General features: G+C 35.3%; 6 protein-coding genes across 8 annotated transcripts; 5 read left to right on the top strand and 1 right to left on the bottom strand.

The window, feature by feature from the left end:
- The first annotated feature begins 1,080 nt into the window (after window positions 1–1,080).
- LOC140749715 (uncharacterized) lies at window positions 1,081–4,456 on the top strand. 3 transcript variants are annotated; one of them, XM_073082857.1, is made up of 8 exons: window positions 1,081–1,336; window positions 1,499–1,639; window positions 2,144–2,287; window positions 2,813–3,132; window positions 3,219–3,511; window positions 3,613–3,793; window positions 4,156–4,277; window positions 4,417–4,456. In XM_073082857.1, the coding sequence occupies exons 1-7, from the start codon at window positions 1,259–1,261 to the stop codon at window positions 4,271–4,273; spliced, it is 1,275 nt and encodes a 424-aa protein (XP_072938958.1). In that variant the 5' UTR covers window positions 1,081–1,258; the 3' UTR covers window positions 4,274–4,277; window positions 4,417–4,456. The 3 variants fall into 3 exon arrangements, with proteins under 3 accessions (XP_072938958.1, XP_072938959.1, XP_072938957.1); XM_073082858.1 differs by having other exon boundaries at window positions 3,213–3,469; XM_073082856.1 differs by having other exon boundaries at window positions 1,083–1,336; window positions 3,213–3,511.
- A 736-nt stretch (window positions 4,457–5,192) lies between these two features.
- LOC140749635 (uncharacterized) lies at window positions 5,193–21,655 on the top strand. Its single transcript, XM_073082741.1, has 19 exons — window positions 5,193–5,420; window positions 5,716–5,856; window positions 6,222–6,353; window positions 6,685–6,798; window positions 7,763–7,912; window positions 8,283–8,347; window positions 8,431–8,597; window positions 8,889–8,966; window positions 9,446–9,632; window positions 10,588–10,813; window positions 12,676–12,847; window positions 14,434–14,600; window positions 15,267–15,438; window positions 16,191–16,337; window positions 16,432–16,502; window positions 16,891–17,007; window positions 19,236–19,331; window positions 19,983–20,113; window positions 21,361–21,655. The coding sequence occupies exons 1-19, from the start codon at window positions 5,343–5,345 to the stop codon at window positions 21,602–21,604; spliced, it is 2,655 nt and encodes an 884-aa protein (XP_072938842.1). The 5' UTR covers window positions 5,193–5,342; the 3' UTR covers window positions 21,605–21,655.
- Window positions 21,656–23,133: 1,478 nt separating this feature from the next.
- On the top strand, window positions 23,134–31,021 carry LOC140749736 (aminoacylase-1-like). Its single transcript, XM_073082883.1, has 10 exons — window positions 23,134–23,231; window positions 25,641–25,784; window positions 26,246–26,418; window positions 27,274–27,445; window positions 27,884–28,030; window positions 28,607–28,683; window positions 28,913–29,029; window positions 29,716–29,811; window positions 30,182–30,315; window positions 30,746–31,021. Exons 1-10 carry the CDS (start codon window positions 23,144–23,146, stop codon window positions 31,005–31,007), a joined length of 1,410 nt encoding a protein of 469 aa, XP_072938984.1. The 5' UTR covers window positions 23,134–23,143; the 3' UTR covers window positions 31,008–31,021.
- Window positions 31,022–45,036: 14,015 nt separating this feature from the next.
- On the top strand, window positions 45,037–68,753 carry dsf (nuclear receptor dissatisfaction). Its single transcript, XM_073082738.1, has 10 exons — window positions 45,037–45,157; window positions 46,303–46,464; window positions 62,404–62,561; window positions 63,060–63,233; window positions 64,230–64,340; window positions 65,467–65,706; window positions 66,050–66,131; window positions 66,409–66,514; window positions 66,727–66,982; window positions 68,429–68,753. Exons 1-9 carry the CDS (start codon window positions 45,037–45,039, stop codon window positions 66,923–66,925), a joined length of 1,353 nt encoding a protein of 450 aa, XP_072938839.1. The 3' UTR covers window positions 66,926–66,982; window positions 68,429–68,753.
- Window positions 68,754–68,808: 55 nt separating this feature from the next.
- mora (cysteine and histidine rich domain containing protein) lies at window positions 68,809–71,984 on the bottom strand. Its single transcript, XM_073082812.1, has 6 exons — window positions 71,801–71,984; window positions 71,375–71,511; window positions 70,516–70,718; window positions 70,047–70,263; window positions 69,502–69,696; window positions 68,809–69,179 (listed from the first exon to the last, which is right to left on the bottom strand). The coding sequence occupies exons 1-6, from the start codon at window positions 71,877–71,879 to the stop codon at window positions 68,955–68,957; spliced, it is 1,056 nt and encodes a 351-aa protein (XP_072938913.1). The 5' UTR covers window positions 71,880–71,984; the 3' UTR covers window positions 68,809–68,954.
- Window positions 71,985–72,685: 701 nt separating this feature from the next.
- Window positions 72,686–104,935, top strand: bchs (WD repeat and FYVE domain containing 3 bchs). The gene is made up of 55 exons (XM_073083209.1): window positions 72,686–73,222; window positions 73,632–73,877; window positions 74,241–74,399; window positions 74,480–74,672; window positions 75,099–75,163; window positions 75,250–75,371; window positions 75,562–75,600; window positions 76,301–76,502; window positions 76,899–77,218; window positions 77,404–77,777; window positions 78,070–78,239; window positions 78,642–78,809; window positions 78,898–79,043; window positions 79,124–79,280; window positions 79,603–79,799; window positions 80,222–80,380; window positions 80,749–80,880; window positions 81,094–81,248; window positions 81,661–81,882; window positions 82,150–82,299; window positions 83,641–83,810; window positions 84,218–84,592; window positions 84,687–84,971; window positions 85,060–85,640; window positions 87,366–87,518; window positions 88,226–88,520; window positions 89,036–89,156; window positions 89,288–89,466; window positions 90,273–90,365; window positions 91,355–91,564; window positions 91,655–91,833; window positions 92,067–92,245; window positions 92,478–92,680; window positions 92,851–93,035; window positions 93,508–93,766; window positions 94,462–94,610; window positions 94,897–95,003; window positions 95,231–95,328; window positions 95,453–95,682; window positions 95,769–95,874; window positions 96,442–96,591; window positions 97,030–97,248; window positions 97,614–97,765; window positions 97,853–97,980; window positions 98,468–98,702; window positions 99,195–99,421; window positions 99,499–99,752; window positions 100,221–100,466; window positions 101,119–101,325; window positions 101,765–102,038; window positions 102,364–102,657; window positions 102,876–103,091; window positions 103,560–103,717; window positions 104,290–104,397; window positions 104,700–104,935. The coding sequence occupies exons 1-55, from the start codon at window positions 73,022–73,024 to the stop codon at window positions 104,862–104,864; spliced, it is 10,767 nt and encodes a 3,588-aa protein (XP_072939310.1). The 5' UTR covers window positions 72,686–73,021; the 3' UTR covers window positions 104,865–104,935.
- Window positions 104,936–106,251: the final 1,316 nt, after the last annotated feature.

Here is a 106,251-nt window from a genome sequence, read left to right as displayed (position 1 = left end):
AGACCAATAACACTGTTAAAAGTAATAGTAACACGAGGCATGCAATATGATGGTATTTGTAGAGTCCTCGCCAAACTGTTAGTCCGCTTTGGAGTTGTTGTGAGCAGGTGTAATCATGCAATGTGCTATGGCGAGCAGACTAGCAGTTTTACGCCGACTATAAGTGCTACTAACTACTATCACCCATGGACATCTGTAAATAGTCAGCCAAGATAAGAATGATTACGAATATTACGATTTCTGCCTAAAGGTTGGGTTCAGATGCGTTGCTACCTACTATGGCGCCCATACCACCATCTTCAAACCAGAACAAAGCGGCATTTAACACTACCATTACTAGAAAAAAGAAGTGTGGCGGTAATGAATCCGGAGACGAACCACAAAGGTCCTAATACATTTTAAACTAATGGTTGCCTTAAAATCATTAGTTTAAAATTTATAAGCCTTACGCAATATATGTATAAATAAATAAACGATAGCATGTATAGATTAATAAAATAAGATTCTTAATCTAAAACATAACCACTTTAAGAATAACAATAGTTCCTCTTTTAATTGGAAGTATCGTATTGGAATAATTAAAAAACAGAAGAATGTAGAACCGGATTACATAGTCTAATTATCTCTAGTGTAAAAAATTGCTTATACTTAAAAATCAATAGCTGAAAGAGAGAATTTAATATTAGTTAGTTCCCATTGTAATGTTTTAAATAGTAATTTTAAGCGGTATCGATGAAGTCCGATTGACAGTTTTAATATCAAAAAGCCAACGTCACTAGGAAAATCGATACTACAGATAGTTTTGATATGAAACCATTATCGATAGTATTGTGACATAAATTTTATATTATAGTTCGTGCGCTGTAGCATGTTGCAGGTAACATTCGGCATGTATTTGTTGCAATAATGATTAAAAACAACTATGTATAGCAATACCGACATAATTTCACGTTTTCGATAGTATTCCTACGTCAGCTTTCGATAGTAACGATAAAACTCATCGATACTATCCATAAAAAAATCAATAACCTTTTTAACTAAATATCGATTGTTCGAATATCGATCAGCAACACTACTGTCAACTCAAGTAAACAACTTAATTTAAATACGTCAAGTTTCTTGAAATTTCGTAACTAAAATTTTAAATTCAATTTATTCAATTCAAAGTCGAACATTTTTGTATTGTACTAACCGATAATATTATTGAAACTTTTAACGCCATAGTTTCTATTTTAATAACGTACTTAAAATTACAAATATGTCAATGACACAGTATTGTCTAAGTTGGGACTCCCATAAAAATAATGTTTGTAATGGTTTTACAAACCTTCAACAGGTAAATCTTTTTATATTTTATTCTGATGGTGATTGGAGGTTTATCATGGAAAGACGGACCGCAAATCTAGAGCCTTCAAGTTTTTTAAGCATGTTAGAGTTGAGGACTTATTTAAAATATTTATTATAATGTTTGTTTGACTAATTTTGTATAAAATTTCAGAATGATGAATTTGTAGACATGACATTAGCAGCTGATGGGCACTTAGTAAATGTGCATAAAAGTATATTTGCACTGGCTAGCCCGTACATCAAAACAATCCTCCAGTCAATTCCTAATAAATATCCTGTTGTTTTTTTAAATGTGAGTATTACTATATTTTATATTTATATTTTTATGTTATAAAAATAATTAAATCCTTGTCAATTAAAACAATGCCCAGTCCTCAATGTTCTATCAAATAAAAAGATCTTCAAACAAAATAAAATAATTGCCTGTAGCTGGTTAACAAATTAAGGTGATAGAACTCATGGTTTTACTGTGGAGATCAGTACCACACCTGTTTCTGCTGAATAATGGCAATTTTAAAAGTTGTTAGGCCCTCGTTTATGTAAGAATACATATCTGAGTTGTTACAACTTAGTCCTCATTCTATCTATGAGAATCATCTATGACCGAGTTGGGTAGAAAGCTAATGTTATCTAGGGTTGATCACAGTAAATTTTATTGTAAATCAAAGTCATTGAAATGTTAGTTTCATCTTTGTTTAAATCAACAATTTATTTATTCTATGCAAACAAAATTTGTTCAGTGCTTTATAAAAGTATCACTTATTGGATCTCTACACTGTATCTTCTCTTATTTCAGAACATAAGCCATGAAATATTGAATTACATTCTAACCTATGTTTACACAGGAGAGGTTTCTGTAGAAGTTGATAAAATTAAATCATTTATGAAAGCAGCTAAAGATTTGCATATATCAGGACTATCTAGTATGGCAGCACCAAAGGTCAGAACAATAATTGTTTAATTATAATAATAATAAACGCTTTCTACACTTACAGCCCCACACTAGGATTCCCTGGATCTTGGGTGCCATGGACACTCATAGACAATTACACAAACACCCAGACCCAGAAATAGACACCTAAATTCATCATTTAGATATCTGTCTGGCTGGGACTCTAACCCGGGACCCACTGTGCGTCAGACCGGTATGGTGACCGCTCCGCCACACAGGTCGTCATTTTGTAGCTTATGTATAAAAACATCTTGTATGAATTAACATAGGTATATTAACCTTGTTTCAGTAACTTTTAAAATGCCAGAGCTTATATATCTTTCTAACTAAGCAACACAATGAAGATTATTTATAACCCTACAATAAAAGAATATACTTTTATATATGAATAGTAACTACAAACTATAACATATACAAACTATAAATCCTACAAAAAACTTTTTTTTAAATTTTGTTATTATACCTGTACTTTTATGTATGTCATTAAAATTTATCTATTATCCTCCCTTTTAGGTTGGTCCAGATAAAAGTGAAAGTATTAATATTCTAGAAAATCGTACAATCAATAGTAATGTGGTACCAAATTCAGTAACAGAAACTGAAAACGATGAAGCCATGGTATTAGATAATGTAAGCACAACACCAGGAAGAGTCACAAATAGTGTACAATTAAATACAGTTGCTACAGGCGAACAAACAGTTCTTAATGGATCAAATCTTTATAATGTAGACCCTGTACAAAATGCAGGGCCTAGTGATGTTCCGCTTTACACAGATTCTATAGTCAATGAACCAGTGGCATATGAACAATCACTTGATAATATAGAGAATAGGTTTGCATACATTCTAATGAAATTGAATTTCTATAAATCTATTAATTGCAACTAATAAGGAAACATTTTGTCTGTTGCAGCAATAGTGGATTATTTACAACAACAGATGGTTACCAATACCGGTTAGAAATACCAAATGTGTATAACTCAGACTACAATACTAATGTAAATGAAGAAGTACCATGTAACCTCCCAGAATTGCCACAAATACCTAATACAGATAATGTTTTCAATTCAATTGTAATTAACAATGACAAATCCATAACAATTGAATGTAATGCCACTAAAAATGAAATACCATCTACATTATTGCCTGTTACCAATGAAAATGGGTTAGGTGGGACATCTAGTAATACTATAAGCTCTTTGGATCCTAAAGGTAACCCACATTATCTACAATGTTGTACAGGCAGTATTGAATTAGCTAAAGTACCTGTTGCATTATATAATCCCTTTAAAACTTTTGTCATATATTTGCAGCTCTTACTCCACAATACACAATGTCTTCTAGAGGTGCGCTACAGTTGATATTGAATCGCTACATGTATTACTGCCATCATAAATCTCATGGTGGACGAAAACGACGATGGAGATGCATAGATTACAGAAGAAGACAATGTCCAGCATTTATTGATACCGATTGTGATATAATGACTATAAGGTTTGATTTTTTTATTTATTATATGGCTATTAAGTTATTTTTCTTCATAAGCCTGTGCACAGCATAAGCACAGTGTAAGTGTAGTTACAGTGGTAATGACGAAATAAATTTGCCGCCCCAGGTTTTAGCCTACTTCAGCCCGCTGGTAAACTCGCCACTTTACTGAGGTAAAGGCAGATAGCGGATTTTGCATGTAAAAGTAGTCTAAAAATTTAACAACGAAAAAAATTAAACCTGTCAAATAGCATTATAACAAAATAATCTTAGATTTAGGGCAAAGGCAAGGAGCGAAAAAAGCGCCGAGGGGAGCGTTAAATTATAATATTAAGTAAAAATTTTTGCACAAATTATTATATTTTCAGGAAATTTATTCACTCACACTCATATCATGATGATCAAATAATAAAGAAGACAAGAAAGAATATGGTGTTTACAAATTTGAATAATGCAATACAAAAGTTCAGCAACAGTAAACAATAAAATGGTAAATAGTTAATTTTAGTAATTTCATTTGAATATTATAGTTTAGTACATAAGTGAACCTATTGCTCACCTATTTTTTTCATGTGCTTTGTATACTTGATCCTTAAAAGTGTATTTCTTAAAACTTGTATTTTTTGTAGAATAATCTTGGGAATGGCTGAATTGACAAGATTTTCATGCTAAGAGGTGCTTCGTATAAAAGAGAAACATAGCAACAACATAAACATTTCTTGGTAATAATAACAATAATGAGTAAAAACGAAAGTGCTCATTGAAAAAAGCAAGGCAATATTTTGTTAGTACTCGCAAGGAATAAATCTGTTAAATTTTTACTACCTGCCAAAATTGGAATATTTCTAGATCGAATAAATTAAAATATTATGTTATATTGTTTTATTTTTGGAATAAATATACCTAGTGTTGTTTTTTTAACTAATTAATTATTACTATAAGTAAGACTCTTCATAAAAATTATATTTAACAGTTAGAAATATTACAATAGTTAAGTCAATTCTTTATTACTTGTACGCTTTAGTGATCGAAGCTTGTACGCTATTTTCTTCATTGAACTCTTATTGATTTCAAAGGGAAGGGGGAGGAAGTTTATCGTCGCACCGGGCGGACAAATTAATCTTTAATAGTTAATCGAAGAATGGATTTTAGATCTCAATATTTTTCGTTTAAAACCGACTTTTACAAAATCAATATTTTTGGTTATAAATTATAAAAATAGTAATTCCTGCTTCGCCATTGGTCATTACGAGTCTACTGTGCATTATGACAACGGTAATATGCAGTCCGTGCTCATAGAAATGCATTTTTCTGAAGTAATACTATGGTGAAGAATATTTGCAATTTATCTGGCTGTTTGATTATAAAATCACAGTCTGTCGTACGGACGATATTTGACTTTGACAATTTTGACATAAAGTGACATGGACATTTGAGTTAATTTGATGCCATTATTGTTTTATCATTTGTTTGTATAAAAATTACTTTATTACAGGAAGAAAACACATATTAATGTGTTATGTTTCGGTGTAACTGTTGATATAATTCTGGAATAATGGTGCCGAATCATTATTCTCTTACTTGGGATTCATACAAATCAAGTATTTGTGGTGGTTTCAGTTCCCTCCAACAGGTATAAGAATACTACAAATGCGTAGTACTGGCACGAGTTTTGTGTATTTTTGACTGCTTTTATGGTTAATGGTGGACAGCATTAGCTTAATAAATATTGAATATCTTATGACTGGTTACAAAACATCCGACGCGGGATGGCCCCTTATCTATGAATCCCTCCACCAAACGGCAATAGAACAGCTCAGTAGAGTAAACTGTATGTTTCTCTTAGCAGTGGAGAGAGGTTCATTCCCAACAATGTGACCTAAAAGGGAATGTTGCCAAATTAAGTGTTTGTTTTGGTTAATTTTTAGAATGGAGAATTTGTTGACATGACACTGGCAGCGGATGGTCACCTGGTGAAAGTGCATCAAGTTCTAATAGCTTTAGCTAGTCCTTATTTGAAGGAACTCATAAATTCAGTGCCTTCACCACATCCAGTGATATTTCTTAATGTAAGTGAAGACCTTAAATATCTTAAATATTAATATATGGAAGAAAATAAAACTTGAAGAGTCAGTTAGTAATAAACAGATACAAGAATTTTTAAGCTGAGATATACATTTTTTTAAATTTTGTTGTTAAAACTTATATGGTGGCCGACAGCAATGCAACCTCTTTCACAATTCATTATTGTCATTTTATTTGCCTTATTATAGTAGTATCTATGGGTGGTAGTACTGCCGTCACAGTTGTTTCAGCTTTACAATAACAGTTTTAATTGCTGCTGTGTTCTGGTTTGAAGAGTGCTAATAATAAATATATTAATTTAAGTTATCTGAATGTCTTGCAATAATTTTCGATATTTTTATAATTGCAGAATGTACCACATGCAATCCTCGGGCTTTTGTTGGAATATATATACACTGGGGAAGTGTTGGTGCCAGCAAAACATTTGCAATCATTCATGGAAGCTGCAAAAGCTCTTCATATTAGGGGACTAGAAGCTATAGTAAGTATATTCCGTTTATTTTTGCCACCTTTCTAATTTATTATGAATATTTATTTATAAAATTAGCTTTTAAAGTCTTTTTTAAATTACATTTTAAGGAAAATTAATAGGGTTATGAATTATAAGTAATACTGAGGAAGATAGAGTTAAACTTTGTCACTCAATACTGCAGTCCAACTTTTCTAAAGTCTATGATTATGATCTGATCTGTATTGTTTTATGACACTCAACTGAGATCTGTTTTAAAACAGTTAACTCTTCCCTTTTTTATCTCCATACAAATCAAACAATGTTTATGTGGAGTTTTGCAATATATCTTTATCTATTTCAGAGCAGCAATTACTACACAGGTATAAAAAAAACACCACCAGCAGTAGAATCTACCACCTTTATGCAAGTTATCAAGAAAGGGATTCCTTTGGACATACATTCAGTACAAACAAGTGTGAGTACATTGCATTTTGAATATGACAATGGATTTAATTTAAAATTCTATTTAATTATATTAAGCTGCTTCTATTGGATATATTATGGTAAGTTGTATTCTAATGTGTAATATTCATTGTGTTTACTTATGAATTGAGTCACCTCTGAAGGTGGTAAAAGGCAACATAAACTATGTGGACTGATCATGAAATTATACTACCCTCACTAACACATTATTAAACATATTTTTCCACCAATATCCAACATGCCACTAGTAATAAGCTTCAGCTCTAGTGTGGCTAAATGCACTTGTTGGACTATTGGCCAATTAATTTGATAAAATGTTATGTTATTTTTACCACCTTTATAGATTGGTTGGAACCATAGACTTAGAATTTTTTCGCTGTGTTAAGACCAACAAAGCATGAGAAAGACATATGTCAATAGACAATCTACTAGAGAGAAAGAGATGCCAAAAAAGTGACGGCATGTCAATTTCTCTTCGAATAAGCGGCCTTAAGCTCTCCCAACTACGGCGTGTTTTGATATTTTACCTAAATAATTACTACTATTAATATATTGCTGATTTTTTTTTTACAATGGTGTCTTGCTCTATTGTCAAGTGTACCATTACAAGGAAAAATAATCCACAGAAGTATATGTTTCACAGGTAAATACATTTTTTTTATCTGGAGGTTTTAAGCAATTTTCGTCAAATTTCATGTTAATTGGTTTCATGCATAGTTGTTACAATTTTATATTCATTTATCTTGTTATAAATACATGTATTTCATAGCTAGATGTAAAATTACCAAAATATTCTTATACGAGAATTAAATTATTTATTTACGCTAGAGCTTGACAAAATGGTGACGTCATATTATATCGATAATGTGTCGACAATATAATAATAAAGATCATTTCATGTATCACAGAAATAGTATAGACGTAAAACAAAAATAGCATAAAAGTAATCTTTGTAGTTTACATATTCTGCATTTTTACGTTATTATACCTTGAACAATATTTGTATCACCTATATTTTTTCAAGGATACCACGTCGATCAAGTGAGGTACGTGAAAGGTGGATAAGAATAATAAATCAGCCAGAATGGACACCTATTAAATCATCGGTAATATGTAAAAAACATTTTGAGGAGAAATGTTTTATACCAAGAAGTTGTTGTATTAATGTATATTTCATAGTACTTGTTTCATAATATTAATAAATAATCATCTATAAAAATATAGTATTTTATTAATTTGTGTAATAATTTGAATACGAAAGCTATGTTGCCACGCCAAGCTCATCAAATTAATACTGGATGTCAATCGATAAAAAGTATGAAGGCAACAATACTATTACGCACACATACTCATATCAAATTTGGTAATGCGTTTAAACTGATATTGTGTATCTTTGACATACTATATCTATGGTTGGAACAATCTCATTGTGTCCCATACTCTTTCTACATGTTTATTGCATCTTATATCTTACAGTTCGACCTACCCACAGCTGCAAGGAAAATTTCCGTTAGACAAGAACCACAAATAACTAATATCATGTAAGTTTTTATAAATATTTTTATGATAATAATGTAATCCTTAATAGATATTTTTATTGGTACTTTTGTACAATTTGTTCCAGAACTGTAAAAGATGAAGCTCAGGCTCAGAGGTCTGCAAAGGAAGAGTACCAATCATATGCCGATACTGTAATGGAAGACATGGTGTCTGAAGATGATTCTAGACCAGTTGATAACTTGCAAACGTCCAGTAATCAAAGAACAAACGAAATGAATAGCCTAGAAAAAGGTTGACGTAAAATTAAAAGTTAATATTTATAATGTTTGTTGTAAACCATTTTTTATGTTTATTATTGTGTTGCATAAAATAATTGTGTTGTTAAACATTTATTATTATTCAAAATAAAACAGTACTATATAGACCAGTTAATAGCAAATTGCATTTGGATAACCCCAGGCTTAAGGACACATTTTATATTACAATAATCTTCATCGTAATATAAGTTTTCAAAAATATTACCTTAAATAAATATCTCTACTCTTTTGTAACATGTTTTTGTAAATATAATATTTGTTGCAGTTAAAAATGATGATGATGAGGATAACAGAATGCTTGAAATTATGCAAGATCCAATGAAAATGGAAAATCAAGAAAAATGTAAGTGATCCTTTTGTTTCAAAGTTTTATATATGTTGATATTTTTATAGTAATTGGTAATAGGTATAGTATTGGATATAATATGGGGTTAATATTGGGAGATTTATAAAAATAGCAGTAGGTTCAATGTACCTATGACTATTGGTACCTATGTATATACAGAATTCGTCTGTAGACTATTTAATTATTGGAGTAATTAGAAAATCCTTTGAAGTTTGTTTATTGTTCTATATGCGTCCCTATACCATAAAACTTTGCATTCAAATTCTAAGTAAAAAAAAATCAATGAATTAAGATTTATAACGTAATTTTTTTACCGTGTCGTTTATTGCATTGAACATATTCTATCAATATGTAAAGCTAACACAATCCATATCGTTACTGATAAAGCTTAAACTCTAACACGCAAAAAGGCCACTTTGCGTGTTAGACTTTTCGATTTTCCAGTTACGATATAATATACATGCTCTGCTCCACAGTGTCGTCAAGTAATCTACAGTTTACGGTTTCAATACGCGGCTCGCTCCAAGTAATTCTGAATAGGTATATGTACAATCTGCAATCGACTTCGCACAATTCGGGTGTTCGGCGCTGGCGGTGCATCGAGTATCGTAACAAGAAGTGTCCGGCCACGCTCGTTACTAAAGGGAACGTTGTCTTGAACAGGTGAACTTCATTTTATTTCAATTAGTCTTATATGCCTATCAAATTTCATATTTCTTGAAAGTAGAATATACTGATACGTCAAGTGATAATGAAATATAATAGTTTAGAAATACAGTAGAACCCGCTTAATACGATTTCTCGCATAATACGCCATTTTACGTAAGTCCCTGCATTTTGAGACATGTTTTCATACATTTCTTAACGCTTAATACGCTTCGTCATCCCGTTTAATACGCCTAATTCGTAACTGGCTGAAGGAACACTCGAAAGCCGAACGCAAGCATCCCAGCCAACCCGCCAGCGCATTCCAAATGTGACAAGCAAATTACAATCGCTGGATCAGGGAATCATAAAGATCCTTAAGCAAAGTTATTGGACAAGACTTATCGTTATCTTCAAGAAGTTGAACACCCTGATGGCAAACTACCTTGGCTTGATTTTAAACATTGCCGCGACATGGGAAGCAATTATGCCTGAAACCATTCAAAATTGTTTCAACAAAGAAGGTTTCAGGAATAACGGAGTTGACGTCGTGGTGGAAGAAGAAGAAGGACCCGTGATATTGCAGGGTTTCCCTGGATATTCTTTTGATGACAACGTGACACCCTACGAAATTCAATCCATTGAAGATCTTATAGTTTTGCCTTATCCCGCTTAATACGTTTTCTCGCTTAAGACGCGTTTTTGGTTGGGTCCCTATAAAATCGTCTTAAACGGGTTTTACTGTATATATTTACAAAATATACATTTAAAAGCCTAATTACAATTATGAATAATATACAAGAAAACCTAAAAAGGTGCCAGGGTATTTATTGGAAATAAAGTTTTATAAATAACAGAATATTTTTTATGTGTAAATTAATTACATGAAAACATAATTGTATAAATAATAGATTTGGTAATAGCTTATTTTTTACGTGTATTATTTTGACTGCTTTCTTTATCATTGTTACAGAGCCTGCCTACACAGTCACTCCTTCCATGACAAAAAGATTCTGGCTAAGATTGAGAAAAACTCGGTATACTCTGCTTTGGACGAAGTGGAGGGTTACAAGGAAAAGGAAAGACGCAAAAGTGTGGAGGAGGAGTGGCCTATAGAAACGCCCGGATTTATTTCACTCGATTGTAGTTCAGATATAAACGACACCTCTAATTCTAAATCCACAAATGAAACTGTTTCGTAACCTGCAATTGATTTTAATAGAAATAAATGTTATTTTATATGTTTAACTTTACTTTTGTGTTTTATTATCAACCTGTTGTTTCGATATCACGTATAATATAATATGTTCGTTACTCGCCTCCTCATTCGCCTCGCGATTCGCACTAATTTGTAAATTTGGCATAACAATTACGTCTTCAAACTTACAATAGAATTATACAATGGTTCGCATTCGATTTGCCGCATAAATAGTTCAGGTTTTGTATCCAACGAGGCAGAGAAGTTATGAATTTGCATGAAGGCTAACAGTTGGAATCCGTTTCAATTAAGAAATGACACCACAGCTGTATTTCTTTATAATATGTACCTTCTTGTATCCAAATGCATTATAATATAAGAAACTTAAGTGTGGCATATTAATACTAGGCTTACGGATTGATATGGTCCAAAATAAAAATGAGCCATATCTTATTATTATAGTGGAGTTAGATAATATATAATTATATAACTCTCGCCGTACGCATAATTACGGACTTTGCAGTAACAAGCCACGATCCATTTCTATCTATATCATAATCACTACCCTAGTATTATCAATATAACATCGTCAATTCATCACGTGCAATATCTAATGTTGCGATGTCATAGTCAGTAACCCATATAATAAATATAAAAGCATCTTAGATGTTCGTTATTTGTCCCTGTAGTTTCGGGACCAGAATAGGGCTACGGTATCCCCTGCCTGTCGTAAGAGGCAACTAAAAGGGGGCTTCCGGGGTTGCGGGTGGCAAGAGTGGGAGCTCGAACCGCCCGGTAAGTGACCCCGGGAAGGGCAGCGGTATGTGTGGTCGCATACCGTCGTACGCACCAGATGGTGTGGCGAGCGTCAAGCTCACCTGGGCAAAGCCCGACGGGGAAACGCGCTAAGAGGACTCCGGTTGCGTTTCTTTGGAGATCCCGGAGCCCTCTACGCAGCGCTGAGGACGGCCACCAGGGGGGTTTTAGTGCGGTAAAAATCCCACATAACCCTGCGTCGCTCCCACGGCGCCGGGTACCTTTTGAAGGTTTCCCCCTCGTAAACAAAAAAAAGATGTTCGTTATTTGAGTGTATACGTCCTAGCATAAATATAAAACAATAATGTATCTACAGATTGCAGATCAAAGTTTATTTTACCTAATAATGTTATATGCATTAATGTAACTAGTCCGAAGAATACATACATGTAATGTACTATTCCAGTCATTGTTTGACGATCTAAAATAGAGATGCGCTCGTGCCGTGTTAAGTACCTATGTCCTTAGTCACTTTGAATGATTTATTAATCTTATCAATGTAGGGCACAGTAAAGTCAAGCATGATCTAACGATTCCAATAATATAATAATATGTAAAAGTTCAATAACTCTATTATACGAGAGCAGTATGTTACAACAATACAACGAATAAAATTGTGGACCGGTGTTATTAAATTTTAATTAACTCTTACGTACATGCGCATTATGCGCATACATAAATTGTATAAGTTTATTAAATAACTATAGAGGTGTAGAGTTAACATTTAATTACAAAAATGTCCAATGTGGTGAGATAGTTAATTATTCTTTCGATAATTTTTTATCAAATTCTAACGCAAACTATTATATTTACTTAACCGCATAAACTCGATAAATATTATAAATACGTTTAGTTTTTGTGTTATTCCTTGTTAGTACCTACGTTATTTTTATTTGAGGTGTATGTTAGTTGTAGAGACACATTTTGTATAATATGTTATTCAAACAGGTGCTTGAGACCTCATCGAGTTCAGTACATACGTAGCTGTAACTATAAAAACAGACGCGGTTAGCTTACTCCAGTGCGTGTTATTCAGATTGCCGATAGGTACAAGACATGTATAAAATATCAACATTTTTGTACATAGTGTTTTCGGTATGTGTGGTATATTCCAAACCAATGACTAAAACATGTAAAACAAAATGCTGTTCAGATGATCCCGCGGTTCGGAAGTTTCAAGAATATGTAAGGATAGATACGAGCTGTCAAGAAAATTTAAGTAAGTTATTAGAAATGACTGGTATGGGGATAATGTGATTAAAGAATAGAATATTGTGTATGAAAAGTTTTTGGTTCAGTAATTCGTAGTTCATAACTTTCAAAATAAATTATGAATTTTCTTTTACAAAGATACCAGTAGGCACCTAATGTTTTTGTATCTATTAGGTAGATACCAATGTTCACGGTTAGTTATTAGGTAACGAATATTAATGTTAGGAATCTTACCACAAAAAGTAAAATTTATTCATATAACTGATACATTTATAATTACTAACATACATTAAATGTTAAATATAAACTAAAAATGGACTTATTTACAAAATATATACAAGAAAATTATAAATAAAATAAGCCATCTAAAATTGCCGTGTGAGGCATGGTTCCCAAAACGCTGGCGGCGTTTCCTTGCTGCACGGCAAGACTTAATCTTTGTTGCTTGACTTGCAAGACAAAATAGCCGCCAGCTTTTTGGTCACCAGAAGCAGTGACAAGTTTGGTCGACATATCTGACATGAATTTTTTCATGTCAGATGACCATGGACCCATTGTCTCTAAAGCATGCGCCGCAAACAAGTAATTGTCTAATAAATTACTATATTTACGACGCTTGAGAGTCTGGGCATGGTCGGCTGCAGCCCCCGCTTTCACTGAAGTATTAGCTAGGTGAGAGGGGGCTAAAGTATCGACGCACGTTGCGTCCCATATCAGGGGTCGTCCGAGACTCCATGGAATCTTACCTAATTATATAACTTTTATATGTAAGTCTGGTATTTTCAAATAATTAAATATCTTTTTCAACGCTGATCTGAGTTAATTGTACCTACCTACCTATAAAGTGCGATAACGAAATAATAAATATTTCAAAAAAAAAAATACCTCTTTTTGTCTATTTGAACCGATTAACTCGGTTGAACCGATATCTATGTAACTTAAATGCAAAATTAAAATAAGTATTGTAGACAGGGGAACAGAAGAAGGCAGGATATATTTTCTTTTGATCTCAAAATTATTAGAAAATAATATTATACAAAAACCTGTGTAAACTAAACCTACCTTGGTACTGTGTGGTATATTTGTTTATTAAACATATGCGCATACTTAATAATATCTATTGATTTATTGTAAACTAGTTGTTATCAGTTTTATAGTGAATTTACCGGCGTGGCGGAGCGCTCACCATAGGTATCGGTCTCACGCGCAAGGGGTTCCGGGTTCGAACCCCGGCCAGACAGACATCTGAATGAAGAATTTGAGTATCTATTCTGGCTCTGGGTGTTTGTGTCTTTGTGCGTGTCCATGGCACCCACGGTATACCTACTGTGAGTGCAGAAAATCTTTTTACACCAAACGAGCTTATTAAGTCCACTTCATCATTTTTTTATTTACCTGAACAGGTTGTTTAGTTTTATTTCAATTAAGTATTTCCATGGAATGTTGAGGCCGAAAAGCATTTACCTCACCAAGCCAAGCCGATTTTTCTATTAGCGTAAGAAAGTATCTAAAAATCTAAATCTAAAATGTTTAGTTCTACATTCTCCAACCTATGACATATTTAAGAAGTTATACTTTTTGGTTAAATTACAGAATATTCCGTTGAATTTTGGCAACGTCAAGCATCAGAGCTAGGGTTACCGTTTGCAGTTTATTACCCGGGCGGCTTACCAATATGTGTGATCACATGGACCGGCACCGACCCTTCGCTACCAAGCATCATGCTGAACTCTCACGCAGATGTGGTCGGGGTTGAAGAAGTAAGTTTAAGCATTTATCTAACTCGGTACCTAATCACATTTACAGCCTGTAGGTACGTTCTTCGATAAGTCAGCATATAAAACACGTGATAACATAAGCTTAAGGTTACCTGCACAGTTGTATAGTCCACGTAGAACTGCTAGTCCGCTCTGAATATAGAAAAGAATCGCGTCTCCATAGTAAATTGACTGACATCTGACTACACCTGCTCGCAACAACTTCAGAGCGGTCTAGCAGTTTGGCGGGGACTATACGTTTATGTGCCGAGCAGTGGGAAATAAAAAAATGTTTCGAGCTTGAAATTGCTAAAGCAAGATAATTTAATGCAGAGTTCAAGCGCCTACTGATGCGCATATCAAATTGAATAATTGTTAAGTGCGGACTTTTGACAACATTACGTAACCTACGTTTTGGAATATTCCGCAAAGAAAAAACAGTGATTTATTTTTAATAAATATTTTAGAAGTATATTGTCTTTCATAATTAAATCAAGTGATGGATATTTATCCATAAGTATTTACTTACCCGCACAACGCTAAGCTTAAAGTAATAGTCTGTATCTAGTAATAAGATGTCCATCAGGCGAGCACACTTTCATTTTGTTATGACTATTCTTATGAGAATGTTTCAAGGCAGGTTTTTATAAATTATTTTGATAATTACAGAAATATTGGACGTACCCACCATTTTCTGCACATATAGATGAAAAATGCAACTTGTATGGCCGTGGTACACAAGACACGAAGTGCGTCACAATTCAGTATATGGAAGCCATAAGAAGTCTTATGAATAGCAACATCACGTTGTTACGCACTTTACACATAGTTATTATGCCAGGTAGTACCTCTATATATTTTATTACACGCTTTATATTAGCTTCACTTGTATGTTTGTCAGTGAGTAACTCCGTTTTTCAGTAGAAAGAGATCAACATACATCCTTATAATTATGACGCTTTGTAGATGCTTAATGTGAACAGCAGTATAAATAAAACAATAAATAATAATGAAAGAAACTAAAGAACTCCCTTTTATAAGAAATTTAACTAAAAGATAAAAAATAAATGTAGTTTAAAAAAACTAAAGTACACGCTTTTATAGAAATCAAACTAAAAATATAAAATAAACTTAGAAAATTTTTAATGAAAAATTGTATTAACAACAAAAAAATATATATATTTAATTGTAAAAAAAGCATGTTGATTACGCCATATTTGTGATTAAAAAAGAAACAAAAGAGGATTATGGCGGGAAATGGCAAATGTTATGACGATGTATTTCGACATTTTAGATTTAGAATTCTTAGAATTTATTAAAAATCAATACATGGATTCATAGACATAATAAGCTATCATTGGATAAAATATTATTGGCTGGATTCAAGATTTTCATTGGCGTTAGGTACCCCTTTCACATCTAATAAAATGTTATACCTATATTTTAGTTAAATAAAATTATTACATCTATCATATTATTTAGGGAATACTGATTCTGGTTTATGCCCTCCCCCTTTAACAAAGCTATGGAGAGTTCTGTGTGAAATCGAAAAAATATCAATTTAAAAAGCTCAAGCATTTTATGTGATTTTAGATGAAGAAACTGGCGGGTTTAATGGTATTAAGCCTTTTATGAAAACAGAAGAATTCAGGTCGTTGAACATAGGGTTCGCATTAGACGAAGGGTTGAACTCTGTCGAAGATATCATCTACGCATCGTATCAAGACCGGCGACCTTGGCGTGAGTAGGGTGACATTTGTTATCACTTATCAGTAAAGGAAGTACTTATTTTCTCAATATATATTTACTTATAAATATTTTTATCTTTGCAAAGAAATGAAGTTTACCGTATTTGGTGAAAGCGGCCACGGATCTGGAATGCCAAGTGGAAGTGCCATGGAAAAGGTATATTTAAATACGAATATATTAAATAATAATATTAGAGTAGGTACAACAACAAATTCAAATCATATTTTTTTAAATACGCTTTCAAAGCCATATACGAAACTATAAGAAATAGCGAAATGCTGAAAAAAGTAACTAGGCCGATTTTGATAAAACCTAAAACTACATCATTCGATATTTTAAATCTATTTCCCTAGTTAAGAATCGCACATTTGACATATTTACTCTGCATACTTAAACGGCTTACTTACTCTGTATCATTTACTTTCCTTTATAAAATTATGTAGATCCCTTTTTAAAATTAGCATCAAGCTTTACTTATAAGTTATAACTTTTAACTAACGTTATACTTTCTCCAAAACTATACCTAAGTTTGTAAATTTTGCAGATGAACAAATTGTTTAATATAGTAATGAAGTATCGAGAAGAACAGAAAGAAATGCTAAAACGGCTCGATCCATCGGATTTTGGAGGTTCCACAAGCGTTAACATTAATATTATTGAAGTGAGTTCTAAGAATACCTACTATAAATCTTGTATATAAAATTCTCGTGTCACAATGTTAGGTACTCCGAAACGGCTTTACCGATTTTCACCAAATTTTATATGCATATTCAGTAGGTCTGAGAATCGGCTACTATTTATTTTTCATATCCCTAAGTGATAAGGGTTGTTCACCCTTTTTTTTATATGGCAACGCAACATTTGCCGGGTCAGCTAGTATTGTACTATTATAAAAACAAAATATGATTTAATTAAAAATTGTTAATTGCTTCAGCATTACCACTTATATATATACATGCATTGAAGTCTCTGAACATTTTCTCCCACATTTGTTTAAGGTTGATTTGCAGTAGGTACTAAAACCATACCTACGTTTTGACGACTCTAGCGGCACCACCGCCGTTCTGGTTTGCACGGTATGGTAAGGGAGACAAACTTTTCCGAGGCATTCCAGCTTAGTCCCCAAGGGTAGCGCATCCTATCTGGGGTTGATTACAGATGTGGACTGCAAGCTCATCTAATAATCTTAAGTTATAAAAACGTAGAAGATAGTTTAATTTAACTTGTGCAATGGGCTTGTCAAAAACTTAAAACGTAATACTTTGTAGAGTTTTACCATGCATCAATACTAAGAAATTATGAAAATTATTAAAATGTCACATTATAATAATTAAATGTCACATTATAATTATATATTATTTAGTACGTAGGGTGTAGTATGCGCTCGGTGACGGACGCAAACACAGCGCTTACGAATATACTCTATTTTATATTCGCGGATTGCGCGGCGATCGCCGCTGCACGGCTAAAATGGCTATGAGATCTGAACAACTCATAGCCAATGAGGTGTTGGCGTTTCTACAACACGCCATCGACACCATGGATGAGGTCAGCATTATCCAGATATGCAAGACCAACTTCACACGTGAGGAGATCGGCAGTGCCAAGACCCTGCTGTTTGAGTCGCTCGGGATGAGCGACCGTATGCCTTCCCGCAGGAAAGACGAGAAGGGAGAGAAAGGAATCCAGGACATCATCAATCTTCTTAAGGTGACTGATCCTGATGACATGCCAGCATTCGTGGTGAAGAACATCCACAAGCTGCCGCCCGTCACGTTCGACCATGTGGATGTAACCAGGCTGTTGAAGGATATAACAACATTAAAGACAAGCCTGGCAGAAGTAGTGCTGAAGTTAGAAGCCTCGCAAGACACCATCAGCGACCTACGGGCTGAAGTTGCTACATTACGCAATACGCTAGCAGTAAGTAGGTCGCCAGAGGTTAATAACGTCAACACGCGTCGTGGGGCATGTAACACCTCGTCAGCAAGTTTCGAGTCGGCGAAACTTGACACGACACCGACCGCTGCGCCCGCATGTGGTGACACGTGCGTCACCCGCCCCGCACCTCCCCCCGCCGAGGTGTCGCCGTGCGTCGTCATGTCTACGCCTCAACGTGACTACGCTGCAGCTGCCTCCCGCCAGCTACCCGGGAAGCGGAAGACAACGAGGCCAGAGAGGGAAAGTGGGAACCCCCGCAATGAACCCCCTCGCAGTGCGGTGTCCAACCATGCGGCGGACAAGGATGGCTTTATTAAGGTGGTGCGTAAGAAGAAAAAGCCTCCTTGTCGTAACCAATGTGGCACAGCACCGACGGGATCTAACCATCTCCTGCGTCCTGCCGTTCCTGTGTCGCACGTGTATGTCTCACGGCTCCACTACAGCACGAAGCCGTCTGACATAGTGGAGTATTTGGCGGTAAAAACCAAGTTCCGATTGGTGGTCGAAAAGTTGGAGGCGCGTAACGCGGTGAACTTTAGTTCATTTGTTGTACGCGTCCCAACTGAGCAATTGTCGACCTTCCTGAAGGAGGAGCTGTGGCCGAAGGGAGTTGTGTTCCGGAAGTTCCGTGGACGGAGGGGACCCCCGGAAGACACCAGACTCGCGTCTCACGTCGCCGCAAATACGTGATTTAGTTATAAGTATATATTAGTATGTATGTTAGTCTGTAAGGTATATGTAATATGGACCTTGTTGTCTGAAATAAATGAATAAATAAAAAATAAATAAAAAAATTATTAATAAACATATTAGTAACATGCAATTAATAATTAATGGCATCATGAAAAGTAGTTGTTTTTATTTTATTATTTCTCTTTTCACGTTGAAAATGTAGCTGTAACATTATTCGGCTCACACCGTCTCTACATTAAAACGCTTCTTTCACAGGGTGGTATTGGAACTAATGTAATACCGACAGAAATGAGTGCGGTTATCGATATGAGGTTAGCAGTTTCTGCAAATGTTGCTGATGTCGGAAATATGGTACGTAATACCCTTAGAAGGTACATTCATTTAATCTCTTGTTTTTTATAATACAATATAGATGACCATGAATCACCTTTAAGCCTTTTTAAATATATAGTTAAAAATGGAAAAAATCATAATGACCAAGCGATGGCGCCACACGTGTTTTATGAAAATAGATGTAAAAGTCTATTAAGCAAAACTGAGAACTTTTGTAAACCTAAGTGGCAAATTGACAATAAGAAAAAGTAAAACGTAATAATTCCATAAACAAAAAACATAGGTTTTTTTTCGGGTTATACAGCAATATTAAACGTAACGTTACTTTGTTGTTTCATATTAAATGCTTAAGGAAAGTTTAAACGCTCTATGTTGTTATATGGGCGAATATACGAGGCTATGTCTTCTTTTTTAGTCTGAAGGTAGCGAAGGATATTTTATCAGTATCATGTTACGCGGTTGTAATGTCATTGCCTCCTAAAATATATTGCGTTAAATAGACATTGTATCATTGTTATAATACAAGTATAAATTATAGTATTGGTTCCATTGTAGATAATTTTTATTATATATCATAGAACATGATATAGCTAAAACTAGCTAGATAAAAAACTATATCAATGAAGTTTGAAAATGTATCCAGGTGACGTAAAAGTTTATTAATTCTAGGTCGAATCTTGGCGAATGGAAGCTGGAAATGATACGAAAATAGACTTTATAAGACATGATTTGATATCGTTGGCAACTCCACTAGACTCCAATCCTTACTGGCAAGCTATGGTGCAGACTGCTAAAGATATGTGAGTTATGAATTCATGGAATATAGGTACCATAAAATATAACTTGTACAGGAGGTAAAACTCTATGTAGTTTGAATCCAATCCACGTTTGGATTCACACTTCATAGAGTTTCACCTTTTAAGAGTTTCTGCCTTTTAATAGTAGGTAATGTTAAGCACTGCAGTGTTCTGGTTTTAAGGATCTGGTATTTATTTATTTAAGTTACACGCATTAGAACATTCAAATCGCTCTACTGTAAAGTTGTAAAAACGCACTTGCACCAGTTTACGTAGGACCGGTCGAATTATATGGCTTGACCTTAATTAGGACTATGATTTTACTTGGCGTTGATTACAGATGTGCATGGGTGATGACCATAAACCATTAATAATAATAATAATATTCTTTATTGTACCCAAAAAATAACACAAAACAAAACATACAATTTTGGACGATACAAAAGGCGGTCTTATCGCTAAAACAGCGATCTCTTCCAGACAACCTTAGGATGAGGAGTTAAAGAAGAGATGACTTAAAATAATAGGGAGGACTTGCATTATGAAGTACAAGCTTTGAATGAAGGCTGCCATTCAGAGTGGTGGCATTGATGATTGTCTCACATTAGTTCTGTCCCACATTATATCATCAAAGAACAGTATTATACAAAATACGCTATTTTATTTCCTTATTTATTGATGCAAGTTATATCATATGCTTCATATTATCTGTTCTCTATTCTACTATCGACACACGTGTAGTTATCTAACCTTTATTTAGATAAAAGATTTCGCTAGTAGCCACGCTCATGTAGGTATTTATACTTCAATAAAGATATTTTCAGTTATTTATTAGACTTATTTGACATAAAGGTATATATATAATGCACATACTAATATGAAATAAAAATAAGTACGTAGTTAATGCACAAATACCTGTATGTACCTATCACATATTTTTAATAATTTACGAGTACCGAGTAATATAGATAAGTAGATCAGTTACAATACAGGATTTTAAATGGGCCTTCAGGGCCAAATCCAAAACTATAAGGATTAGAGAAAAATCCTGAAAGGCCGATTTTAACTAAAACTGTATCATTAGATTGTATAAAAATCTATTTCCGTAGCCGGGAACCGAACGAGTTCATTTTGGAAAAAAAACCATCCTGTATTATTCGATACTATATAGGTATTCTATAGGTATTTCTGTTTTATTCATAATTCAATATTTCTCATATTAAATTCTGATAATAATGATTTTATTCCAGTGGTATAAATATGCAGCCTGTGGTCCTACCGGCTACATCGGACATGCTCGTGATGCGCAACGCTGGGATCCCAGCAGTGGGCTTCGCGCCCAAAGTCCGAACTCCCAATCATTTGCACGGGAACGATGAATATTTATCCGTAGAAGTGTTTCTCGAAGGCATCGATATATATGTAGCTATTTTGAAAAGCTTGGGCAATGTAAGAGGATCCGATCCAATGCGGAATCAAGAAAAATGCAATTAATTTGTATCTATTAATACTTTTGTATTATTCCTAAAATAAAATTAAAAATAAATATTGGTTATTTTAATATTTTACCCTTCACTGATTAAAAACAATGAGACATATTTAAGACTTATAAAATTTGTGGTAATATTAACACGCTTTTATTAGCTTGGGTTGTACGTTTGTATGTATGTATGTACGTAACAGTAACGGAATTTTGAGCCCGATTTCTATCCACTTTGAACGTTCAGTTTAATTCAAAATTTTTGAAGAATTATCAAAAACCGATGACAATACACGATTTTAATAATTTTGTACCATTGTCCTTATTAATATCCTCATGATTAACGATTTTCGAGGCGAGAGAAAGCGCCTTATGGAGCGTTCAGGCAAAGTTACTAGATTGATTTGATGATAAAACGAAACCCTCCGCTGTCTGTTCGTGAGTCACAGGGCTTTATCTCTTAAACCGTAATAAATAGACACTTGATTTTTTTACAGACAACAAATACTACAAATTAATAAAATAAATATAGTTCAAAAAACTAAAAAACACGCTTTTATGATAAAATCAACTAAAAAGTGGTAAAATAATTTTCAATGTAGGAATCAATTAAAGAACAGTAAATTGTATAATTGTGGAAAAAGTGTGGGGTGCTTTTCGAAAATTGATAAGTGGAGCACTCCACGCTTTTTTTACAATTATACAATTTACTGTTCCTTAATTGTAAATTTGTTACTGTATTTGTAAATTTTAATTAATTTACGGTCACTATTGTGTATTGAACAGTAAACTATTCTGTGATCTATCTCTAAGAGGCTCGGAAGGTGGTAGAACCCTTTGTGGTCCGACTCCGGCGGCACCACTGCCACACCTATTTCTACCTAATAACAGCAGGTTTAGGAGCTGCTGTGTTCCGGTTTGAAGGGTGTGGTAAGGGAGACAGACTTTTCCGAGGCGTTCCAGCTTAGTCCTTAGAGGTAGCGGCGCATCTGTGGCCGACCTCAGGTAGGAATATCTTATCTTATCTGGGGTTGATTACAGATGTCCATGGGCGGCAGTAGCCACTTACCATCAGGCGGACTGCATGCTCGTCTGCTACTCTTATATTATAAAAAAAGGCTCGAAGGCCTTTAGGCCTTAATCAGGCATCTTCTTAATCAGGTATAAAAAGTATTGTTATCACTGAGGCTAAGTAAGAATGCTTCCTGTCATGTCGTTTCTACATTACTAGACTACACATTTGCAAATTAAAATACGCGTAGCGAAAAAAATCTAAGTCTATGCTAAATACACAGTGTAAAACACTGTTATTATAAATCAGAGGTAATGCGGCGATCATCAAATCGTACTACTCAAATTTTTATTATCTTTAAAATACTTGCCATTTTTAAGCACTCCTAATCCGTAATTTAAATATTTCACAGGTGTTTTGGCATAAAAGTAATAATTCGACTCGCATATTAAGTATTTAAGAACAATTAATTATGTGTTAATGTTTAAACAAATGGCATGCCGATTCAATATATATCTTCCTTGATATAACTTTTATTTTGATGTCATCTACCAATTGTAAAAGATTTTTAGTGGCAAAATGTGTAGTGTTAATCAAACATCGATATATTATCTGCCAAAGTAACAAGGGTAAGTTTATTGCATTATTACCTACTTATATTACTACAATAATTCTATTATCTATTTAACTACATATTTACTCGGAGATGTTTAAGAATAAGTTTCGTTTAATACTATGTGTCTGTTATACATTATCTCGTTATGTATATCTTCAAACTGTTTATATTGAAGATAGGTAAAATAGCAATCAGATAAAGACAAGAAAAATCTCTTCGCGTCAGTATCTCTGCGGTATGTATTTTGCACATTTATTTCAAAATTCCTAAAAGTATTTATGAATAAGGAAGTGCACATTGCTATAATGTGATGTGTAATGTAACATTTGTTGTGATTTATGCATATTTTTTAATCAATTAGAGCCATCCGTGCATGGTTTGCTTTTCCGGCGCGACATTGCGTTATTACATCATATGTGCGAGATTTTCGGTGAAATATAGGTTAGGACAGTCAGTGTAACTTCAGGTAGATTTGTGAAATGTATGAAAGGTTTAAGTAACTGTCTTGAGGGTTCTGAATCTGAATTCGATGTCCGGTGACATCCAATGTTTGTATAGCAAGCAAATCTCTCTACGATATATGTGATTGTTTGCGATCTCGTTCCATAGAGTACCCTGGTTTGGATCGATATAATTTTTTTTTTCCTAATTTTGTGCTAAAAGATTTTAACTTGAATGATCTTGATATTATTAAAAAATACCGAAAGTAGCGTGATACAATATAATAGCTTCCTTTCATAAATATGTTCTTCTTATAACGGAGTCACTAACAAAAATAAATATATGAATTCTTATCTTATTACAAAAAAAAAAAACTATTTAAATAAATATTTGAGACACGTGGATAGTAGGTACCAGTATATCCTTTCAGAACGTAATATTAACTATTAAAATGTACCTAATGTATACAATTAATTTAAATTATAGTGTCATTTTTTTTATAAATATAGATAAGTTTTCATTACAGATAATAAAAAAATTCTTGTGTGTTTGAAAAATGTAAACTTGCAGACATCACAATTTACCCACGTTTTATTAGAATTAAAGTTTAATAAACTGTTAAATAAATATATTTAAAAATTAAGGGCAATTAAACAATAAGGTTTCTTGGCAGGGAGCTGTAAATCATATATGTATATCAATAAATAAATGTAATAGAAGTTTATATACGTATAATGATATATCTATAACATATGAGTACCTACCTAAGGAGCATTCTGTCTATCTGATTAGCTCCATAAATAACACCGGTTCCATCAGAAGCCTCTCACATATCCGTTCAAATTCCAAAAGACTAAATGGACTAAATAATTGCATCCACATCCATCGAACAGAAAATTAGGTAGGTGCATGGATTTAAACTGCTTCGATTTTTCTTGTTGATTTTTTGATGGGTAAATTCTTAAAATTTACCGACTTCATTTCACAATTTCTTCATAAAAAGATTCAATCCTTGATCTATGGTAGACAAAACACTGGATAGATTAATTATAAACTATGATGCCTAGGTGGCTAGAGGGCGAGGAGTGCGAGGACATGTCGCGCATAATTATGCTCGTAATTACACAGATTTACAGGTATAAGAGCAGAAATTCTGTCGCACAATCATTAATGTAAGAATATACTAATATCAGGCGCATACTACAAATCCCTTCCTATATACAAAACCTATTGCCTACGTGTGTGAGATATTAAAGATATCAAAATAAATATTTGTTTCGTTTACTCAGCGGTTTACTTTAATATTAAATTATTAATGTAAGACAAGTGGTAATTATTTTGCTCGCAGGTGTAGTTGTTTTAATTGTAGCAATAAATTGGTGAACGATATGGGAAATGCTTAGTAGTGAGCCGACTTCATTTAATGTACGTATCAATTAGATTATGTTTATATGGACTTTTATATCGTATTTTAAAATTATTTAAATTTAATTTATAGATAAATGTGTAATGATACTTATAATTATCTATACATTGATATTTTTTCATTTGAAACTCGGATATAACCGGATATTTTTTCCAATAAAGGTTAATGAATTAAGGAAATAGGTGTTTCCGATAATAATAAATATTTCTGCTATATCAATTAATTACCATATTTACCAATGTAAAAAATAATAGATAGTGACAATATTCTACAAGACATTCTACTTTTACTCGTATTGTTTTCAAATAAAATATTTCCTTTTATTATTATTTCGTTGTTTCCCATAATTCTTTTTCCAGACTGCCTTTAAAATATATATATTTTTATTTCCTATCGTCTAACACTATTAATTTAATAGATATTTATTTATCAATGATAAATTGATATTCTTTTAGTTTCCGATGTATATTTGTATGTATTAGGGCAATTCAAATTTACAAAAGAATCGTATAAAGTGAGAAGTTAAAATACTTGACGTTGACGATATAATTTCAGTAAACAAAATGAAATATCACATCGGAGTGTGCATGTTTTTGGCGGCTTTGCACGCAACGTCGGCAGTGGACTACTCAACTTACCCCGAGGTGACTCGGTTCCGAGAGTACGTCCAGATTAATACCACCACTGGGGGTGATCTGGGTAAGTACCTATATAAATTTAAAAAGTTAAATATATCTAATCGATTTCTAAATGGTTTTTGTAGGGCACACTTTAATGCTTGTAATTTAATTTGTACGTTTAAATTTTCAAATATAAGCATCAATCTGAGCGCAACTAAGGTTGATTCATTTCATATTTGTATGTACCTATATTTGTTTACGAAACCACAGGCGTTACAGGGTCGTTAACGATTGTAACGATGATTCGTGGTATGATCAACAATTGTAATTTCATGTCTTTAAATTAATAAATTTTATTTGGAAGACGAAACAGTTCTGAATTATAAAAACATAGTTTTAAAGGAAAATATATGAATTGGAAGTATATCAATAATAATGCACTTAATGTATTTAAAACACTGTATCTATCAGTTGTATAAATCTCAAAATTTTTGTACTTCTATTTTATACTTTTATTTTTAATTTTTATTATGACAAAAGAACCTGCTGTGATATTCTGGAAGAAGCTAGCCGCAGCGCAGAATGTGTCCATCAGCGTAGTAGAGCTGGTAGAAGGATGTCCTATTGTGATCCTGTCGTGGCCTGGAAACGATCCCACCTTGAGCAGTGTAATGCTCAACTCTCACATGGATGTAGTGCCTGCTGTTGAATCAGTAAGTATTTTGACGTGAAATACCGTTACCGTTTGTAATCGTTTTTTATGTCGCATTGCTGATTCCGAGTCTGTTCACCCATCTGGAGAGGTATGGATTAATCTTCACCGCGCTTTTCCAATGGGGATATGTAGGAAACTACTGGTTAGTGACCGACACTAGTCAGATGTAGCCATACAATAGAACTTTACACTCGATATCCAAGGATAACATCCGGGGCCGATGGAGTAACATATGCTTTGACGAACGAAGAGTAGGAAATGAAGACATTTGCAGATACTGTCATCCATCCAACTCCCGACCGCGCCCATCTTTGTTATTTATGAGTGTAGAAAGTGTTAAATTGATAACGAAAGTAAATAAAGTACGAGTACGTACTCAATGATTGATTTAAGTGTATTAATATAACGAAAGGTAATGTAGTATATGTACTATGGATTGTACCTGTAAAGATTATCAAATTGTAAGTGACATAAGCTTCTGAACAACACTATTAGCTTATATGGCTTAAGATAATGCCATTGGATCATAATGTTTCCCTAGGTGGATTTAAATACAATTTGTCATTTATCATTTTTATTATAGGTTTACGTCGGCTCCACCATGTTTGTTTTTTTTATTATTCATTATAAAGTTCAGAATATATTTCATTTTTTTTTCGATTATAGAGAGACTAATTAAAACGATCGTGGAATAGGGTTAAGTCGGGATACGTTTACGAATTTCTTAAACTGTTTAAGAAAGGTATTAAAAATCATGATATTTAAAATACAATAAAAAAGGTATTAGATATCGGTTTCTATGAAATAGATATCGGTTTAATTTATTTATCGGCTTATACCTTTTTTAAATCAGGACGGCTGGACGTACCCGCCATTTTCTGGGCAGATAACTTCAGATGGCAACATTTGGGGCCGCGGTACCCAGGACATGAAGTCAGTTGCCATCCAATACTACGAGGCGATGAGCCGCCTCAAGGCCAAAGGCGTAACACTTGAAAGAAACGTATATATGACCCTTATGCCTGGTGAGTGTAATAATTGCCAAGTTAATCTTTTCATTTTCTGACTATTTCTTTATTTCTCTTTTCCTTTTCTTTATAAACACGTGTACATACTTGTATAAGCTCGCGCTCGCATGTGCATTGGGCATATGAGATGCGTGTCAGGTATTCACGATTGGCAAAGAGGGATATTCCACCAGACTAGATGAACAAGTCCGGGAAACAGGCGTGCTCCGATAGTCTCAGTTCGGAGCTTGTATTGTTATATGGAATAACTTGAGAAAACATCGATTGCGTGATTCAGTGATAGCGCTTCAATAGCGACATCTATTGACGAGTTTGTGGGTAGCGACTACACACGCATGCACCTGTGATTTACTAGTAAATGAAATAAGATACATTGTTTACTATTTTTAAAGGATCATGACTTAAATAAATCCTTAAATTTATTTACATTTCTAGATGAGGAAGTTGGAGCCGAATGTGGAATGATACCGTTCTTGCAGAGCAAGGAATTTGCGTCGCTGAACGTTGGGGTAGAGTTTGATGAGGGTACTCCATATCCGGTGCCATTTATACCACTCTTCTACCAAGACAAAGTTGTTTGGCGTAAGTTATAACTTACATTGTTTTTACATGTAATCATTTTATATGTAGCCATGATAGTGACATCTTTACGGAAATGGTTAACGCCATCAAAAACATAACTTGTAAAAAAACACGTTTCGTAACTCAGTCCTTCTACCGTAAAATGTTGTGAGATCCATGTAATACCAAATCGGTTAATTTATTTAATCTCTACATAAGGGGCTCTCTGTCTTAAGTTGTTACGTAATTTACTAAGTTTATCAGTTCTTATGGTGACGGTATTAATATTATAAATCTGTAACGTTTTAAATAAACAGATGGATTTAGCAGCTCTTAACACTGCTGTCTTCTGGTTTGAAGGGTGTGGTAAAAGAGACATACTTTTCCGAAACGTTCCAGTTTAGTTCACAGAGGTATCGGCGCATCTGTGGCCGACCTTAGGTAAGATTCTAATCCTATCTGGGGTTGATTACAGATGTCCGTAGTAATCACTTACCATCCAGTGGCCTCTGCTACTCCTATATTATATAAAAAATATACTGGCACTTAGTTGTTATTTTCGTTTAAATTTAACGTCTTTTGTTCTGTTACTTAAAGAAATTCAAGTGGATTGTTATGGCGTTGCTGCCCACGGGTCTACCTTCCCGCCCACAAACGCAACTGCCACTGGAAAGGTAAGATCTTTAGGATTCGTGTCTGACATTTGATCTGATTATTTTAGGTATGGGATATAATTTTTTAATGTTATTTTACGACGATAAAAACACGCAGCAATAGGTTTGAATCACAAAATCTTCATTAACTGTAATCCCTAGTACGTATAACTATATTAGTAAGTTTAATAAACAATTTCATTCACCCGGATAAGGATTGATAACTTGATATTACATTTATTTGTTGCAGTGCCAGAACGTTATCAATACCTTGTTGAAGTTTAGAGACGAGCAGTACGAGATATACACGACTGCGCCTGAAACTGACGCTGGTGTTTATACTTCTATCAATCTTAATAAAATTAACGTAAGTATTGATAACTGATTTTCACCCGACTGTACATAATAGAAAATGGTAATGTTTTTCAAGTTCGTATATTAAAGATAGAACGACGAATGGTTCGACTCCGGCGGCACCACCGCCATACCTATTTCTGTATATTAACAGTAGTTTTAAGCACTGCTGTGTTCTGGTTTGAAGGGAGTTCCAGCTTAGTCCTCAGGGGTAGCGGCGCATATGTGACCGACCTCAGGTAGGAATATCTTATCTATCTGGGATTGATTATTGATACATGGGTGGCAGTAGCTACTTACCATCAGGTGGACTGCATGCTCGTCTGCTACTCCTATATTATAAAGAAAATATACATATCTTCCTAAACGGCTTGACTGATTTTAAATTACGGTGTATCGTTGAATTGATTTAAATTGTGGAAGTGACATAGTTACCAATATTTCTTCCTATGGGAGACAATTTAAAGCTAGACCATTCAAATGTACCTATATAGACGCACGCATACCCTGAAAAAGCGATTTAATTTAATTATCATAAATATTACTAGCCTTATAGATAGTCCTACCTCGAATAGTTTAAAGCATGCATTTTACATAAGCAGCTAAATTAAATTACATATATGATTAATGTAAGTATTATTACTAATAAGCCGAACTTGCGCTGTTATATTTCGGTTTTCATATGTTCATATCTTTCAGGCTGGAACTGCCAACAACGTTATCCCATCTCACATGAGTGCAGTATTTGATATTAGGTTGGGAACTAAAGTCAACGAGACTTCATTTGCAAAACAGGTAAATTATGTAATTACTATTTGTATTATTAGCGAGTTTTAACTGTTAGGCAATCATTGATATTAATAATCTAGTAATATATAATTATCTAGTAGCACTTAACATAGAAAGTGTAAAAATAAAAAAATATATTAAATACATATGAGCGGATATTGTCAAGGTTTTCATATAAAAACTTGGATCCCGCTCAGACACTATCTCGGCTTGATCTACTTTGGACGTATATTTTAGAAAAACTTATTTTTAATAGGTAATAAGTCGTAGATGGCACTTTTCGTCATGTGCTGTCTATTACTACTGTATTTCAATATGTGTATTAAAATATATTTTTTTGTACTTTATCTAATTAATTGTATGTTTTTTTTAACAGCTATCTGACTGGATCGAAACTAGTGATGGGAATGTTACCATCACGTATCTTCTCAAAAACCAGCAGTCGCCCGCTACGTTGATAGGCGACTCTAATCCATACTGGGTGGCTATAGCTCAAGCAGCCCAAGACTTGTACGTATTATTTAGGTGTCCAAAACTACAAAAACCTTCACCCTTCATTAATCCTTCTATGTCAATACAAAATATATCTTCAATCGTAACATGTAAATGTAAATTATCTTTGGAATTTCATGCATGTAGAGAAGTAATATTTTCCCTTATTGGTGTGTGTTCTATGTCTGCAATAAGTTGTGGTTCTTATACCCATCTCAGGTATGATGACGAATTATATAATCTGACAACGACATTTGCACTGTTGGAGGCTCTGACGGATTTTTTAATAATTTAGAACTAGCAAACGAACATGCCGTCCTTCTGATGGTAATCTGTAATCAAGGTTAGAGTCCTACCTGAGGTTAGGTTAGGTTAGGTTAGGAAATTTTATACACGGGTTGCATTCTGGGTCAAAATATCAAGTAAGATTAAATTGTATGCATTTTAGGGGAATAACAGTGGTTCCGTTAGTGCCCCCTGGTTCAACAGACGCTCGCTTCGTGAGACTCGCAAGGATCCCAGCGTTCGGATTCTCCCCCATGCCGATGACAGAGCTGCTACTCCATGCGGTCAATGAACATTTATCCCTGGAAACATTCTTAAATGGCATCGATATATACGAGGGCATTATTCCAGCAGTTGCCAACTTAAGCCTATCGGATGTTGGGGCCGAACCTAGTGTTTATGTGTATGATACAAACAGCAGTTGATATAACTACAAAAATGCAACTATAAGAATGGTTACAAAAAATAATTGTATACCTATCATTTTATAACTCATCGAAATTTATTAAGAAATAATGAATTTTGCAATAGCAAAATATAGTGTTTATGTTTTTAATGGTATTTAAATATATGATGAATTTTGAATAATATTATTATAACAAAAACACTTTTGGTTTTGTTTTTCGGTATAAGTATGTACTGACAAGTGGAATAAAATGTCGCACATAAAAGATACCTAGTATAAAGAATAGAAAGGTAAGTACTTAATGTTTGTGGTGTCAAATAATACCATATTTGTTGTCTAGCGACTAATTACGAGCTTCTGCCCGCATGTGACAAAAACAATTTTCGCAGTGATAAAATCGCTGAATCAACACGCGCCACTTTCCCGTAATGGATGCCTTTCTTTCCGTACGTGCCGCAACATTTTTAAAAGGACTTTTTCGCGAGCCGCCGCCGTCTGTTTGCCGAGCGTCGCCGGATTCGAGAATAGTCACGCTTTTAGGAACAAATGAATTCCCCGGAATAATCGAGCTTCGCTGAGTAAACCGTTTAGTTAGATGGTAAAAAAACATCGAGCGTAGCGCGCAAAGACAATAGATTAACGCCGCCGTATGCTACTGTTGACGGAATTAGTTCAAGTGGCATACTCGTACGCATAGCATTTAACGTACGTTGTATTTGTATATTGGTCTGAATAGGATATTTTTAGATCTAATTAAAGTTATTTTAATATAGCCCTTTCTCCACATTTAATATTTTAATAATAATATAAAACATCTAGCTTTTAAAACATTAATTTAAATAGTTCTTAGAAAATGAGAACGTATTTATTTCCGAGGACCGAATAATTTCACTATTCGTATAAAATTATAATGTACAGTTTGTGACATTTTAATATAAATCTTATGGTGCACAGTGGACTGCTAGAGGGCGTACCACGTTAATTGAAATAAATTGTCACGACTCAATGTCGCTGGGACATAAATCAGAGTGCCGTAGGCTACCAGCTAAGTGCCTGCTACGAGAGCGCTACGACGTAGCAAGCTTTAGAAAGGACTAATTAATAAATCAGAGAAAAATAATGTACGATACTTTATAATCGACTTCGTTTGTAATTTTATTTTCCGTATTTCAAAATTCTTTTCCGTACCGTCAATATAGTACTTTTTGTAAGAATTCAACTCAGATTTTTTTCAATTGAATTTCATATAAGAATTCATTCGTATATTTATGTATTTTACGAGAGCAAAACGAAATTTAAGATATTAAGCTATAATTCCTGTAACAAAATTTAATAACAAATAAACAATAATTATTATTAATAAATTAAGAGAAAGACATCAACGGTTTTAGAAAACACAGACACATACTTGTTAGGTGAGCACACACTATACTTACATGATATAATTTTTGTTATAGTTTAAAGTTATAGATGTTATTTTTTGCATGATTGTTTTAGCGAACGAGTAATGTACAATAATATAGCATATATTTTATTCACATATTATCACATCCTACAGAATATCGAATACAGTTCCAATCTACACATTTTATAAGTCTTGAACCAGGGATGACGCTTTAAGAGACATCGCGAGACGAATTAATTCAGGCGAGCGCGGTGCGCGGCGCGATTTTTGCCCGTAGTGCTCATTTGTCACTGCAGGTGTTACCATCACACCGCTAAAAGCGGGCCTAAAGCACCTACTCACTGTAATCTACGCTGATATGGATAGGCCATTGTGTACATTGAGTATTCTAATTTGATACAGGGAAATATACATTTGTTTGCATAGAGTAGGGGCACCGTTAACGAATGAACAAATGTAACCTACGTTAGTTCAAGGAGATAGTGAACGCGTTACGCTTTACGTTCCAGATTATATTTGACTTTGAGATGAGGTTATGGTCGAAGTCGAGCATTGGAATTCATATTTTTTTAATTGCATTCAGATTGTTACGATAACAGTATATTTAATTTATTACTTGTGAAAAAATATATAATAATAATAAATCACCCGTTGTACGTGTGATTAATTTGATTAAAAAAATACGCACAGGACTACCGTATTATACCTAATAGCCATAATATTCAATAAATTGATAAAATAAGTTTATGATTGATGCTACATATATTTAAAATTAAATATGTTGAAGAAAGTTCTTTTGAACCTGAGATATGTACCTATAAGAGCAAAATATCACGCTCTAATTTACCATATCACCGAGCAGAGATGGATTTTCCTAATGACCTACTTTGTTACTGTCTCTTTGGCATTCATCTTCGCTGCGAATTGTTAATTGCTAACTTGATTATACACACATAACTAGTATAGAAGTGCTAGACGAGATTTTTTACATTTTCGCGGGTTTATATCAGTTGCCAATACTATTCAACTAACCGATTATGTCAAAATCAACAGTCTATTCAAAACGATACCTCTTTAGTTGAATTATTTCGTTGTTAAGTGTATAAATGTCTTAATTAAAAGGTTAATTATTATAAAAGAAACAAATAATTTAATAAATGAAAGATTTTCTAATTAACTTGTTACTGACATAGATCTATGGCTTATACAAGGATAAAATATACTTTTACTTTTTTAAATAGGATTTAATTACACTTGCTTCCATTTTACAATTCTCTTTTGATATAATTGGCTTGATAACATCTTATTATTTAAAGGTACAATACAATAAATACAATAAATGTATGTACAGCACAATCAGCAAATAAATAAATTCCTCGGCAATCGTTATAGAATGATGGCAATAGCCGATGAACTTATTAAACACACATCACAAGTCCCATTCGTTGCGCAAATAGAGCTTACGGGGGATGTTAACCAACAATGGACCGGTCACGCGCACTTATTTGGAGTATTCAAGTGCTTATAGCGTCACCCACCCCTCACCACTCATAACCTCCCGTGCATATGTTTCGCTTTCAATACGGACAATAATGAGATACAGATTTAAAATTATTTTTAAATTATTTTAAGTTTAAGTTAAAATAATATTTAGTTGCGTGCCGAGCGACGAAGTGTGGGAATCTCACACGACACTTCTTTGTTTGCTGATTAAGCGCATGGCAATCATTGAAATAAAACTGAAGTAATAATTACAATAATAATATATTCGATTTTAAAAGGAGTATTCATTGTTACCACGAAAATTAGCTAAATAATAATAATAAGCAATAATCTGAACCATCTATAAATAGCAAATATGTGATATTGTAAATGGTAGTAACTTGATACTGTGAGATGAGAGATTTCTTTTGTACAATTGAGATTAATTGAAAGTTTACTTTTCCAACACAGTTAATGTTTCACCTATAGAGATACCTATATTAATATTGTTCATAAAATATATCTGGACTTGTAAAATACAGGTTGCAATAGTTCAATTATCAAAATTCCCGAGCAGCAGTGTTTAGCTAAAAATCACGAGTCTTGGTAAAGTAACTAATTAAGTGTATGTAATGAATATGGATACTCGGAAAATGTTTGGAAGTCAAATCCCGTTTTGATACAACTTACAATACAATTTGATAAAAATATTATTTTATAACTTTTTTTGTTTTAAATATAATATTATTTTAAAATTCAATTCAAATAATCCTTACACTTTTTAATACTAAATCGTATAACTCATTCATTTGTAACCACAATCTGTGAAAATGTTACAATCATCCATAATAAATGTCAGTAAAAGCCTTCAGCAAGGCAGGTAGGATGCGGATTGAAGCGTGTTAATAAAATATTCTTTCACGTATTCTGCGGTTGCCGCTTGGCAAAGATAGTGTGAATACGTTCTAAGTCTACATCGCACGTGGCGAATTCGCTTCATAGCTCGATTTCAACTCGAAAGCTCTACGCGCCGCCTCCCATCTAAAACCTGCCCTCTCATTGGCTGCCGACGCCGCCCAGCCAATTAAAGCTCCCTCTCTCACACCGTCTTACTTGACATTTTAATGTTTACTGAGCTGATAGTTCGGCTCCAGAATTATTTGATAGTTTTCTCACATTGACGGCCAGTGGTTATAATAAAATGCTTATTGTGGACCGAATGCTTACTTTTGACCTACTTGTATTTATAAAAACATAATATGATTCTAGATCGCAGAGTACTTTGTTGAATCACTCTGGAGTAGGTAGTCGTAGAGTTTATTATAATTATAAATATTATTTCAGTATAAATCAGTGCATATAATACATACAAATATTATCTCTGATGTCTTTATTTTTTATTGTTACATTTACAGGTGAGAATATCAGGGCAACAATTCGCATTATAGCTCAGCACGCCCATTATGTTTGTCCGTAATACGGTCAGATTCGCCGCCACCGATGCCGTGACAATGTAGCCTGTGGACCGGGACACAAGATGGGATCACACCCGTCTCGCTTGCACCTTCCCACCCCCCATGCATCCATCCCGCTCAGGGGGTGGAACTCGTTGTAATCAGGGGATGATGTGACTCGCGATCTCCGCAGCGGCTTCAAAGATCACAATTATCAGACCAGTCTGTCGAAAGCCGCGACCGGGTAGTGAAGTCACGTAGACAAAGTCAATGAAAAATTCGGTTCTATTGACCGCGGTGCGAATATTCGGGATCTACATAGTCCTTTGAGTGTAATAATTAAATATAACTTAATTTAAAATCTTAAACTAAATAAAAGCAATATTATGTCTAAAGGGCAAGTGGTAGTTAAGTTTACTTTTTGAAGGTCAGTGGTCAACAGTCGAGCTGTCTGCCTTTTGGGAAAAGCAGCGGGCGCCGGCCGCCTCGTTCCGTAGGATGGGCACAGGTCAGTCAATTAAAGATGCAACTACTCATTTGCAAATACTTATTTGTGAAAATAATTGAACAAATAAAGTCTAAGGCACTTTTAAATCCCATTATTTATACTTAGCGACCCTACAATAAAAATAAACGCTTTCTACAGCAAAAGAATTTGAAAGGGCACTAATAAAAAAAATAGATATGGGATGATATAAAAAAAAACTCCAATACATTTATTTAAAAACAAATCTAGCAAACGTACATGAATTATAACATTGTGATAGTACTTTGAAAATTATTAGATCTCTTCGTGTTCTAATTCCATTTTTAATTAAAGCCGCTATGAATCTAAGTTGAAACAAGTAAAGTCATTTGAATTAGAACTTCTGTGTACGATATTATAATGATTTGAAAGGGCGGGCATAAATATTAATATGTACCAAGAAAATGTAATAAATATTATCATATAGTACAGGTATAAAATGCAATAAAACTCTTGCTTATTGTTACTATTACAGGGCTTTATAGAAGTCCAAAGAATTTTTGCACATAACACCTAAAAATTAACTTTAAAATATTAACGCTCGTAGTTTTGGTACTCGTACTTTTATAAACGAGTATTTAACTGTGAGAAGTTATGTAAAAATATTGTAACACATCCATAGGCTAAACGCTAGATAGAAGAATTCCTATGCCTATTCATAGCAATTCCTTTTATTCCATTTTCTAAATGTATTAAGTATATAGCTAAAAAAAGGTTAAATTTTGACTTTGCGCTCGCGGCACCGCCCGCGGATATGTTATTGTTTCTACACGGTAGTATTTTATGGGGGGGGGGGGGGGAAGATATTTTATAATTATTTTATTCCTTCGCAAATTAAAAAATAAATCATGCGTGTAAAGTTATGAAATTGTCTATCCTTACATCATATAACCTTAGTGACCGTTTGAAAGTTTCATAGCCCTAAAGGATTATCGGCTGTTAGGAGTTTTAGGAGATATCTAAATCATAACTAAGCTGTTTCTAAAATTGGGGTTGAAAAACAAATGGGAATGCTTCCGGGCAGTTATGTTTAGATGGGTTTAAAGAAAGGATATTTGTTAATATCTTGCGTTTAACTCTACTTATAATAAAAGTTGACACTAGACATAACTTAAATGAAACTTTTATCAAAAAGTATCAAAATGTAAGAAACATTTCCTGATAATGGGCAAATTGTTCCCACTAGGTATGAAACAAGTCAAGTAGTAAATTAATTTTGATTAAATTCATACTATTGTATAGGTGATTAAAAGTAATCATACAAAATCCTTTTACATATTTTATAGGCTTATGGTTACAAGTGGATTTTGATTTTTTTTAAAAATATGTTTGAATTCTTGAATGCTTAAAGTATTTCGAATTTTGTAAGATAATTTGAAGCTGGAAGAACCCTCTTCGACCCTCTTCGACTCCGGCGGCACCACCGCCACACCTATTTCTGCCTTATAACAGCAGTATTAAGCGGTGCTGAGTTCTGGTTTGAAGGGTGTGGGTAAAGGAGACATACTTTTCCGAAACGTTCCAGCTTAGTCCTCAGGGGTAGCAGCGCATCTGTGGCCGACCTCAGGTAGGAATATCTAACCCTATATGGGGTTGATTATAGATGACCATAGGCCGCAGTAGCCACTTACCATCAGGTGGACTGTATGCTCGTCTGGTACTCCTATATTATAAAAAAACAATTATCGACTACATATTGCGCTACGTCCCGACGGTAAACTACATATTTATGTCTGGAATGTAAGACTTATCATATTGATTGTACTTAATATGTAAAGTTAAGCAACGTTGGGTGTGGTCGGAAGTTCAATGGGTGACCGTTTTGGTTCAATTTTATTTTATGTCGATCTAGGATATAATGATTTATTACCAAACACTCAATCTTTAGGAGGATCCTAAGGATGATTTGAAACCATCCGGCATAGGATGGCCACGAACTTTTACCTTTTCCACCAATTCGCGCGTGACGGTGTACGCTCCAAACCTCCTCTAGTAACCAAGACAGAACCACTGAACCAATATTGCGATAAAAAAGGTTTATACCTTCATATAGTACGTACATATCATTTTACGAACGTACCAAGTATTCGTATTCGTAGCTTTATCAAACGACACTAGCACTACAATATTTTATATTTTACATAATTAAGTGCAACTGCATATATTCTTTACAAAAAGCTCCTGATACTAACTTAGAAGTATGCAGAAGTAGAGCAGCAACGCAGAAACTCAGAAACAGAAATTACATTTTGGATTGGTTGGATATATTAATGTATTAGTTTAAAATCAATCATTTAAACTAGGTAGGTTAGGTTTTCTGCGACTACGACCATATACATAGATACATATTAGGTATAGATACAAACGATCGTTTGTTTTTTGCTTATCCGTTTTATTTATTAAGATCAATCAAACTTTCGTTAAAATAATGTTTACAAAATATATATAATAATACACCTCATGGTCAGTATGTTAGAATTCTCATTTTGAGTCAAAATAATATACGCAAGACTACATTTGGGTAAATGTAGAGATACGTAAATACAATTAACGTGAGTTCGCCTACATCTACATCCTATTATTCGCAGTGAGCACACAAACAGGATCTTAGAAGATCAGCGAGACGGGACAAAACCCCAGTCCTTGCGAATGTAACTTAGGGACGAACCCGAAACTTCGTTCACGCTCCCTTGCTACTCTTATACAGCGTGATTGCGGTTTTAAATTAAAGTGTCATTTACTTATTTCGATAGAATGTGGCTTTAAGTAATCTATTCTAAATTTGATTTTCATTATTAATTATCGAGATTATGTGATTTTATTATTATAAAATTATATTTTTCCAAGAACTGCAAATAATTGAGCAAGACCGTTATATAATATAGGTACTAAGATAATAACAGGAATTTTGTAATGGAAATATTATTTTGATACTGCAGAATTACTTCCATTTTAACAGGATTCATAATATTAACTAAGGGCTAATGCTGCTATATGTATAAATAGTGTAATGTATGTATCGTTCTTAACAAAATGTGTTTTCTCCACAATAAGGTGGCTAGATCTTTAATGGGTAATTGTATTCGCTACTCCAATAAAATACCACATCTTGATTCTCACAGAAAAAAGTTTAATCATGTCGTTAAATAAACGCTATGTAAAAAGCGTACTATAATCTAAGTGATTATTTGACTGATATAACGGTGTGGCCTAAAATAGTTCCAGTTCCACGTGTACCATTAGATTAAGTTTGCCATTGGAAAAAAATATTTTGTAAAAAGATATGTGTTATGGAGTTTGTTTCGCCGTTTCTTCTCCATAACAAAACACCTTGTGAAGTGGTGGTAGTTGTATTGACATTCAAAAAGTGCTCTGTAAAAAACCTATTTAGAATTAAAAAAAAATTAATAAAAAACTTGATTTAATTATAATTATGTATATTCTCTGTGTGAGGAATTATTATAAATATTGTTATAATGTTAAATTTTAAGGAGCACCCTTTATACAACTACTTAACTAACAGTGCCTATTGCAGGGAGTCATTCGTCATAAGCCCACATTTCGCGAACTTCGACAAATTAACATACGATGCCGGCTTATATTCCCACTTCTGACATATATTCTTGAATATTACTGTACGAATTTCCGAAAAATATATGTAATTAATTCACTACTATTGATTTTAGATCTATACAATTTATGATGATGGTGATTTTAAAATTTCACATTATTTTACAACTATTAAATTTGTAAATTTCAGTATAAGCCTTTTGGTTAGTTATAAATGGTCGACTATATACCTATATGAGACGATTTATCAGTCTATCTCAGTGCAGGGGAATGAAAAAGTGTCCTTGAGCAAGCAGTTCATCTGATGGCAAGTATTCACTGACGCTCATGGACAATTGTAACCAACATGAAAGAGAAACATTATTATTGTATATTTATATAAAAAAATATATAAATTGGAGTAAACAAATCCATTCGCTTACCTAATAAGCTAAAAAATGTTATGGTTGTATTATAATTATTATAGCAATATACCAGAGCTTTATTTGAGCCTTAAATCCTATAAATCAGTTACTGTGTTTGAATGTTTATCCAAATCATCAGTATTTAGGATTATCAGCACAAAACTAATCAGAGGCTTAAATTTAATGTGTTTAAATAATTTAGATCGTGCCATTACCTATAATGTATGATTCGATCGAAGCTTGGACTATAATAGTGAATCTACAAAGAGTTATCGGTCTGGCAGCACAGGAATTCTTTTCTTAAAAAATACTTATCTGTAGAGCCTCACCAGCAAGTGAAATTAGAATAACTAAAAATAATGTACCTAACCAACATACACATATCTGCTGCTATCTATCTACTACCACGATGACAGCTTGATCTTGGTTGGTTGGTCTTGAGATCTTTTTCTAGAAGATTAAAGCAGTAAGGCGTAGGTAATAAGAAATAATATTATTATTATAAGGCGCTACTGACACCACATCTGTAACTAACTGGGGTTATATATCAGCAGTCAATCAATGCGTTGCCTCTTCTGAAGCCTTAGGTCGTGGCATTAAGTGTTTCACGCTACAAATAACTGTGGCCTCCCGATCGATCCATAGTGATACTACCGTCTTTAAACCTGGTATAACTAGGACAGGTAGCTGTAAACAAATGCAGAAGATCGCAATGCTAGCTTTGCACAATACAACCATGACTAGTTTACCAAACTTCTCCGCTGCTCCAATATGATAATGCTTGACTGTACCTTGATGGAGTGGCAAATAGAAGTTCTCACTTGAGCCTAGACGACTTCAGCTTTTTCCTACCTTTACATCAATAAATAAAAATTGTCCTAATAATGACGACAAAATATTTCCCGACCAACCAATTTCTTATATCAAGAATAGAAGAAGAAGAGAACCAAGAAGAGAAAAGCCAAAGTCGAATTGAAATAGACAAGACCTTATTTAAATTGTAATAATATTTGTACCGTGGGCAACAGACCGCTTTCTTCCAACAAAAAATGCCAATTACTCGTAGTACTCGTATATAACATTATTATCTATATAACATTAATGTGTTATTAGTTTTAGTAGTATTGTTAGAAGCAATTAAATAAGTCAGAGTCAGTTATTTGAAGGTGGTAGAATCCTTTGTGGTTCGACTCCGGCGGCACCACCCCCACACCTATTTCTACGTAATAACAGCAGTGCTAGGGCGCTGCTGTGTTCCGTTTTGACGGGTGTGGTAAGGGAGACAGACTTTTCCGAGGCGTTCCAACTTGGTCCTCAGGGGTAGCGGTGCATCTGTGGCCGATCTCAAGTAGGAATATCTTATCCTATCTGGGAATGATTACAGATGTCCTTGGGCGGCAGTAGCCACTTACCATCAGGTGGACTGCATGCTCGTCTGCTACTCTTATATTATAAAAAAAAAGTCAGACGTTCTTAAAAACCTATAACATTTAGCATACTCGCTGACTTGCATAATATTGTACTTTATATAATTGTTATTATCCTGGTAACAGAGTTCATTTATTTAGCAAACCTTCATAATTTAAATCGGCTAAGCGTAAAACAAAATAGATCGGCTATTACACCGATTGGGGGGATTAGCGATATGCTATAATTTGAGGTGTATTAGTGAGTGTGGCGTTTCGCACGACTACCGTGTTTGTCGCGCATTATGTAGAGTTCGGTGCACATTAGACATGCTCGTTTCGGTTTTATTTGAAAACGGTTACGTTGCCGATATCTGTTTCATATCGATATGGAAAACTGTTACCAGTTATTGTTATCTCGTTGCTGATATCGAGTTACTAACTGACATCCATTTCAATTGTCATTTGTTGTAGGTAAGCAATAATTTGAACATAAATTTAATTTCTTTCCCTTCGTCCCTTCGCGAGTGTAAAAAGTTCAACAGAGATAGAGCGAATATAATACTGAAAAGCTATATCTTCTAAAATCATTCTCAGTCTTATATAGTCTTTTAGTAGCTTAGTTTCATATGTTCAATTCGTTAGTTTTCTGTAACGGTTAGTTAATTCTAGGATATCGATATGGTCTGATATACCTACGACGGAAAACGGTGTTTAGATAGAGTATACCGTATATCGGAACAATGCCTAGTGTGAATTAATACGCAACGATACACCCACCTACACCCCTGTACTCTGTCGGAGCTTCTTTGTCACAATACGTAAATCATCTCTTTGATCATATTAGTCGCTATCAATTACCATTGCTTGCCCATATTTGCTTTGTGAACTGTGTACTTATATCCTGCGGTATTTGTAAATGTGTTATAGTACACAAACATTGACTATATTGAAAGGAATATTCTTGTGATATTCGTTAAATATATTCTTTATGGATATTATGGTATGATGACAAGAGTCATGTATATCCATATTTATTCTGGTATTCTTAGGAGTGTAGTGTTACGGATGGTATGAATAATATTTTACTTACTTATGCATATTATAGTACCTACTAATATGTTTAATGGCACTTTATACATATTTTATACTCTATAATTAAAAAAAACACAAAAACACGAGTCCTATATTTTTTTCTCTATATAGTTACGTCAAAAAATCCATTTCACATAAAATCCTTTTGAATGTTTTCCAAAAGGGGATAATTACGACACTTCGCGGCTTTTCTCGGAGGCTCGAAAGACGATCAGTAAAGTCGCCTAAGTCCGTTTCAGCGAAAAAAGAAAAGAGATCTTCTTGAAAAGGATTCTCCGTTTTATGTAGGCGGCCTGTTACACCGTCTCGAACATTGCCGGTTTTGTTAATAGTAAATACTTACTCATCTAATCAAAATGTAACATTGAGCTAAAATAAATATAGTTTAAAAAACTAAAAAACACGCTTTTATGTTAAAATCAACTAAAAAGCAAAAAATAATCTTCAATCTAGGAATCAATTAAGGAACAGTAAATAGTATAATTGTGGAAAAAGCGTGGGGTGCTCCATTTATCAGGTTCGAAAAGCGCCCCACACTTTTTCCACAATTATACTATTTACTGTTCCTTAATTGATTCCTAGACTGAAGATTATTTTTTGCTTTTTAGTTGATTTTAACATAAAAGCGTGTTTTTTAGTTTTTTAAACTATATTTATTTTATTATTTTTAGTATTTGTTGTTATAGCGACCACCATCATGCATCGTTTGTAAAAAAATCAAGTGTCTATCTATCTATTACGGTTTAAGAGATAAAGCCCTGTGACTCAAGAACAGACAGCGGAGGGTTTCGTTTTATCCTTTGAGTACGGAATCCTAAAAATCATTCTACAAGATGGCATTATACATATGTTTCAGTACATTTGAGTTATAGGGAAATAATATTATTATTTTCCAAAGCTAAAAATCAATCTAGTAACTTTGCCTGAACGCTCCATAAGGCGCTTTCTCTCGCCTCGAAAATCGTTAATCCTGAGGATATTGATAAGGACAATGGTACAAAATTATTAAAATCGTGTATTTTCATCGGTCCTCAATAAATCTACAAAGTTTGAACGAAATCTGGCCGTTTAAAGTGGGTCAAAATCGCGCCCAAAGAAGTCGGTTACAAACATACAAACAAACATACAGGTGAAGCTAATAAAAAGCGTGTAAAAAGTAATGTGCACTATGTTCTGCATTTAAGTTACGTAACTCATATGTTTGTTAGTTTTCTATAAACAGATTTGCTGTAAGTATAATGTAATCACAAATACAATGAATCAAATCATCCGTTAAAATTGTCTTTCACAACTCTTCTTTTTCTCACTTTATTTTTAAAATTTTGCTTTTTATCAGATTTGACGACCCGCGTGGCGGAGCGGCCACCATACCGGTCTGACGCGCAAAGGGTCCCGGGTTCGATCCCCGGCCAGACCGATATCTAAATGATGAATATAGATTTCTGTGTCTGGGTCTAGGTGTTTGTGTATTTGTCTATGTGTGTGTCCATGGCACCCACGACACAGGGAATCCTAGTGTGGGGCTGTGAGTGTAGAAAGCGTTTATTTATTTATTATTATTTATTCTCATCACAATTTATTTTCTTCTGAAATGTATGCGGTCTCTAGTCAATGTGAACATGTTTGACAAAATTTAAAAGGCTATGTGTTGTTCGGTCAAAACTCAGTTCGGTGGAAGTAATCTATCGTAAGCGTTAAGGAAAAGGGGCTCAAGGGGAAGGTTTCTGTAAACGCAACAAAAACACCAACGTTATTAGCGAGATTGGTGTAATCTGACTAATCCATTTTGGGTAAGGGAGCGCTCTCCGATACTTAGAAGTGTCAATTAATAAATAAACATTTTCTTAGAACAAAGATTTCTGAATACCAACTAGGCGCTTAGTAAACTGATAAAAGTATGTACTGCTATAAGACTTCGTAGGTTGAGAAATCTAGAGAGATTTACTTAATAGCGATCTAAGCCATTTAAGGTAAATAGACGTGGGATCACTCGACTCGTGTCTCCCAAAGTGAAATTGGAGGAGGCCTTGAGCTCACTGGTCAATTCCATTCGCTCTTTTGAGGGATTGAGAGATTGATAGACTTACCTATGAAACGAAATAGGAAGGCCTACGCATAGTCACAACCTGGGTCGGTGATATAATCTTTCATTATCGTGACTATCCAGAGACATGGTTATAGTAGTTTTTAAGATAAAATGATTATGAGAATCATCAATAATATCACTTTTTTTGAGCAGCACTAATCAGTCATTATATTCTATAGTTTTTATCTCTTGGTGAAACCATTATTTTTCCCTGTTCTTCACTATAATCATCAATATAATACGGAAAGAAAGATTTTAAAAATCCGTTTAAAACTTATACCACTGACATTAATTGATTTCAGGGATGCAATAAAACTGTGTAGGTATAAGTTTTTCCTAGTGGTTTTCCATGCAATATAAGTCATTATCACTGACAAACGTTTTAATGACTTATGAGTAGCTCATTAAACACTGTTATACTCTGTGCCAAACTGCTGGTCCGCTCTGAAGTTGTTCCGAGCAGGCGTAGACATAAAATTTACTATGGCGTCGCGATTCATTTCTATATTCAGAGCGGACTAGTAGTTTTACGGGGACTATACAATATATTAAAGTATATACGTGCGTAGTTATTTTTACGAGCAAAAGCAAAAGCAAAAAAGCAATTAGTCAAATACAAAATGTTGTTCTTTGATAATAACATGTATTTGTTATTTTTAGGGGATCGCTTGCTCGACATCCCCTGCAATGTGTGCGGCGACAGGAGCTCCGGGAAACATTACGGCATCTACAGCTGTGATGGTAAGTTTTACTACTTTTATGTTGTAGTGTTAAGCGGGGATGTTATTTGACTCCGAACTGTAACCAAAACTATGGAATATGCGAAACAAAAATATATCCAACACGGTAACGAAATCCGGTAGAAAACTTTTGAATCATTGCTAATAGGGATGGAGACTAAATGAGACACCATGAAAAGGTTTTGCTCAATCAAGTCTCAATGGTGTACAGTTCCTTTACAAATAACATCTATGTGGTACCTTTATGTATATTCTTTACTTTTAAGTATATTCCATAAAAAAATATATCCATAACTGAAAATCCGTCTAAAACCTATATTTTTTTATAAATCCGTATCCAGGTCTAGAAAATTCATATCCGTAACCCTCCTCTCATATTAAGCATTGACGAGCGTAATATAATAGTCAAATAATGAGACCATGAGCACCTTTCATTAATTCAAAATGAGATTAAGAATAGTAAAATTGAATCATTTATCATACTTTTGGAAATAAGGGTAAAATAAACTACCACTATTTATTTATTGTCAGTCCTTGACTGATAAAAGAATTAAAATGTCACTCACACAGGCACACTTAAGAGCAAAATACTTTAAGCTGGTATATGGATTTTAGTTACAGCATAGAAATAATCAAAGCATGGATTCTTTACTATATTTTTAAGTTCATATCACGGTAGTCCAGTACACAGTTTTATAAGCTTAAGTAGCTTACGACACTCTTTATGGGCTACCTGTATGTAAGACCCCGTTTAGCCGTCTCTACAGTTATAGATCGCCAGCTGGTGTAGTCATACAATTTGCTAAGGCGACGTTATTCATTTCTTTATTTAGAGCGGACTAGTAGTTTCACGCGGAGTACATCTGCCTAATTCAGAATAGGACACTCTAAAATATCTGTATTAACCTGAGCTATTAATGTAGAAAGCGTTACCTACATATAAAATTACAGTATCTTACTTTGAAATAATAGACTTACGTGTCTATTGACTATTTAGACTGCAAGATCTACCAAATTTTACACGCTCCATGATCGTATATCAAGAAAGTCAGTAATAGAAGCTTATCCAGTTACACGGTCTTTACGGCTTGATTTATGTAATTTCGGACGCGCTTTTAATATGACTTTGTATACTTTATTATCCAGGTTGTTCGGGGTTCTTCAAGCGATCGATACACAGGAACCGAGTGTACACATGCAAGGCGGGGGGCGAGATGAAGGGGCGCTGTCCGGTCGACAAGACGCACCGCAACCAGTGCCGGGCCTGCAGGCTCGCCAAGTGCTTTCAAGCCAACATGAATAAAGATGGTGAGTGATCCTCTAACTACATGCCTATTTCTGTCTCATAACAGGGGTGAGCAACAGTCTTAAGATGTGTTTAAGTTAGATATAGAAATAATACAGAATCGAGTAACTATATCAACTATTTATCAAGTGGATCGCAAGCTCTGTCTCTTACTACTTTCAATACATAAAAATTAACCATTAACTTATGCCCATAAGCTAATAAAATAAAGAAATTAATCTCAACGAGGCTTTTTAGCCATGGAATAGAGAAAAATAGTCTGCTCTTTGCATATCTAAACAGAAAATAATAAAGATGTTTGTAACGAAATTAGGAAACATAGACATAAACGTTAACATTGTTCGATTGTCACCGTTTTACATATTTATTGGTAGACAACTAAAGCTTTGTTTGAAAACTGCAAACCGTGAAAAGGATTTGAAATTGTAAACCACTATTTCTGAATCGCCGGCGTCCCAAAAATATTTGTACTACGTTTCGCATTGCTGCTGTATAACGAATTTCAGCGGACAAAATTCAGTTGAACATTTACGCGTAACAAAGGCAGAACCTATTCAGAGCCAGAGGATAGTTTTCTGTAGGTATACAGTTTGATTGCTTTGTGTATATCCATCAAATTCACAGCAGGTTGTATTGTCCCCGGCTCGCTCGCTGAAATATTGAGTAAAATAAAACTAGCGTCCGCCGGCGGCAGTTCAATTTTCACCGCAATACCCGATCCTATCTGTCATTACGGCATCTCGATGTACACAATATTGTCACATTGTGTTGTTCTGTCAGCCTTTGTCGCTTTTATTTATTGCGTATGCCAATATATTGAATACGAAATAAATTGATCACGGTATCCTAGGTATCTCATTCAATGATATTTCCGTTTTGTGTTGGGTATAATACCTATAATCTCACGTATAAAGATGAATATGTTGTTCAAAAGGATAAATTTAGGCGCTATATATTCAAAGAATGACTCATGCGATCGAAAGAATAGAAAACTAGGCAAAATTCTTAGTACTCCAATCGCATACTACGACAAAATATACTTAAAAATGTAAAATTTAGGGAATTCGCAGGACAAAAATGCGAAATTACTCCATCATGGCAGGATTTACGGCTTCAAAGTTACAGCTACGTGGTATGTACGAGTCTGCGGCGAGCAAGTTCCGTGAGGGCGTATAATTAGGCGAGAGTAAACACATAAAGGTAATCCGGTCGTGGCACAAAGTGATACTCGAGTTCAGCTGACACCTGCGCAACCGCGCCGCTCTGAGCGCTCAGAGACTCGGGAATTCAGGAGCACCGCAGGGCTAAGGGTTACAAAAGCTTAAACTTTTTTGAAGAAGAGTATACCAAGTATAATATATTATTTTTTGTAACGAATTACGGAAATGTTGTGCGACGGTTAAATGGCGCATTGGATCGACAGAATTAGAAGAAATAGATGATTTAATAAATTTATATACTTAAAAAAGATTTAAAGACAAGCTTTCACTTAAACTAAAATGAAAATAATAATGGAATGCAATTGATAATAAATAAAAATATGTAATTATAATATTCTGTTATGATCAATAATTTTTAAAGCTTGCAGTGCGAAATAAATAAGATAATGGAATTTCTATCCATCCATAAATAAGTTCATCCATAATCCATAAATACTTGATTTATCTCCGTGCACCATAATCCTGAACATTCGGAAAATCTGTTACTTAAGGGTAAATTCGCTATTTGATAAAACGACATCCCTGAGCCAAGGACAGGACACCTACATATCTACAAGCATATAAACCTACCCATAGTATAATACACAAGGCTTTCTCACATGGAGAGAGGTAGCTCTCAAAGTTGCGACCGACATGGGACTTTATGAATATTCAATTATTTTGGGAATTTTGCTTAATTAGAATTAGGAGAGACTTGATTTATTTTGGGTCATGTGCAAATTTAATACGGTGGTAAAGATGCTGGAATAAATAGATAAGTTATGTAATAAATTGAAGTATCGCTAAAAAGTGTTTAGAATGTCACATTTACTTTATACTTTATACAGTTATTCATGCTGCATTTCTTATTTTGCTTTTTTAATTCTCTTTCGCTTAATCTTCCATAATTTTATGCCAAAGCATCTAAAGATCAATAACAGTTTAATTTCAATTAAACTATTACCTATAGCTACCATTACACTTTGACAGTACTTAAACATTGTCCATATTTATAACAAACCAGCTCACGAATCATAGTTCTGCAAATACAAATTCACAATAAAATAGTATTACAAGGTGGTAAATATGTGAAATACATACCTGTTAATAATATATGTAATAAATATAGGTACTTAGAATCTATGATACGTATATATTTGTATAAAGGAGCAATTACGAACTTATTCTGAATCCTGAAACCCGGTTCATATATAATTCATCCAATTTCACTTCGACTAGGTCGCTTACCAGCCGCAACGGTAGAATAATAGATTAATTCCATTAGTCAACAATGACAGGGTCTCAGGATTTCGTGAAATAAAGCGAAGGGGAAGATGGCACATTTCCACAGTTTAAATATTCAGGAAATCAGGCTTTATAATTCTACTAAGTCGCACTTTGCTCGGTAGGTACACACATATAGTAAAATCACATTTTACGTTTGTCGATCGCATTTTTACTTGTTTAGAAATATTGTTTAATCATGACTAAATGTGCTCTCATTAAAACTAAAAACACATACCACTTTTGCAGTTACAATTAATACAATTACATTCCTCCAGTTTTATTGACAAAAAGGGAGAAAATCAGTCTGCAGATTAATTTTACGATATTTTCTTTTAATAAGTGTCAGTATTAAATTTTGTGCCAGTGTCAAATATAAAAATGACACATTTAAAATTATTAAATGTTCTTCTTTTATTTTAGAGAAAAAAGAACACAAATATTGAGATATAACTATGTAGTATAAAAAAAGATATGCAAATTGATCTTTTCAGGATGTTCCCGTCAACCCTATTTAAGTAATATGTACAAAATACAATAATGTATCTGATAATTCGTCAAGTGCCATTATATTTGAATATCAAACAGGGAGCCAATCAGCTAACTCCAATATAGTAGAACAAACAAGGCACGATCAGAGCTAGTGAGAGTCAACAGAGACCGCATGGTACCTACTGGCCGTAGGATGTATGTATGAATGCCAGGCAGGTATTATAAATTTATCACTTGCTTTAACGGTGAAGGAAAATATCATGAGGAAGGAGAGAACTAACATACCTAAGACATCTTAAAAAAGTTCTAAAAGGTTTTCTTAAAAAACTTGGCCAGCGCGGTGTACTGTGGTCTAATCCTTCTCATTCTGAGGGAAGGTCCTTGCCAAGCAGTGGGACAGTAATGGGTTAATGACGACGGATCAAGAGTTCTGACCGCCCTAGGCTAATTATGAAGACGCGTCCCCACCGTTACGATAGACTTCAAAAGTAATATATTAGATTTGACTTTGTTTACTAGCATGAAATTAAAAGTGTCGAAGACACAATTTCGACGCCCAGATCCTCGCGCCTTAGGCTGCAGCCTAATTAGCCTAAGGATTAATCAGGCCCAAATGACGACAAGTATAAAACAAAAATGGGTCATGTTTTCATCATAACATTTTATGACCAATTTCATTACAGTTATTTCTCTCGATATTATATTTTCATACAACACCATATAAAAAGGAACAGTTTCAAATATAATTAAAGTGACTAATGGCATTAACGTAGCCGATGTTGGGGTGTAAACAAGAAATTAGACTTTCATCAAAGAATCCACGTAGGCCCGTATCCTCATGTCTTTTACTCTTGAGTATTTATAATCAGATTGAGTCAGTTTAAAGAAAAATTATACCTAAAGTTCGAAGACGCTATTATTGCGCTAGACATTATTTGAATAATTAATTAAGTAGTCTTACTTCCTCAATATTATTACTTATGTACGTAAGGGTTAGTTATTTTAAATATTACAATTCACCATAAAAGCAGTAGCATAAATGTCTTCCATATAGGTAGGTATATAGTACGTAACTAATACACAATAAACAACGTTACACTTATATTGAAACTGGGTTAAAATGTATAAACCTTTTTTGTAATTTACAAGCAAATTTATTCAGGCACATTAAAAACAAACAGCTCTGTCGTTAAGTTTGCCATTTGGCACGACCAAATAAACGTAATCCCCAATTTAACTTCATAAAATTAATTTAAAATCGATGACGCTGAGAGCGGGCTAGGCTTTTGCTTTTCCGAAGTTGTTCATACTTCTTAATATTCTTGGAAAAAGTTAAAGGGTCGATATCAATAAGCTCCTTTCTTGAAGATCTCTACTTCATCGAAGTTAATCAGTCGCCTTTTAAGAATTGGACATAAATTATTCACAATCTTCTTTTAACTTACTTTAACAGTATTGGTTTTCACATTGAAAAGTCTATTTTGCTTTTGTATACATAAGGGTAAAGAAAAGGTCGAATTCTAGTTAATGTACTTCATAGAAACGGCACGGGTCTATTAAAATTAAAGTGTAGTAATATTTTATTTCATTTTACATCATTACCTACTGATAGCGAAACATTACAGCACTTTAATCGTGGTTGGCTGTTGGATTTCACAATAAATTAAAATTCGCTTTTTTTCTAGTTCTCTTACAAACCTCCAATAAGAAATACAAAAGTAAAACCATAACTCAGTTCAATATTTTACTCAAAACTCGATCATAGACTTAGATTTTTACCCAACTGCGGAAGGTAATGTTTTTCGAGTGAAGGATCATGACCTTTTCTTCGTCAAAAACTAATTTTCAGTTTACGACTGGGTACAGCATACCTATTTATCTAGCTTACATAAAAAGGCTCTATAACAACAACAATAGACTTCGGGATAGACACTTTTAACTAATAAATTTTTGTATTACAAAAACATTTTGCATTTTTATAGAACTTAATGGAATTTAAACAAGATACTGTTTGGTTTTCATTAAAACATAGATTTATTAGCTTTATTACTCAGATATAGGTATTGTTTTGTTTTCTTGAAATTTATATAAGCTTAGTCATTTTGAATTCCCGACGGACACTTAATAAGTTAGTTTATTTATCTGTCTACTTTTAATAAAACAGCGTCAACTTGAACGTGATTAAAGCGTGCCGAATCCTCGGATGAATTATTAACCATTAACCACTTTGCCAATGATGTTGGCGTCAATACAACGCGCGAATCTGCCCTGCGGTCCTTTACCGTAATATAGAAAGTTATAAATGTGTATACATTTTGTTCCCAGTAATTTTATAATGATATGACTTAAATAAGTCGCGTTTATAACAACAATACGGTAATTATACAGTTTGGCTACTTTTCCGAAAATCAATACAATAATTTTTTTAGCATGGGTGGCTTCAATTAGTCACCACTGATTATCATCAATGGACAATCTTCCATCGGGGGAGGCTAACATTGCATAATTACCTTTTATTCACCATTTTTAGTGATGACACTAAATTCTATATGAATATAATATAAAATTGTATAAACGTGATCATGAATAAAGGTAAGGGCTGGATTGAACCCATCCGCTCGCAGGGCGCTTCCGCGCCCTGCTCGCTTAGTTTTATAATGTCTTATATGTTCCAACCTAACCTAACCAATTCAATAGGAAATGTTAGCCTCCCCCGGCGGAATATCACCAATGGTGACTAATTGAAGCCACCCATGCTAAAAAAATATATTACATTGATTTTTGGAAAAGTAGCCAAGCTGCATAATTACCAACAATACTCTTATATTTTGTAACTTTAAGTAAGACAGTATAGGTAATAAGCACAGATTGTCGAATGTTCAAGACGCGTAGACGCGTAGAGGCCGCGCGTCACATCGTGCTCGTCGGCCTACAAGGGGCAAACTTTTCAATTACGCTACGTCGTGTTACCCCGCAGCGGGTTAAATTAATTCTCTCCACTTCACAAAAAGATTCACCTTACCCCACACCGTTCCTGCGAATCGACATCGGCTATCCCGACGTTTTTCAAAAATACTTGATATTTTCCACCGCCCACTCGTAACATACTGACGTTTCACAATATTTATTTTTAATTTAACGGTGTGCGCGCAAGATTCGGATTCGCCGGTGCGTTCCTTTTTGTCCTTTTGTTAAAAGAAAATTCAAATTGTAATGAACCGGAATGTAAATGTGTTTTGTAGTCCTTTTTCAGCGAACAGAATCTCGATTGTTTTCGTTAACCTACCCTTTGAACTTATAAAATATTAACTTGCATTCCGTCTGTGTATTAAGACATAACATAGGTATTAGGAAGGTATAATTTCCAGATATTTAATAACTTTAAATTAGTCGGTTGCTATAAATATCGATGTTTTGCAATCAATAGCACCTTAAGTATCAACATTTATTTATAGTTTGCATTCATGGAGATTATCGTGCGCCCTTACAAAATTTTATTGCTCATCAACACAAAACCACTATTGCGTGTCACGCCCATCGTAGCGTGGCGAATTGAATAGATCGCAGCTCCTGAGTTGTGTTTAGGATCACCAACACGTGTTCAACACCTATTGCTCTCCTGACCACGGCGTGAGGGGAGCGCGCGAGGGTGCATTGTACCTTTATGGGGATATTAGACACGCTTGTGAAACCATAATTACAAATAAATTAATTTATTATTTTTTGTAAATTGATTAATTGCTAAGCACTTAAGCTTGTGCTTAGCGCAGTTATTATCCAGGTGGTTACGTATGAACGGTTAGCTTTTAATACATTTTTTTTGTGTATATTTTTAATATATGTACATTATATTTTGATTTTGTAGCAGCCGTTTTAAGCGCTATTGCATTCTGGTTTGAAGTGAATGGTGGTGGTAATGTACATTTACATAAAGCATTCAAAAATTAGATACCTATTTATTTCGATACACAAAAGATCTTTCCTTACATATTCAATAAGTGCGTTGATGTGATATGGTATTCCTATCAACGCATACAAATAAAGAAAGACATTCCCAATGTATTATAATACGAATGTACCTATCATAGAAACGGACGCAAAATAAAGCGGGGTTCAGTTCCGGTTCGATCCGATTATGTGATTTATTCACCGCTATACCGGTGTCCTCGAACATCGGAAATATTGCCCATATTTTGACATAAAGTGATACGACCCTCACCCCTCGGTAGCATCACCGATTTAATTTCATTTTAATGTTGGGTGTGAAATTACAGCTCATTAATTTGTTGTAACAAAAAATGTTTACAACTGGCATTTCAAATTGGTTGATGAAATCAATTGTTGTGTGTCAAAGCATGAGTTATTTTGAAATTACAAAAATAAATTTCGAATGAAATATTAGAATCTCATAGTTTTATAGTCTTGGAATAAGCGTGCATCTTTATGATGAAGTGTACATCAATTGTAAAACTTCTAACCTGCAGGCAGCTCTACAAAAAATATTTCTATGCAGACAATCCTGCTGTTTTAGTGAAACACAAGTAGGCGTAAGTTGGATCAATGTATATACTTACAAACACACATTGGTGGTTTGACACAAACAACTTAACGCGTAAAAATATGCCTTAAAATCATGATCGTTTCACTATTATCCCAGTAAACGGCACAAGTGTCAGAATTCGATAAATCAAAGAAAGCTTATTCACATCTACCAACCCATTTGGCCATTTTTTATAATATGTAATGTATTTAGTACAAAAAATGTAGTGTACTCTACAGGCCTCGCCTGGTTGTAAAGACCATGCCCAGCAGTGGGATAAAAAGAGGTAGTCATTAACTACAGGTGTAATACCTGTAGTTTTGGATCGTGGTCGATTCCGGTAGGTAGGTACTTATTACGATCGGGATAAACTTCAGTTATGTAGCCGGTCGTTATGAATCGCGGTGGTGGCATCAACTTAATAAGTTAGTTGGCAAACTCGGCGGTGTTGTACAGAACAAAGTTATTTATAGTGAGGGAATAAAGAGCTGCACTTGGAACTTAAACTTCAGTTGAGAAACAGCTCCGCTCACAAACCGCTGCCGGTTCCCGCGTCAACTTTTTGAAGAAATGAAATTTTGATGTTTCCGCAACATTAACGGCTCTGTTCATTCTTCGTATTTTATGGTTTAAGATTCTTTATTTCTCAAAAAGATTTACAATCACTTACTGAGAAATGAGGTTAAACAATAATTGTCATATTTAATTTTGTGAGCAAAAGAGTGGGTAGGCGGATATTTTTTGCTTGCAAACGTTAGCCGAGTCAGAAGTAATTAACAGAACGCGCCCAGTTACACCATGTACTTAATTAATTGATTAATGTTAATTGATTTATTTTACGCTGGTAAGGTTATCTCTATGTATAACTTTATAAAATTTGTGTAATTAGACATGTTGCCTAGTACTTACTAGGGCCATGAAAAGTATTTAAATGCAAATCATAGTATCCTACCTAACCAACCTAATCCAAATTGTGATGTATGTAACGTATGTAAGATATTCACAACTTTTATTTTAAGATCTTTAAAAATAAACATTAACATGTTCAATAAAAATAAAACAATAAGTACAATAAAATTCCGTTTTTAAACTTCCGTGTTTGAATCAACTGTTGTTCACGGGGCGGAAGGTGAGTAAAAACTTGAATATATCTCATATTTATGTCCGTGCACTCAAAAATATTTCCCGTGGTCTGTAGTCCTGGTTTAGAGGCTTTAAGGAAATGTGATCTTTCGCAGCGAGAGCGGTAAGGAGTAATTTCGCACGCAGGTGTGCCAAGTCGTGGGAGCTCGCCCACCTGACGCACCCCCTCTGCCTCTTCGCTGCCCTCCGCCCTCTCTGGCTCGTTAATGATGATGTGCTCAGCCAGCAGACTATTTCACTTCTGAATACATCTTTCTCACTTTTGATCGTCGCTCCCTGTCCCTCTCAGGTGTTCCTCTCGCCCCGTCCCCCTCTTTCTAGGTTCGCCTGGTCGCTTCCACCTAGTCAATTCGGCAAACGCGTATCTACTTTGTGTCGGAAATGTAATGGAACAAATGCGGCTGGAATTAACGTCGGAACGAATGTCGGGACATGGGGTCGTTCTCTCACCGGATATTTTCCACGCGATGATTTTGATGCGCATCTGTGGAGCCGTGATAATTTTTATAGCAGATCGAACAGTAAACATGATCGTTCTGAAAAGGAAATAAAATATCATATCGACATATTTCTTTCATGTTCATTATGAATAGTAATGTATGAGCTTATAATTTAAATATAATGTCATAACAAATCGTTTTTTGGAAGTATGTAGGTAGGTAACTAGGTACGTACATACAAATTGGAATTTGATGCCATACATTATCTTAGGTATCTGAAAACAATAAAAATAATTTCAAATAGACGTTTAGACAATCCTTAAAATCGAATCGAAAACATATTTTTACTAAATATAATATTCCGTATAGATAAAATACCTGCCTACAACAAGCGTAACAAAATATTATTATTGAAGTTACGTTGTAAGGCATAAAAGCGAGCTCCACCTTTTGTGGTAGCAGTCATTGATATTTTCCAAGTCATGCTCACTGAATTACGAATCCGACGTCTTAACCATAACAATGAGGAACTTTTCTACCTGATTACGTAATCAAAGGCAGCGGACTTTATAAAGGGTGTGATTTAAGAAGTAACATTACCATATACATATAACTACATCACTTCAATGTAAGTATCTGCTATAGATAGGTATGTGTAGTTTTGTGTCCCTACTCGTATTTAATGTAGGGCTTTTATTTTCGCTAAAGATGCAAAACAACAATACTCAATGAAAACAAAAATACTAAACTTTCGTTTCACTCAATCCAAATGGGCGTTTTAAGCAGTGATAGCCTTGTGGTTAAGAAACTCGGCCTCTCGATAGAGGGGTCCGAGGTTCAAATCTCACGCACGCACCTCTGATTTTTCGAAATTATGTGCGTATTAGAAATTAATTATCACTTGCGAAAACGGTGAAGGAAAATATCTTGACGAAAACTGCATACCTGAGAGATTTATAAAATAAAATCTCAAAGGTATGTGAAGTCTACCAATACGCACTTGGCCAGTGCAGTGGACTATGGCCAAATCCTTCTCATTCTGAGAGGAGACCCGTGCCCAGCAGTGGGACAGTAATGGGTTGATGATGATGAAATGAGCGTTAAACTAATGTTTTGCTCTACATATTAATTTAACATTTTTAAATATAATCTGTAGTCCTAGATAGTCTAATTTAAAAACATTTCTTAGCTTGAGATCAAGAATCGAAATAGTAAATACAACCAACCGAACAAAGCTATTTACGTAAGAGTAGGTATACCTTGTGTATATTTGGTCGATAAACCTTCTGACCGTCTACCAATTCGGCTTCATGAACCTTCCTCGGGCAGCCAGCGAGCTCCGGATTATTGGGTCATTAATCACACCCCACCCGTCGTGGCTATCTCCTCGCTTGTTCCTGTTTGCTTTGCAATATCGATATATCTAACTAACCAAAGGTCTACAACAATGTTTCGGAAACAAAATTTAACGAATTATCTTTTATAATTCATCAGTATAATACGGTAAGGGAAGTAACTTTTTAAGTAGTTGGAAAGCTAAAGCTTACATAGAGATGTTTAAATGTTATCAATTTGAATAAGAAATGAGTCCTACGAAAAATCATTTTTTGTCCGTAGGCACTCCGACGCATTACGAATTATTACACATAGGTATAGATATGAAATATTCTAACTTAGTTCTCAGTAGTCGCAACTGCACCTTGACCTCCGTACTCGTAGCAGTGGTCACTGCAGCCCATAGACAACTTTATATTATTCTTTGTTAAATTATAAATACTTACCTAATACCTAATCTTGTTAAAATAAATCAGATAGAGCTAACTTCGAATTGTTCAAATACGAGTATATCGAATCTAGTTGATAGTCAAGGTATATTTCTAGTTCTGAAGGTGGTAGAACCCTTTGTGGTTCGACTCCGGCGGCACCACCGTCACACCTATTTCTGCCTATTAACAGCAGTGTTAAGCACTGCTGTGTTCTGGTTTAAACGATATGGTAAGAGAGACATAGCGGCACATGATGATTGACTTAAGGTACGAATATCTAATACTCTGTTGGTTGATGATGATTGATTAATGTCTTGGTTGATTAATGTCTATGGGCGGCAGTAACCAATTACCATCAGGTGAACTGCATGCTCATCAGCTACTTCTATATAATAAAAAAAGTTGGCGGCATTTTATTTACGGGAAACGTACCTACTTTTATTTTTTTTCCGTTAACAAATTGGACCGGTCAACGTAAACATTGTCATCGAACCACATGTGTAGCTCAAGGCTAAATATAACAGGTGACTGTGGTTTTTGCTGCTGTAGCTCTTTTAAAAATAACCTTTGTTTGCTTTCAATTCGTTAGAGCGGGGCTCCAAGCTGATAGATGTTTGAAGTTAAATCTCCCTTTTAAACGCTTCAAATGTGATTCAGTGAGCGCCTTTTAAAGAGGCTTAAACGACTGCAACTTGAATATACGACTCTTTCCTATTAAAATCGGTTCTTACGTCGTTTTGGATTAAGTTATAAACGTTGTTTATAGATATCGAATTGAATACAAGAGGGTTTTTTTTATCGTTTTAATTTTTTTTGCGAATTCCTACCCATTAGCTTGGAACAACTTTGGAAATACTGTGAGAATAGGTACTGATAACTCACTGAGTCTATTGAACTTCACGACGATAACACGAATTCTACCACTTTCTAACTCACATTAACGGTGATGGAGAATATCGTCAGGAAAGCTACAACTTCGAATATGTCAAGTCCACAATCCGCACTTAGACAGTGTGGTGGCTAACCTAACCTCATACCCAAGACCACCAATGAGTCGATAAAGGACAATAATGATGATGCAGATGATAATGAAATAAAAACACAATAAACAGAAAATAATAAAGTAATTTACTGAGGAACGCGGTCAACAAAAACTTTTTTCAATTCACCTACATGTAATTAAAATCTCGCTTATCCGCGTTACACTGGAACTAAACCCCTTGGCTTAATCGCCCCTCTGATCGCAAAGACACACAAAAATGGACCCTAGAGAGTTCGACTATACAGTATTTTTGAAAATAATAACAGTTTTAGCAAGGGCAAAGGCGAGGCCGAGAAAAAAGCACGTGTTCTATTTGGGATTACACGCGCCCCATAAACAAAAGGTTAACATGATGCTTCAATTGATTCCATTTGATATACAGGACGGGGAAACTTAAGCACTTATCTAATATTTATAGTTGATACAATTTAAATTTTTAATAAGATTTTTATTTTACTTTTTTTTAAAGTTACTTTGCGTTTATGCAGAGACAAGCGCAAAGATTTTGTCAAAGGACAGTAGAGAAAAAAGTACCGTAGGTAGAAATTAATTGAAATCCCTAACTTAAAAATTCGATGTTTGTACCATAATAAACTTTTAACAACAAAATATAACTAAGTAGGTACTTATTTTTACATTGCCACAGTAACAGTGTATTTAAATTATCTAGTTTAAAACGAAAATATTTTATTGAAAGTAGATTCTTTACAGAATTATTTTACAGAACATCAATTAAATACATCAGTCAGCACTGCGCAAGGTTTTGTTATGGAGAAGAAGTTACTGAACACTTAACGAGCTTTATTCAATATAACGTATTATAAAATGCAATTCCATTGAAAACTGAAATAATTTTCATAATTTTGTTTCGAAACATTTATGTTCCATACATTATTTTAGACTAAGCGAGTACGTAAACCTGTAACACCGTGAAAGCAAACTTCAAATTCTAAATTACACGAAATACTCGCTAGGTTCAAAGCCCTACCCTTTAGTAATGCATTTAAGCTGCTAACGCAGCGTCCGGCGCTATTCACGTCGCTAAGCCTCAGATCGCGGGCGCGGGAACGGGCGTGTGCGCGCGACATGTGCGGGCACAATGGCCGCATTCCCATGCACCGCGGTAAGCTGATTGCGTGACGTCATTATTGCTGCATATTGCCGCTCTTACCAAGAAGCTTTCATTTTTGCGCGCTCTGTATTTCGATATTCTGTTCGTTTTGGTATTTGAAATTAAAGTTTATTGTAAAAGAAATGCATGTTTCGAATACAATATAAGTATTATTTAAAGATTTATGGATAGCAGAGACTCTATTAACCGAACTAATTATCGTAGTAACGCATGCGGATAATCGCAAAATAGGGACAATTGAATTTATGAAGAAAATCAATTTTTAACACAATTGATAATGTACTTTTAGTGCCTATCGGCGATCAACGATTTGACCGATTCACAGGATCGCTACGTCATCGCTAGAACATCGATGGAATCGCCTAAATACAAATCGCTGCTGATAGAAGTAGACGGTCTACTAGGCCCCTATTGTTATCGAATAATCGCAAATAGATATTGCTAACTGAGGTATCCGGGCCTCGAATGTTTACTGTATATAACGGATCTTCTCAGCAGAGGTCGCGTTCCGATCCGGTAGTACCTAGTTTAAGAAAATATTGTAACTGACAATTTGTAAGTGCGGCCGTTGGTCTATACAAAATAAATATATTTCATTTCATTTCATTTCATATAAACCATAAAATATAGTCTGAAGGTATCAAAGAAATAGAACGATAAAAGAGTTAGTAAGTAGTTTTAAAAATATTTATGTTTAATGACACATGTAACTACACATTTCAAAGTTACACTTTACAGCTTAATAATGCTAGGTATTAGTTATTCTTAATTTGACGGTACCTACGTTCGTAGGTAGGGAACCTATCCTTACATATTACCTAACCTATCATTTCTATCTTTTTTCCCTAACTATAATAAGTTTTAAAATATTAATAATAGGCTTTTAGCACTCCGCATAATAACTTTTTAAAAGTGGTTAAAGGTGCAACTAACGATAACATCCAACGAAAAACGTTACTAGATCCAATAATGTAGGTATAGGTATCTGTTAATTTTATCGATGTATTTGTCTACACGCATGTAAGTATACAACCCGTTAAATGCAGGTTACAGCGTCGATGAGTTGATCCCGGCTTACCGGGGATCGGTAGCAATAAGCGGTTCTCGGCTCTATAATCCCGCTGTATAGCGTAAAGCTACGCACGCCCGGGGAAACTTTTGAACAGCGAAATAAAAGAAAATTACAGCTTTTTTTGTTATGTGTGCAACAGTATCGATGCGTCGATCTTGGTTAATCAAAGATTAGCAGCAGTCAGCCTTTTTTGGTTTTATATTCGTGTATAATATGTAGGTACTTTGTTAATAACAATATAAAACAAAATTAAGTAGGTATTTTTATTGTATTGTCACATCAATTTACGTTTATTGTCACATGTACGTTATATATCTATTTTAAAGCTACATTTTACAGCTTAATAACGCAACATATTAGTTACTCTTAATTTGATGGCACCTAAAAAGCTTCGTAGGTACGTAATCTATCCGTATGTAGTAACCTATGTCTACTTTGTATCTATTTTAATCCCTAACTATAATATGATAATAACTTTTTAAAAGTGGATGTATATGCAACTAAAGGTAACATTACGAAACACCTTATTAAAGCCAATGAATGTAGGTATATCTCTTAATTTTATCGATGTATTTGTCTACGCGCATATAAGTATACAACCCGTTAAATGCAGGTTACAGCGTCGATGAGTTGATCCCTGCTTACCGGGGATCGGTAGCAATAAGCGGTTCTCGGCTCTATAATCCCGCTGTATAGCGTAAAGCTACGCACGCCCGGGGAAACTTTTGGACAACGAAATAAAAGAAAATTAACGGTTTTTGTTATGTGTGCAACAGTATCGATGCGTCGATCTTGGTTAATCAAAGATTAGCAGCAGTTAGCCATTTTTGTTTTTATATTCGTGTATAATATGTAGGTACCTAAAAATATATATTTTTTAATTAAGTTTTTTTATTAGGCAGGTTGCAATTAGTAAGGTCATCTTCTGATGACTTGATTGGAGACCGCTTTAGCTATAAGCGGTGCCGCTCCATAATCTAGGTATAATGCATCTATGCAGGTCCCAGAAAACTCTTTCAGCGAATTAAACAATAACTATTTTACACACGTAAAAATAAACAGATAAATAACGTTAAAAAAAGAAAGTCTGTGCAGTAGCTACCTACATAGGTAAATCCTTATTTCCAGGTATCCGTACTCCGTAGCAATAAAACATATCAGTGTAATGTTAACAGCGGTTTAATATTTTTAAAGTATTACACAATACGTGTATAAGTATTTACCAGTAGTTAGGTATATTCGTTGAATACAGGTTAGAGCCTCAACGGATTGATCCCGGCTTACCGGCGATCGGTAGCAATAAGCGGTTCATGGCTCTATAATCCACGTGTAACGTGAAGCTACGCTCGAACGGAAGGTTTTGTATCGCGAAGCACATGTAAAAATCGCCAAATGCAATTCTGACTCGCCTACTGTGTTCCGTACGATCGCAATATGTCTATTTGTGTCAAGTTCTATGTTTGCAAGAAAATTAGGAATTACTTGGCCAGGATTAAAATAAACTCATTTGTTTGTAACCTTACTTTAAAATTTCCCTTAATAGGTTACATCTTTTAGTTAGTCTGTTACATTCGTCTATCCATCAATTCCAAAAGGTTTGTAGAAATAATAACTGCTTTCTGAATTATGTCTCCGTATGTTATGAGTGGTGTACGTATCTCTACGTGTACCTAGGTACACAAAAAAACAATTACAGAGTTATACATTAATATCCATATAAATTGATCTCAAATAGGTATTTAACAGAAGATCTTTAGTTAGGCAGATCACTATATCAGTCAGATACTACGGCTCCGAACATCAATCGTTACAATTATTTTTCCAATACCAGCGGTGCAGCACGAGCGAGGTCCTCGAAAGCCGAAGCTTCACACGGGCCCGTTGGGCTCCCTGCCGCCGCCATCTCTTGCGCACGCCCACAAACCACATCCATTGAAGTTGTCTCCACCGTCACCGTACACTTCCCTGCCGCAACCGTTCAACTTTCAGGTAAGTCTTTATTTTATTTACCTTAGTTAGTTATGCCTCTCTTGTAGTCATCAACCTATAACTGCCATATTCTGGACACGAGTCTCCTCTCAGAATGAGAACGATTAGGCCGTATTCAACCATTTAGCAAAGATCGAGTTGGTGAACTTCACATAGATACGTTTGAGTACTAGTTTGTTTAAAAGATCTGACATGTATGGTTTTGTGATGACCGCAATTTTTGATTGTTATATCCTTTATATAATATAGAAGTAGCAGACGATCATGCCGTCCACCTGATGGTAAGTGGCTACTGCCGCCCATGGATATCTGTAATCAACCCCAGATAGGAATATTACCATACCCTTCAAACCAGAACACAGCAGCGTTTAATACTGCTGTTAGGAGGCAGATATAGGTGTGGCGGTGGTGCCGCCGGAGTCAAATCACAAAGGGTTCTTCCACCTTCGAAATCTTTTGAATATAGTCAAATAACTTTATACTTGTTGGGTGAAACAGTTCAGCATCACCGGTATAACGGAGCCAGCGCCCCTGAGCGCGACGTCGTCGGCCGGCTCCAGCGGCGCGGGGGGCGCGGGTGCCGTCAGCCCGTTGCCGCTCATCACAGACACCTTCATCCCGCCACCACCGCCCGGGCTGTTACACATGATTATGTCCAGTGATAAATGCCAGGTTTGTTGCTCTTTACAATTTGCTAATCGATACACACTAATAAAAATATGTTAGATACGTGCGCTAGATACTCACACAATCGTAATAAGAAAATTAAAATTAGCATAATGTAGGTACTATTTGAAAGTTAATATAATGCGTTACCAGTCAACAAAATGAATTTACCATTCCTTTATCATTTATCATTTAATCATTTATTTGCCATGAATATTAGTCATTACAGGTCTTACAATATATACATTTGTATCATATTCAGCTATATTAATTTAATAGCATGCAAATATTACAATTCAATTTCAATATAATTAAATACAATTAATTCAACAAAGATTTAACATTACATTATATATTATTACTATATTAAACGTTAACTAATTTATATTAAATGTCATAAATTCACGAATGTCATAAAAGTTATGTTCTAATAAGAATTTTTTAAGTTTTAACTTAAACATTTTTTTTTTTTTACATATTTGATACCATAATTTCCCTACCTTTATAAAGTAACTAACCATAATAAATAAACTTACTCAATAATATAAGAAAACTCGATCGATTACTTAGGCACTTGCTTTAATTCCTTTTCTGGCTATTAAACATATCAAATGGACTGGTATGTAAGCTTATTTATTTACCGATAATTTGCGTTAATAGGTACATGTCTATGTAATTTACCTAAATTTACAATTATTTAGCTCTATAATAATAAATGTAAAGAAGTAGTTGGTAATTTCTCTCAACTTTTTCAATTATATTCTAATTACTTAAACGTTTAGTGTGAATATCCCATTCAAACATAATCATATAGCCTTAGCTATTATTAAAACGCTAGTAGGTACCTATTCGTAGATACATAGACAGATGCAATATAATAATATATTGTACTTATACCCACCTAGAGTATGACGATATTAGACTTTAAGTGACCGTTTCACTTATCACTTATGGGCAACATTTTGCGTCAAAAAGCCCTTATGTATAGTGATTGTATTTTAGGAACTCATGTGGAGTGCGAAGCAATTGCAACTGCAAGGAGATCCGACATTGCTGCGTCCACCGTCGAACGCGTTTGGTGCTCCACTTGCTCCAACTTGGGAACTGCTGCAAGTAAGTACATACCTACTGATCTTTGATTGATACGTTTACAGATACCTTCTTTAGTACGTAAGTGCGATTAAAGTCGTTAAAAGATAGGAAAGGATATTCTACTGAACTCTACCTCCTAAAAGACTGTATTTTGATATTATTATCTTCAGCATGCATTTAACAAAGATTAATAAGTTCTAAATCTCGATCTTGGCTTAAGAGGGTTGACATTCCGTAGCCACAAGAAAGTTTAAAGATTTTGATATTTTACTAGTACTCTACTAATTTACAGCTCTACGTTGTTAAGTTTTAAGGATAAATCGAAATACCGTCAAAATTTTTGGCACCAATCAGTGGTTGTGTATAAAAAGTTCCGTTGACTTCAAACGCGAAACTGAAACATAACAATAACAAAAGTCAACTTGTAAGGGGATGTGCGTTGACATTGGTAGGTGCCTTTTTGACTGTAGGGCGGGCGCGGACTCGCGATTGGGTGGCCGAGGGGTGACTTTTCGCCTTAACTTGACTTACCCCGCCCATTACCCACAACGCACTTCGAACGATGTTGTTACACGCCTACACGTGTTTCTATGTTCTACTGTTATGTATCAGTACGTGGTTAGAAGCTACGTAGTAGGTACCTATTAAATACCTATCTACTTATAACGCCTTCGCTCTAGCATCCAAAATATATTGTAAATAAACCTTCCGCAATAAGAAATATAACTACGGTGTTTTACAGTCTTAAAAATGTTATTGCATTGACAAATTTTCATGACTTTAAAATTCAAAAGTTCTTTAAATAGGTTCTTCTTGTAGAAAATAAAGTTTAAGCGTAGCTTAATAAACGTCTGGAATACAAGAGTCGCGATACGAACAGGTAGAAATTAAGGAGGTAGAGTCAAGATATTGCATAGATACTTTACTTTAACGTACGAAACAAATTGGTACGTTTTTAATGGTAGGTACCTAAGTGGATAGGTAGGTTCTTAACGTACTGAAAATCATCAAAAATATAAAATCTAAAAAAGATAAATTTTAATGAAAGCATTGTGTTGTATGATCTACCTCTACGGAGGAAGTATATTCCATTTATTCTCCAAAATACTTATAATACAATAAGTCAAGGACAAACATTTCTTATTAGGAAACAAGCGCCCGTCTCCTGTTCATGGCGGTGCGCTGGGTACGATGCTTGGCTCCGTTCCAAGCGCTCGCTCCATCAGACCAGCTAGTGCTGCTGCGTGCGGCGTGGAAGGACCTCTTCCTCTTACACCTGGCGCAGTGGTCAGCGCCCTGGGACTTGGGGCCATTGCTGGCAGCGCCTGCGGCCAGGACAAGGCTGCCCCCAGATCCTTTAGCCGATTTGGAACTAAATGCTTTACAGGTAGATATCTATTCATTTAATAGGTGAGGGTAAATATATACGTAGGTATTAGTTTACAAGCAGGTAGTTGTTAGTTATAATCTTCGATCACTAATAAGAACTAAGTTCTTATTAGTGATCGAAGGTTATAGTTCATAATCAGTCCTAGCATATACACATTCGGTTAGGTAAACAAAGATGCTGGAAGGTGATTGAATATTTTTAGATATTGCCGTAAAAACCTATTTTTCTTACGATGATTCAGTTGTTTAGACACTATCGTTTTTTTCCGGCTTCCTCAAGCCCAACATTCAGCACTAATCCCGGCCCAATATTATGGCCTAATTTGACTTTTATTTTGTAGGAGATCCTGTGCCGATTTCGCCAAATAGCTCCCGACGGGAGCGAGTGTGGGTGTATGAAAGCTATTGTTCTGTTTTCGCCAGGTATGTACCTAATAGCTAAATGTTCTTTAAGTCTGATCTATTTACCTACTTTATGAAGTCTTCTATCAATTCCATCGTCGACTACTTTTACAAAAAATATTTAGCTAATAAGATTATTTTCCAGGTAGGTAATAATAACAGAGCCCTATGGCTCTGCCAGTCTATTTGATTAACACCATTTTTTCATTGGTTCAAAATACGGTCAAAAATTTGGATAGTAAAATATAAATAAGTAAACCACTTAAATAAATAAATAAATTAAAAATTTTAATCACAGATACACCTGGACTTTGCGAAACGCAACCGGTGGAGATGCTACAGGATCAGGCGCAATGTATTTTGGCAGACTACGTCCGGACTCGTTACACACGCCAGCCCACAAGGTATCTACTATTATAGTATGTGAATATTTCTAAAATTGACGACGATAACGGGTTTAGGTCTTACATAAATGCATGGTCAAATTTGGAGCAGCGTCATATGTTTTCATAGTTAGTTATAAGTATGTATTATGGGATGTATGTGATTATGTATACTTAAAAATGTACTTAGTGGTTGCATGGTAATTTGCAAATGTTATGCTTGTTACTTTCAGGTTCGGGCGTCTACTCCTGTTGCTCCCATCTTTACGCGCAGTGCGCGCTCGCTCCATAGAACTCTTGCTTTTCCGGGACACCGTGGGCGACGTATCTGTTGCTACCTTGCTCCATGACATGTACAGAATGCAACCCGCACCCATCCCGGCATTCCAGCCGCCATTAGCCCCTTCTGCTGACCATTGTAACTCCCCTTAATGGGATTTCATGTTGATGTAAATATTGTATACCATTTCAAATGAGCTGCTATTCTTGGTACAGGATCCCTAGTATAGTTTTCATCATTTATTAATAACAAGCTGATTTTTCGTGAGTAGCTTCGTTTCGACAAGACGCCCAACATTTTTCCTTACAGCAATGTTGGTAAATGGTAGCTTGATGGGGCAGCAAGGATAAAATATGTTGACCGGACGAATTCTAAAAATTTATTACTAACCAAATTTTTCTTTGTTAATTATCAAGATAATTATTTAAATAACGTGAAAAAATATTTGTCCTACAAAATATAAGGTTTTTATTAAGGCGTCCCCCCTCTCCAACATGTATCATAAACAAGGTCATGAAAAATAATTACTAACCAGCTGATTTTTTTTTTATTGGCTGTCTACCATTTACATAGTCTACCATGCACATTGTCCTACAAATTGCATGGTATGTCATCTCGGACCTACGCTGAAAAGATGTTAATTCCGCAGGATTATTTTTTTTATTAGTAACTGTAGGACAAAGGTATCACGTGATAGGATAATATAATTTTTATCTAAATAAAACAATGTCCTACAAAAAAAAGGGTAACTTTTATTAATCCTACAAGATTTGTAATTTAACTATAATATAATATAAATAAACTATAAAACTGGCGGACTGGAATAACGTACTTCGCAATTTGTAGGACAATGTGGGTAGTAAGCTGTGTAAATGTTAGACAGCTAATAAAAAAAAATCAGCTGGTTAGTAATTATTTTTCATGACCTTGTTTATGATACATGTTGGAGACGGGGGACGCCTTAAAAAAAACCTTATATTTTGTAGGACAAATATTTTTTCACGTTATTTAGATAATTGTCTCGATAATTAATAAAAAAAAATCGGTTAGTAATATTTTTTTTTGATTCGTCAAATCAACATATTTCATCCCTATTATTTTAGTTATAAACCACAATCGAGAACTTTCGTACGAGAATTTGTTGGGCGTCTCATTGAAACGAAGCTATTCTGGAACACTCAGCTTGATACTAATTATTTTTACATTAAGTATTAGTACTACAACTTTTAAGTGTAGGTCCGAGATGACATACCATGTAATTTGTAGGACAATGTGCATGGTAGACTATGTAAATGGTAGACAGCCAATAAAAAAAAAATCAGCTGGTTAGTAATTATTTTTCATGACCTTGTTTATGATACATGTTGGAGAGGGGGGACGCCTTAATAAAAACCTTATATTTTGTAGGACAAATATTTTTTCACGTTATTTAAATAATTATCTTGATAATTAACAAAGAAAAATTTGGTTAGTAATAAATTTTTAGAATTCGTCCGGTCAACATATTTTATCCTTGCTGCCCCATCAAGCTACCATTTACCAACATTGTTGTAAGGAAAAATGTTGGGCGTCTTGTCGAAACGAAGCTACTCACGAAAAATCAGCTTGTTATTAATAAATGATGAAAACTATACTAGGGATCCTGTACTATCTAGTCACTTATTGTTATTAAAAATTAAATGTTGTCTAAATGTCGGAAGCAGTGTGCGGTAGTGTAATATCAATATTGTACATATCAAGCGGATTTTATCTGCATTCTAGTCAAGGAGACAATGACTTGATTTTTCTCTCAAAAAAGTATCATGTTCTAGTCAAGATATCAAAAAATGTAAAGTTGTAATATTAATTGTTAGATATTATTTATATATAGATGATAAGCTATATCAAAAAATATCATTTACAAGTGTTGTTCAATATTATATTCAGAAGTATGTAAAGTGCATTGTAAAGATACACTAATAAAATAATATCATTAATTGGTTAATTATGGTGATATTACTGGAATGGTTGTTTTATTTAAAATGAAAAAACCAAGTTTAACGTACAAAGCATTTTTATTATGATCTCCAAATTTAATTTTATTACATATCTTAAATTAAATGTGGTATGAAATTTCAGTTCAATACAAAAATATTCAAGTTAATCCTGACTAAGTGTTGTAGGAAACATTTTATTTGAACTTTAGCCAGACACATTGACTTTGCCCATAGATTGTATAGCTTCAACGGTAGACAAGTCTACAGCATCATCTTCTTCCACTTTTTCTACAACAGGTTGGGCGGGTTCCTTCTTTGTTTCAACTCTGGGGAAGTCCAATTTACTCCAAGCGCCGGGTTCAGCCTTCTTTAGTTTTATTTCAACTTTCGTTCCTAACATAGCAGCCGTACTGTTCGCCACATCTATTACCTATAATGGGGAGGTTGTATATTTGAAAATCAATATAGTTCAGTGACACCAAATGTATAAAGTTCTCAAAGTAATAATTAATATGAAGTTAATAACCCATTTAATAAAGATTATTATACCAAAACAAAATAATCAGCCAAACTTCCAAACATCAGCAGGACGTAAATCACTCCATCATGCCATCACACCTATTAATTACAACCTCATTCAAAAAAACATTCTCAACATCCATTCCAAAAAACTATCAAGTGATATCCCACACAAAAACATGAACAATTAATTCACACATGTAAATTATATCATTGTGAAAGACTTTACTTACACCTCTGAGTTCCAAATCCAGTTCAAAAACTGAGTCATTTTCTTCACGAAACACAAGTTTCGTGTTGAGACGGATTGGGTTTAGTTTGACATAGCTCAATGTTGGGTCATACTTCTTAGCATATACACTGACTATTACATAGTCCGGAGTTTGGTGCCAGTCCCAACGACATTTCACTGTACCTGCTGGTGGTCCCTATAAAAAAAATAGGTAGTTATAAATAACACAGTTAAACAATATCCATAGTACATACATAATGACAATATAATGTCTGTTAAAAATGGGTATTATTATAATTTCCGTAGCAGAGCTGTTATGAAAAGTAAATGTACCTAACATATGTATTTTTGCAATTTCACAAATAGGAATATTTCTACTTATTAAATGAAAAAATAAAAATAAATAATAATCCTTTTTACTTAACATACAATGACAATACTTTAATTATACATGAAATCAGTTCAAAATGGAAATTGTAATAGAATATAATATCTCTAAAGATATTAGTACTATAAATAAAACTAGAACTAAGTAGTAATACTTACTTCTTTCACCCATTTGTGTGTACCACTAGTGCAACCTGGTTGACTGAGGAAATTGTTGAAGTCTGTGGTTCGCTTCTGGCAGCAAGACCAGAACTTCAGCCCTTCATGAAACACTGGACATCCAGGGTGATATGTGCACATTGAGTTGTTCGTGTCCGGGCCCTCATAAGCTACATTACAACCACCATTCTTACATGTTGTTCCAATTGCTATGGCACTGTTAAAACAAAAAACAAATTAATATTACGTCAAACTCATGAGTTGTAAGACTGTTTCATACACATATTTGTCGCAAATCTCAGACTTGGAAGCAAATAAATATTTCAAATATATAAATAGCCAAGAAAATATTACGAAATTATAGTGTGGATGACTTTAGGAAAATTGTTTCTATCTAATCATGCCAATAACTTTATATTTTAGTTATAACATAGAAAAATAAACCTTAAATGAAAATAAAAAAAACTACCTTTCATCAGCCTTAGTCACTTTTTGAGTAGAATTCTGTACAACCTGCTTCAGAGAATCAGCAATGCGTGCTTCGAGTTGCGTGAGAGGAGATTCAAATGGAGGTCTGGGTAGTTGTGGACCTGTCACCGGAGCTCGCACTACTATCACCTCCTTCTTGTCCAATTCCTTGTCTAAGGCTTTTTTCTCTGGCTCTGGAGGTTTCTGTATTAGAAAAATTACTTTTGACATATTTATGACATTTTATAGACATATGAACTATGACTACTATGGGATATTGCGACATACAGCGCTCACAGATTTATATATTATACTGGAATAGTCTGATTATAAGCTAAACATTCAAATCAATCAGCAGTGTGTGAGTGTTAGTTGGATATGGTACATAATTGACAAGTTAAGCCATTAATTGCAGCTAACTGCTTGAAAGTGAAATTTAAATGTGTCTATTATAATTTAAATATGCCTTTTTCTACAAGATTTCGGAATTCTAGAATGTGGTAAGTTAAAACATGACTGTCCATATACATCCTTTGAAGCAGCAACATTTATATAATCAATCTATGCAGCAGATTGCAATTGTTTCTCCTGGAAATTCATATAGGTATCAATCAATGTCAGGTAGGAATAATTGTACCAGAAGTTGATCACAGATTTAGTTCCTCTAGGTTGGAATATCTTATATGAGTGTGTCTTCTTTACCTCACCCTTGAAATCACAACACAGTAGTACTAAACACTATTGTTATTAAGCAGAAATAGGTGTGGCAAGGGTGCCAGAGCCAACCATATCATGATTTGATACCTAAATTTCATAAACAAAAAAAGTATATAATAATATGAATATAAATAGATAATTACCACATTAGAGTGCTTTGACATGGTGCAACCTTTAATATTCAAGAACTCTGTAAAGTCCACACTCTTTTTGTTACAGCATGACCATCCCTTGTAGGCATCGTGAAACACTGGCAATCCAGGATGGTGACAGCATTCGTCTGTTTATAAACAAAAAATCAATATTATATACACATTTCAATAACTACTCCTTGCAGATTAAGATAGGATAAACGACGATTTATAGTTTTAACAATTTGTCTTAATAAAACAGAACTTTAAAATGTTTTTGCTGTTTTTAACATTTCTATCACATGGAGAGATAGGAAGAGCTGAAAGGAGCAATACAAGATAACTGTAGTGACCTAGGATCATGTTCAATTCAAAATCTCAAATATAAACCAAGTCGATTTTTCCTGTAACGTCTAGAACAATCTCAATGCAACATACCTTCGTCATTAGCACTGGGGTCAAAAAGCTGACCGCAACCTCTATTGTAACACTGGACTAGATTTTTATTTTCTAGCATTTTAATCAATTCCCTGGATGGATGGAGCGATTAATAAAAAAATCGTAATCCGTAAATAGCACAAGAGAATCTGACGAGCATGGACATTGACAACTGACTGACAGTAGTGACAGTTAATTTTTTGATAGGGATGGCGAACTCAGATCGATTAATCGAATAATCGATTTTTTCTGGTCAATAAAATCCTTTAATCGATATGTAGTACAGTGAATCGATATTTCATCCCAGTAAATAAAAAATAGTTTTTTTCCTGTTCAATTACATACGCCATAAAAACATTTACAATTACTTGTATGCACGTGCCAATCTCATTTGTAGAAATGAAAGTTTTACACTTAATCATTCAAGAACGGGCTAGATGTATTTTTAATCAATTTATTTTACCGTTTCTCAATTATAGGTAAAAGAAATAAAAAAGTTACTTTATTATAAGTAATTACACAAAAGCCTATATTAGTGAAAAACTATAATAGTTCGTTTGTTATAGTGGCCCTTTCGTTTTCTATCCTTTGGCTTGTAATGATTGTTTTGTAACTGGAACTCAAAAACCAAATCGAAAAAAGATCGATTTTTGAAAAATCGATTTTTTTCACAAGGTAATCGATGCCTCGATTACCTTGTCAATCATTTTATCAATCTTTAAATGGAATCATAAAGTTATAGGTAAATTTTACCTATAACTTCATGGTGCGAACACATCACTTAAGTATTAGTACTTGCTAGTGATGTGAATTGCAATCAGAAAACTGAAAGAAACGTGAAACATAGTATTAGTATCTGTTATTCTGTTTTTAATCTGTGTTCTGTGATGTGAAATAAAAAATAGCAGTTTTTGAAGTCAGGGCTAAAGGCGTACAATGAATTAAATATTTATTTATTCTGAAAAGCTAAAATTAATGCAAATATGTAAAACAACAACAAGTAATCCCGTGCACCGCAGTGTTTAAACTCCAGTATGTAAACTGTAAACTATACCTAAATTCTTAATACCTAAAACAATGTCACCCGCTGTCGTGAAAAAATTGTAGTGAAATGAAATATTAGTACGATGTAATAACATTTGGAAAAATGATGTGTACGTAATACTATATCTTGGTTGTTTTAAAATGTTTTGATGTGGGTGTGATTAATGTTTTGAAATCATGAATTTGATGCGCAAATTGCGTGGGGCATCTTCATCGGCGTCTTCGGACTCTGCGGAGGCGTCGGGCTCGTCCTCCCACGTCCAGCTGGGGCTCATGCACCTCAAAAAGCTATTCGCTGAATATACTCACCCCCCGCAACCTTTAACCGATGCCGAAAAAGATGACAAACTGTATAACATGCTTCCACTGTTTTGCAAGGTAATTCACTTTGTATGCTTTGTTTAAATTAGTGCAAAAATTCCAATCGTTAAAAAATATCCTTCCCTTTACAGTTTACACCTATTGATTTTTTTAACCATAGCTGTTATTAGTTTTACACAATTGTAATTGATTCTTATAAGAATTGTACATAATCAATAAAACAATCAACAAATTGTAAAATTGCTTTGACTGAAATTGAGATGAATTGAATATATTTTTATATGATTCATGCTACATTTCAAGAATTTAGTTTCGTATCTGACACAAAGAAATAAATAGTACATTTTATACAACATTGTCAACAATGTCTTGGTTCACATTTAATTATAACAAAAGCAGAATAAACATTTAATATTTTTTGTACATTGACAAAATATTCCTTAAAATTGTAATCCATCTAACACAGGTATTCAGCACCAGTCCTTCAAGTGAGATGAATGAAAAGTTTTGGGACATATTGTCATTTTGTCAACAAGTCTCAAAGCTTATGGTATCAGAAATAAGAAAACGAGCCAGTAACCAAAGCACTGAGGCAGCTAGCTGTGCTATAGCAAAATTCTTAGAGATAGAAAATTCAGAAGAATCCAGTAATGGCTGGATGCTTCTTTCCACTTTAAATCTCCTGGCCGCTGGCGATCAGTCATTGATACAGGTGTGTATGTGAGAAAAAAATTACTTAATAAATTAGGATTTAGAGTGAATATGAGTTGTTTTGACTACAGTTCCACTTAGGGTACTTTTCTGTTAGAAATTAATGACATAGCTCATTTAATGTGTATCAAATTCATTGAATTGAATAAAATTTCATTGAAATTGAGTACTTATGTGCTTGGAAGCTATGGAGGCTTCTCCTGGATATGGAAGTTATGGAAGAATATCTTATAGAGAGATAACTTTATGTGATTCTATAACAGCTATTGCCTAGACCAAACAAAAACCTTAATGGGTTAAATATTCAAAAGTAAGTAATATATGTACCAATGTTTTAGTACTAACTAATTTCTATCCTTTTTAGGTTATGACAACAGCAGCTATACCATCAACACTAGTAAAATGTTTATATCTCTTTTTTGATCTCCCTGAAATACCTGAATCTGAAGCAGATGTTCAAGATGACAATAGTGACTTTACACCTCGAGAGAGGCGAATACTTTTGCAAAAAATATTTGTGCAGGTTTGTTATTTTTCTCTAAAGACAACTCAACTATGAATATTCAGTTATATTTTACTGTATGTATTGCTTCTAAATTGTAGGTACTTGTGAGGCTATGTAGCCACCCATTTCCTTGTGAAGAATTGGCGAGGAAGGATGATTTAAGTCTACTTTTCTCTGCTATTACATCATGGTGTGCACCATACAACATAATGTGGAGAAAGTCTGCTGCAGAAGTATTAATGACACTCTCCAGACATGGGCTAACACAATCTGTTGTTCAATACATACATAGTAAGTATTATATTATCATCTTTACATAACTATTATTGACATTAAGGATTCACACTTAGAAGCTAAACTTGTTCAAGGATGTCTACTTATTAACATCTCATGATAATATCTTCTCTATGTCTATATCTAATATCTTCTCTGCTTCTATAAAAACATAAAATGTTATTATATATCCTTCTTTCATGCAAAGATATTCTGGAAACTACAGTACTAATTTAATAAGACTTCAATTCGAAAATTGTCTTTGTTGTTGTCTCATACAAAACAACAAAGACAATTTTCTACTAAAAATTTGGGGTTTCTATTTAACAAACAACAACAAGAAAGAACTGTGTAAAGAGTGAAAGTTGCAATGTTTCACCTTGATTTGTATTTATACGTATTTATGATAGTAGGTATTTTATTGGTTGGTATTTACTTTTTCAGATAAAGGATGTGTTGGACTTTGCATTGAAAATATGCAAAAAATACCTGAACTGACACCATTAGAGGTATCTATTTTACTTAAGAGTTTTCTAAGAATTGAAAGTAGAATTTAGTTGTCATATATTAAATGTTATTATTTTATTTATTCCAGGTGGTTGAGATGTTTGTTGCAGTCTTTTGTTTCCTAAAGGATTCCAGCGAAGTCAGTCAATTATTACTGGATGACTTTCGATCTTGTCAGGGTTACCTCTTCTTATCAGAGTTCCTTCTGAAGTATGTGATCTTTAAATGCAAATTGAATTGAATATATAGTAAATTCCTTAGTAGCATGAGCATGTTAGAAGTAGTGTATTATTTTGATAGTATTGTCGAGCCTTGTCACTTTTATGTTGCCTAGATTCATTTTGTATTTGATTGTTTTTCCCTAGGGTTCCTTACAATTTTGTCTTTGTTATTATCACAGACATGAGAGACAAGATGTGCCCGATTATTTGACGTCAGGGTAAGTATAAGCAGCATTTACTGCTTTGAATTAGCAATTTATTAACAACATCTAAATATATCGTGATTATTATAAACCAAGCATATACTAACATTTGCATTTGTTTCTATCTAATTTAACATATTTTATTGCTGATTAATAACTCACTCTTTATTCTTTCTTATTAACTGTATTTTATGTCGCGAAAACTATAAACATACAATATGTAAATTAAACGGATACAACTTATGTTTTATTTGTCAGACTATGCATAAAGTTACTATTGTTTTAACACAGTTGTGTTGCGTGTTTGTAAATTGTAGGTATTTTATTACTTATTCAGCATATTTTTTAAGACTTCTTACAGTTTAATTTAAAACAATATATTGAATTATCCTTATGGCAATAACGGCATTGTTCTCGTTACTACAATAGTACCTTTCTGTTATATTTTTCCTCTATTAGTATATTCTATTGTTAAAATTTAATTTATGCAAATTAGTTTTCAATTTGTTTACCAATAATTAATTAAACTTAAATTTAATATTTACATTAAACTTTCACCCAATACTGCTAACTAGCTACTAGCTACAGTTTTGCATGTTTTGGCAACATATATTTTTATATTATTCAATAAACAAGCATTCCATAAAATTTGTATTGATTCTAAATAGATTTATGTACATATACTATGGATTTGTATCGTAATAACGTTGGGTAGGCTAGAGGAGGAGCGTGTAAGCGGCACGGAGGCGCGGGCGGCGCTGCGCAACCTGGTGCTGATGGTGTCGTCGCTGTGCGCGTGCGGCTTCTCCGAGCTGCGGCCCACGCGCGCCAACACCGAGCTGTTCCAGCTGCAGGGCTTCGTGCTGCCGCAGCCCTCCACGCCGGGACAGGCCGTCAGGAACGTGCAGGCGTTTCAGGTATTGCATTTTTTATGTAATGTACAGTTTAGATGGTAGTATGGAACAACGCCATACTGCTAGTCCGCTCCGAATATAGGAACGAGTCGCGTCGCAAAAGCAAATTGCATGTATGGTAGATATATGAGGACAGCGCGGGACCCTCCTGGCACCCGTCCTCTCTGAATATAAAAATGAATCGCGTCGCCATAGCAAATTGTATGACTACACCTGCTCGCAACAACTTCAGAGCGGACTAGCAGTTTGGCGCGGACTATACATAGCTGCGTCAGTATTTATGGAACGTGGTACATGGAAATGAAATGTCGTAACTCTATGCACGCTAATTTTGTGCAACATCATGCTTATATTTATTTCATAACTAACGCAATAAGGTCCTTACTTACTTACTTACAGGTTCTTCAATCAGTATTCATGAAATCAAACTCTCCAGCACTTTGCTGCACTATCCTAGATGCCATATCTAGTGTTTACCACGCGGACAACGCCAATTACTTCATATTGGAAAACCAAAACACTCTGAGCCAATTCTCTGAAAGGATTCACACAAAGAATGCAGAAATTCAAGAGAAGTTTTTCGAATTGCTGGAATTTATTGTGTTCCAGTTGAATTTTGTGCCATGTAAAGAATTAATCTCGCTTTCGTTGCTATTAAAAGCAAATAGATCGAAAAGTTGCAGTATTCTCTGCATGAAGACACTATCCAATATTTTAAAGTGAGTATCAATATTTTTTTTTATGTATACCCATTACATAAAAAAATAGCAAACCGCCACATATATGAACTATTTTTTCAATTATTATATAAACTAAGAATTAAGACATTGACTCAAGCTTGACTTGACTTATTTAAGTATTAATAAATGATTTTGTAAATAATATTCACATAATATCTTTGTAGACACAACGTCATCTTCAAAGACGTATATCGAGAGGTCGGAATGTTGGAGGTATTCGTAACTTGTCTCTCGCGGTACGCGGCCTTTCTCAAGGACAAACAAATCGAAGAAGAAAAACTTAAATCAAATGAAGCATCTGCGACCGAATCTCCAAAAGCTCCCGAGAGGAGAAAAAGACAGCATTCAAAACATGACTCCTTGATAAAAGACCCGAATTCTGATGTTGAAGAGGAGGAATTAGGTTCCTTGGTCATGGAAGGCCTTACTGCGTTGTTGAGTGGCAACACGAATAACTGTAATGTGTTTAGAGACTGCGGGGGAGCTAAATGTGTTCATGGAATGGTTGTGCATGAGTCGTGCAGGAGTAAAGCTTTAGGTAAGAAAATGTGCGCGGGCTGTAAAAATATTTATATCATCATTTATTATTTATCAAAAATATCTTCTGTTCTGCATAAAAACAGCTTAAAAACTAACTTATATTTAAATTTTTACTAAGCATGATATTTTTTATGAACTATGTAAACCAACTTAAATTATTGGTTTTCTTTCATTTGTTTTAACTGTCCTTATAAATAGGAACAAAACTAAACCATTATTGATAGATCACTCCGGATATTTTCTGTGAATTGTTTTGTTAACATATAATAAGTACCAAAATGTGTATTCAGGTGTGGTGAGAGAGCTTATAGTGAGCGGTTCTGGCGAGGAAGACATGTCCGCGTTGTTGTGTGGCATGCACGCGGCGCCCAATGATGCGCTGCAGTTAAAACTGCACATACTGAAGGCATTGCTTGCTTGCTTGAGAGATTCGCATAGAACTAGAACCATATTCAGGAAGGTATGACTACTATAATAAGTTTTATTGCTGATGTTATATGCGTAGTATTTTTGCGTGTCTGATCAAAGTCACGCAACAATAGTGTAATTAATACACTTCATATTAATAATCGCATAGATTACTATGCGATTATTAATTATTATAAGGGTTTGAGGTTGGGGTTATCTTAATATGATAGGTACATAATGGCATAGATCAGAAATCCTGTAGTATAGATGCAATAAAGACTTGTAAATTTATTTCTCTGATGTAGGCAACTGACTTCTGACTATACGCAATATCTATCGTATTTGGAACTAGCTATAGTAACCACTTAACAGAAAAAGACCTAGTTTCGGTATAGAACTTATGTGATGAACATTTTGTTGAATTTTATTAATTATGTCGACATTTTCTACATAGGTAAGCGGGTTCGTCTATGTGACTAGTGTTTTGGTCTCGCTCGAAGGAAAACTAAAAGGAGACGAGTTGTTAGATCGCGACATGTTACAACTGCTTCACATTGTCTTCTATACAATCAGCACAGCTATGAGATTCGAACCTGCTAATGCAAAATTTTTTCATCATGAAGTAAGTTGAAACGAAAATGTTACATATTGATTAAACTCACAAAGTTGATTAAGCTTAACTAAGAGTGTTAAATTATTTAATTTTTCAGATATGCATGACAACGCTATGTGAGACAATACGTCTCTTGGGTTGTTTCACAGAAGACATAGAATTGCAAAATGATACAGAAAATGGAGACCCAGATCTGTATGAAGTGTTTCATGATTTATTCACTGGAAACATACTTGAAATGACGTGAGGAACTCTATATTATTTTTATTGTAAATATGAATAAAAAAATGTATAAGGTATTATAAATATTTTAAATCTTATAGATTACCTGAGAATGTACCTGTGGTCTTCGTACATGCCTGCATAGTACTGAGGCTGTTATATGACGTAGCCCTGGATTCATTCGACAAAGCGGCATTTTGTGGTTCCCTCAATGTGAAATCACCGAGCCTTACAAGACAAAGCTCTGCTATAAATGAGGTATATCTTGATATATATATAATAATTAAAAACTTTCGTTAGAAATATGTATTCAATTTCGTAAGGACGTAATGAAAAACAATAAAAACAGCTTCTTAAATTAAAAACTTTTGTGAGATCTATGTATGCAATTTCGTAATGTAAACTAAATATTGTTGATACACAGCGTTATTTTTTAAATTATCCTACTATTTTAAATAATATTGTATTTCTCTATTAAAATTTAAACTATAACCAATTCAATAAACAATTCAAAATACGATGAACCTAAATTGGTGTCCTTATATGATTATTTTGGTATTCAATTAATTTGTATATCCAGTCAAAGCCAGCCGGTCGTACCGCCCCACTGAACCTGTCCATGGGCAGTACTACGGGCGAAGCGTGGATCGTGCACTCCGGTGTGGTGATCGTGCTCGCGAAGCTATTGCCCGCGTTGCCGCGCCCGCCCGAGCACGAGGACTACGCTCGAGCTATACGGGACTACCTCGCGCACGTGCTCAAGAGCCTCGTTCGGACGTAAGAAATATATTGTTTTGTACAGTTTAAATTAGGAAGTGTTTTTTAACTTGGAATGGTTAAGTAAATTTAAAAACAGCCTTACAGGTGTTGTCTAGTGAAAAGGTGTGGTCCCTTTTTTGACACAGACTAAATATGAAAATTATTCCTCAGCTATATTATTATTTTAAATCGTAGTATAACGTAATATATACCTTATTAACGAACAAACTCACACTTTAAAAAAACTCGCGTAAATATGTAAAAATATTGAGTGAAAAAAGTTCACATTAAGTGATCACAATATTACTATCTGGGCTTGATTGCATATGTCCATGGGCGGCAGTAACCACTTATCATCAGGTGGATTGCATACTCGTCTGCTACTCCTGTATTATATGTATAAAAAAGCTTTGTTGTAATTATTGTTTCGTGTGCATCAGGGAGCGCAACCAGCAGGTGATGTGCGTGGCGGGGCTGGCGGGCGCGGTGCTGCGCGTGTGCGGCGCGGCGTTGCGCGGCGAGCGGCACCCGCTGCACGCGCCCGCCATGTACATGCTGGAGCGCCTCGCCGCGCACGCGCTGCGCCCCGCGGAGCTCAGGTACGTGCGCACGCGGGTACAAGCATATACTCCGCAGCAACTTAAGGGCACACTAAAGCAGCTATGTACCCGTGGACGAGAGCAGGCAGCGGACAGGTGCCGGAGGGACCCGCGCTGTCTTCGTCCCCCTAATATCTTCAATTTGCTATTGCGACGCGACTCGTTTCTATATTCGAAGCGGGCTAGCAGTTTGGCGCGGAGTTTACATATGCGTCAGGGGGCGCAAGTAGCCGTTGACATGCGGAGACAGCACAACGACGCAACATGACGTCGTAGCGCGCAGCTGTAACCTGTTAAATTTGTAATTTTTTGTAAAAAATATGAAGGGTAATAATAAAAATTAAACAAAATTATATTTTTATTTTCAGAGAATTTCTGCGAATGGGAAATCCTTTGAATTGTTTGGCGCCCGAACCGGGTCAAGTATGTAAACCTGGCGGCCCTGTGCCATTAACAAGAATCAAGACTTTGGTCTCAATGACTACACCAAGAGACTACAGGTAAATATGTATTAAGTATTTGTTTATTAAAAATCATAATTTTTTTGTTCGAAAATAGTTTGGTCTTTCTTAATTCTAATTATTCGACTAGCAACTTTTGAAGTGTTATGACAGCTATGCTCAGAATGTGCCGAAAGTATAAATTAAATTATGACTGTAGCATTACTTTATATTGTGTTTGCTGCCGCGAATGTAATTTGCTTTCATATCCAGGTCTCAAAATTCATGCACCTTGCCACCATTTGTGGAGTTCGATATGTCCGCGGAAGGGTTCGGTTGTCTGTATCTGCCCAGCATTGCGCCACAGTCTGCGAATCTCAACGCGCTTGGAACACAAGATACTGCCACTTTGGGTGGAATTGGATCAGGTATTATTCCGATTAGTGTATATTATTATAGTGTGTTGTGGCGGAGAAGGGATTTACTCAGTCCTGTGAACCAAAAAAATATCAACGGGTTGCATTCCGAGAGCTGCGGCAGAAATGAAAACCCGCGAAACCTAACCTGAATAATAAAATATAATAAATAAAAATTAAAACTGACACCCCTTGACTTATTTTTATATACAGACACCGGATGACATCTTGACTTCGGCAGTTTGCTTTGCCGTCTTACGAATTTTCGATCAGACCACGTGTCCTGGCGCGAGTTTAACATTTTTTACCCATCACAAAAAATGCACAACGCCGCTAAAGAAGTTTTCACTTCAAAAAGTTTCTCGCAAGTTATTCTTCTAAAGTTACTTGGTATATTTTTTATGTAATTTTATATTTATTGTAGGTGACAGGGTGTTTCCGCCACAAACAGGCCTCACTTACTCCACTTGGATTTGCGTGGAGAAGTATTCAGATCCACGCACGGACCCACACTGTGTCCGGCTTCTGACTTTAGTGCGCAATATCAACAACAGTCGGGACGAACACCTCGTCTGCTTGACTGTGGTCCTGTCTGCTAGGGACAAGGCAATTATTGTATCCACGCAAGAGACGTTGGTTCCTCATAGTGAGTAATATATGTAAAAATTATTATGAAGAAGAAGCCATTCATTTAAACGCTTTTTAAAAACAGTAATATGCAGGATAATTATAAAATGAAGTAACAATAACTTGTTAATTTCTTTACTGATTTCATCCAGACTGGTTAAAATCGATTCAGACCTAATTAAAGTACTACTTCTTAAATCACCTTGTGTAGTTATGAATTGTTTGTATGATTTTAGAAAACAACAAAAGTAAAAAAAATAGAAGCTGATAATAATTTTGTATACAGATGTGGGTGAATGGGAGCCGGAAGGGTCGGGCGAGTGCGGCGCGCGCGTGTGGTGCCCCGACCTGCAGCATGAGGGCCAGTGGCACCACCTCGCGCTGGTCTTCAACCGAGCCGTGCTTAAAAATTCCTCTTTCTCTCTATATCTTGACGGTATGATATTGTTTCTATTTATTTATCCCTATTCGAAATGATGAAGGAATATCTCCTCAAGAATATATTCTCATATCATATAAACTTATAAGGAATAGCTGAACATGCTGAAACCAATTTTGATAAAGAAAAAATTAAACTAAAAAATACGTGTGGCACTCGGAGACTGCCGCGGTAAAGCTATTGCATAGCATTTTTTATGCTATGAAAACGCTCAGAAGGAATTCCAGAAATACAATATATTCTTCCATAATCATCAACATTTACATTAATACATCTTTATCCACTATTTTATCATATCTCCATTATATAAGACATTGCAAATATCAGCTGACATTTCATAACTCCAAGCAGGACTGAACATTCTAAAATATAAAATAGAAAAGTATTTAATAAGTGACATAAAGTATTAACAACCAGCAATATAAATGGATCAATGCGATGTGCCTGTGACATTTGACCGAATGTTACAGGTACATCGCATTTTTCATTAATAAATGCACTTTGTTTATTCATATTTAAAACACTTTGTACACAAATTATTTGTACCATAAATCATAATGGCGTTTTGATTTTGTGCTGTCAAGTCTGTCAGTTGTAATTGTACGTTTAAAAATAACAAACACTCTTTTACGTTATTTTATCAATCCAGAATTCAACATAGCTTATGTTGTTAAAACATATTATTTGGATAATATGGTAATATAATTTTGAATTTTATAATGGGAATATAAAATATACTTCACGCAATTTTAAGATTTCTGCACGGATTATAAAAAAATGTGTATTACTGCCATCTGTGTTCAAGTTGACGAATTAAGGTTATCAAATAAAATAATAAGGAATGTAAAATAATACTTTATTCAATTATATCCATATTTTTCTATTAACAGTCAACAACTCGGTTGCCTGGAGACTTGATAGTTGGATATCAAGTCTCCAGGCAACCGAGTTGTTGAAAGGTGTTACTTATTTTCGTTACGGAATTTCTCGATTCGGTCGCCGCGCTCAAAGCCCGCGATAAAAGCTATGCAATAGCTTAAAAATTAGTCTTGAGCTGGAAATCGAATGACCTCATTTTGAAAAAAAAGTAACCTTTATTAATTTTATTTTAAAATGTCCATATGGTAGTGTCGATAATAGGATTAAATTCACAGTAATAATTATAATTGCAAAGTAAAGTAAACGGCTAATTATTTAACATATTTTTTAAGAAAATATTCTTTCTCCATTTATTACATCTCGCTCGATTTTATACCCATGTACACAGGTATTATTTATTACACATCTTAAAGATTACCAACCATATAGCATTTTATACAGTAGATTACACGATGACAGGTCAGCACATGCACTCGGGCAAGCTGCACTACGTGAGCGCGAACCCGGGCGGCGGCGCGGCCACGCTGTCGGGCGCGTCCAGCGTGTACTGCGTGCTGGGCACGCCGCCGCAGTGGCGCCGCTACTCGCGCCTGCTGTGGCGGCAGGGGCCCGCGATGCTGCTAGAGGACGTTAGTGGAGTAGAGATACCACGTCTCTTTGTTTATACTTATTTTCACTGCCACTATTGGTCGGCTGATGTGCTTTGTATGCTCTTTTGTTATAAATCCTAAATAGGATTAGCGTCCTATGTGAGATCGGTCACAAATATGTCGCTACCACTGAGACTAGTTCGCGGTGCCTCGTATTTAAGTGTCATTCCCTTATCATATGATTCTAAACCAGAGCACCACAGTACTTGACACTGCTGCCATTACACAGAAATAAATGTATGGTGCAGCGGTGATTCCTCTATAGTGGAACCTGTTTTGTATGAACTTATTGTTTTTCAAATCTTTTTGTTCTTTGTGTAAATCAATCAATGTTATCATATCGAAATATCTACAAATAAAGGTTAATTTAACAATCTTTGTTACAGGTATTACCAGCTCAAGCTGTATCAGTGATTTACCAGCTAGGTCCGCATTATGTCGGAACATTACAGGCTCCTGTGCTTCCTGGTCCGAATCAAGAACCTTTAGCACCTCTTGTTGCTGAAGAAAAAGTTGTATTCGGTATTAACGCCCGAGCGATGTCCCAACTTACCTTGGCAAAGATACGAAAAGTTTACAGCAAAAATGATAATAAAGCTATCGCGAAACAACTTGGAATGTCGTCTCACGAAAATGCGACGCCAATAAGAATATTGCACAACTCTGCCGGCCATCTTATGGGGCCCGCTAGGTGTTTAGGTGGAACCGTCGTAGGTTATTTGGGTGTTCGAGTATTTTGTCCTAAACCGGCGGCTATCATGGTAAGATTACATCCCGATAAATGTATTATACAATAAAAAATATTTTAATATTTCGTTAACAGTGAAAATTATTTTAATTGAATTATATTTTCAGGTCGATACGGTTGGTGGATGTTCAGTATTATTAGGTTTGATTGCTATGGCGCAAGACGTTGAATGCTTGTACGCTGGAGTAAAAGCTCTCGTATGCGTGGTGCGCTCGAACAAAGCGGCGCAAGCCGAGATGGATCGCCGGAAAGGTTACCAAACTTTGGCCATGTTGTTAAAAAGAAAGAAACAATTACTCAACTCCCATATTCTGCATCTCATATTTGGCTTGGTAGGGACTGTTGACAGTCAAAAGGAGACATCGTCGATACCAAATTTGACAGCGTTTCAGGTAATTTTAAAAATAATATACGACAATTCTGCGTTGAAAAAGAGTATACATGCTTAAAATTAAAATGAATTTGTGTTGTACTTTTCAGGATCTAATTTGTGAATTAGAAGTCTGGCTAGGTGCACCCGGAGGCTTAATAAAGTCTCTCTTAGAACACTTATTGGAACTAGCGACGGAAACAGCGCACCGAACGCACAATTTACGCACAATGAGAGAACTACAGTTGGTGCCTAAGCTTCTGTATATAGTGAACGACGTGAAAGTCATTAGCACAAGGAACGTTCTCGTGCATTTACTTGCTGCTTTACTTGGTGGACAACCGCGGCCAAGTGATCTGCTTTGCTTAGGTCAATTCATGGCGTACACTCTGCCCTTGCCGTCACAGACGGAGAAAGGAATCGTTTTACGAGAGACTGATAATGAGAAAGAATGTGACGGTGAACACATAATCCTACGTAATAAATGTCTGAGCGTTTTACACGGATTGCTTTTTACTGCAAGGAATTTGGTGAACATAATAGTGTGCGAGGAAATATCTCGAGTACTAGGAATGGATTGGCTCCTGAGTTTCATGCAAGAAAATGTCCATCCCACAACTGTGCTGTGGGCTTTAAGGATACTTGTTATCCTTTGTTCTGGACAAGGCCAACAATCTGCCATAATGCAAAGGTACACAATTTTTTTTGTAATTTATTAAATAAATTTCCAAGTCAATTGAATCATTAATAGGTAGATTTTTTTTTATACATTATATTACCTACATACACCTACTCCGGCTTCGCACAAGAAGATATTCTATAAATTTACAATAAGTCCACATAGTCAGCAGAGTTATATGAAAAAAGTGTGTGTGTGTCAGCTACGACGCACGATTGGAGTTTACTCCTTACGAATGATAATTATGATATATATCGAATAGAAAAAAGGGTAGGTAAATGAACGCATCTGCTAAAATGATAAGAGAAACAAACATATATCTGTAATTATTCGGATTATTTATATTACTTCAATAATGCGTATTACATAAAGTATGTTACAAAATAATATAAAATAGCGCCATCTAGTGGCAAGTTTTATAAATTGTAAGTTTGCAAGTTTATCAATCTATGTATTTTGGTTCCAAATATTATAATGGTAACTTAATATAATTGTTTATATTAAAGTAAATTTTAATATAATATAATTATTTATATTTAAAACAATGTTAAACGTTTTATAACTTAAAACTTAATAATTATAATTTCTTTGCCATCTATAAAATATCCTTGTTGCAATTTACGGATGAAATTTATATGAGACTCAATAAACATGTTAATATATGTAATTTGGATTGTTTCTGAATGTTTTATAATTCTAGAATTCATTTAAAACGTATTGCTAATTTTATATAACTTATTTTGAACATTATTCATTAGCAATAATTCTGTAATAAATATTAAATAATACTGTTTTGATTTTGCCCGTTTATCGTTGATAGATGGTGCTGATCAATAATGCATCCATTTTTATAAGTTAAATTAATATATCAGTAACTTACAAAAGCCTCTTTATGTTAAAAACTTATTTTGCTAATATTATATCTTATTCAATTGCTTACTGATTTTATATGTTACTCTTCTTTAAAAACGTTCATAAAAGATTGTTAATCATATTATGGCGCCAATGTTCATATTTTTCACAGTGTTTATAAATGATCAAACCTATAACTTAATTTATGCAAAAATGTAAACAAATTAGTTAATGACGTTTTAATGTTTTATATATTGCTAATTATTTTTATTGTAATAATTACTTTCATATGGGATTTGAACTTACTGTATTTTAAATTAATAAAAGCACTCTTGATTCATATTTTGGTTACCGTTACGCCTCAACTTTTCGTGTTACACTTGATTTTACTCCTCATAAAATTTCCGTACCGGGCCTTATAACTCAAATCGTTTCTTAAGGAGTAAACTCCAAAAAAGATGGGCACCCTTTCATACATGTAAAATGCATTTTGTATTGTTATAAGTTTTTTATATAATACAGTTAACCTGATAGTAAGGGGCGGATAAGATTAGTTTCCTACTTGAGGTTGGTTACAGATGCGCCGCTACCCGTGAGGCTGAGGCTGGAACGCCTCTGAAAAGTATGTCTCCCTTACCACAACCCTGCAAACCAGAACACAGCAGCGCTAACCACTGCTGTTATTAGGCAGACATAAGTAAATAATTAGGCGGGGTCGAACTACAGAGGATTCTACCCCCTTCAAATAAGTGTTACACTAGTATAGTCCGCGCCAAGCTGGTAGTTCGCTCTGAAGTTGTTGCGAGCAGGTGTAGTCATACAATTTGCGATAGCGACGCGGACTAGCAGTTTTACGCGGACTATACAACGAGTGGTGTTGCGCAGGTTCCGCGAGGGCGCGGGCACGGGCGGCTGGCTGCGGCACACGGAGGCGGCGGGCGCGCAGCAGGCGGGCGTGCTGCTGCCCGCCGCCGTGCACCCGCACGCGCACCTGCACGCGCCGCTGCTCTACGCGCCCGGCTTCGCGCTGCTCGCTTGGTAATTACGTTTTTTATTCACTAAACTTACGCTTTTTATTTTTTTTTTTGTTCACGAGGAGGAAACCTTCAAAAGGTAGGACGCCGTGGGAGAGCACCGGGTTATGTGGGATTTTACGAGGGTTGCCCTGGGGGAAGCAATTTACGTTCCTCTCACATCCCCTGGTTACAATATGTGATCACACAAACCGCTACCCTTCCCGGGGTCCCTTGCTGGACGGTTTGAACTCCCACTCTTGCCGCCTGCAACCTCGGAAGTCCCTTTTAGTCGCCTCTTACGACAGGCAGGGGATACCGTAGTCCTATTCTGGTCCCGGGAACACAGGGACTAATTAAACTTATCTAACGACAACTGATGTTGAGTTTGCACTTATAAATGATGAAGCAACGAAACTGATTATTAAGAACAGTAGCATCAAAGTGAAAAATGTCAATACCCTTTGCATACACTAATGGTAAACACCTGCGGTATTCTGATTATCGTCATAATCTCATAATCAGATTATGACAAAAAATGGTAAAATAAAAACTAATACATGAGACTTAAATCAGTAGAAAGTACTGGTTTTATTAAATATTTATTGTCAATAATACAGTGAAGGTGTCATGGGAGAAAGATTTAAGAATACAATAACAGCTGACATGTATTATATATTTGATATCCTAACGTATGTTTAGTACCAAAACTTATCAAAATACTTTTTCCAGGCTGTCCCTATTCCACTTACAAATCCCCGAGCTCTACTACTTATTATTCGGGCTGACGCTCGGCCAGCCGGTGCGTCACATCGGCGCGGACCGCGTGGTGTCGGTGGAGCGCGTGTGGGCGGCGGCGTGGGGCGCGGCGGCGCCGTCCCGCCAGTCGTCGGCGGCGGTGGCGGCGCGCATCACGCTCTGCCCCGAGGCGGTCGTCATCCTGCTGGGCGCGGTGCGCGCGCTCGTGCACACCGAGCCCGCCGCGCTGCCCGACTGGCTCGCGGATCACCCCGTTGCTATTATTCAAGTATGTATAGTCGCCGTAAAACTGCTAGTCCGCTCTGAATATAGAAATGAATCGCGTCGCCATAGCAAATTGTATGACTACACCGGCTCGCAACAACTTCAGAGCGGACTAGCAGTTTGGCACGAATTATACTAGGGATTCGCCTATGACCACTCGATTAACGTTTATTTGCTCTCAAAGTTGTATAATTATTTAATTGTAAACTAATTTACTAGGCGTTTATTTCACTAGGCGTGTTAAAAGTTTTTTTGGTAGGTGAAAAGTTACGTGTTTGCGTTACGGATATGTTAATGTTAAGAGTATCTGTAGCAATGATTATAGCGTTTCTGTTTATTTTTTTCTTTGTAACGTTTGATTCTGTGCATTTTTTTTTTTGTATATCTCTACTAAATCTTTAATATCTCAAAATAGAACTAACTCATGTTCAAAGTACAGCTCGTTTACTATTATTTATTTGTTTAATTTAACATATACTGTGTTCTACAAAATGGTTACAGTTAATATTATTTTTTCAGGTGTTATTTTCATTGTACAATACACTTCCCGATTTTGTGACACTTATGATGACTGCGGATGTTTTGACAGCATTGGCTTCCACGCTGTTTCCACCAAATCCCGCAGATGATATCACCCTTCGTAAGTATTATACGTAACACATACTGATATTTCATTTCGAAACTGATTTTAGAGTTTCAATATATTTAAAGTTAAGATCTTTAGTTGTTTCGAAAAATTGTTGTATATTTTATGATATTGTATATTTCTAGCAATATGTGAGAGCGGTGAAAGCTCAGGAGCATCTACTCCGGGTTCTGAGAAGGAAATCGTGATCGTAGGAAACGCCGCGGCGTTAACTCAGCACCCCGCCCGACAGGGTGTTATGGACTTCTTGAGAGTCATTGTTTTGGACTCCCTTCCATTGAGTGTTTCTGCTAAAGCTGCACCAGTAAGTTTTCTATATTTAGTAATACTTAATATATCATTTTCTTTTTTATATAATTTTGGGACTGGATCTAAGCCTATATTTGGTTTGATATGCAACACGGATACTTTATTTTTCAGGATCTAATGAATTTATTTTTCTAAATTTTAACAATTGGCTTTTAATTGATACGTGAATTATTAAAATTATTTATCCATTTATATTTTTATTACAATTTATTATAATGACATATGGTTCATAGGAATATGGTTCAATATTGATGCATGTTATAAATATAGCTAAATCATGACAATATCGCTAAACTTATTAAAACAATAAAGAATAACTAATCTATTAAGAGATTACAAATTAATAGTTGTAGTTAGTTGTGTTGTAATTGTAAGTGATTTCGTGTGTGGCTTACTAAAATCTAAGCTATAAGCACAAGAATACTTGTGGTTGCTTTGTTTGTTTGTACTACAAAATGAGTATTTTCTATATGTCCATTTAATTCATTTGTAGTAATTAATCGTTCATATACAAATATGATTAGAAATATATTTAATATCTGAAGTTAGTCATTCAAAAAAGATCGATGACAAATACAGGTGCGGCAAATAAATTTATTAGTAGCAATCTGCATTGACATCTTTATTTAATAAAACCATTATATTGAATCGAACATGTAATAAATTAGATCATTGTAGCCGTTAATATTTAAGATTTGATATTTGACAACTTAAGGACCTAATTGAACTGGTGTATAAGGTTCTAAATTCTGTAACACATTAAAAATTAAATTCTAAAACAGTACCATACGTTGTTTTTAGAACGCTCCCCCGGCCTCAGAGACGGTGACACCGTCATTATTTTGTACGCCATGTAGCCCCTGCTCCGCTCCGCTGAGATCATACTTTTATTGCGTAACTATGCGGAATTTAATACGAGTATAATATATAACTCTAAGAAAATACTAACAAGTTTCAAGGGTGTCCAACGGATACGTTAAATTTTATTAAATATTTATAATTTTTTGTTTGAAGTGGAAAACCCAAATGCATGTAATCGTAATATTCATACGTTTTTTTCTCACTTCTCCTTAATCACATGGTTGGTGAAAATATTAGAACGTTATTTAACATTAGAACAAATGCATTATGAAATACTTGATTAAAAAGCAAAATAACAACTGCTAGGAATTGCCTATTAAGACTAGATACTTTCAATTATACTTGGGTTATTAAAAACCCAAAAAAATCGTTCAAGAGAATATCCGTAAGTCACTTTTGAACAACGGGGATGAAGTACTAATTTCAATGTAAAAAAATTCACTCTTCCATATTAACATGCTAACAGTCGGCTTCGCTATATATGTTTAAAAACTATATAAAGGCGTACAAAATGTTTATATACGTACTATGCTTAATATAACAAACACTAATATTAATATGTATAACATAATAATTTCAATCTATTATATTTATTAGCACCAAAAAAATTAATACTAATTGTAGATGTAGATAATAAAAAATATAGGACAGTAATTAATTAATAAATTCACACTCTCTTTTAACACAGATAGTGCTACCATTGTTGTAAATCATTTATGGATCAATCAATTTTAACACATCTGTGCTTGTATGAAATGTCTTAACCTTGTAGCTCGACATTTAGTAAAACTACAAGAAGATTTATGTACTTCTAGTAATCTTTTTAGTTTCATCACCATTTGTTAACTAAATTTCATTTCATCAATTAGTAAATAAAAGTATAGTGGTCCTTTTGAATGCTGCCATTAATTATCATGTACTACTCGTAAACCAAAGCACGTATTGCATTAGACATACTAAATACTAAAAATGTGTAAATGGATTATAAATAAAATTTCTATGATGATATATTTATGTTTTAGGTAATAGATCTAGTTTTGGACGCGTCCCCGGCGAACTCTACAAGTCAACAGCAAATAGAGTACCAGACGGAAGTTCTCACGACTTTGATGGAGAATTTACTGAACGCTGAACTATTTGGTTCAGAGTCGAACATCTCGAATGTGTGCTATCTGGCCGCTCGATTGGTCGATAAGCTGTGGCAGGGTCAGCTGTCTAGGGACCCTCATGAGGTAGATATTGTGAACCCTTGAAGGATTACAAGGAACATAAAAGTTCAAAAGTTTAATAGATAAGTTTTTCAATAATGGTTAAAATTGCAGGTATTTGATTTCATAGTGAAATTAGTAACACAAGCAAAGAAGAAGTCTTCAGTAATATCACTGGAGGGATTACATCACTGCCTGAACAGAACAATACTGTTTCTACTGTCTCGATCTACTGACTCCATAGCAGATCAAATGTCAGTGCTTGAAGCGCTACATAAATTGACCACTAACAGGTAAGAATTGATTTTAAACCTTAATATTTAAAGTTTAAATGACAAACGAAATAAGGATTTGCTTACATTGTAGCTATTTTTTTATTTACACATTGAATATAATGATGATTTTTTTGGCATTCTCTTTTATACAGTTATTAATTATTATTATTAAATGAATTTTATTGATAACTGCAAACCTTAATATCTTATTAAGTCCTAAATTTTAGAAAAGTTTGAACTTTTTTTTCTAGATTATTGATATTTGGAGCTGGAAATCACGAACTAGAGTTTATCGGTTGCCTTACATACTGTCTGTTGCAACTGAGCGCTAACATGAAGATCGCTCTTGACTCGCACATGCGTACCACCTGGCACGTCAATCCTAGTGGTGACCTGGAGTCTAGAGATGATAAACTTACTACACATCAAGGTAAGTTTTGTAAAAGCTATTTAAACGGTTATAGTAAGAAGATTTCCTTTGAAACCCTAATTTTAAGTATGTACTACTTTATGATGTACTGTATGTATATGAAAACAATTTTTTTACGCAAGTCTACAAACAATTCCATTTTTAGGAAGATTGTGTTAAGTCCAGAGACATTTTTTTGGACACATGATGACTATTCCAGTATTTTCTAATTCCGTTATAATTGTTAATCCAGGTCGAAATTTAATGGCGGGTGCGGCTCGACGCGTTTGGGAAGAACTATATGCTTGTAAGAAGCCTGCCATCGAAGAGGTATTCAAGATGACCCTTGTTCTTCCAGTGGGGAACGCTCGGGCTCCCGACTTAACGGCTGTGAGGGAGCAACTAAATGAGAGTGCTCATAAGTTGTGGATCAACTACATAGATACGGAGCGAAAGGTACGTTGAATGACGAGTTGATAATGGAGCTTATTTATTTTAGAACATTTGCATATAATGTTATTTATTTAAACTGTATATTGTTGGATCAAATTATTTTTGTTAATTTCATCAAATGTTTTAAACAAGTTTTAGCCAGTCATTAATTAATATATGTTTTGTTGGTTTAGGCCATATATCGAGTACCCTGGGAGTTACACAATCAAATCCAGTCCAAGATTCAGAAAGTAACGGGCGGCTTGACTCGTTTGGCGTCCAGGACAAAGGTGAAGAAGGAGGATTCCGCCAAGCAGAGGCCCCACTTGCCAAAAGATCACGCTCTTGCTTATATGCAAGATCATGTGCAGCTAGTCAGGTATGCTAGATGAAATTTATTATTATTTTATGTTTTTATGCATATGTAATATTGTATTGATTTTTTGCGCTGTCAAAGCAATTATCGTCCGTTATTACTAATCTATCCAGGTTTAACCTGATCAAAATATGCTTAGTAGACAGAAATTCTCAAATTCTAATATTTGCTACGCAAAACAAACAATGTTTGTGTGCAATCAGTATTTTTTTGTTTCATTGGACGTTTTGCGTAAAACAAATTTAATGGTTTATAAGACTATATTAGTTTAACAACATAAAACTTCGAATAGTAAAAATAATTTAGCCTGTAAATAAAAAAAAAAACGGAATATGTGGAAAGTCCATAAAAACGACCATTGTCATCAAAATCGATCAAACCAATGTAATACGTAATACAACAATAATCATCATAAAGTGTACTTTGTCCTACATTACATCAGTCAGTCAGTAGGTATTCGTGGTTGCGTGTACAGGCAGGCGTGGTGCGCGGAGCTGGTGAGCGCGGGGAACACGTGGGCGCACACGACGCGCTACGTGCAGGCGGAGTGGGCGGGCGCGTGGCGCGAGCTGACGCGCGAGCGCGGCCTGTGGGGGCCGCCGCGCGCCTCGCCGCTCGACAAGTGGGCGCTGCACTGCACAGAGGGGCCCTGCCGCATGCGCAAGCAGCTCCGCCGCAACCTCGCCTTCTACACGCACTACCCGCACCGACCGCATCTGCATCGCCCGGAGAATGTAAGTGTTACTGAAATGTTACATACGCAAATGGGGCCCTGTCGCATGCGCAAGCAGCTCCGCCGCAACCTCGCCTTCTACACGCACTACCCGCACCGACCGCACCTGCATCGCCCGGAGAATGTAAGTGTTACTGAAATGTTACATACGCAAATGGGGCCCTGCCGCATGCGCAAGCAGCTCCGCCGCAACCTCGCCTTCTACACGCACTACCCGCACCGACCGCACCTGCATCGCCCGGAGAATGTAAGTGTTACTCAAATGTTACATACACAAATGGGGCCCTGCCACATGCGCAAACAGCTCACGTGCAGCCTCGCCTTCTATACCTACTACCCGCACCGACCGCATCGCCCAGAGAATGTAAGTTTTACTAAAATGTTATATACACCAATGTTTACCCTTAAAAACTATAATTGTAATCATGTATTTATCGCGAATAATGGTTTGATACGTTATTAGGTGCATAACAAATGTACTACTCGTGGAACAGCCGTATCGAGACTAATTAAGACCATAAAAATACAAACAAAGCATGGCCACTAATTTATCACGTGTATTTATTCTCATGTATTAAAATTTAATTATTTTTTGGTTATGCTATTGTCTAATCGCTTTGTTTTAAATATATAAACACATCTTTTTCTTAAAATATATTTAGTTTTTAATTTATAGTACTCAATCCTTTTCAACAGAGGCAACTTAAATACAAGGTGGCGCAAAGCCGCGACAGCAAGGAGTACTACCGAGTCTACCAACAGTGGCGCACGCCGGGCAGCAACCTCGGCGAGACGGACGGCATCGAAACGTCCGATCTGCAGACATTTGAAGAAGATATCACTAGGTATATATAGTATATGCTTATTAAACGTTTAAAACTGCCTTCTTTTAAAAATATAATTGCTCTTGTATGAACGATAAAAAATATAAATGTAACCTAAATCTTAAACAAGCTTGCTAGAGTGTCCCGGCTTTTTGTCTGTAGTTAAGTTTTTAATTAATAATTTATTCTAAATGCGACGAGATCCTTATACAAAATCAATGTAAATAAAATACACTTAGTTATTATTAATATTATTGTGCACTTAAAAAAAGTTCTCCATTTTCATATTTTGTCATAATTGTTGTAGTTCCACTACCAAAGATGCTTCTTTGGAAGTAACAAACGAGGAGGGATCACCATCAGATCTGGTCAGCAGTGGCGTCGTCAGTCGAGGCACAAATCAGTCTACTGAGGGTAAGAACCCAACAACTCATGTTTAAATCTAAACTACAAATGTTGCAATATTATGTATGTAATATACTAAATAACTAACTATATTACATACAGAATATTGCAATTACAATATACTATATTGTGCAAATATTGCAATTGTTGAAATAAAAATATTTAAATTGCAATCATCGGATAGTCGTATAATCGTAGTTTTTGCTAAATCATTGTGTAACGAATATATTTTACAGCAAATGAAGATGGCCCTGACAATGAAGAAGAAGATGAACCACAAGCTCCTCCACCTGATAATCAAACACTATTGAGATTGTTAGAACACCATGAAAAGGTTGGTTCTTACAGGAAATTAAAATCAATAAATATATTTATCTATGAACCCATTTTAGTTAAATATTGAAGTTATAGCATTAAATCTTTACAGTCCTTTGTACGTTTGTAAATGTATATTTCAGATATCGCATATGTTCCGCTGCGCTCGTATTCAAGGCCTCGACACAACAGAGGGGCTACTATTGTTTGGTCGAGAGTATTGTTACATTATAGACGGTTTTACTCTACTGAAAAACAGAGAGATTCGGGACTTGGACAGTTGTCCTGATGACTACGATCCCATACTCCCCAGTCAAGCAATTCAGAGAAGTAATCAGAGGCAGTGTTCTAAGTTCTTGCATGAGGATATAAGGTTTGTAATGTAATTTGTAGTAGAAAAGCATTTTTTATAATTAGTTTTATTAGAATAAAGTTGATTTTCTAATCTATTTTTTACAGGGAAGTTCATAAAAGACGATATCTGTTGCAACCAATCGCACTTGAAGTATTCTCAAGTGATGGCAGGAATTATTTACTCGCGTTTCCAAGAAAAGTGAGGAATAAGGTGAGTGTTTTGTCATTGTAATATATCGAGTCCTGCGTATCTGCTTATTATAGAAAATATGGAGATTTTTCTTGAAATCTGAAACTTTTCTTATCGGACGGAAACACGTGTTTAGCGGTAGGACTATAATGGGTTGATATTGAGGGATTATACTGAAATGTGGATTTATTTTCGTATTTACATTTTTTGAAACGCGATTGATGCGATGGTGTTTCGGTTATTTATGGTTGGTATTTGATATTGAGACATGCGATATTTAAGCTGTGGCAACTGGTATTAAGTTCTGACTGAATCCTTCTTTTATAAACCATAATTTAACGTTCCGATAATCATCAAGTTACAGACGCGAATTCGAGTATGAAAATATCTTATTCAGTCATACTATCCCTAGTCTCCACGAGTATTCGTTCGTTGTCGGCGCGTTATTGGTGTTTAGCAAGAATTATGCGTCTGTATTCCACGTGGCGTTTACATAATAAACATTGTTATGTGAACGCCACGTTACTTATACCGCGGTTTGTTCGCAAGTATAGTATTGTTGCAAGTAAAATATTGCATCGTGTGCAGGTGTACGCGCGGTTCACGGCGGTGGGCACGGGCATGGCGGACAGCGCGGCGGGCTCGGTGGCGGGGCAGCGGCGCGGCGTGCCCGTGGAGCAGCCCGCCGGCCTGCTCGCCTCGCTCATCGGCGACACCTCCGTCACGCACCGCTGGCTGGTAAGACTTGCACTGTACAATCTAGCTGGTTAGTTGCTGCGGGCAAAAGTAATATTTGCCTCCTTTTACAAGGAGACTAACTACCTTACACGATCCAATCTAGCTAGTTAGCCGTTGCGGACAAAAGTCATCTTTGCCGCACTTTATAAGTCATAAGAAGCTTTTTAACGAGGTTTTGTACAGCTTGAGGGTAAATTCGAATTTTACACGCTCTCCAGTCCGAGTGTTGTCGTCATTATGTTCTAATTTTAGCGTGATGAAAATGATGCTTATGGCGCTTGGTTAATAAGTTAAAAAAATTGAATGTGGCTGAATCTAATAGTACTTTTGATTGTGTGGGATTCGATAAAAAAAATGGACAAGTCTAAGTTTACTTTAAAACATCTCCTTAAGTATATACCAGTGAACATTAAATTTAAGCTTTGTTTTTTCTTTCAGCGTGGTGAAATTTCGAATTTCCAATATTTAATGCACCTGAACACATTGGCGGGAAGATCCTACAATGATCTCATGCAGTATCCTGTCTTTCCCTGGATACTTGCAGATTACGACTCTCTCGAATTAGATCTAAATGACCCGGCAACATTCCGAGACTTGACAAAACCTATGGGAGCACAGAGTGCTGATAGACTGGAGCAATTTAGGAAAAGATACAAGGTAATCACTATTAATCTTTACTTATAAGATTCCTTCCGTAATGTCTCTGGTTAGTGGAATTTTACCAACATACGATTTATGCAACATTCTGATTTTAAGAGAGATTTTCACCAGGCTAACAAATCCAGTGATGATGTGTGATGCTGCTTTTAAAATGTGGATTATACTTAAAAAACTGCAATATGAAACTTTAATAGGGTTTTAGACTGATACATGATTTCCCTAAAGAAATAAGATAGGGTAATTAAGGATATTTTAGTTCCATCCCTTTTCAAATTAATGGAGAACTGATAACCCTCCTTTTGATGTGATATGTAAAACAGCATTATTCTTATTAAAAGAAATATGTATGGTAATATTGATAGGAATGGGACGATCCACACGGCGAGACGCCGCCGTATCACTACGGAACACATTATTCCTCTGCGATGATTGTTTGTTCGTACCTCGTTCGAATGGAGCCCTTCACGCAACATTTCCTGAGGCTTCAAGGAGGACATTTTGATCTGGCGGATAGGTATGATATTTTGTATTTTTCCAAGTATTTATGTCTTTATAAGTTGTAGTATGACAATTTGTTGCTCATTTTACAATGTTTTTTCAGAATGTTTCATTCGATAAAAGAAGCATGGAATTCAGCATCACGTCACAACATGGCGGATGTCAAAGAGTTGATACCGGAATTTTTCTATTTACCAGAATTTTTAGAAAATTCTAATAACTTTGACCTTGGTAAGTCACTCTTTTTAAGATAATTTTAAAATTACAATATTCCTATATACCAACCAAACTTAGAAAAACTTGAGTAGTAACTGGACTTAACATTTTCATATAACTTTTGTTTTCTGTAACCCTTTTTTGCGGTAATCTTGAAGTTGTAGAAAAACTATCAGTTATAGTTAGTATGATAGATATCGAATGTTAAGTAACATTTAATGTGTGCTAATGTTTTATTTAAATGTAGGTAGTTTTATTTTGAAAAACTATCATTTTATTTATTAACGTACATTCTATGAGTTCTTCAGCTATCTAAATATACGAACATTTTGAATTTCCAAAACATAATGTAAAAATAAAAGTGAGTTTTGTTCGTGTAATACTTTTACTGTTCGTATATTTTGAATTTCCAAATTGTATTGTAAAAATAAAAAGTAACCTATTCAAGGGTTATACGATATTAAACGTGAAAGGATTTTCAATGGTAAATTTGTGTGGTCAGGTTGCAAGCAGTCCGGCGTGGCGCTCGGCGACGTGGTGCTCCCGCCGTGGGCGAAGGGCGACCCGCGCGAGTTCATCCGCGCGCACCGCGCCGCGCTCGAGTGCGACTACGTGTCGCACCGCCTGCACCACTGGATCGACCTCGTGTTCGGCTACAAGCAGCAAGGCCAGCCTGCTTTAGATGCTTGCAACGTCTTCCACCATCTGTTCTATGAAGGGAACGTCGATATTTACAAGTCAGTTTATGATATACTTACATTATATATCTATTTATTTATTTTACTGTCAAATCAAATCAATTTATTTATTTGCGAATAAGGTAACATTATATTGTCTGAAGCATATAGTACATTAGGTCAAATAACGATACATAAAGTCCATATAAATGCTACCTTTACAGGTGTTACACATGTCAAAACTTAGTAACTTATACCTTTACATAATTATAATATGTTGATAATATGTTACTATTTAAATATTTCACTTGTTTAATTCGATAGATGTTGAATGTCTATGACTGTTGACATTAAATTCAAAAAATAAATAGAAGGTAGAAAGAAAGCCTTCTAAAATATATACATACAGTATTTATTGAAATGCCATTTAGTTCTTAATGGTAACCTTGAGATAAAACGTATACTATTAGGAGTTTACTAAAATCTGTCATAAGCAACTAAAATCTGACATACAGGTATAAGCAATGTTAACTGTTAACATATTCTTTTCAGTATTGATGATCCACTGAAGAAGACTGCTACTATTGGCTTTATAAATAACTTCGGCCAAATACCGAAACAGTTATTCAAGAAAGCGCATCCGAGCAAGAAAATGTCACAGCGCAGTTCAACTATATTAGATCCCAACAGTATTATTCCCTCTCAAGGAGCAACACCTCCAGAGAAATTATTTTTCCACAATTTGGAGAACTTGAGGCCCTCCTTACAACCTGTAAAAGGTATAAAATACTGTAATATAAATAATTAAACTTCACTCAAAGCTTACTATTTATTATTTTTTTGTTTTATTTTTCAGAGGTGAATGGTCCAGTAGGGCAAATACTTTATACAGACAAAGCTATACTAGCAGTGGAACAAAACAAGGTTCTTATGCCGCCCGCGTACAATAAGTATGCGGCGTGGGGCTTCGCAGACCATTCTCTGAGGATTGGCAACTATGACAATGACAAGACCGTGTTCGTGTCGGAGGCGGTGGCGCAAGCGTGCGGGGAGATAGTGACGTGCGTGTGCCCGTCCGCGAAGACGATTGTTACCGCTGGGACGAGCACGGTGAGTTTCATTTGTGTACAATGGGGAGTAGTAAACAGCAATTTGCTTTATTCTTTTTCGTAAACATAGCCAGATTTAATCTAAGCTGATACTTTTTCTTATTACTCCTGTTACCAGAAATGGTGTGAGTGATATGAGGTAGTTTATTTTCACCATATGTAAAATTCTCCTAGTTCATATAAATGAAAAATAATTTTGAGGATAATTGAGGCTGTTAATAATAATAAAAGTAGAAGTTGTTGCGAGGAGGTGTAGTCATACAATTTATTATGGCGACGTGATTCATTTCTAATTCAGAGCGGACTACCATTTTTACGCGGACTATACAACATTTTTAAATTACGAAAATACAGATAGGTCAATAATCATTAAAATGCAGTTAGGCCATTATGGTTCTAGCAGCCTCAATTTAGCATATAACTTTTATTTATGATAAGGCTAATCATATTTTTTCTCCTTATCATCCAGGTTGTAACCGTGTGGCAGTACTGCGCACGACGACGTCGTTTAACCGTAAAGACGTGTCTATACGGTCACGAGGAGGCCGTGACGTGTCTGGCCGCCAGCCCCGCTTACCACCTGGTGGTGAGCGGCGGCCGCGACGGTCAAGCCATAGTGTGGGACGTGGAGCGGGGCGCTTTCGTCAGGCAGCTACTGCCGCCCCACTCTAGTCCCTTGCCGCCGGTGTCGGCGCTTGCTATTGATGATCTTACGGTATGAAGGACTATCTTAAACATCTTTAGTGTTTTTTTTTACATGTTCCTTATTCAATACATTTTACGGAATCGATTTATTTTATTATAACCATCCATTTTAATATTGTTTAGTAAATAACTAAATATATTTTTGTTTATGTAGTTTATTGTCGGCAATTATTTCAATATTATAAGGATTTAATAGGTAAAAAAAACATGAGATTGAAATCTTAAAAATATCTTTAAAAAATATTGAAATGTTTTACAATTATTTGTATACAAGGTGAATCCGTTAGAGTAGTGTAATCTGTAGAATAAATAACATTCTTGGCATCAGTTGTATGAAAACTGTTTTAATTTTTCTTTTGTTTTGTCAAATTCCGTATAGTAAAGTGAATTAGGTGGTACAATCCCTTGTGGTTCGACTTCGGCGCCCTTCCTATTACTGCCTAATAACGGCAGTGTTAAGCGCTGCTGTGTTCTGGTTTGAAGGGTGTGGTAAGGGAGATATGCAATTCCGAGGCGTTGCAGCTTAGTCCTCAGGGGAAGCGGCGTATCTGTGCCCGACCTCCGGATTATCTAGTCCTATCTGCGGCAGTGGCCACTTAACATCAGGTGGATACACGCTCGTCTGGTCCTTCTATATCATAAAAAAAATATTGGTCTCGCAGGGCGACATAGCGACGTGCAGCGGCAGCTGGGTGCACGTGTGGTCGATCAACGGCACGCTGCTGGGCTCCGGCTCGGCGGGCGGCGCGGGGGCGGGCGCGGCGGGGGGCGAGCGCGCGCCGCAGCTGCTGTGCGCCGCCTTCAGCCAGGCGCGCGAGTGGGACCCCAACAACGTCATCATCACTGGGTCCACCGATGGTGTCGTGCGGGTAAGCGTCGGAGCTCGGGGTGTCACAAATATGGAAATTCTTAATGTATTTTATACTAAAACCTTCTTTGTAAGATATGCTATTAAGTAGCCAAAAATCCATGGTAATTGGATCAGTAGTTTATGAGAAAATGGCGGACATACAAGTTTACTTACATACATGTGTTACATACGCAGTGGTCGAATTTTTTGAAGTTCCTCCTTTTTTGAAGTCTGTAAAAACATAGGTGTAGATGAAGGCTGTGTAGACGAAAATAGCTCCATAAGTTCTCAGTCTTCAGTGTGGAACATGGAAAGGCATGTATGAATGAAAATATGGTATGATATATAAGTACAAAAATAATGTAACGACTGGATAACTTGTTAACTTATTTATTATTAAATTTATTAAACGAAGGAAATGCTTTATAATTTTAAAATAATGTCAAACAATTTTACAGATGTGGTCTATCGACTACGTAGCAGAAACAATTGAAGAAGAATCCGTAGACGCAGGCAGCGTAGATATTCCTACGAAATCAGCCAGTATTGATAAGGACACGAGTCAATCAAGCGATACTAAACTAATGGAACAGGATAGTACAAAGTCCGAGAGCGAAGTGGCAGCTGAAACGAAAAAGACTGAAGATGAGCCAGATAAACGACAGGCAGCTATTAAGAGAGTCGAGGAGTTAGTTAAGCAAATGAGTTTGTCACAGGAAAATGAGAATGAAGGTAAGATTAATCCAATGAATAAGTTATCTCTATAGTTTGTACATTCCATGATACAAAACATTCGAATATTGCATTCTACAATATTTGAGAAATTTCACAGCAAAACGTAGATTGAACGTAGTTTGAAGGTGGTAGAACCGTTTGTGGTTCGCTCCGGCTGCACCACCGCCACACCTGTAGACACTTACTATCAGGTGGACTGCATGCTCGTCTGTTACTCCTAAATTATTAAACAAAAAATCTATACAACTGAGGCTTCGTCACCAAAAGTGTGAATTACAGAAATCTTTTGTAGATTTCTAGTCCAGTTTTCTTTATTTTGCAGGCAACTTAACAAAATCGGGCTCGGAGAGCTCACTATCAGATGCGTGTGAAACAACTAGCGCCAAGGAGTCCGCACGGCGTGAGGATGAGAAAGACACGTGTAGTGACAATGAGGATGGTGGAGAATACCCCGAGCAGAAGGAAGCGGTTGACTCCTGCGAGGACACACGGGAAGATTACGATAATGAAGCCGTGGATGCAGACAATGAAGCTGTTACGCACAGGAGCAAGTTGCAGAAGCAGGGGAATGTTGTGTTGAGACGCAAGTCCAAGGGGAATCTGCTGTTCAGGAAGAGTATGTACTCATTGTTATTATTTTATTTGTAGTTAGATAATATTATTGTGATATATTAGTTTATTAATTAAATATTTTTATATAAAATAGCTCATTTAGTGTAAACAATATCTGTTTAAATTTAAACTAATTTTAAATTACCTGATCTGGTAGGATTTTTTAAAATTAAATTTTTGCTGGGGTTTTCCTGTTTTACAATAAAATTTATGTATTAATAGGTGGCGGTAGTATAGGCGATTCGAGTGAATCGGGGTCTCTGGAAGGCCCAACAGCCAGCGTGGACATTGTCGAAGGTGGGCTACGCACCAGCAAGTCTGACACGAGCCTCACAGATTCGTTTGTGATGCTGTCAGCCACCGACGCGGAACCGACGCCGGAAACTCCGCCACCACCGCCGACCACCTCGCGCTCACCACCAAAGGAAACACCGTCTGGTGAGTATTATTTAGTTGTGATTACTTTCTTAGTCTAAATTTAATTACGCGTAAACATATTCTCATTATGTGCTCAATCTTATATATAAAATTCTCGTGTCACAATGTTAGTTACCATACTCCTCCGAAACGGCTATATCGATTTTCACCAAATTTTCTATACATATTCAGTAGATCTGAGACTCGGTAACTCTCTATTTTTCATAACCCTAAGTGATCATCTTTAACATTTTTTCTTAATTTATGAAGATTTCTTTTTTATCTTTATTTTTCTATAACGTGGCAATAAAAAATCCATATAACACTAAGTTTTTACCCTTTTATCACCAATCCCTATTTTTCAATAGCCATTTAATTTCGTCATTTTTCTTACGCCTCGATGTTAGTTTAAAAAATATATATGGCAACACATCGTTTGCCGGCTCAGCTAGTATTAGTATGAAATAGTGATTGTAATGGTAACTGCAGAGTGGGGTGTCCGGTGGCGCCGGCGGCTGGTGCTGCGCGGCAAGCTGACGATGCACACGGCGTTCGAGCGGCGCGACAACGCGTGCCCGGCCGCCGTCACCGCCGCCGCCGCCGCGCGCAGCGGCCGCGGGCTCGCCGTCGGGGACGCGCGCGGACGGGTTGGTAGCTTGTTATTTATTCATTTATTATTTAAGCATACACAATACTGATATGAGAAAAAAAGACAAACACATAAAGAAATAGTATGTACAAAGGCACTGCTTATTTCTGTAAGAAATTTCTTTCGGCAGACCTGTGTGTGGATAGGGGGTGCAGAATGGTAGTAATAGTGTCTTGTTGTATTTTAATTAAAGTTGTGCTCGTGGTTTTTGCTCCTTTATATTTATTTAGGTCACATATTGTGAATTTAATATTTAAAATTTAGACAACAACTTTATCCACATAAATGGCCATCTTAAAATTATGTCTGTAAGAAATTGCTATAAATATGTAAATAAATCGATAGAAGGTAAAATTTAACAATATTGCATTTTTTTAATTTCTCAGTTTAATTTTACTGGATCATGTCTAGATATATCGTTTACGCACTCAATCATTTAAAATGAATTAATTAGTCATGCATACATGATTCATTATAAGTTGCGTTTTAATTATATAAACCCAAGCATCGATCTTGATCATACAAAAAGACTTTAAAAATAATTTCTGAAGGAATTAATTGTCTGTGCAGATTTTCCGTTGGTCGGCACCAGATATGTCGAGCTCTTCCGGCGCAAAAGGCGGACCGGCTGATCACTGGATTCGTGACGACACCGCACCTTATTGCACGCAGTGTCAGGTAAGTCAAGCCTAGGTAATTTCTAATGTTGAAATCAAATATTTTTGAGAATACATTTAAGAACATATATTTTATAGCGTCTTACGTAATTCATGCTTAGTAGCGTAGTAAAGGAGCACTTTGGACTTTCGATGTTATCCATCTTGTCCAGTTTAAAATTTTAAATGTCACATATCTGTAACCCAGTTACATCGACGATTATGTCATTATTGAATGTCGCACAGTATACACATGGCTAACGGGGTGGGCTTAAGTATTCTGCAGTAGGTAATTCAGTGTTGATAACAGAGGCAATCCGGCAGGTGCGTTTCACTGCGCTGGAGCGGCGGCACCACTGCCGCGAGTGCGGCGCGGTGTTCTGCGGGCGCTGCTCGCGGTACGAGGCGCCCGTGCGCCGCCTGCGCGCGCTGCGCCCCGTGCGCGTCTGCCAGCGCTGCCACGACAACATCCGCACCGCGCCCGCGTAGGCGACACTAAGCGACATCTAGCGGCGACACGCGCAAACCGGTGCGGCTGATACTCCAACAGGCGTTATGACTAATTAATCTAATTATACTCTAAAGCCCACTCCACATTCTCGCGAGAAAAGCACGAGAAACGAGAATGTGGAGCCGATACGAATCGGGTTTTTCTCGCGTTCTCCCGAGAATGTAGAGCGGGCTTAAGTGAACATTTGGCATGTGCGGGCCCCGCCCCCATAAAAAGTCGTGACTAACTTATAGATCCCACATAAGCATTCAACGTGTTTAAATACCACCACCACTAAGAGTTATGAATCAGTTGACTTTATATAATAAACATTCGGCAGGCGACATCAGGCAGCGTGATTTACTTGACCTTATACAGACATTCGTCGGGTACTAATTCTATCATAAACAGGCGTCCTAACTTTCTTGATCCCACGTAAACATTTATTGTGATATTTTCCGGTTTAAACACCTCCGCCATCGAGCGTTGCAATAATATTCAACGTATTTAAAGTTTGCCACCTCATAATCTCTTGAATATTAGGCATATTTGATCTCTATCATCGTTACTCAAGGTAATTAATTAACTACATACGATACTACATCTCCAGGTATATAAGACAACACTACGCTGAAAATTTCTATATAGTACTATTAGCTAGTGTAGTAACTGGACAATATCTTTGCCTATAATTCACAGAGTATATGTAGTAGGGCTCTGTTACATTTATGATGCTTTGACTAGATACTAACTATATACTTACCGAACTCGTTTATTTTATATGCATTTTGTTCATTCGCAATGCATATGATATTACCACATGTAGGTAATAATATCATTAAAAAATATAACCGATAAAAATAAAAGAGCGTATACACTCTACTGCTAACAACTACAATTCTAAGCACGTCTCTAAGATATAAGATGGGAGATTGGTTACATTTGAAATGTAATATTTATAGAGGCAACTACATTATGTATTAAGAAATAGACATATACACAGATGTGACGCGTAGAACTTATTATCGATAAACAAAGTTCTTGCCTACCTGTAGCTCAATAGCTGGTGTATAATATCTAAAATGCTATTTTAAGCCTGCTTGAAGCTAAATAGGCCATTTATATGGAACGAAAATCCATGTAACGAAAAAACGTTTCCATTCGTAGATATAATATACACCAATATCTTTTATTTATGTCTTTTCCTGGCATATTATATCTTATATTACTGCTGTAACATAAAAGACATTAATAGACTTCATAGTCAAAAAAGTTTTTAAATGTGCGTAGTAAAATTACATATTGGAAATTCAATTGTAAATTTTAAATGAATACTAAATGTTTCATTAAGTGTAATTATCGATGTAAGTAAATGTATTAAAACCT

This window comes from Epargyreus clarus, unplaced genomic scaffold, assembly GCF_041222505.1.
Source record: "Epargyreus clarus isolate Ecla_fem2 unplaced genomic scaffold, WU_Ecla_fem_2.2 ptg000018l, whole genome shotgun sequence".
NCBI classification, from domain to species: Eukaryota; Metazoa; Arthropoda; class Insecta; order Lepidoptera; family Hesperiidae; genus Epargyreus; species Epargyreus clarus.
This window is presented reverse-complemented; position numbering and strand designations above follow the sequence as displayed.

Bases quoted from the DNA above. Each gene is read 5' to 3' on its own strand.
- LOC140749715 (XM_073082856.1), top strand. From the start codon at position 1,259: ATGTCAATGACACAGTATTGTCTAAGTTGGGACTCCCATAAAAATAAT. The intron at 3,133-3,212 runs GTTTGCATACAT...TGTCTGTTGCAG, and splicing joins CTTGATAATATAGAGAATAG to CAATAGTGGATTATTTACAA. The intron at 3,512-3,612 runs GTAACCCACATT...ATATATTTGCAG, and splicing joins AAGCTCTTTGGATCCTAAAG to CTCTTACTCCACAATACACA.
- LOC140749635 (XM_073082741.1), top strand. From the start codon at position 5,343: ATGGTGCCGAATCATTATTCTCTTACTTGGGATTCATACAAATCAAGT. The intron at 7,913-8,282 runs GTAATATGTAAA...TATATCTTACAG, and splicing joins GGACACCTATTAAATCATCG to TTCGACCTACCCACAGCTGC. The intron at 17,008-19,235 runs GTGAGTTCTAAG...CTTCTTTCACAG, and splicing joins TTAACATTAATATTATTGAA to GGTGGTATTGGAACTAATGT.
- LOC140749736 (XM_073082883.1), top strand. From the start codon at position 23,144: ATGTCATCTACCAATTGTAAAAGATTTTTAGTGGCAAAATGTGTAGTG. The intron at 25,785-26,245 runs GTAAGTACCTAT...TTATGACAAAAG, and splicing joins CACCACTGGGGGTGATCTGG to AACCTGCTGTGATATTCTGG. The intron at 28,684-28,912 runs GTAAGATCTTTA...TATTTGTTGCAG, and splicing joins ACGCAACTGCCACTGGAAAG to TGCCAGAACGTTATCAATAC.
- dsf (XM_073082738.1), top strand. From the start codon at position 45,037: ATGTTGTTCTTTGATAATAACATGTATTTGTTATTTTTAGGGGATCGC. The intron at 46,465-62,403 runs GTGAGTGATCCT...TTCCAATACCAG, and splicing joins AGCCAACATGAATAAAGATG to CGGTGCAGCACGAGCGAGGT. The intron at 66,515-66,726 runs GTATCTACTATT...TGTTACTTTCAG, and splicing joins TACACACGCCAGCCCACAAG to GTTCGGGCGTCTACTCCTGT.
- mora (XM_073082812.1), bottom strand. From the start codon at position 71,879: ATGCTAGAAAATAAAAATCTAGTCCAGTGTTACAATAGAGGTTGCGGT. The intron at 71,512-71,800 runs GTATGTTGCATT...GTTTATAAACAG, and splicing joins CCCCAGTGCTAATGACGAAG to ACGAATGCTGTCACCATCCT. The intron at 69,697-70,046 runs GTAAGTATTACT...TTTTTTTTATAG, and splicing joins CACACAAATGGGTGAAAGAA to GGACCACCAGCAGGTACAGT.
- bchs (XM_073083209.1), top strand. From the start codon at position 73,022: ATGAATTTGATGCGCAAATTGCGTGGGGCATCTTCATCGGCGTCTTCG. The intron at 79,800-80,221 runs GTAAGAAATATA...CGTGTGCATCAG, and splicing joins CTCAAGAGCCTCGTTCGGAC to GGAGCGCAACCAGCAGGTGA. The intron at 88,521-89,035 runs GTATGTATAGTC...TTATTTTTTCAG, and splicing joins ACCCCGTTGCTATTATTCAA to GTGTTATTTTCATTGTACAA.